This window comes from Coffea arabica, chromosome 1e, assembly GCF_036785885.1.
Source record: "Coffea arabica cultivar ET-39 chromosome 1e, Coffea Arabica ET-39 HiFi, whole genome shotgun sequence".
Taxonomy (NCBI): Eukaryota; Viridiplantae; Streptophyta; class Magnoliopsida; order Gentianales; family Rubiaceae; genus Coffea; species Coffea arabica.
Window position 1 is genome coordinate 38661600 of NC_092311.1, and position 141832 is coordinate 38803431.

The 141832-nt window shown below is 35.4% G+C and overlaps 11 protein-coding genes, 1 long non-coding RNA gene and 1 other non-coding gene across 43 annotated transcripts; 8 read left to right on the top strand and 5 right to left on the bottom strand.

Annotated features, from left to right (window-relative positions):
* The first annotated feature begins 15836 nt into the window (after positions 1–15836).
* On the top strand, positions 15837–20531 carry LOC113703213 (protein GAMETE CELL DEFECTIVE 1, mitochondrial). Its single transcript, XM_027224507.2, has 3 exons — positions 15837–16722; positions 19317–19506; positions 20134–20531. Exons 1-3 carry the CDS (start codon positions 15986–15988, stop codon positions 20350–20352), a joined length of 1146 nt encoding a protein of 381 aa, XP_027080308.1. The 5' UTR covers positions 15837–15985; the 3' UTR covers positions 20353–20531.
* Positions 20532–22699: 2168 nt separating this feature from the next.
* On the bottom strand, positions 22700–22772 carry TRNAV-UAC (transfer RNA valine (anticodon UAC)). Its single transcript has one exon. It is a non-coding gene; the product is annotated as a tRNA-Val (tRNA).
* A 1825-nt stretch (positions 22773–24597) lies between these two features.
* LOC113703284 (proteasome subunit beta type-4) lies at positions 24598–29117 on the top strand. Its single transcript, XM_027224597.2, has 7 exons — positions 24598–24750; positions 24840–24916; positions 25212–25288; positions 26747–26876; positions 27055–27214; positions 27301–27486; positions 28740–29117. The coding sequence occupies exons 1-7, from the start codon at positions 24748–24750 to the stop codon at positions 28851–28853; spliced, it is 747 nt and encodes a 248-aa protein (XP_027080398.1). The 5' UTR covers positions 24598–24747; the 3' UTR covers positions 28854–29117.
* A 3593-nt stretch (positions 29118–32710) lies between these two features.
* Positions 32711–40741, bottom strand: LOC113703312 (uncharacterized). 11 transcript variants are annotated; one of them, XR_011817021.1, is made up of 8 exons: positions 40012–40741; positions 38737–38777; positions 38572–38633; positions 37994–38106; positions 37603–37722; positions 37446–37514; positions 33906–34058; positions 32711–33691 (listed from the first exon to the last, which is right to left on the bottom strand). It is a non-coding gene; the product is annotated as an uncharacterized lncRNA (long non-coding RNA). The 11 variants fall into 11 exon arrangements; XR_003451416.2 differs by lacking the exon at positions 37994–38106 and having other exon boundaries at positions 32711–33416; positions 33592–33691; positions 38737–38786; XR_011817025.1 differs by lacking the exon at positions 37994–38106 and adding an exon at positions 35751–35903 and having other exon boundaries at positions 33906–34054; positions 38737–38786.
* Positions 40742–40907: 166 nt separating this feature from the next.
* LOC113703234 (bifunctional protein FolD 2) lies at positions 40908–45889 on the top strand. Of its 5 annotated transcripts, none has more exons than XM_072055451.1 (7): positions 40908–41216; positions 43118–43235; positions 43465–43826; positions 44052–44235; positions 44509–44666; positions 44805–45017; positions 45491–45889. In XM_072055451.1, exons 3-7 carry the CDS (start codon positions 43713–43715, stop codon positions 45719–45721), a joined length of 900 nt encoding a protein of 299 aa, XP_071911552.1. In that variant the 5' UTR covers positions 40908–41216; positions 43118–43235; positions 43465–43712; the 3' UTR covers positions 45722–45889. The 5 variants fall into 5 exon arrangements, with proteins under 5 accessions (XP_071911552.1, XP_071911560.1, XP_027080338.1 ...); XM_072055459.1 differs by having other exon boundaries at positions 43118–43218; XM_072055456.1 differs by lacking the exon at positions 40908–41216 and adding an exon at positions 42384–42450.
* An 8238-nt stretch (positions 45890–54127) lies between these two features.
* LOC113703243 (dephospho-CoA kinase) lies at positions 54128–57910 on the bottom strand. 5 transcript variants are annotated; one of them, XM_072055501.1, is made up of 6 exons: positions 57720–57910; positions 57512–57572; positions 56677–56848; positions 55899–56527; positions 55478–55623; positions 54128–54723 (listed from the first exon to the last, which is right to left on the bottom strand). In XM_072055501.1, exons 4-6 carry the CDS (start codon positions 56004–56006, stop codon positions 54288–54290), a joined length of 690 nt encoding a protein of 229 aa, XP_071911602.1. In that variant the 5' UTR covers positions 56007–56527; positions 56677–56848; positions 57512–57572; positions 57720–57910; the 3' UTR covers positions 54128–54287. The 5 variants fall into 5 exon arrangements, with proteins under 5 accessions (XP_071911602.1, XP_071911608.1, XP_071911596.1 ...); XM_072055507.1 differs by having other exon boundaries at positions 56677–56852; XM_072055495.1 differs by having other exon boundaries at positions 57554–57910.
* Positions 57911–59108: 1198 nt separating this feature from the next.
* LOC113694105 (uncharacterized) lies at positions 59109–60124 on the bottom strand. Its single transcript, XM_027212957.2, has 3 exons — positions 60059–60124; positions 59750–59975; positions 59109–59685 (listed from the first exon to the last, which is right to left on the bottom strand). Exons 2-3 carry the CDS (start codon positions 59850–59852, stop codon positions 59237–59239), a joined length of 552 nt encoding a protein of 183 aa, XP_027068758.2. The 5' UTR covers positions 59853–59975; positions 60059–60124; the 3' UTR covers positions 59109–59236.
* Positions 60125–62233: 2109 nt separating this feature from the next.
* On the top strand, positions 62234–68603 carry LOC113703293 (general transcription and DNA repair factor IIH subunit TFB2-like). Of its 3 annotated transcripts, XM_072055513.1 has the most exons (10): positions 62234–62248; positions 62318–62377; positions 63642–63741; positions 63951–64034; positions 64131–64214; positions 64476–64561; positions 66515–66605; positions 67590–67670; positions 67773–67847; positions 67938–68201. In XM_072055513.1, exons 2-10 carry the CDS (start codon positions 62331–62333, stop codon positions 67968–67970), a joined length of 681 nt encoding a protein of 226 aa, XP_071911614.1. In that variant the 5' UTR covers positions 62234–62248; positions 62318–62330; the 3' UTR covers positions 67971–68201. The 3 variants fall into 3 exon arrangements, with proteins under 3 accessions (XP_071911614.1, XP_071911617.1, XP_071911621.1); XM_072055516.1 differs by having other exon boundaries at positions 62237–62377; positions 63673–63741; XM_072055520.1 differs by lacking the exons at positions 67773–67847; positions 67938–68201 and adding an exon at positions 68514–68603 and having other exon boundaries at positions 62241–62377.
* On the top strand, positions 68280–70075 carry LOC113694084 (proteasome subunit beta type-4-like). Its single transcript, XM_072055528.1, has 3 exons — positions 68280–68673; positions 68760–68945; positions 69606–70075. The coding sequence occupies exons 1-3, from the start codon at positions 68527–68529 to the stop codon at positions 69717–69719; spliced, it is 447 nt and encodes a 148-aa protein (XP_071911629.1). The 5' UTR covers positions 68280–68526; the 3' UTR covers positions 69720–70075.
* Positions 70076–71090: 1015 nt separating this feature from the next.
* On the top strand, positions 71091–81611 carry LOC113703220 (general transcription and DNA repair factor IIH subunit TFB2-like). Of its 2 annotated transcripts, XM_027224519.2 has the most exons (16): positions 71091–71228; positions 71483–71761; positions 71862–72029; positions 73124–73192; positions 75124–75217; positions 75392–75495; positions 75586–75634; positions 75704–75763; positions 77059–77127; positions 77337–77420; positions 77517–77600; positions 77860–77945; positions 79923–80013; positions 81000–81080; positions 81189–81263; positions 81354–81611. In XM_027224519.2, exons 2-16 carry the CDS (start codon positions 71649–71651, stop codon positions 81489–81491), a joined length of 1365 nt encoding a protein of 454 aa, XP_027080320.2. In that variant the 5' UTR covers positions 71091–71228; positions 71483–71648; the 3' UTR covers positions 81492–81611. The 2 variants fall into 2 exon arrangements, with proteins under 2 accessions (XP_027080320.2, XP_027080328.2); XM_027224527.2 differs by lacking the exon at positions 81189–81263.
* Positions 81612–97246: 15635 nt separating this feature from the next.
* Positions 97247–119291, top strand: LOC113703345 (uncharacterized). Of its 7 annotated transcripts, none has more exons than XM_027224686.2 (20): positions 97250–97874; positions 97983–98108; positions 98318–98485; positions 98589–98672; positions 98961–99011; positions 99949–100005; positions 100098–100180; positions 100680–100803; positions 100897–100956; positions 102928–103170; positions 103472–103552; positions 103657–103804; positions 104680–104807; positions 116690–116737; positions 116884–117014; positions 117100–117182; positions 117347–117450; positions 117898–117968; positions 118540–118844; positions 118973–119291. In XM_027224686.2, exons 1-20 carry the CDS (start codon positions 97539–97541, stop codon positions 119128–119130), a joined length of 2589 nt encoding a protein of 862 aa, XP_027080487.2. In that variant the 5' UTR covers positions 97250–97538; the 3' UTR covers positions 119131–119291. The 7 variants fall into 7 exon arrangements, 6 of the variants coding, with proteins under 6 accessions (XP_071911669.1, XP_071911667.1, XP_027080501.2 ...); XM_027224693.2 differs by having other exon boundaries at positions 97251–97874; positions 118976–119291; XR_011817044.1 differs by lacking the exon at positions 118973–119291 and having other exon boundaries at positions 97247–97874; positions 117100–117202; positions 118540–118615.
* Positions 119292–125214: 5923 nt separating this feature from the next.
* Positions 125215–126390, top strand: LOC140016921 (protein MAIN-LIKE 2-like). Its single transcript, XM_072071161.1, has 2 exons — positions 125215–125262; positions 126022–126390. The coding sequence occupies exons 1-2, from the start codon at positions 125215–125217 to the stop codon at positions 126388–126390; spliced, it is 417 nt and encodes a 138-aa protein (XP_071927262.1).
* A 2659-nt stretch (positions 126391–129049) lies between these two features.
* LOC140009576 (uncharacterized) lies at positions 129050–132245 on the bottom strand. 4 transcript variants are annotated; one of them, XM_072055602.1, is made up of 7 exons: positions 131604–132245; positions 131327–131457; positions 131159–131241; positions 130891–130994; positions 130373–130443; positions 129497–129801; positions 129050–129365 (listed from the first exon to the last, which is right to left on the bottom strand). In XM_072055602.1, the coding sequence occupies exons 1-7, from the start codon at positions 131673–131675 to the stop codon at positions 129211–129213; spliced, it is 921 nt and encodes a 306-aa protein (XP_071911703.1). In that variant the 5' UTR covers positions 131676–132245; the 3' UTR covers positions 129050–129210. The 4 variants fall into 4 exon arrangements, with proteins under 4 accessions (XP_071911703.1, XP_071911696.1, XP_071911714.1 ...); XM_072055595.1 differs by having other exon boundaries at positions 129050–129368; XM_072055613.1 differs by having other exon boundaries at positions 129050–129368; positions 131327–131505; positions 131604–131656.
* Positions 132246–141832: the final 9587 nt, after the last annotated feature.

Below are 141832 nucleotides of genomic sequence, written 5' to 3' on the forward strand. Positions count from 1 at the left end.
GGCAAAAAGATAGAAAATCAGGTGGTACCTATGCTCGAAGGAATCGGCATATACGGTGAGCTTTTTCGAACTTCCTCGCTCACGGTATTGACCCTTAAGACGTGCCACAGCTTCTCCCACTTGCCATGGGTCACGAGCCTTGAACTCCTTAGTCAATTTGATATCTTCTCCTGAGTCTTTGAGTTTGGCCCACGTGGCAACTTTGTCTCGAGTGAGAGCCACTCGTTTGCCTCGGACCCAGGATTGGATCAGATTGCCACTATGGCTATGTTTGTCTTCCACATTGGCATAAAACTCTCGGATCAGGTTAGGATAGTAATGCTTGGGCAACTTGAGTATGTCCTCCCAACCAAGTCGCTTGAAGGCCGTGGAGATCTTGTAATGGTCATCCACCTCCGGCGCCAAGTGCTTCTCAACTATTATTTCTTTGTCTAAACCGGCTTCGTACCACTGCTGATTCTCAATTGATGTGAAACGTGTGGTATCGTAGTCCGGAGGTGGTTCGTCACGACTGGTAGATGCCGTCTTACGCCTAGAACGAGGTGGGGACTGAGGAGAAGGAGATTCGTCTTCAGGCGACTCCTCTTGTAAAGAGGGTGTATGTTCCTCACTCGATGAAGGTGTAGGAGTGCGAATCACTGCCCTTCGTGTGCGAGCCATGATGCCTGGATTACAAACAAGATTCAACACAAATTAGAAGCAATACAAAACATAACAAACACAATTGTCTTAATGAGTTAAGAAAATTTCGGCAGAGTTTCCCCTTGAAAAAGGGCTAAACTTCCTGCCAGCTGCACCCAAAAACAAGCACAGAACCTGGTTAAATAATTTTAGATACAGTGGTGGGCATGTATAATATGAATTTCTATCCCCATTGTCAACACATGGTTTGAACAATCCACTTTTCGATTTTGTGAATCCCATCTTTCAATTAGAAGGTCATTTAAAAGTCCAATCTCATGTTGTCAATGTTAAGCTTTCAAGTAGTTGACATATAGAAGTAAAATGACCCAAATTAAGAGTTCATGTGCATAAAGCTAAAAATTAAGAAATGTCAGCTGCACAATAATACCAAATCCACGAAGCTTAATGATAATTTCAGGTGCCTTTGAGGCTCAAATAACTCATCTTCACCTAGTTTATTATTCTAAGCAACTGATAAAACTTTTAGAGACCAGTCGGTTCAACATTGCAAATTTAATATTGTCAATATCCAATAATTATGGTTGCAGAAAACCACGTATCTTCTGATATTGGGAGAAAACCTGAGTAACTAGTGCATCCTATACAAGTAAAATTCAGGAGCCAAATGAGGAATGCTCTTTGCTTCAACAAAAGTTTGTGACACGCCACATTATATATACTGTTTACGACTCTTTGAATTATTGCAGCACCAAGCTTAATGAGTAGTTAAACGTGATTTCCTCCGGTGTATCAAAAAATTTGTCTAGATGAGTAGTTAAACAAGACATTTATACAATTAGTAGAAAAGCATAACTCGGATCCTTTTTTATAAAGACGCGAGTAAATAAAAATTGCATAATGTAGCACAATTCTAAATAAAAATTACAACAATTATACAATTACCAAAATATTGACAAAAATTGAAAAATAATGAAAACTGGTACGTGCCTTAAATTGCAAATAAAGTTGCAAATTGTTACCTCAACTGGTTGGAATGATGGAGGAAGATGATAAAGATGGAAAAATTGAAAAATAAGCGACCCAAATTAGTCCCCAAATTGAAGAAATGGATTTGGGCCCTAATTTTTCGTTGAAGATCAAAACACCACAAATTTCTGTTTTTGATTGTAGAAAACTCAGGGTTTAAGCGCAAAAGAGGTTGAGAGATGGTTTTATGATGAAAAAACAGATGATAATTGGTCGAAATGGAAGATTGGTGAGGGTGGGGAAGGGTTTCGTTAGGAGGAATGCGAGAAAACTGGAAAAAATGACGAACCGAGGCCGCGGGTGACTGTATAATGCTAAAGATCCGAGCTCGGATCTAACTGTGTTTGTTAGATCCGAGGGCGGATTCACAATTTTCAGTATCATGATTTCGAGGATCCGAGCACGGATCCGTGTTGATCATCCCTCGGATCCGAGATGTCTCGGATCACCGCTCCCGGTAGTTCAGACGAGCCCTCGTATCCATCACAGTTTTTTGGATCCGAGGGCGGATTCACAATTTTCGGATTTTGAGTTCGAAGATCCGAGGTCGGATGTGTTTTATCACCCCTCGGATCCGAAAGGGCTCGGATCATCGCTCACGGTAGTTCAGACGAGCCCTCGGATCTATCTGAGTTTTGTTGGATCCGAGGTCGGATTTGTAAAGTGAAAGCCATGGGTTCGAATGATCCGAGCGCGGATCCTTTCTGGGTTTTTTGGATCCGAGCTCGGATCGTTTCGACCCTGCATCATTTACAGAAACTGCAATTTCCACCAAACTTTTTCTCCAATTTTCACCAAATTCGGAAATACACATTTGACAACCTGTTCATCAAATCTAACCCCCCACGCAAGTGTAATATACCAAAAACACAATATCCAACCAATCAAAACACATCAAACATGTCCACATTTCAAATCAAGGCGTGAGGTTCTTTGATCTTTTTTACACATTTACACCAAAATGACACCTTTAGGTCTCGTATGCACATTGAATGAGTCCATGTGCAATTATAAACATGTTTTCACCGAAACTCACTGGAACATTCATGTGGTGGCCATTTTATATGCTCCATGAATATATATATATTCATATATATATATATATATGTATATATATGTTTATATATATACATCTACTATCTTTTGAAAAAAATTGGACAGAATCTCCCCTTAAAAGTGGACTAAACTCCCTGCCAGCAAATCCAAAGTCATGAACATTTAATCTAAGCAATATTTCCGACAACTTGTCCAAATACAAAACATAAAACTACTCCAAGTCCCACACATTTTTCTCCCCTACACTTAGAATAATATTCATAACAGGAGCAACCAATTACAGTTTTGAACATCAATGATGTCCAAGTTTTCCATGCGTGCCACATCCTCTGGGTTTGTGTGCTCTTTGTGTGCGACGTGGCTGGGCTGGCATCACTATATCGACTTGCGTAATTTGTGACTCAAGTCTTTGATCAAGTGCTTGGGTACTTTGGCCTGCATCTGTACCTCCCACATGTTGTTCACCACTGCCATGGAGCTCGTCTGTATTGGGCGTAAACGCCTCCATAAGTACTGGGCCCCTAGAATGACCAAAAGGTCCGGTAGAGGTGCCCTGGTGCTCAGTAGCCTGTGACCTTCCATCAAGTCCGGTTTGGACGGTGGGTTCTGGTGATCGAAATCTACGACGGCGTCCACCGCCATGCTGACCTCCGTGAACATTCCTAGGAGCTCTTTCAACGCGATTGGGGTCGGTTGGCTGTGGAATTTGCTGTGGCACTCGTGAAGGGCGAAATGCAAGTCGGGATGACTCCCCTACAGTTTCCAATGTCATGGATGCAAAGTCCTTCATTGCATTAAAATAATTCGCGTGCTGTTCGTCACTCTGCGTTAGAGAGGTCTCTGCCATGTAATACACCTGAGTCCGGGACTGTGGATGAATAAGGAATAATAGAGTTAAATCTATATCGACAACTACTGTTAACTAGTTGTAAGGAAAACTGACCAGATATTGTGTTCTGGCGCTATCACCCTGAAAGCCCTCCGGTAAAATGAGCTGCCTAGTAGGATTTGAAACATATACCACTGTTCGCTCGCGATACCACTGACGATACTCATCGGATGGATATGTGGGATCTTCAGCTACAACACCATCTTCCACATGTGAATGACGATCAGTCCACACCTCAACATATGCTCGATGTGCAGTTAACCAGTCTTGGTTCCCCTTGCCACGACGATCAAGAGAATGCAGTTCCTGTTGATTTTCGGTCAATCTTATATCAGGCACGGGCTGATGATATCCGAACTGTCTCATAACTCGATTGGAAAGATGTGGCTCGACAACTTCCCAACATATGAGATACGTGACAGATGTCCAAATGCGGCGTCCTGCAGTACAATAGGGAGGCAGAGAAGCGAGAATATCGTCCGAGTATGGCTGCCATATGAACTGCAAGGCCAATAATTATTCAATGACATAACCTTCAACCAACTATGACCCTAATTTTAATGGAAAAAGTGCTGTGCCATATAACGGCAAAGGACCCAATCGTAAAAGCATCAAATGATGTTACTGTACCTCTCGGGCCCGTAAGCCCGTCAACTGATCTCGGAATATAGATACAACATGTCTTGCAACTCTATGCACATCAAATTGAACATTCCACCTGCAGGGAACGAATTAGAGCCGTTGTGTCTTAAAGGCGAAAATTTTGATTTTTATTAGTACTATATACATATATTTGATATACATACCGAGCTCCATATGGACCAGGATAGTGCTCTAACGGATGCACTCGATCAGGGCGAACTGTTGGTATACGTTCCCACGCCCATAGCTGTATTTAAATTGTATTTGAATATATTAATTGACCATGTAAACTCCTCTATAGTTAAATCTAGACACTTTGAACGAGACAAATGTACCTGAAGCAACATCAATGGTCCCGCAATGGACGATCTATAGGGAGATGTGGCGCTACACAATGATCGATACAAAGTTGCTAATATCGCACTACCCCAGCTATATTGCCCAACAGTTTTCAAATCTCGTAGTAATGGCATATACAACAACGGGACTTTATTACCAGATTTATCTGATAATAAATGACCGCCTAATAGCAGAAGCAGGTATACGCGGGCCCGCTGTCTACAGTGGACATCCGAAGCATCGGGTGGCAACCCTGCATCTAATACTCTAGATAAACACCCCAATTTCAGCCGTCGCCCATCAAAATCTGACATCAAGGGAGAAAAACCAAGCAACTCCTCACATAAATTCACCCACTCCTGAACACTATGAGTTGTATCTATCCCTATAACTGGAGGACCATCTATGGGTAGACCCCACAGAACCTCAACATCCTGTAAGGTAACTGTAGTCTCTCCAACGGGGAGATGAAAGGTATGAGTCTCGGGCCGCCATCGCTCCACTAAACTAGTGATCAAAGCATGATCGAGCATCATATATCCACAGTCAAGCACCCCTTCAAAGCCAGCCAATCGAATATAATGCCGAACAGTCTCTGGGATAGGTGTATGATCCCAAAAATGCCTATCACATCGTCTGACATCAAGCTGATCACCTAGAATGTGCCCGTCAAATATAGAACGTGCCCGGTGTGCAGTGCCAGCTGAGATGATATCATACACAAATGGGCCCGGATGCAGGACTGCCCCCGTAGAAATGTCGGCCATACCTCTGACAACAATAGCTGCAAATACATTATGTAACATATAAGCCTACACACATTTGAATAGAAGAATAGGAGTTTCTTCAACTAATGCAACACTTTAAATACAGAGCTGCTAAAAATAAGGTCAAAATTATGACCCGATTGAAACATTGATCAACAACATGTATCTCATAAATCATATTAATTTCATAATCCCAAAAATTACAGATATCATAGTACACTGGTTCATATCCCTAAAACGGATGACATCAAGCTCTAAAATTTGGACAATTTCTTCTATTATGGCCCGATTGATGACAATTTGTACATCTTCTTGGCACCTCTGGGTCTCTCTCATCCATCTCATTCCGAATTCTTCTAACTCGTACCCTTCCAGCCCGACGTGCAACATATTTACTACTATCTGCCCGCAGCTCCCAATCTGGTTGGAACCAAGTATCCGGATGTGGCAAAGGGCTAAACTTTCCTGAATACTGCACCGCCCACCGCCTATTTGTAAATTGGGGATCTACAAGTGCACCAGGATTATCACCTCGGTGCCTGCACACGGCCATCACGTGCGAACAGGGAAGTCTGTAGCACTGCCACTTACCACAAGAGCATGTTTTATCAAAATACTTTACCGTTTGTGTATTACCCCCTTTACCATCCACACGTCTACCAGTCACAATTTTGTACATCCCCGATGAGCCATCGAACTCAACAACCCTGTGGGTTCCCGCTTTCAGGTCCGAATTCTTAAACCGCCGTCATATCTTTGGAGGAAATGGATAACGGCAATGTCTAGCATCCTCTCTTCTTGTTTTAAACAACTCAACAGTCCGATGAAATGTCATATCAATACAAGCCCGGATAGGCAAATGACGAGCTCCTCTAAGTACATTATTATAACTTTCGGAAATGTTGGTTGTAAGAATACCCCAACGGTTCTCACCGTCATGTGTTAGACACCACTTCTCAGCTCCAATGTTAGACAGATAACTCCATGCATCTGGAAACATGTTCCTCAATTCTCGTTTGAATGCCCGCCACTTGCGCAATTGTCTGGCTTTTCCCATTGCCCAACATAACCTTCTAAGGTGCAAGCCTTTGAAGTGACTCATTAGGTTACTCCTAACGTGTCGTAGACAAAATCTATGAAAGGCCAAAGGTTCTTGCCAATAGTCATAATGTGTCATGGCATGGATGATACCATTATGCCGATCCGAAATGACACAAATAGGATACCGATCACGGGCCACATTGTATCTTAGTTGTTCCATGAACCAAGACCAACTACAAATAGTTTCTTCGTCGACAATGGCATAGGCTAGCGGAATAATGTGGTTGTTGGCATCTTGCGTAACTGCAACAAGTAGTTTGCCTTTATATTCGCCCCGCAGATGAGTGCCATCAACACATATAACCGGTCGACACATGTGAAATGCATCAATAGCCGGTCCAAAAGCCCAGAAGACATACTTAAATGTCTTCAGACGATCCGTACTATCAGAATGGTGCAACCACCTGATCACAGATCCCTGATTTGACTGCATAAGTGCATCAACATATTTCGGCAGTTCAGCAAAATTGGCATCCCAAGAACCAAATATAAGTTCAATAGCTTTGCGTCTGCCGTACCAAGCCTTTTTATAGGACACGTCCACCTTCAAAACTTTCTTGACATGGCTTACTATATTCTTTACTTTAAACCCAGGATCATCTTCAATGCTACGAACTATGTGTCTAGCAATAACCGAAGATGTAAGACTAGCATTGCTATTACTCATCAAATCACCAACACAATTATGGTCGTTGACCCATTTGGTTATTTGCCACAGTCCATGAGTCTTTTTTTTCACTGCTCGGACACACCAGTCGCATGGAGGATACGATACGTTGGCCACAGTGGTGGTGCTCCTTTCAAATGCAGATTTACATTTGGCAACCCAAGTATTACTCTTGCTCTCAACAACCCTAAACTCCCTATTATGATTGATAGACCACATTCTAATAGCCCTGCTCAGCTGTTGTTTGCTCTCAAATCTCATATGTAGACATATGTGATTATTATCCTCACTAAATGTCACAATACGTTCCAACCCACTTTCATCAGTGAATTGGTCGTCATCATTTATATTTCCAAGGTTAGAGAAGAATTCGAATCCTCGTGGAACATACGAAAGGTTGGCAAATGCAGCAAAGGGCTGTTGGTTCCCAAGATCCTGGTGGACTACACGTCTTTCATTTTCGCCATCTGAGTCACTGTCTGACACATCTACCGACTCAGATTCTTCCACATCTTCTACATCATTTTCCAAATCATCATCTATCAATGTGTTACAATGACTTGGACCAGCAGTCGAATCGAAGCCATAAGAAGGCACATGATTCGGCGATACGTGGTCTCTAAAACTTTGAATCGAGTCAAGGCCTTCAACATATTCAACATCCGTCCTTAAGCCTGACGTGAACCGTGGCTCTACCACGTCCCTAACACAATCCCCATGTGGTCGTTGTAGACACCAAATTTTGGTGTAATTTCATTTACTAATTATTTTTTAGTCTGTGCTCGTTTTTTTCACTTTTTAGTTTTTAGTTTTTTAGTTTTTTGTGTTATTATTATTTTTAAGTTTTTAGCATAGAATTTCTTGAAAATGAAAAAAAAAAGGAAAAAGAAGGAAAAAGTGAAAAATGATGAAAAATGAAAAATGAAAGGAAAAGAATGAAAATGGCAAAAATAGGTGGAAGTGTGTGCATGTTGAACAAGTGTACAAAACAATCATGGGACAAGTGGTTAAGGAATTTGAGGGACAAGTGTCCCTTTTGTTTAATTGACAACACAACATTTAGGAGGACACTTGTTTAGCTTAGAAGGGAGGTTTGAGAATTGGAGGGAAAAAAAAGAAAAAGAGGCCACGGATGGGAGAAAAACAGAGAAATAAGAGCTTGAGGGGAGAGCTACGACTAAAAAGGGAAAAGATTGAAAAAGGCTTTGGGGGTTTTGAGGCTGAAAAACAGAGGGGCGGCGGACAAGGATAGAGGAGCCGAAAAAAGACTAAGAAAAAGGGAGGCTAGGGAAAAACAGAGGGCAAGAACAGAGGAAAAATCTGAAGTTGGGGGAGTTTTTCGGGTAGAGAAAGACGAGCGAGAGAGAATGAAAACAACAAAAAGAAACAAAAGAAAACGGAAAAGAAAAACAGAAGGCTTGGTCTGATGAAAGAGGAAAGAAATGAACAAAGATAGGAGGAGCTCTTGAGGGCTGAGGAACAAAAGAAAAGCAGAGGAAGAAGCTTCGGCAGGCAGCAACCAAAGAAAAATAGGGGAAGGGGTTTCGGTAAAAAGGAAAAGAGAGCAAGAGCGGAAAAATCTGGGAATTAAATGAGAGATGGAGCCAGAGAGTAAGCCAAACGAAGGAAGACTAGAAAATTTTCAATCAAGACTCCCTCGTCGGCGTCCATCTCTCCAACAGCGCCGCCGCCAATTTCGTTCCCAATATCAACTTCTCGCCCATGGCCACCGCCATCAGCGGATCTTCACCAAGGAGATGCGTTTGGGGAGAGGGAGCTTCGGCTGCAATAAGAAGAAGAAAAACAGAGCAAAGGGGAAACAAGAAAGAAAGCGATGGCAGCAGCAGCACTTTCCCGGCTTTCCTCCCCTGTTGCCATCCCCGGTACCCTCATGCCAGGAACCAACGCCGCTCATGTCAACCACCACAAGCGCCATCCAGCTGCCTGCCCGAGAGTCGAAACTACCGCTGCCGGAATCGGTCATCACTGCTTGCAAGGCTTCACCGTGAGAGGCCACAGTACAGTAAGGTAACCTTTTCATTTATGTTTCACTCTCCTGTCAAAGTATATTTTCTGTAAGGTTGGCATCTCAATTTTCGCATCGATTGTTCATGGACATTTTCTGTATGTTGATTAAATTGGTTTCTTGTGGGTTTGCTGTAAATTGTGGGGCTGAGTATAGCTTCAATTGAGTAAAAGATTAGTGAAATTTTTTATGCCTCTAACCCGTTCGACGAAATGCTATGCTGAAAATCCCAACCCCAAGCATGTTTCCCGTGAATCTATTATTGCAATTTCTTGCATAATACTCTATGGGTTGATTGGACTGTATTTCTTGGGGTTTCTGATAAAATTTCTGGGCTGATTATAACTTCAATTGAGCAACATTTGGGGAAATTTTTTAATGTCTGTTGGTTGCTCGATGAAATGTCCAACCAAGACTCCAGTTTCAAGAATGAATCGATTTCTGTTTTTGCATAACATTCGGCCATTTCAATGCTTGTTAAAACATGATAGCTGATGGTTAGGCTAAAGGGCCGCTGTTGTCCTTTTGACCTGCAATGGTTTAATACGCATCACTGGGTTGTGTTGATCAAGGGGGGGTTTGAATTTGCTAAAGTGGCTTGTTTACTTCGAATCTGTGTCGTGTGGTTCCTGGGGTGAGTTACAGAAGAAAGAAATGAAAAGAAAGCTGCAAAAGAGCTTCGGCCAAGATGCACAATGATTTCTGATATTTTAATTAACCCCTCACATTTTCCCTTATTCTGCTATGGCCCAAAACTTGGCATAATTGAACTAATTCTGTCCTTTTAAGTTTAATTCTCTGTTTGCATATTTTATGTGACTTTGTGGATAGATTAATTTTTTATTTTAGGTCATAATTGTGGCTAATAATTTTTGTTGATTTAATCATGTTAGGTGCTTGTGAAAAGGTGTTTTGGGTTAAAAGGTTATTTCTACTTGGGTTTAGGGGAGTGGGTTTAATCTTCTTATTTTGGGTTTTTTTGGGTTTGGATTAGAGGATGGAAGCCCACTGGTTTGTTTGATCATAAATAATAGGCTGGCCCATTCCATTTGCCTTGATTTTTGAAATGGGTTTAAGAAGGTTTTGGCCCAAGAGATGAATAAAATGGCCCAATGGCCTGTTGAGTCAAGAAGTCTGATGATGAAATTTCATTCCAGCCCCCTAACTTTCGGATACTTTCACTGTGGCCCTGGATATTTTCAACTTCTTTCAAATTGGTCCTTACTTTAATTGCAAATGAGTCCCTGAACTTTATTTTTCTTTAAATTTTGACCCCAAAGCTTTGTTAATTGTCGCAATCAAGTCCTTCATTGTTTTAATTTCTCGAATGTAGATTGTTTATATGATTTAATTAATTTAATTTCATGATTCATTTTTATCTTTTGTGATTATTTTCTTGATTAAAGTGATGCCTTGATGCTTTTATTATTTTGGAGGATAAATAAGTTGATTTCACTCCATTAGAGCTTCATTTCAAGGGAGGTATAATTTCTTTTATCTTTTTGTGTCTCTCCTATGTGCTCCAAACGTGCTAAGTGAAATACATGTCTACTTTGCTTTCCTAGCCTTTCTTTAATTTCTTTTATTTATGTCATTTACTTTTGCTTTTCATTTAAGTTATTCTTTATGGGGTATGTGTACACCTCTTGGCTTGTAATAGATAGGGTTTGGAGGAGCATTCAATGAAGACTATCGAAGTCATGTGCCTAGCTAGCAAATGTAATAGTTAGGACTTTAATTATCTTATGTGTCTTGCATGCTTAATTACTACGTGTTAATGCTTTGTTAGGGCCTTGCATCTAGTCGAGCATGCTAAATGTTATGTGCTATGTGTTTATAAGTGTTTGGCATGTCTACTCGCTTTCCATAGCCTGAATGAATGTGATGGATGAATGTACGTTTCCACTAGTCCAACGCTAGTCGGAATTCATAGAATGGGCTAGTCCAACGCTAGACCCTTAGGGATTTCCTTTCGTTAGTACACATTTGCATGTTCATTACATGTCATGCATTCTTTTTAGTTTTATCATTTTGCATGCCCCTCGAACCCCTTTTCCCTCCATTTTAGGATTTTTGCATTTCATGCTAGTTATAGGGTTCATTTGCTTGAGAGTCCCCTTAAATATGGGATATAGACGAGTGTGGCTTTTTCTAAGCCTTAGCACGCTTGTATTCCCTCTATAAAAGGGCAAATTGAGTCACGATTTAGGTCTCCCCGTACCCAACATGCATGAATTCCCTAGGCTCATGCATTTTTAATCCACTCTACCATTTTATACCCTCATGACACTTTCATCTTTCCTCCTCATTTTGCACACGTGCACCTTTATGTTGCTTCACTTGCACACGAACACTTTTATCGTCACTTGCACACATGCACTTCATATTATCATTTCACATACCGTACCTTACCCACTCACGTGCACATTTTCATTTACATATTTATTGTCTTTTATTACTTTTTCAAACTCATGTCCTCACATTGCATACATGCATTCCATTCATTTGCATCCCACTCGCATTATTCGTGACTTCTTCAAAGGATTGTTATTGGGCTTCACAATTAATGTGATTGGCACCACTCAACCGTTGAAGAGAAATTTCCCCCAATACCCCTAGGTCTAGGGTTTGCATTCATGTAGCACATCCAAATGTAATAAATTCTTTGGTTAAAACAAGAAAATCTTTGATTAAATCACGAAACTAGCCTTGGCTAGGTCGAAGGGGTGCCTTGGATTTTTATCCTTGCCTTCCCCTTCGTCAAATGTGACTCCCGAACCTTTTTCGCTGGTTTACGTGGACTAGGAGTCGTTTAAAAGGGGTTTCTTACTACTTTTTCCTATTTTTTCTTTAAAAATTCATTTTTGGTGACTTGGTACACCTTAACTCATTACCAAGTGGCGACTCCAAATTTTTATTTCAAAAACCCTTTTTTTTTGGGTCAAATCGTCGCATTCTCAACCCCCCATTTAGACCCATTTTTTCTTTTAAATCACAATTCATTTTCCAATCACAAAAATACATTTTTAAACCATTTATTTATTTATTCAAAAAATGGGGCGCGACAGTCGTTGTGATACCGATGCTGTCTCTGGTACCACTGTACTAGAGTAGGATCGATACCTAGTTGGATCCATGCATGCATGGACAAGCGACATCATCGGCCCAATATTGGTAGTTGGTGGAATGAATGTGCTACTGACGAGAGGATTTTGGACTATTTCCTCCTTCTCGATATAAAGTTCAGCGATGTATGGGACAAGTTCGTTCCAGACATCATACATTATCTCCAGAGTTTCATCATCCACCACTGGAGAGACATTATAAGAAGTACGGCCACAAGGTTGGCGGAGAAATAAATTCAACTTGAACAGCCCCCTATCGACCCCCATGTATTCATAAATTCTATCCACCAGCTCATCATATCCAATTCTATGCCGTAATGAGAATGTACGGTTGGAAGTACGAGGCAAATAACAAATTGACCCATCTTCATAGTGTATTTTACCTCCCCAATAAAGAGATACTCGCAGAGGTCTTTCTATAGACATATCAAAGAAAACAATCCCTATGTTGGAAAAAATAAATTATAATTAGTAGTACAAAACTATGTAAAGTGTATTAATGTAGAAGGTCACCAATTTTTGTAAAGTTTATTAATCTAGTAATTCAATCATTTAAGTACCTATAAACTAATTAAGAATTCGTAGTTACTCAACTACTTATAATAAAAGCAACATATTATATACCACATAAAAAAGAAAGGTTAACAATTATTATTTGTAGTGAAATACAAAATAAGAATGAACAACAATAGTAGTTTATTTTTTTTTCCTATTGATACTACTAATAATTGATTAATCAATTTCTCTATTTTGTTATTATATATTTGAAAAGTTAAATTTCTTAAATGACATGGAATTCAACATTTGGGAAAAAATCTTTTACTCACATACATTTTTTTGTATAAAATAAAGCAATACGAAATTAAGAAATAAACAAATTTTGACTAATCTAGTCTACTTATTTAAACAATTGTTTAAAGAAAAAAAGGAAGAATTTAAAAAGAAAATTAACAAATATGATACATTAAAAGGGGTATATTTTTCCAAACATATCATTCAAGAGGGCAAAATGCCTATTATTATAGTTTAGGGGATAAATTGTAACTGGGTAAATAGTTTATAGGGATTTTTTTGCATTTAACCCTTTATCAAACGAAAAAATTGTAATTTATTATTCCTAATAGATATATATATTTTGAAAAAATTACTTTTTATTATATATATTTTGCAATATATATATATTACACATTGTCATTACTTTTTTTAAAACAAAAATTTGATAGAATCTCCCCTTAAAAGTCTAATTACTTTATTTAATGCTCACAAGAGCTTAGCGAAGGCTTTTATTGTGAAAAATTGGAAGTTTTATGGATGAAATGGAAAATTAAGGTTTCGGTGAGAAGGGGGAAGAGTAAATCTGGAAACGGAGGAACCGAGCCCTCGGTTTCAGACATATTGCCAAAGGATCCGAGCACGGATCGGTTCTTGAAGCCCTCGGATCCCACAAGCCTCGGATCCGTCTCACCAGGAACACAGACGATCCCTCGGATCCGGCCGGGTTTACTTGGATCCGAGCTCGTATCTTATGGATCCGGGGTCGGATTTGTCTGGATTGACTTCGATCTGACCTCGGATCTTACTTCCTCTGCACTAACTGCAGAAAGTGCCATTTGCCAAACTTTTTCTCCCTTTTCCAAACTAATTGTCAGACTAACCATGGCAAGCTAATGCGACTCAAACCGAAAGAACAACAACGATTCATAAATTGCCAAAACATAACAGCCAGCTCAATTCAGCAAAACAAAAATCATGTTGTAACAACAAACAAACTGACAAACAAAAAAAAGAGATAAATTCATACCTCTTATGGCAAATTGGGAGGGAGGGGGGAGATGCACGGATTCCAGACAGCTTGGCAGGAATGGGACAGGTTGGTTTCAGCGGTTTTTTGAATTGGGTTTCAGACTGAGCTTTGTTGCCTTTTTTCTTTGTTGGTTTTTTTCTTTTCCGCAGAACAATAATGCGAGGTACATGACCTCGCATTTCTGAAATGCGAGGTACATACAACTCGCATTTGTGAAATGCGAGGTCATGTACCTCGCATTTCTGAAATGCGAGGTTACCTATTTTTTTTTTATTTTTTTTTTTACTTTCGCTGTTACAAAATTTAAGGACAGTTCGCATTTATCAAATGCGAGCTCAAGGAGCTCGCATTTGATAAATGCGAACACCCCAAAAACAGAAACCAGTACACAAAATACCCCCTTTGTAGAATTTTTTTAAAAATCATAATAATTTTAGAAATTTCTCGTATTTAACTTGAGGTGGTCAAACACTTCATACATATCAACTTTACCAATGGTTTAGTACCCCAGCATAAGCTGGATATCAGTAGTGCTTGACTATGAAAACTATATCCATGAATCTGAGTTCATAATGCATGCCAGATGCACATCAATTTTTACATTTTTAACATCTGTTCATACAAATGCTCCAACCAAAAAAATCAATGTGACCCTTTTTTTTTTTTCTTGAACCAACCAGCATCTATAATATTGCAAACACAAGGGACCACCATCTTATTGAAAAGAGACAAAAATTTCAGCTTTAGCACTTTATTTAACTATTCATTTAGAGTTTAGAATAAATACCATAATTTAGGAAAGGTCGATCGTTCAGTTTCTTCTTTCGCAAGGACGTTTTTCTTCAATGAGATTCTCCACGGATCCACTTTTGCCAATCTTCTAGCCCGCCGATTGTCTGGTTGATAACAGTGAGAATAGCTGAAAAATTCTTAGTTCCGACAGAAACGTGGGCCGCTGTACTTAAACGCTCGGGAGAGCCCGGCACCACAAGGTTGCTAAAGAAAGAGAAAAGAATGAAAAAGTGTCTGGATAGCAAATTATTCTAAATAATATTTTACTTGCATTATAAACACATTTTTAAATCAACTTTTTTATATTCCTAACTATATTTTTATTTTACATACATCATATTACAAAAAGTGCTATATTAATTATTTCAAATAATACTCTATCCAAACTTTCTCCTTTTTTTTTTGTTACAACAAGTTATACTAACGAAGCGTGCTTTTCACGTGACCACTTTCCATATAATTTCATGAGTTTTTTATCAATTGTCCTAAATCGATAAAAATCGACAATGTTCGAGGAATAAATGTGTTTTGGTGAAAGTGAAATTTTGAGGATGAAATTGATCTATCACCCGATTATTAGGGACGAAAAGTGCATTTTTTCCTAGAGCTGGCATCCCACCCTACCCCGCACGTAGGGTTTGCATTTAAAAACATTTATGAACTTCAACTCCATTTTTTGTTTTGCTTATATAATGTGCAGGTCGATGAAAATAGATTAATGGGACTATACTTTACGGGCTGATGATGCATGCAGGATTTCCTCTACTTAATCATCAAGTAGACCAGAAATATTCCCAATCACCAACCGCCTAAAGCGCCACTATTTCAAAGCCTTCACAGCACGCCTTCAGCCTCAATTGTAACATTTTCCAAACCCCAAAAAAAAAAATCACCCCGTCAAAAGCGCCACTTTAGAACACGCCTTAACAATAACACCAAAAAAAAAAACCCTTTGAATCAAAACCGTCACACACTCCGCCATTCCTCTGCAATACCCAAACCCCACTGTCCTCTCCTTCTCCCAGCTGATTCTGACTCACTGAGTTTAACCGAGTTCACCGGGTTTGCAGCCGTTCCAAACCTCCAATTTCACGAGGAAAGAAAAGATGCGAGCTATCCATCGATTCGTGTCGCGTTTCTCCATTAACCGTTGTTCCAAAAATCAACCCACATTCAAAACCCGTATTCCTTTCTCTCTTTCCGAAAAACCCTTCTCTTCAAACCCTCCTTCGAATAACGATAAAAGTACGACTTCCGGTTTGGGCAGCAGCTTCGGCGTTCCTTCCGGCGATGGCGGCGGCGGCGGCGGCAGCAGCGACAACTTGGGGTGGGATAACCCAAGTTCTTCCTCATGGTCTACTGGCCTGACCAAAGAACACTTTGACGGCGAAGTAGTCGGACAGCAGGTGAGCCCTGGATTGGGCCCGAACCCGGCTCGGCCAGAAGGTGGAATGGGAGTCGGAGGCAGTGGTATGGGGCAGGCGCGGTGGACGGATGAGGAGATGATGCGCATTAGGAGGTTACAGGCCGAGAATAGGAAAAGTAGAGCGTTTGTGGAAGGATGGAAGAACAGGATGGTGGAGATGAGTGTCCTGATGAAGCAAGTGAGAGAGCCTGGGGCTCGAGGATCATATTTGAAGGACTCGGAGAAGGCTGAGATGTATCGGAAACATAAGGAGAATCCCGAAGTATATACGGTGGAGAGGCTTGCCAAGGACTACAGGGTTATGAGGCAAAGGGTCCATGCGATTTTATGGCTGAAAGAACAGGAGGAAGAGGAAGAGAAGAAGTTAGGCCACAAGTTGGACGATTCGGTTGAGCTTTTGTTGGATGCATGCCCCGAGTAAGTTAACTACTTTTCATCAGAAATTTCGTAGGAAAAGTAGTCTTTTTATTGATTAATGATGCTGTTAATTGGTTTCGAGAATGTTGAGTTCTACTATGAAATGCTTTGTTGTAACAGTTAGTTTTTTGAGGGGCTTCTACCCAGGACAAGCAATTAGAGGCCTTGTTAATGGCAATTGGAAGAGACTCTCCTGCTGCTAATGCAACTAGGAATTGACACCTTATTATCCTAATTTCTAGTGCCACTTAATTAGGCTATGCATCCGGTTCTGTATTCTTTCTTTCTAACTGATGTTGGAGATTCTGTTGTCATATATTGCTTAGTGTTATGTCATTTATGTGAATTTGGAAGTAGTTTTCTACCATATACAAGGTGTTTTTAGGAAGAGGAGAAGCTATCACCCTATAGTGTTTACTTTATTAGGTTTGAAGTTCTGTGTTTAGATGGTTGATGTTTTGTTTGTCATAATAGTTCTTACTATTGGGTAATAGTTGAGGCTCAGATGTTTGGTTGGAGTTTTGATCTCTATGTTACTGAGGTTGAAGTTTTTTTGGTCATTTCTTGCTTAATATGCTTTGAATTGGGAAGCAGATTCCAGTGCTGGATATAATGTATTTAGGATGAGAAGATATTAAATTATAATATTTTGATACGTGTGCCTTTGTATAGGTGAAATTAGGTAGCAGAAATTGAAGCTTCTTTCTCCTGAATAATGAGCTGTTGGTTTTTGACGGTTCGAGTTGATTAACATTCTTTTAAGAAAATAATGAATGTGCGTGTTAGCAGTTTGCTGCTTGATACTTCTACTTATCAATGTTAGTGAACATTAATTTGCAAGTGGGCCTTCAAAATTTGGAGTGCCATGTTGGATTTAAATCATAGGGAACATTCTAAAATAGGAGATAATTCCCATGCGGTTAAACTTTTTTTTGTGCCATATTATTTGGAGGAAGGATTGGTCTGGTGTGTTCTTACAGAGTCAGAGTTGTCTGGAATGTGCTCAAAAACTAGTTATTAATATTCTGTGTGAACTCTGATTCTTGATGTCAATATTTACTGGCTTTGTGTATTCTAATTTTCTGTGTGAACTCTGGAATGGGCCCAAACCCAACACGGCCCAAAAATTTGTCAGATTGTTTCACTTCCCTGTTTCTTAATGCCATCTTGTGGACTCACATAATTGTCCAACTTTTAGTTGCTTCTTCAGCCATTGGCTGATCTCTGCATAGTTTGCGCTGGTCCTGTCTCTCTGTATTCCTTAGGTTTGATTCATATTTTGAATTACATCACACTGTTAGTGAAACTTTTGAACTGTTATGTCTTTGTTATTAACTTTCTATTGTAAATGGACTTCTGTTCACACAGTTTGACTCCAAGCAATAAAGGAACCAGGCTTCCTTAACTTGACACTGAGATGCTACATGCATTATGAATTTGGATGTTTATTGACTCTGTGAAATGGGAAATGTGGATATGTTTGTTTGGTGTATTTTATTTTTCTCTCTTCGCATACTTTACTTTGCTTCAGATGATCAATGTTGCTTGCATTCCGATGTTTAACTTGCACATTGATTTTCTTGAGGTGCATCATGCACTGTATTGTTTCCGATGCTTGTGTCAAAACTAATGTTAACTGATCCCTATTTTTATCTCATAACAAAATTTTGAAAAGTTATAGAGCTTGCATCTATTCGACTGTCTCGTGTATTTTTCCTCTTTGGTTGTGAAATGGTGCCAACTTTGATTGATCATAGCTGATGAATGACGTCAATAGATTTATCAGTTCACAAGTAATTTCACCTTAACATCTGAGGCTGATATGGTTCTCAGCTCAGATAAACCTAAAAAGGCACAAGATACTGTAATCTAGGTTCATTTGTATGATGGTAAGGAGGAATGTTCCTTCTCATCTTGCTGACAAGAAGTTCAACTTGGTTATATTTTCCATCGTACAATTGTTTTTTGCAAGTCTAAATGATCTTTTCTGAGTCAATTATTTACTTTGCCTGTCCTAATATTGAGTTTGTAACTGCACCTGTTCGGGATTAGAAAAGTCATTTAATAAGTTTGTGGTATGTTTTCTGCTCTTATGTGTTAGTTCTGAAGCTGCTAACCATTAAGTTTCCATGTTTTGCATAAATTTTGTCTGCAGAAGCCTCTGATATCCATGAAAATTCTGGCAGAAGTTCGAAGACTAGAGTTCCTGAAAGTTATACAATTCAGTGGTTTACGTTTTCAAACAATTATCTACAGGATCTTGCTGCTGAGTTTGGTGGATGTTACATTGTTTGGACTGCATGTTATAACATATTTCTGTTGGACTTCACTGTAACCAACTGTTAGTCCACCTGTACTCCCATGTGTTCACAACTTATGTGCTCTGTTGTGCTAATATAAATTTCTTTATGACACTGGTTTTTTAGTTATTTACTCGACATTGTTTACTGCATGATCATCTTTGCCACCAATTCAACGTTCCATGCGAAGATAACTTTTTCTTTGTGGTGTAGTGTGTGATTTCTCTTTATGAAACTGACATGGTTGGCTATCTGTTTTCTTGTTTCCCTAATTCAGAATTTATGGTTCTGCAGATTTTTCAATTCTCATGATAGGGAGTTTCATGTTGCATCTCTTCCTTACAAGCCGGACTTCAAAGTGTTGCCTGAAGGTTGGGATGGCACAACTCGGGACCCTGATGAGGTCCATTATGAAATATCCATGAAGGAAGACGAGATGCTATATCAAGAGTTTCTCCAGAGATTTAACTTCAACAAAATGAAGGTAAGCTTGTAACCTGGTCATCTACCTTGGTAATGGGATACTAGTGTCTGTGATAAAATGAAAAGAAAGGAAAGAGATGTTTTCTGGTCTTGATAGTTGTCAGTTGGACATACCAGAAAGGGAAAGAAGACATTGAAATGGAGGAAATTAGCAAGTCTATGAAACTGTATGCGCATTGGAATGAATCTGCGGTTGCTCATCTTGAAGATGAGTCATGATTGCTTGATCCTTTTGAAGGACCATGCTTTTATTCACTCTTCTTATTCTGCAAGTCTGCATTTCAATCTTAAAATTTTCATTACCTAGAGATTCCTCTTTAAAAGGACCTAAAGTTTGTCCTGATTCTGGTTAATGTTTTTTTTCTTCTTACCAAGTCTGGGTTATTAAGAGAAATTATATAGGTTTGAATCCAGTTTGAATTTGTAGGAAATCAGTAGTAACACCTAATTGGTGGGAGAACTACAAGAATAACGTTTGCTTAGGGGTAATTTGAAGGGAATAACAGTGATTTCTAACAATTTAGAAAAGATTATCTTGTCAGTGCAGCTTCAAGCATGCATTCTTCTACACTTGTAGTTGATAAATTTCGACTTTTCTCGAGTAATTTATTTTGCTTGGATTTTGCAGATGGCTAAGCTGGTGAAATGCCACAAGTATAGCCGGAGGCGGCCATCTGAAGGATGGAACTACACAGTTGAGAAACTAGGTCCACGGGGCAAGCGGGGAAATGGTGGTGGCTGGAAATTTGTCAGCGCCCCAGACGGTTCCACCAGACCTCTAAATGAGTACGAAAAGATGTTTGTGAGGAGAGAGACTCCTCGCAGACGGAGAAGAATTCTTCCGTGATATTGGTTGCAGATGAATGCAAAGTCATCTGATGATTTCAGGAAGCTTAGTTAGTCAATGAGGATGTTCTGGATATCTTCTTTTCTGTATTCATCTTCTCCTGAATTTTGTACCAGCTCATGGAAGCTAATCATGTTTACCACTGCAATCTCTTTGTAGATTATCCTTTCATTCTGCTATACTAGTGACTCTAAGAGCTGTGCAGTGGAAAACAGCATGACATGAGCTCCTCTTTCTCCCTATTTTTTATTGTAACTCATAGTCATTGCCTAACAATTTAGCAGTCCATTTCTGTTGCATGGAAGTGGAGATCCTTTGATCCAGCGGGTACTTGAGGTTTTGGTGATCGGTTTTAATGACTAAATGTCTGCCTATCATTTCTTGGTCTCCAATTTTGCACACCACACGCTACTGCTAGCATTTTCCTTTCATACAGAGACATCCCTTGATGTTTATGGGCCAAAATTCCTTCTGAAATGAGCAAGTGGCTTGGAATTCCAGGAAATACATTGACACAATTGATGCAGAAGCTAGTACAAGTTCCTAGTCTCTAATTCCAGGAATAACAGTAATGAAGAATACTCCTACTACAAGAAATGAGAAATTGTATCGCAATAATGAAATTGAGAAAAAAGAAGAATGCAAGGGAAGATGGACCTTTCCAGACTGATATCTGCCCTTCCTTCTTAGTTCCCACTTATTACATCAAGAACCCCAGAACCTAACTGACGAGTAGTTATCAGAATAAAATAAAAGTACAACCCTTGAAGCTATAGCAAAGGTGGTCATATGAATCATTGGTGCATCAGATGGATATCTATTTGGGATTTCATTTCATGTTTTTATTTGGTTAACGTACTCTGAAATTCAGCTGGTCTAAATTAGTTGATTGGAACTACGCTTGACGTTGCAAAATCTAATGCAGCTCGATCTTCATTTTGGCAAATTGTCATGCTTTTATTCTAACTACTGATCAACTATGCTACTCTCTTTGGAATTGCATGCCTGTCTTGGTTCCTGTTTGATAAAAAAGCCAATTTATTGACAAATTTCCACCAGGATGAAGTGAATATATCCGTTAAAATTTTAAGTTTGTTTTAGAGAAGCCTCTGAATTAAAGGAAAAACTTGTGTGATGCCTTGGAGTCACTTAATCTTGGTCCACGCGGAGTCACTTAAGTTAGATGTAACTTTTGGAGGAATATGAATTAAATCAAGAGTACTGTTAGTGTAGTTACACTAGCAGGATTAATTCATGTTACATAACCCCTGAAATCAAATTTGAAATTTAAATCATACACATATGACATACATCCATAGTTGCCACGGTAAGAAATCATGAAATCATGCACATGTGACATACATCCATAGTTGCTAGAGTAAGAAAATCACTACACTGTCTATACATCATGTAAATATAACATACATCCATAACTACTAAAGTAAGAAAATCACGAGATTATGCATATCTGACATATATTCATAACTGTTAGAGTAAAAAAATCACTACACTATCAGTGCATCATGCACATGTAACATACATCCATAGCTGATATAGTAAAAAAAATCACTACATGCTCATGTAACATATATTCATAGCTACTAGAGTAAAAAAATTACTATACTGTCAGTACATCATGCACATGTAGTCACTATAGTCAAAAAGTCACGAGTAAGAAAATCACCACACTATTAGTGTATAAAAAATTAATCACTATAGTTAGAAAATCACTATTAGTGTACAATTTTTTTTACACTAGTAGGATTAGTTCATGTTACATAACGTTAATTCAAATTTGAAATTTAAATTATACACATATGACATACGTCCATAGTTATTACGGTAAGAAAATCACGAAATCATGTATATGTGACATACATTCATAGGTGCTAGAGTAAGAAAATCACCACACTGTCCGTACATCATGCACATGTGATATACATCCATAACTGTTAGAATAATAAAATCACTACACCATTAGTGCAGCATGCACATGTAATATACATTCATAGCCGATAGAGTAAAAACATCACTACGCACGCATATGACATATATTCATAGCTATTAATGTTAGAGTAAAAATATTATTATAGTGTTAGTGCATCATGTATATACAACATACATCCATACCCGCTATAGTAAGAAAATCAACAAAAATTAATGAATTGAATGGATTTTGTGTATTGGATACAACGAAACTTCCTCCAATTGATATGGATTCTATGTATTAGGAAGGGGGGGGGGGGGGGGATTCCGTTTTTTGTGTAGTCTCACCAATTAGACAACTTTGATTCTCATAATTTAAAAACTCTTTTAAGTAACTCAAAAGTAGAACCAGCCGGTGTGTTGATGCTGCCCAGGATCGAACTGGGGACCTTTAGTGTGTAAGACTAACGTGATAACCACTACACCACAGCATCTGATTGGCCATTCGTTTCTAACATCTGATTGGCCATCCGTTTCTAATATCATTATGAGCACAACCATTTTTCCCTTTCTCAATGTTATCAACAGGTTGAAGTAATCTAATCATAATCTTGTGCTTCCAACGCCTAACTCAATTGGCAAGAAAATTAGCTGAGTAAAAAAAAAAATCTGATGTCTCATCTAAATTTTGTTTTTCGTTGGCCCTTGAATAATTAAAATTATACACTTTAAGAACTTTAAATGACTTTAGGCATAAATTTGATCGGATTTAAGGGGCATTTTGTTCATTTGTAATTGAAGTTTTCAGACTAGCATCAGAAATCCTAAAAAGAGGTGACCCTTCAATTTGTTAAGCACACCATTAGATTTTTTTTTTTACAAATCCTCAAAAAAATTGAGTTTTAACTATAAGAAAAAAAAAACCTTGCACCATGGCTTGCGTACGGTGTTTTTTTCAGCAATTTAAAAGATTCACTGTCAAAATCTTTTGGGTAAAACTTGATTTTCATAGTATTTGTAAAGAAAAATGTAATGGTGTGCTTAAGAAATTGAAAGGTTACCTCTTTTAGGGTTTTTTATTTTGGTCTCGATGCTTCAATTATGAATGCACAAAAATGCCCTTTAAATCTGGCCAAATTTAAACCTAAAATCACCGGAAGTTCTTAAAGTATGTTGTTTCAATTATTCAAGGACCAATCGGAAACAAAATTTAAATGAGGGGATAAAAGTAAACAACATCAATAGTTTTGGAACTCCCGTTTTATCCAAATTAGCTAGGTTACTACGAAGTTACCTCCTCTCCCATTTCTCTTATAAAGTTTGAATAAAAGCATCATTTCCTAAATAAAAAGTGGTATACGTTATCAAATTCAGGTATTTTGTAAATACAATGTCTTATCTACTGTTCTATGATAAAATTGCAATAAATTACTTTAATTCACACGGGTAATGCTCAGTGGTAACACATTGGAGGGGGTTTTGGAACTCAGTGCTCTAAATTTAATTTGTCACTAAAATTGACAATTAGAGTTCTATGTTATCATAGGCATATTTGGATTTACTTCATTTTGGTGTTAAAAAGTATTTACAAATTTTAGATGATTTTTCTAAACCTAAAAATGTTTAAATTTTGTCTTCCAAAGAATATATAGTTTTTTTTTTTGGCAAATTTCCAAGCCTATGTTCTTATTCCGGGAGGACTCAAATTTAAAGAGTTCCAAGGCCATGCTATTAGTATTACTAGTCTTTTTTTTTTTAATCATGCTTTATTTATATATAAGAGATGGATATTTCAAGCTTTTTCACTTGTTTTTCTGCTAATTAAAAGCTACGCATTTATTATAATAGAAAAACGTATAATAAATTAACATATGGAGAAATTGTTGTTAATGTACATTTATTAATTAATTTTACTTTACCCCAGGGCATATATCATATATGTATAGTACTATTTAAACACCAAATAAGCTCTCAAAAAAAAAAAGGAATCAAGAACAAATTGAAATTTATTTTCATGTTGCTAAAAACGGAACAAACTTTTTTGAATTTTCTTGTTATCAAATAAGCTCTCAAAAACAAAAGGAATCAAGAACAAATTGAAATATATTTTCATGTTGCTAAAAAACGGAACAAACATTTTTTAATTTTCTTGTTTCAAGGGGAGCCAAATTGAAATACTTTCACTTATATAGGGGTTCAATCAATCAAAATCAATTTGGAGAGCCAAAATGAAATTTAACCCAATTGCTTTTTCCAATTCCAACCCAAATAGGACCCATATTCCATAAACCGATCTACAACAACAGCCCATATACACATGGATCTAAAACCCGACCCGTCTGGGAATGTTTACTTGAAGGAGAGGAAAACTCTCACATAAACAAATAAAAGTAGTACCCAAATTCATCGGCTTCCAATTTTCACTTTTCATCTTTCATTAATCAAAATCCAGGAAAAAAATTAACGAAAATGGTATGTGATTTTGAGTTTGTTTTTCTTGTCATTAGGTTATTTTAATTTGTTTATTCAATTAATCTTCTGGGAATTGGAAATTTCTGCAGATTGTGGACTCTTCTTCTCCAGCTCCCACTAAGAATAGCTTACTACTCAGTTCGGAAGCCGATTTGCAGAGAACTCAGTAATGTTTTCTCTCGCTTGTTCTCATTTTTTGTATTTATTCATTAATTTGCTGAGTTATAGATTTATTTGTTTAAAGTGGAGGAGATCACTTGTTATCTAGGGTTTTTCTTAATTAAGTAGGGTTTGTGGTTAAAGCAATAAGTTTAGATTTTTTTTTAAAGGTAATAACTTTGGAATTTCTCTGATTTTGAGAGTTTCGTTGTGGGATTCTCATGTATAGGGTGGTTTTTTAGATTAATAATTTTTGTGGGATTTCTTGTATGTTGAATTGAAATTATGGGTTTTTTAAATAGGACACCTTATGTGACTGGGACGTCTGTGATTGCGATTAAGTATAAGGATGGCATTCTTATTGCTGCTGATATGGGAGGTCAGATTACTCACTACATTTTTTTTTAATCTATATATGTTTCTCTGTGTGTCTGTGTGTGTTTATGTGTGTGCGTGCGCGTGCGCGTGCAGTTGTGGCCTGCAGAAGTAGCTTTGTTGTGTGGGTGTGCAATGGATGGACATTAGTGTGTGAATTTGAAGATAAAGCTGTACTTTTTGCAATATGATTGTATACTCCTAGCTTAGCATTGACTTTGGAAGCAAGTTAAGCAAGGAAATAAAAGAGCTGTGGTTGCTGCTTATAACGAATCAAAGTTGATGCTGTGGACCATTGATCTGTAACTTGGATTTTGGGTCTGCTTTTGCGAACATTTTGTATTTTTTTTAGTTGCTCTTATTTACATAGCATTCTAAGATTTGAATAGGGCCGTCAAGTTAGTGTGGCTTTAGAATATTGCTCCAATGAAGTTGTAGAATGACTTGTTTTTATCATGTACACATCTTTTTTGTATTATGTACACATCAGTAGAGAATAAGATTTGGATCTCATTTCTTTTGAGAACCTGTCAATAAGATTTGATATGTGCACTGTCTAATATGTCTTTAAGTATTGTAACTGTTGGAGGTCGATGGAGTCAATTTACTGGACTGATTGAAGTCTTAATAGTAAAAATACAATATTGAAGTGATAATAGACTCCTCTTAAAAGAGGAGTACATAAAGTACAATAAATGTAAACACGAGAAAAAGCAATCAAAAGGACGGGAAATTTAGATTTCAAAAGCTGTTTGGTTAGAAGCTAGATATCATGCTATAACTCCAAGGCAACTGAACAAATTGTTCCAGAGGTGTAAAACACTGTAATGCAATTAATAATCTCGTATCTTGGAAGTATTTCAGCTTAGAAAGATCAAAGAAATCAGCTGTACATTGAAGTTAGGAACACTATCAAAACAAGAAGAAAGCAAGGGGGTGCACGCTTGATAGAAGCAAATTTTGATAGTGAATTTGCAAAGATTTGTTTATGCACATCAGCCATTGTGCTTCATCTGTTAGTAGCTTATCAGATCACATTAACTGAAAACATAGTAATGTTAAATAATAACTAAATCTGCAAAGCAAGATTGGTTGGACAAGTGAACCAGCTCAAACAACTGTCACTGCTAGGAGGACAGGAATAAAAGATGTAAATGAAAATGCTGCTAATGAACCGAAAGAACCTGTTATCATACTTCGCATTTTGGCTACAGAAACTCTTATTTGTCTGTCTTCATATGAAGATTGTTCTGATTTAGTGTAAAGTTGTTCTAGCAAACAATTTAGCAAAGTAATACGATTCTGACACTCAAGTGCAATAATTTCTGTATTGATGGCACGGGGTACCGTGGTGTTTGTTTGTTTTGGAAACTGCTGAGTCTTACGAAAATGTTGTATACTGTAAGGATGAAATATCCTACTCAAGTTGTTGTGTCATGTAATACAACTTTCCCATCTTCAGGCTCTTATGGATCAACCCTTCGTTACAAAAATGTGGAGCGAATAAAGCCAGTAGGAAAACATTCTCTTATCGGGGCAAGTGGAGAAATCAGTGATTTCCAGGAGATTTTGCGTTATCTTGATGAGCTAATGTAAGTGTCTATCCTGGTCTGGTCGAAAGGTTTCAGTTAAGAAACAATGAGTTGGAAGCATTTCCATTTTGCCTTTGCCTGTGTTTTTGTCAATCAGGTTTAGCTAGTAATGCAAATAGTTTGGTTAAAAGCAGTTTTCATTGTAGTAAATCCTTATCATCTCTACTCCTGGCTGCAGGCTAAATGATAGCATGTGGGATGATGGAAATTCCTTGGGCCCTAAAGAGGTTCATAATTATTTAACCCGAGTGATGTACAATCGTCGCAATAAGTTTAATCCTCTGTGGAATTCTCTTATTCTTGGAGGAGTGAAAAATGGACAGAAGTACCTTGGAACGGTAATCCCTAAATTGCATACATAAGTTGTTTAGCAATTACCATTTATTCAGTAGATATCTTCTTGACATATGTGATGGTTCTTCAGGTTAATATGATTGGTGTACATTATGAGGATAATCATGTTGCAACTGGTTTTGGTAATCACCTTGCACGACCCATTCTCAGGGAGGAATGGAATGAAAACTTGACCTTTGAAGAAGGTGTCAAGCTATTGGAGAAGTGCATGCGCGTCCTCCTTTATCGTGATAGATCAGCTGTGAACAAACTCCAGGTATGGTTATTTTTGTGATAGTCTGCAATGATGATAGCTTCTTGATTGTGTGTTTTAACCCATATTATATGCTAGTGTTTTGTATTATTTCCTTTGATACAATTTTATTCTTTTTACTTGGTATATGTTTATATTCAGGCTGGTTTTTCTTCAAGCATCTTTGACAAAGGTTTTGTTATTGGAAAAAAATGGGTAATGTCAAATATTGAGAAGCAGGAATCTTGTCTGTGAAAGAAGTCATCATTACCCAACTTGCTTGTATGACGTTGTTATATTTGAGATACCTTTTCTGGTGCTTAATTTTCCAAATCCTTCTTTATGTTTCATGTATGAAACAAAAAGAAAATAAAATAGTTCTTACTAATGGCAGTTGGGTATCATTCTCCAATTACTGCTCAAAGAATTATTTTCACGGTCAAGAACAGTTACTTTGCTGGTTTTAATTTTTTTTTTAATTATCTTGAATGAGACTTCAGAACATCTGTAACTAGTGTCATTGATTCAAGTCTACATTTCAATATGTTAGTAAAAGAAGAATAGAAAGATTGAAGCAGAGGTGTCTTATAGAAAGAACATCTGTGACTAGCGCACTTCAAAAAGGGTGCTTGGTTTTATGATTCATTCTTTAACCATGATAACCTCAGTTAATGTTTATAGAACTGAAAGGTGGTTTCAGGTAGAAAGGAGTCCATAATCCCATTGTGGGATTAACCTTGATTGGATTTTTCTTTTATAAGTAAAGAAAAGATACCGGTTCAGATTCTACTTTATAGGCTTCAGTACTAAGTGAAACAGAGACTGGATAGAAGCACAGTTTTGGTTTTTTTTTTTTTTAATGCATGTTTTCTTTTTTTTATGCGGGTTTCTTTAAGGGAGGGTGGAACGTGTTGCTATTCTTCTTTAAGGAGCTTTCTGTGAGTTGCTTTTTTTAAACCCTTCTGGAATTGGAAAAACTCTTAGAAGAAAAGGTAGAGGAAGCTGCTTGTCTTTCTGATAGCTTCAGTTTTAAGGTGCAGAATGCATCTGTTCCCTAGTCCTTCTCCGTCCCATTTTTAATTGCAAATATACTTTTCTGAGATGTGAATGCCTAAATTTGTCACACCTTTTCCTCCGACTAGAGTTATATGTCCACTTTTATTTTTAATATTCATGTTTGATTCCATTTGAATGGATTTAAACCTTTTGCTTTCCCTTATATTTGTTTATTGAAACCAGTTTTGGTGCTTCAACTCTTTGACTTGGGGAATTTGCAGATTGCAAAAATCACAGATGAAGGTTTCACAATTTCTCAGCCGTATTCATTGAAGACTCAGTGGAAGTTTAAAGCTTTCGAGAATCCAACAGTCGGTGCTGAGGGCTCATGGTAGTCAGCTCTCTTGGTATGCAAAGGAAATCAGTGTGTTTGGAAATATGCACTTGAAACACGTCCTTTTAATGCCATTTTATGCAGTAGACTTGTGGGTTACAGCTCCCAAACACTATTGTTCTTCTGGCGGACTTATTTGCTTGTGTTTGTCACATGATTTAGAGACATTGATAATGCTCTAGACGGTGATGAATTTGGATTGAGTTTGTACTTCAGTTTGTGAAATCTTGGTTCAATGAAAATTCATGACTGGGAATGGAACCAATCCTTATGCCTCTGCCAAGTCATGACAAACTTGTCACAATCTGCAATACATTCAAAATAGATTCCTGGAACCTTAATGTATTGCAGTCTAGGATAAACAGATTCCAAATGCCTCTTCTTTATATACAGATTTTGTCCCACAATCTGCTAAACCTTTCGTCACTGGAGCGGCAGTTGCTACCTGTAGTTCTTTACTACTAACTGAAGTAGCAGTTGCTTTCATTACCCAAAAAGGGAAGCCGCCATCTTTTCTTTCCTTTTTTTTGTGTTTTTTCCTTTGAGCGAGAAGAAATAGCCATCTACTATGTAGGAAGTCTAAATTGTGGAAAATTGAGAAAGGTTTTCAAAATAATGATTGCGTTGACTGATGATAGTTGTAAGAATTATAGAAGGAATGTATGAACTTGAAAACTAAAAATAATTCTTAGAATGAACTTGTCGAGCTTTAGCTCGGCTCGTCTATTAAACGAGTATAATATAGAACTCGAGCTTGACTTGTTTCTCTCAGTAAACGAGACGAGTCGAGCTCTTATAGAATCGAATCGAGCTCGACTCGCAAGCTATCTGATTCGATTAACAGCTCTAGTTGCGATTCGATTAACAGCTCTAGTTAGTACAAACAAAGTGAATGATGAAAAACTACCAAGCGTAACTGCACCTATTATGTACTTTCTCAACTTCACCGGATTTTGGGAACACAATAAGAAAGAACTTGGATCGGTATAATAATAATACTACCTGTTTTGTTTGCTAGGCTAGTTTGATTTCTTTTTAGTATTACTTTGAAATTCCATGTCACTGTCATATATGATCGACTCTCTTTCATTTTACCGGAGATGCAACTGCAGTTTCGTGAATCATAACCAAATTTGATTTGAGGTAATTTAACATATACGTTACTAAACGAAAGTGAAGATTAATTGAGAGATTGCTCGTTGAGTTTCACAAATCGTACTTAGTTTTTTTTTTTTTTTTTAATGTACGTGCACCCTCAAAGAAAAATGACAGATACGATGCTTACCAGTTGGTTTAAAATTTGTGAAAATTTGAGGTCTCCTCTCAAGAATAACTAATTTTGTTCTATTCTTGTAAGGTATATTTTCGAATCTTGGTTTAAGAAAAGTGCATGAGATTTTAGAACGGAATAAGAAATGGAGGAGACCTCCAACTCAAAGACAAATGGATTATCTTATATTGTATTACGAGTTGAAATCAGAAAATTGAAGGAGTGGATGGTATAAGGTGACGTGTGATTTGCCCATGCACGAGACCGGGAGCAGGTCGAAACTTGGACCCCTGGAATTGGGTTCTTGACATTCTACAAATGGGCCTGGACTTGACAAAAACATGTACTCTCAAACCTGAGTCGCAAATATTCGGCGAGTCCAAAAGCCCATGGAAAAATCAAGCCTATTTATCGACTGAAAATCATTGTTGTTAAACTCGGATCGGACCGGACGGTTCAACCTGTCGAACCGCCAACCGGCCATTCATCCGGTCCGAATTCTTCTAAAAACCCCTTTGTTTAATACTCGGTCAAACCCGATAAAAAATCAGGTTGAACCGTGAATCGTCAAAACCGGCAAGAACCGAATTTATTATTTTTTTAATTTGGCTTTTGTTGAATTTTCAGGTCCCACTAGGGATGCCAATAGGTAGGCATGGCCACGGTTCTAGAACCAACGGTTCTGGTTCTTCAAAGAGGTAGAACCAGAACCGCACCATATAAGATGGTTCTGGTTCCAGAACCGCATAGTTCTAATTTTGGTTCCTTATGGTTCTAGTTCTGGTTTTACGGTTTCGTATGGTTGTATACAATTTTATTTAATTCCTTATCCTTACCAATTTTAATACGAATATAACAATATATTTAAAATTTCAAATAAAATGTAAAAAAATAAATACAAAATAAAGATCATATTTTAATTTTATTATTATTCTACAAAGTAAGAAGTAATAAATAGATAATATAAATTTTATGAAAAGTACATTACATTGTCAAATTAAAAAATACATTACACTATCAAATGGTTAACGTGTGTTGACTTTCTTGAGTTGGACAATCATCAATGTTGCAGATTCCATTTGAAAAAATATTGCAAAAAATATTTTTTTGCTTGCTTGATTTTGAAGATGAGCTACTACCATCAAAACTTGTCATTTGATAGCAAATAAGAAAAAAAAAATTGTAAGTAATAATTTAATACTTACGAATTATAATGATAGATAATAGATGAATAAAAAGAATTAAATAATTAATAAAATATATAGAAAGTCCATAAAATTTAAACTTTCTTAAAACCTATTAAACACAACTAAATTTTTTTGAATTATCTCACTATTTATATTAATTATTTTTAACGGTTCTGGTTCTGCACTTGGGATCCTCGGTTACAAGTTTTCTGTGCCAATTCAATGCCACCTATAGTATTGCGCCAAGTGTCATGTTATTATTTGTACTTTATTTTTTAATAATTCAAATTGATTTGGTTTAACAAAATTTTTCTCTACCTCTACAACTTTGAACCAAAATTAACCAACCGGTCTAATTTCACTTGGGTTCCTTTTGTACGGCAACCACTGGGGAAAAAGAAAAAGATAACCCTGCTACACCGTTCTTGGGCATCCGGCGGTTTTTCGTTTCACATTTTTTTGTTTTTGGAGCAAAAGGTTGGGGGCAGATTTTGAATACCAATAATGTCATCTTGGTCTCTGCAACTATACTTGCAGAAAGTTTGGTCTGAATTGTGGCAGCGTTCCTTTTCCCTACGTCCCCGAGTTAAACTGCATCCCGATCTTCAGATCCTCTGCACTTGCCAGCATTCAGATATCCGTGGAGGCCGAACAGATGAGGACCAAGAATCTGAGCCTCCCAAGAATCTGAGCACTTCCAGGCAATTTTTCTCTTTTTGATTTTGTTCAAAGCAATCAACGATGAAAAGGTTGGACTTTGGAGGCAACGGTGCGGTAGGGTTATCTTTTTCTTTTTTCCCGGTGGTTGCCGTACAAAAGGAACCCAAGTGAAATTAGACCGGTTGGTTAATTTTGGTTCAAAGTTGTAGAGGTAGAGAAAAATTTTGTTAAACCAAATCAATTTGAATTATTAAAAAATAAAATACAAATAATAACAGGACACTTGGCGCAATATTATAGGTGGCATTGAATTGACACAGGAAACTTGTAACCGAGGATCCCAAGTGCTGGTTCTGATTCTATTTTTTAGAGAATCAGAACCGGAACCTTTATTCAAGGTTCTACCACGGTTCTGGTTCCATGATTTTGGTTCCGATTCTGATCCGGTTCCAAACGGTCCGGTTCCGATCCGGTTCCCGATTCCAAATGGAACCATGGTCATGCCTAGCAATAGGGACGGGTGCCCGCGAGCACCCTCCCCACAAGAATAGAAATACCCGCCCCGTCCCGCATAAAAAAAATATATATATATATATATACAAATATATATATATACTAGGTAATGGCTTCCCACCCAAGGCGTGGAAACTTTAGACCTGTTAATAAAATTTTATTTGTTATTGTGATATTTTTTTAATGGTTGATACGATGTTATAATTCAAAAGGAAAAAGTCATTGGAGTATCGTACAAGAATTGTTTGGTAGTCGTTCAAAAGAAAGAGCCAAGTATACCATTTACATATACAGCAGCATGCCTGATTCAAAATATATTGCTGAAGCCACTGCAGTGCTACATAGAAGTTGTTTGGCAGGAACAGCAAAGCATCCTACTTAAACGTACAAAAAATATGGCATAAGCCATTGCAGCAATCTTTTCCTCTAATGTTCAACATCAATAGCAGCAGCCAAAATGCTGTATTGATATGCCTCCACATTCTCAAGGTACTTAGATTTTAACGTATTGATGATTTTCTTATCATTCTTCTTATGCCTCCACTTTCTCAAGGTACTTAGATTTTCTTCTTCCTTAGTTTTCTCCAAGTAAGATCAAGTGATGGTGAGCTGCTTTTGGCTTTGAAATCATCAATAGACCCAACCGACATTCTTCAATGGGGCAAAGAATTTGTGCATAATGCATGCGGCTGGCAAGGAGTCAAAGAATGCGAAAATGGAAGGGTCACTAAGCTGGTAGTGGAGAGGCTAAATTTAGCAGTTTTGATAGCCGCTGTTCCAGCCTCATCATATACCAAAGTTTCAGAAAAAACTTAGATGTCCCCTCAAAAATGGTTTTACACAATTAAAGAGAGACGGATGATGCCTGGCTGGTATCCTTTCCAAGCCAGAAATGTATATCGGATAAATATGCTGCTTCCTTGGCAGTTGATGTCTAAAAGTGTAAATGAACAATACACGATCGATATTAGTTTTTATCAGTTCATTGTATCCAAACTTAAAACAGGATAAAAAATTTAAGCTCTTCCTTCAGTCATAAACACTCAATTCGTAAGAATGAGGCCCAAAAATAAGATAAAAAGAAAGGAATATTTGGAAGGCATACACACCTGCAAGACAATGTATGAATCACCCGAGTAGAATTTATGATGATCAGATTTTGGCAAAGGAACTGGTTGGAAGTTTTCAATTCTCCAAATCTCTGTCCCTCTATAGCAAAAGTTAAGTTCAACCAAAAAATGGTATGATCAACATAAAAAGATATTTAGCAAAAAAGGAATCAGCAAAGACAAATATGCAAAATCTATGAGCGGATTGAAGATTATTTGGAAAGGGTTTTCATGTTAGTATAGTAGCAATAAATAGAGTGACAGATATTGAAAGATCAGTATAATCATCCACTGCAGTCTTTCAATAAGGATACACTCTCCGACCAGCTCTCTAAAATGCAGGTTCTACAGCTTTGACAGAGGTAGACATCTTGTCAAATGCTTCTTGCAGCCAATTCTTCCAAGAAAATTGTGAACAGGACTTTTAAAGCCTGCAGGTCCAGTAGTCTTCAAACTCTGAACACTGACTACACAAAACAAACAGCAACAGACAGGCTTAGGAAGAACAGAAAATAATATCAAGTCAAAAGTCAAGTTCTATATCTTGATTTTAGCGAACGATGCTAAGTATACATCAAAAATTACTTTAGACAAATAGCATCCACTGTCAAGAACATGAAAATGTTGTAAATTTGGTGACTGAAGAAACTAAACTCATTCCAAAAATGCGAAAAGAAAACAAACTGGAACTTAGATGTCACAGGTGTTCTAATCTTCAACAAGAAGCTAGATGTTTTTGTCAGTACCTTCAACAAGCAAATCATTCTTTGCAATGATATAATTCTAGATCACTAAGCCATTTTGTAGAATAACAGGCTAACAAATCTGTAGTGTAACTTGCTACCTTCAAATGAACTTAGAAACTACGTGGAACCAGTTATGCTTCTACCCATATCATGCACAACTCGCTCGTTTTACGTCTTTCATTTAATAGCAGCAGATTCAAACTGGACACACAAGTGAGTGGCATCTCATCAATCTGATCATAGTCAATGAAGAGTTGGGCTGCAAATTCAGAAGACATGCAGCTGAAATGGTCACCAATAGGTCCCCTTATTGCACTTAATACTGTGCATCCTTTTTTGCAAGATGTGATACATTAAATTCAAAAGGAAATACCAATATAGTTTCAGTATCAAATGAAATCATCTGATGCACGCAGTGCAATAAACTCTAAAAACACAAATGTGGCAAAAAGCTGCTTTCCTCTTTTTTTTTTGATGAGTAGAGCAAAACTCATCTCAGTTTTTAAATGCTCGACTCCCAATAGGAGACTAATGGTTTGGCAAAGTACATTATGTAAGCTAACTCGATATAGTGGCCTAGAGGATAACAATAATGTAATTGATCATTGCTTGAGATTTTCATTGTAGTGAACCAAGATTTAAAGGCTAATACTGCAAGTGCTGGAAATTGTTTACACAAGCTGCATCTTTCTTCCTTACCCACTCTTTTTATGATTCTTGCCCCTGTACATTTTTCCACTTTTTCTGCATTTATTGTGTTTTTTCCCTGCTTTTTTTTCCCCCTTTATTCTGTTTTATGAATGTTATGATAGTATCCCTGCATTTATGAATTTTCTGTGTTTTGCAAGTTCATGAAATCAGTAGAATAAACCAGTCACTCTTAAGATTTTGAAAAAACAATTAAGTGCATGAGTACTGTAGGTTTGACATACAACTGGAAGGAAAAAAAATGGAAGAACATGCATCGGATGCATGAACAGTAATGCAAACTTAAACAGGACAGCAAGATATGAAGATGAATCATACAGGTGCAATTATGTATTTGTTTGAAAAGAAATACTCATGAAACGAATGAATAATAAAATTTAATTTGGTTATTTAATAAATAATTGCATTTTTTCTTATAACTTGATAAGTAACTTGCCAATGAAATCTTTGATGCTGCATTAACTTGGTAGCTCAATAAAATAACTTTACAAAAAAACCCCCTATAAAGAAGCAAAAGAAAAAAGGGAAAGAAATAAAAGTTGAAGTTTGGAGAATGTTGAGACTCCAACAAACCAGACCAAATTGGAATCCACTTCTTTTGGAGGCTATGAATCATATCAAAAACAACTTGTCTAAGATGACATGCCACAAGATAGCTTCAAAATCTTTAGAGTTAATTAATAAGAAGCTTCAAAGTACACTTACATGTATTGTGTCAGAAACACCACTATCATTAGTCATCGTTTGAGCGAGTTTGAGTACTATACTCTTCAAATAAACATGCAGCACCTCTCTTACAAGCAAACATCATAGATTACGTTGCATTTAAGACTGAAACACTATGAAGAAAATTTGGGTCTGCATAGCATGTAAACATGCATTAGAAGAGCTAATTACCAGTGCAAATGTAGAAGACATTTGCCGCAGAATAATGAGTTAATGCTGCTATCTCAAAACAGAGTGCATAATTTTGTCAGGCACTAATGTTTCTCAATCAATAGAACAATACAGAACAAAATTTTAGAAGGGGAAAAAATGTCAAACTTGATCTTATCTTAACCATTTTTACTTAGAAAGACAGCTACGAAGTCATTAAGGTGGCCATTTCAGAAATGCATGGGATTTGGGTCAAGCTTAGAAACATACGGAAACAACTCCAAGTTCCAGGGAAATTAGATGCATGCTTGTAGACAGAAATTTAGAAAATGATAAGAACTGCCAAGAAAAATAAATTGTAAGAATACAGTCCAATCTCAACTATTTTGCTGAGATACATGGGCAAAAAAACTAATCACATGGGGATTTCAGGATGATATCAAATTCTACGCTTCTAATATAAATCTTTTCAGTGAACGAGTAAACAATGTAGATATCATACAAAAATATCCAAAATGAAATTATTAAAAAGAAAATCAATATAAAACAATCATTCTGACAGGGAAACATGCAGAAATAAGTGTTCTCAGTTAGACGCTATCCAGCACCTGTAGCTCATAACTATAAGCTACTTCTCAATTATGACATTGATAAATTTATTCCTATCAAGCTATGAGACTCAGTAGACTGCATCTTTGCAAGAATCAAAGAATTGCACACTTACTAAGTTTTAGGAACAGGACAGAGATGAATTGCAGAAGCTGCTCATTTGGAGTGCCAACTTGAGGAGTAAACAAGTGATCAAAGACTCCACAAATAGATTTTACTGCTGTTTGTTCAATAAAGATAGCCTTATCATCTTCGACCTGATCTTGGATTGCTTATATAACTTATGCATCATTATTAATGTTGATCAACTCTTGCAAAATATTTGAAGCTTACTAATTCCAGAACAACAAATCACAAACGCACCATTATTAATAGAAAAAGAAAAAAGACAGACTTGATAGATTTGCACCAAAGTTAATGAAAATTTAAAGTTAAAAATATTAGTGATTTTAGGTTCCTTGATTTAAAGGCTAGTTTTCAAAGCATTGCATTAGATCAGAAGCCTACTCAATCTAACATGCACATTAATCAAGAAGAAAGTCAATTGATAGGAATATCTAAGTAACTTTTCGTTGAGACATACATTTAATATTGAATCTGAAAAAAAAAATTTTGTTGGCTAATGTACTTGACAAAACATAGAACTTTGGACTATACTGAAGAGACATGATAACAAGTATGTAATTCTCACACTCATTTCTGGATACTTAAAGTAACTTAAACAAGTATGAAAAAAAAAGTTTCTCATTCAAACTCAAAATGAAAAGCAGCTCAATTCACCAGTTCTGAAAATAAATAAAGAGAGTAAATTATGTCCTAAACAGAACGACAGATTAATGGTGGCAAAATATGCAACAAGGTAAAACAGAAGGCTATCTATTGATATATGAATTGATCAGATTCAGAGAGAGATACCTCCAGAGGCTATCACCAAAAAGGCTTTTAGTCATTTGGATAGCTCCTTATGTATTTTTGCATTACAATCTGAAACATATGGTACAACTGCAATCAATACTGTTAGCTTAAAGAAAAGGTTTTGCAAGAAAAAAAGCTTAGCAGTATCAGTTCGAACCTTCAGCAGCTTGCCATGTGAGGAGGATGAAGCAGACAATAACCCTTCATTTTTTGGCTCATTCCCAACCAATGCACTTTTTGACTCAATTGAAGACAACCTATCTGAATCATTTCCAATCTTTTTACAGATTAAAAAGTTCAGCCATCAAAACGGAATACTAAAAACTTATAGCAGAGAGACAATAAAAATAGATTTCAATTACTGGTGTTAAAAAAAGGGGGGGTGTTCTCTTATTGTCGAAAGTTAGGCCAATGCTAATCATTTCCAAACATATCAATGTTTTGAAAAAAACAAAAAAACAAACAGCAAACAGCAAACCAATCTTTTTATATCAAAGAGCTGTAATTGTTTGATTATCAATAGACATAACATGAAGAAATTATGAAACCTTTTTTTTTGCATCGAAGTCTTTGTTAGTTACATCTGTAATGTCATTTTAGTTGAACTTCTGTCTAAAGAGTGATAATCTGGCACATTAACAGGTTGTGCAGCTTGCATGACCTATATAAGAGGATAAATGAAGCTTAATAAGTAATTGTTACAGAATCTATATGAACCTGCCATGCACGGGAGGATCACTTAGTACATGAGAGGATACAAATTGTTAAAACGAAACATGCAAAACCTACGTCCGCTACACTGCCTTCGATATTAACTCCACATTAAAAATAGAGTTAAAAAATGTTTACAACCTGTAGTAATGCAAAATCACTACAATTGTTGTTGAACCCATAGCCAAATATTTTAACGCAAAACAGGAAATCTTTTATGACTTCCGGCAAGGGTGATTCACCATATATATAGATTGGAAGCGAAACAAGGTAAAAGATACTTAAAACCATGAAACTTTCCTTAAATTTCTGTAAAATTATTGTGTTTTTATGAATTTTGATGCATTACATGGTTAAAAGAAATTACCTAAGCAACGCAAGAAAACAACCCAAAAATAATGAAATTGAAGTTCACCTCAGAAAATTTCCCTTCCTCTCCAAAAATGGTACAAGAAAGACAGTAGCAGCTGCATAGACCTAGACAATGAAGAAACCCAAAATTATTTAAGGAAAATGATAAAGCTGAACAAAGAAACAAAGAAAGGCCAAAATTTTGTTTTAAGTAGAAGGGAGCACCCACTTGAGCTTCAGCGGCAACCTTTTACTTGAAAATCGAGAGTACTGCAAATCCTTCAATCAGTAATTGAATAAGAAATAGAGATTTTTGTATCAAGATAAAAATGGAAAAGTAAATAGCCAAATTTGATTCGAAAAGCTAAATATTAACATCAACATCGGAAATCGTACAGCATAATTGAAGTTTTCACAATCTTAAATAGCGATTATGTTAAACAAGACAAAAACCTGTGCTAAAACAAATACTAACTGGTATCTCCTGGAGGACAAATGCTCAATTTTGACAAAAGTAAATAAAAAAGGAGGAGAAAAAAAAATCAACGGTAGCCAAAAATAACGTGTACAAATTAGAGCAAAATTAAAATTTTTATCTGTTCCTTTGCATTTCATATCAAGTTTATCAACTCAACAGCCAATAATTATCTCATCCATTTCAAATTCTAAAGAGAACTGTTAAAATTTTTACTTGTTGCTTTCTCACTAAATACCATTGAAGTACAAAAACCCCTAACGCCCATTAAAGCTTCAATACAAAAGTGTGCAAAACAAATAAGATACTCAAAAGGGAAGAAATAAAAGGAGGATGGAGAAAGGAAAAAGGAAAGCTCCTAAACAAATATCTGATTTTGGATCCTCCTAAATTTCTCAAGTCTAGTTTTAAGTTATGATTTGACATTACCCTTAAAAAAAAAATTATGATTTGACAAGCGGTCGCTATCCATAGGATAGGTACTGTTTAATGGGTATTGACCCTCCTCAGTATTTTATTTTTTTGCAAAAGTAAGCATTTAGTGACTAAACAATCAGGGTAGGAAAAAAAATCAAAAAAGGAACAAGAAAGGATAGGGAGATAAACTGAAGTAAGAGACAAAATTAAATGCTCGAAAAGTTAAAGCATGCCACTGAACATTAAAGGGCTGTCGGTGCTATAATTACATTTTTGTCAAGTTAATTAACCAATAATGGACTTCCAATTCCAAAACATTTTTATGGAGTGCCAAGACCATTCGTTATTCTCATTTGTTTAAAGTTTTTGATAATACTGTGAATGAGGGAAATAATTATTTACGGTGGAAATGAAGATTTTGCATCAATAAATAGTGAAAAAGATTGGAAATGAAGATTTTGTATCCACAAAAAGTGAAAATGATTGTACAGAAAGCTGAAAAGGAAAAGTGTGAATATCATATCAGCTGTTGTTGTTAACTACAGAGTATAAATATTTATTCGGTGATTGGCTGAATTAAAACAGGCGAAAATCCTTTACTGGGTAATTTACCATTGACCATCACCAGACCCAGTCCCAGTCCCCAGTCCGCTGCCTTTCTGCTTCTGTCCGCTTCCCATCGGTCTGCCACCCATACATATACCCTCGCGAGATATTTGCAAAATTAAATCCACACCTTATTAGAGTAGTAAATAAAAAATAAACCTCCATGTCGAAAAGTCAGGCCAGAGATTGGAAGCGGCTTCGAAGGAAGCTTAGCCGCCGGCTTGGATTGCTGCTGCTGAGCAGCTGCAGGAGCTGGGGTTTTCTTAGCTGCGGCCACAGGAACCTTCTGAGCAGCAATCAGCTGTGATGGGTCTTCAGTGTCATCATCTCCCAGTAAATCAAATGGGTTTAAAGTCGCCATTTTCAACTATCAAAACCAACCCACAAAAACCCCTCAGACTTCCTTTTCAACCGGACCTTTTTCAAGAAAGATTAATCAGCGGTATATCCATTGTGTATCAAAATATTTCATCGATCTATACTATCGAAGAAGAGAGACCAGAGAAACAGAGAGAGACAAGGTTTGATGAAGCCACGGTTCAGTTTATAGCATGAATAAATGAAGCATAAACGAAGCAGAAGGCAGTAAGATAAAGCAAAAAGTTGTGGGCTTATACAAATAGCTGCGGGACATGAATGTTCCAACACCAAAAGTAAAAGCTATTGTAAAATGACACTGTTAGACATGAGTTGAAAATATATAGTCCATTCAATGAATATTTTGAGGAATAAAAAATATAAACATCACATCTCATTAATGCTTCTTGTAAATGCTGCAAAACAGTCATTGTTCCACTAACATTCGGCTAAGCCTTGCAAGAAGCAACAACCAGTTCTAATAGCTACAAGAAAAAGAACAGCCAAAAGGCTTGGAGGACAAAAATAACCCTGAAGAGAGCAAACGAATTGTAATGAGCACTAACCCTCCAAACGTCTTAGCTCCAAGAAAAAGAACAACCAAAAGGCTGTAACGACAAAAATGGCCCTGAAGAGAGCAGATGAAATTGCAATGAACAGGAACCCTCCAAACGTCTTCTTATAAGATATAAAGATATATATAATATACACAAAAGTAACAAAACCCCCTCAGCTCCTCCTCATTTCTAATCACTCCTCAACTAAACCCATCCTCTCTGTCTAAATCCTCCTAAAATTTTACCCAGCCCAGAATCCCAGATCGAGCTGATATCTTCGTCGGCAAGTGATCGGAGGTAAATCTTCATCTTTTTCTTCCTGATGTCTTCGTCTTTGTTTTCCTTGTGCGCTTAAATTGTTTGATAATTAGGAAGGAAAGGATCTGTCTTTGCTTCTGGTTGAACGAATAGTTATTTGATTAGCAAACTTAGAATACTGATAAGTGCCTAAATTAATAGGAAACTTTATACCGAGAAGAATTTGCAGCTTGATTTCATGGTGTTAAACGAATTGTGTGCCAGTGCCACATATTTTATGCAAATCGAAGAGTGTCTTTTCACTCATGAGTCAAAGTGAAAATTTTTCAAAAAAGCCTAATAATTACGCAAAATACTAAAAAAATATCAATTTATTTCAAGCTATTCAAAGAATTAAAAAATGAAACTGTTTTCTTTTTCACCAACTCTTCTCTCATTTTACGAATATAGCGTGAAAGGAAAATGGAATATTGGATGCCAAAGCTGAAGAAATTATTGCTCTCTAAGTTAACAATTCGACATGACCCAAAAAACAATAAGTAAGATAGTAACATTAAAAGAGTATATCTATAAGAGAATTCTGCTGTAATACAATCAAGCCTAAATACAATTTATGGGGCTTAAACCATGTAGCGTGATCATATGGGATAAAGTTGTTTTCTTTCTGGATGGTGAGATGTGGTTAATTTGTTTTTCTTGTGCATATAAGATGTTTGTGAAAAAGCCTTAATGAAAATGTAAATACGAGAGCCTAATGGAATAAGAATTCTTTCCATGTCCTATGATATCGTTTATAAGCAGTTCCAACAACCATGGCTTTGTTTTTCCCTTCATTTTGTCTTTCCTCGCGGGGGACTGCGGGGGAAACGGGGCGGGGGACGGGGGAAGGATCCCCCGCCCCATTGCCACCCCTAGGCTCCACTAGTTTTCCCAAGCCAAATTCCTAATTTGACACCCCGGACTTCACTTCAGCCCTAAATTTGTAAAATCTCTGTCGCTTTGTTTCCACCTTCTTGCCGCCGCCGATCTTTGTTGCCATTGCCGACGGCTCATCTGAAATCCCCAAGTAAGTTCCTACTAGAGGGTACAAGCTCTATACACCAATTTCCAGTCTCCTCTCCTACGCTTTGTCCAAAGAGTCCAAACCTAACTCCCTATATATTCTGAATCAATTCCTGCTGTCTTCTCCGGTTCTCCATACGATCCCGGCAGAGCTGCAGAAGTTGGGAAGGTTGGTTGAAAAAAAGGGTTGGAGTGATCTTTGTTTAATCAAGTAAGTTAATGTTCTGCAACTGGCTAATTTGGTGCAAACTAAAATGTTCACTTTTTGAAGATAAATTTGCTTGAGCTACATAAATGCATCCTTTAAAAGTCAGAATTGCATTATTGGGGTAAATGCTATCTAATTTTGATGTACAGATTCATTGAAGTATAAGAAGAAAGGGAAAAGCGTAAATGACCAGCAATGTGGAAGCACTCACTAATTTAATTTCACATGATCTATTTGTTAAATTTCAGGCAAAACACGTGCAAGAACTTTATTGGGGACTTTTTCTTCAATTCTTTTATTTGAATTAATGGATTTCCTTTGTTGCTTTCTATGTGTTTGAGGAAATGTCAAAGTTACTGAAAATTTTGGGATGCACCTCTTTTGGTAACTCCATTGTTGCTTCCTGAGATATGCAGAAATCAGGATGGCTACTTTTAGTCTATACTTTTAGTTGGAATTGCAGAAACTAGATATCTCCTTTTTTCTTTTTTTTTTTGGCTCAAGTAATGGACACTAATTATATTTTAGACGTTGAAGTTAAAAGCTACCTCTTATGTTGCTTGAAAGTTGAAATCAGTGTTCTAGATTGATATTTAGCATTCACTTATCAATTTTTTTTTTTTTTTTGCATTCTTGTTTTTCTTTTTCTCTTTTGGCTTAACTGAGGTAGGACGGAAGTAGACTGCTAACTGCTAAGCCAGCTCAAAGGTTGATTAACCATCTAGAAGACTCTGTTGATTGACCATGCAACTGAAGATGTCATCAAATTATGTAAATGTAGCGAGAATGTATTAAACTGACTTTTACTTGTTTGTTTTCTGTTATCTTTATGTATTGCAGCTGAATACATATCAATCTAAGTATAGCTTAGTATGTACTACAAAGTCTTCCACAAAATTGCTTAACAATCTTTGGAAGCAAATTAAGGATGTTCAAATTAAACATGTTCGATTTGGTGAATTGGATATGGATTTGGATCACAGCTTCTTGGTTATATTTTATAAATTTGATTTGCAGGAAAAAGATATATATATACATATACATATATGACGTATTTATGACGTCATCCGGTTCGACCTCCGAATGACTCCGGTTGAACCCATTGACCCCTGACCCCTGAGTTCGGCCGAATCGATGTCCGGTCTGAGTCTGAAAACATAGCTGAAAATCCTAAAGCGAACAGAATCTCCACTCAAACTCAAGCAGGAGTACTGAAATTTGTGTGGGCAAGAAGACTAGTCTGAAAATTTTGATTTGGAGCAAGTATGGCATCGTCGTCGGATCACCAGGCAACCGTCATCGACGGCAAAGCAGTAGCTCATACTATACGGTCCGAAGTCGCCGATGAAGTTCGTCAACTGTCCCAGAAGTACGGCAAGGTCTGAACTTGCCGCTCTTTCTTTCTTTCTTCTGTGTAGTGTTTGAGAAAATGGCAGCAAGAATTTCAGCAAAATTTTCTTGCTTGAAAGTTGAAACGATAACATTTTCCAACAAAGTTAATATCTGGTCCTTTGATTATCTTATTTGGATAGGTAGATAGAGGTGAGCTTAACAAAAAGGGCATAAATTGGCCTGATTTTGTGTGGAATTTGGGTGATAAACAGGTCCCAGGATTGGCCGTGGTCATAGTGGGACATAGGAAGGACTCTCAAAGCTACGTGAGTATGAAGAGGAAGGCATGTGCTGAGGTTGGGATCAAGTCCTTTGACATCAACCTTCCAGAGCAAGTGTCTGAAGCCGAATTAATCAGCAAGGTCCATGAGCTGAATGCAAATCCAGATGTTCATGGTTGGTTAGTTATATACCAGATTATTCTTCTTGTTACCTTTACAGCTTTCGGTTTCATCACCAAGCTAATTGAGCTCATAATATTTTGTTACCAAGAGATCCAATATACTAGTGTTTCATCTTGTCGTAACTGTGATTTGCCATTTCTTGTCAGTGTATTATTGCTTTCCACAAATCTATGCTAAGGAAGTAAATTTTAAAAAGCAATAATAATAAAAGAGAGAGACAGACAGACAGACAAGTTGGAGATTGTGATTGTCACTATTGTTGCAGGTATATTGGTGCAGCTTCCACTTCCAAAGCATGTAAATGAAGAGAAAGTTTTGGGTGAAATTAGCTTGGAAAAAGATGTGGATGGCTTTCACCCTTTAAATATAGGCAAGCTTGCAATGAAAGGCAGAGAGCCTCTATTCCTTCCATGCACCCCTAAGGCAATATACTTTGGTCTTGAGCACTTAAACGGTTTGATGTAGAAGTTTTCATAATTTGTTTCATGATATGCAACATACTTATATGGGTGAACTACATCGTTACTTGGACATTTTTGAGAGGCTCTATTTCTTGAGCAGGGCTGTCTTGAGCTTCTGTCACGTAGTGGCATTAGCATAAAGGGCAAGAAGGCAGTTGTGGTAGGACGAAGCAATATTGTTGGATTACCTGTTTCCCTACTACTACTCAAAGAAGACGCCACTGTCACTATAGTGCATTCACATACCAAGGAACCAGAGAAAATTATTCGTGAGGCAGACATTGTTATTGCTGCAGCAGGACAGGCGAACATGGTATCAAGAATTTTTTATACAACTTTTTCCCTTTTTTCCCTGTGATATAATATCATTATTGTTGTGATAGGTGGCGAAGCATCTTTTTCAGTATTTCCTTTGTCCTATATCCAATTTGATAGTGAAGACCACGCATGTTCGGGGTTGACGTCTTATCTGAGAAGAACCCCTTATATATGGTCTTGACTTTAAAACCCTGTATGAGATGGTGACTGGTAATTGAATGTAGAGACTTTGCACCATATGTTTCTTCTACAAATAGAACATTACAAAACCAACATTCAAATGACGGGATGATTAGACTTTAATCAATGCAGAGTTTGTGGCTATGTATCTTCCTTCAAATTTCTTGGATAAATGGATTGTCAATTCTACTTGATAGAATATCACGTGCTTAGTTACATCTTGTCATAGGATGATGGACATGCTGAGATATTTTGCTCACTAAAGTACCTAATAATCTGGATTTTCAGATACAAGGCAGCTGGATCAAATCTGGTGCTGCTGTTATCGATGTGGGAACAAATGCTGTGGATGATCGAACTAAGAAGTCGGGTTATAGGCTTGTGGGAGATGTTGATTTCAAGGAAGCAAGCAAAGTGGCTGGATGGATAACTCCTGTTCCTGGAGGTGTTGGACCAATGACAGTGGCAATGTTACTCAAAAATACCGTGGATGGAGCTAAGCGGGTGATTGAGCAATAATTCCTCTTCTTAATATTTCTCATCCTAATAAAATGTCAATCAAAGCAGTCACTGATACACGGAAGAAAAGTGTAATTTAACGTTTTCCTATGTTTTCAAGAGCATCTATCTATACTGTTCAAAATCGATTTCAGGAAAAATCAGAACCAGATCACTTGTTTCACATTACTTGAGCTTTATTAATCTCATAAATATTGCCACGTTCGCATACTGGGGTTTAGTTCATCCTGCAGACTGAACTTAGTTGTTTGTAATAATCAGGGAAATCACGAGTAGAATTTTTGTTTTTTTCTAAGCTCTGTTTAGAGTTAATGGGTCAGTGCGGCGGCATATAGGGGTTGTGGATTAGGAATAGCTGCCTTGAGGAGGAGACGGAAATATCAATCAATGGACGCCAAAATTGCTGCATTTGGCTTTTTAGGATCGATAACTTGGGTCAGGGTACTGCATCAGCATGCTCAGCAGCAAGAATGGGTTGCTATAACGTGCATTGTCATGTTCCGGGGGATTTATTAGGGAAATTGAAATTCTCCATTATTTTTATATAAAAATTAAGCGGTGGAAAAAGTTAAAATGGAGCTCGTTGTACAATTCAGCTGGCAAGTTAGCAAACCTCTCAAAGTCGTCATCCTATCATGGAAATCGCCAGGGAAAACAAAAAGAAAGAAAGTGTTATTTGGCGTCAATTTACTAATTTAGTCGACTGTCTGTCTCTTGTATCTATAATGCTATAGTAATATACAAATAAAAATAATTTAAAAAACACCATATTCAAACAATATATAAAAAATAACTCCAAATATACAAAAAAATTCTGAATTTCGATTTCAAATTATGCGAATTTGGGTCGAATTCGGTAATAGAGTTTTTGAAATCGGAAATAGAAATCAGATTTTTTTATTTCAATTTCGTTTTATATTACATATATATTTATATTTATTTATTTATATATCTAATATTTTTTATTTTAATGTTGTTTTATAATATGTATATTAATATATATATATTAATATGTATATTTCAATTTGTATATTTCAATTATGTATATTATATATATATAAATTATATTAATATTAATATGTATATTTCAATTATGCGAATTAATATGTATATTATATATATTATATCAATTGAAATAAATAAATATATTTATATATAAATATTAATATTTTGTTTAAAATATATTTATTTCAATTTCTTTTAATAATATGTATATTAATATATATTCATATGTATATTTCAATTATGTATATTATATTATATTATATATATATAAATTATAGTAATATTAATATGTATATTTTAATTATGTATATTATATTATATTATATATATATAAATTATATCAATTGAAATAAATATTATATATTTATATATAAATATAAATATTTTGTTTCAAATATATTTATATAAATATATATATATATTTATTTATATATATTTATATAGATTTATAAATATATTTATTTCAATTTCTTTTAATAATATGTATATTAATATATATTCATATGTATATTTCAATTTGTATATTTCAATTATGTATATTATATTATATTATATATATATAAATTATAGTAATATTAATATGTATATTTTAATTATGTGTATTAAAATGTATATTATATATATTATATCAATTGAAATAAATATTATATATTTATATATAAATATAAATATTTTGTTTCAAATATATTTATATAAATATATTTTCAATTATATATATTAATACCGTATTATATATATTATATCAATTGAAATAAATATTATATATTTATATATAAATATTAATATTTCTTTTAAAATATATTTGTATATATTTATTATGTAAATATATTTATATATTAATATACATATTATATTTATATACATATAAAATATATATTAATATACATATTATATTTATAAATTATATTATATAAATATATTAAATATATATTATTATACATATTATCTTTATAAATTATATTTATATTATATATATTAATATACATATTATAAAACAAAATTGAAATAAAAAATATTATATAAATAAATAAATAAATATTAATATATAGAAACAGTTTGAAACACAATTATTAGCAGTAATAGACACAGGAGCTAGTAATATAGTAATCCAACAAGAATTAATTCCAGAAAAATATTATGAAAAAGCATACCATATTAGAACGGCTAGACAAATGGATGGAAGTACATATACATATGACACAGCATTACATAATTCTTTATTATTTTTTGAAATAGATAGTATGCACTGTACACAACCATATCCGGTAACAGAAATATATATTAGGAGTTTTCCTTATCAAATGATATTAGGACTATCATTTATTTTACAGGCATACCATGGCATGATTCTTACTAGAACAGGATTAACATTCCTTAGAGAACATTTTTTATCATATAATACCTTTTTAACAAACAATAAATTTAAAGATAAATTTACAAATAAACAAATAAGACTTTTAGGATTAGAAGAAAAAGATAATTGTAAATGTGATATAAAAGGTAGCTGTAAGAATGATTCAACCCAGGAATATAGGGGGAAGAATCAGAAAATAAATTCTTTTGACAATATGGAGATGACTGGAGAAACGCCTTTATATTCGTCACAAAGAATTCAAAACTGTTTAGAAGACAAAGAATTTGAAGAATATTTAGAGATAGAAAATTATGACATAATAGAAACTATTTTAAATAATGAAAAATTATATGATCTGTTAGAAACGGGACATAGAGATATAGACCAACTAATAAGTGAATTAGAAAAATTAGAAATTTTTGGAGAAAATCCAACTATTCATTGGGATAAGGACAAAACAGAATGTAGATTAGATATTTTAAATCCAAATTTAAAAATTAGCACAGCAAAAATAGAAGCTAGTAATGATGATATAAAAGAATTCGAAATGCATATAGCTGACCTAAATAAGTTAAAAATAATTAGAAGAAGTACTAGTCCACACAGAAGTGCAGCATTTATAGTTAAAAAACATAGTGAAATAGTTCGAGGAAAAAGTAGAATGGTAATAAATTATAAAAGATTAAATGACAATACTAAAGAAGATAGCTATGATATACCAGATAAAAATGAGTTAATAAATAGAATCCAATATAGATATATTTTCAGTAAATTTGATTGTAAGTCAGGATTTTGGCAGGTAAAAATGCATAAAGAAAGTATAGAATGGACAGCTTTTACATGTCCTTTAGGACACTATGAGTGGTTAGTAATGCCTTTTGGGTTAAAAAATGCACCAGCCATATTTCAAAGAAAAATGGATTATATTTTTAATAAATATAAAGATTTTGTCATAGTATACATAGATGATATATTAGTATTTTCAAAAAACAAAGAAGAACATGTAAGCCATCTAAAATTAGTTTTCTCAGAATTTATTAAACACGGAATAATAATCAGTAATAAAAAAGCACAATTTTTTAGAAAAAATATAGAATTTTTAGGAACAGAAATAGGACAAGGAAAAATAAAATTACAACCACATATTTGTAAAAAGGTTTTAGAATTTCCAGATAAGATAGAAGAAACAAAGAAACTTCAACAATTCTTAGGATTATTAAATTATGCAAGACCTTTTATTAAAAATTTAAATAATCTAGTAGCACCATTGTATAATAAAACCTCTTTAAAAGGGCAAAAATTCTTTAATAAAGAAGATGTCAAACTAATACAAGAAATTAAACAAACAATAGGCAATTTACATGATCTAAAATTACCATTAGACACAGATTACTTGATAATAGAATGTGATGGCAGTAGTACCGGATGGGGAGCAGTTCTTTTTGCAAAACCAAACAAATATAGTAATAAAAACAATGAACAAATCTGTAGATACGCTAGTGGTAAATATAAGGAAAAAGGCAATAGAAGTAGCATAGATAATGAATTATTAGCAGTAAAATATAGTTTGGATAATTTTAGACTCTTTATAATCAACAAATCTGAAATAACTATTAGAACAGACTGTGAAGCAATAAAAAAGTTTTTTGATAAACATAATGAAAAAAGAAGTTCTACTAGAAGATGGTTAAATTTTGTAGATAGTATTATTGGTAATGGATATAAAGTAGTTTTCGAACACATTAAAGGTAAAGATAATAATTTAGCAGATTTTTTATCACGAATTTTTAACAATTCTTCTGATCTCTTAGCAGATGGCATATAACTTCCAGAAAGTCAAAATTGGCCAGTGGGAACTTACAAAGTACCCTAAAGGTACAAGTCTACATTTCCATAGCCAAGAGGAAGGTAATTTAGAAGACATCCAGCAGGATATCTTAAATAACCTCTGGAATAGCAGAAATAGCACTGATAAAGTTAGAAATCTTAATATCTTAGCATTTTATTTTAGTAATCTTCCAAAACAAAGTTTTTCATATTATGTAGTGGTAAAAGGAAAAATACCTGGAATCTATTCTAAATGGATTTCCGTTATAGAACAAATAAATCATTTTCATAATCCTTTATGGAAAGCATTTCATAGCATACATGAAGCATTAGAATTTGCTAGGCATAATATAGGAACAACATTTTATGTAGATCCTAAGGCTAGCATGGACAGCATGAGGGCTCCAGTATATCAAAATACAGATGCCCCTAGTAGCAGTAGAAATTATCAATATGCATTAAAAAAAGATAACACAAATAGAATAGAATTTTGTAAACATTGTAAGAGCATGGAGCAAGCTATTAGAAGTTTAAATTTAAAGTGTAGAAATTTTGAAGAAGAAGATCTTTCTCAAAAAGAAAAGATAAAATCTTTAACTGAACAACTGAAAGAAATATATAAGATCTCAGGCTCACAAGGAGATACTATTCTCTCACAAATTTCTGAAATTGGGGAGCTCAAAGGAAGGCTGTCTCATACAGCATCTCAAATGGCCAGTTCTTCATCCGGCCCAATAAAACAGACAATTTTTATAAAAGAAAAGCCCATTTCAGAAAGACCATTTGAATTTCTTAAGCCCAGAATATCCTTTAAACCATATCACCTACTTAATTTCCTCCCTTTACATATCCAAGAAATTATTAGCCAAAAAGCCCAAGCCCAATATTATTCAAAATTAATGGCAGTCCAACAATACTTTTATGAATTAGCAAAAGACCCAATTACAAATACAGCAGCCATTAGACTACATCCATCTTTCTTCATTAACCCAGAAAAACATTGCCCAAACAATCCAGAAGCCTGTGACCACCAGAAAATAGATAGCCATTGTATACATACACTCAGTCATTTTTTCCTCAGAGCAACTATTATCTTATCAAAATATTCATCCCCAAAGATACTAAGAGTGAATGGGGAATGAGTTATTTTAACACCACAATTTCTTATGGATGCCGGATTCCTGGAAAAAATTATTGTTACAAATCCAGAAGATACTCATTGTCTTGGAACTCATCTCGGATACTTCATCAGAAAAATGTTAGACTATGGACAGTGGGCAACTGTACATATCAAATCCGCGCCAGCAGAATGGATAGGACTTTTTGATATAGAACCAGCAATACATAGAATGATGATTACAGTTAGCAATATACCACCAGCAAGGAGAACGACAGAAGAACTAGAAAAAATCAGCAGCAGTCTAGTGGAATGTCCATTAGAATTAAAAGAACAATTGATAAATGCTAAAATGATCCAATTAGCTTACAGACATTTCATAGATCAATGGGAAAATGGGATTAGATTAGTATATGAAAATAAGATACAAAAGATATATGTCCCATATAGGTTTAAGTTAGAAAAAGATTTCACTATAAGCACCAATTATCCAGAAGTTTTTGAAAAATATTTAGAAGGATATTATATGAGCTCAGGAGCAAGGCATTTGGATATCGAAGCAGATGAAGAATATAATGATGATCATTATTGGGAAACAATGGGACCAGAAGAAATGAGCAACATCGAGAATATGATGGAAGGATAATTCTTCGGCCATCTTGTCCAAAGCTATAATAGATCGGTCATAAAAGCTTTTATTGTATAGTTTGGCCAAATTACTTTTTGTATAGGACGGCCATAGAGCTTTTAGCCTTTATTCGCTGACAGCCACATTGTATAGATAGGCAATATTGATTTGATGTTTTTACGGATTTCAGTAGGTTTTAAGTCCGTAAAAGTTAACATGTCATATCCACGGACTTTTAGTCAAAAATTTTAAGTCCGCACAGTTTACACAAGAAGTCTATAAAGGCATACGTCCCAAACCAATGTTGGGTACGATGCACTTACATCCTGTAAATTAAAGCATCCAATAAAAACTCCAATTTCATACGTTCTTTAGCAGTTTTTTACAAGTCTTTAGCTCTCTCATATTTCTAAGCATAAGACGAAAGAGAAATAAGAAAGTAGAGATTTAGGCAGCCAACTCTAGATTAGATCCAAACAACCGGAAACTCTGAAAAAGATACCTTGTTTTTAGGATCCTAAAAGACCAAAAGACGGTGTAGTACCCATTAAAGCCTTTCAGTTACAAAGCAGGCGCCAGGGGAAGATCCGGTGAGGCAAAACTCCTAATCACAAGATTCCCATTTTCACAGCATCAGAAGGAAAATTTGGATTTAAAGCAAGGAAGGTAAAATCTCAGTTATCTTTCTTAAAGTATCTAGTAGTCATCAATTTCTTAAATTCCAGTTAATCATCCTGATATTTTATATGAATTTTGAACCGCCTTTACAATTTACATCCACTCCAAAAAACGCATACAGATTAGCATTACAAAGCCTCAGACAACCAGATACCTATTATTATTTTGACAAAATTTTAGAGGAAATTGAAACAACAGACCAGTGTTTAGCACATATACAAATAGAAGAAGCTAGATTATCTAAAGTAGCACACCACCATCCCGCATCATTTCTAAAAAATTTAAGACAAGCAAAAGTAGATTTACTTTGGCATAAATACTCTGAATTAAAATCAATAGAAAGACAAAAATTAGAAGAACAAGAAAAATATAAAAATAAAAGGAATTTTTGTAATAAAGTTTGTAGAACATCTGATTAACATTTAATTAATCACGTAAAAGACTTTAATTAGAGCCGTAAAAGTCCAACATAGTCCAACATAGGTCTTTAATTGGAGCCGTAAAAGTCCAACCACTAGTGTGTTTGGTATCAGAGCATAATATAATATAATATAATATACATAATTGAAATATACATATGAATATATATTAATATACATATTATTAAAAGAAATTGAAATAAATATATTTTAAACAAAATATTAATATTTATATATAAATATATTTATTTATTTCAATTGATATAATATATATAAATTATATCAATTGAAATAAATATTATATATTTATATATAAATATAAATATTTTGTTTCAAATATATTTATATAAATATATAAATATATATATTTATATAGATTTATAAATATATTTATTTCAATTTCTTTTAATAATATGTATATTAATATATATTCATATGTATATTTCAATTTGTATATTTCAATTATGTATATTATATTATATTATATATATATAAATTATAGTAATATTAATATGTATATTTTAATTATGTGTATTAAAATGTATATTATATATATTATATCAATTGAAATAAATATTATATATTTATATATAAATATAAATATTTTGTTTCAAATATATTTATATAAATATATTTTCAATTATGTATATTAATACCGTATTATATATATTATATCAATTGAAATAAATATTATATATTTATATATAAATATTAATATTTCTTTTAAAATATATTTGTATATATTTATTATGTAAATATATTTATATATTAATATACATATTATATTTATATACATATAAAATATATATTAATATACATATTATATTTATAAATTATATTATATAAATATATTAAATATATATTATTATACATATTATCTTTATAAATTATATTTATATTATATATATTAATATACATATTATAAAACAAAATTGAAATAAAAAATATTATATAAATAAATAAATAAATATTAATATATAGAAACAGAGCCAGTATATATTAAAAAAATTTCAAAAAAATTACAAATTATAAAAATACTCAAAAATATATTTTAAAAATATCTCTAAAAACAATCCAAAAAACTATACAATAAAAATTTTTCATATATGCAGTTACAGTAAAGTTTTTAAAAAATACTTTCAAAAACAGCTAATCCAAACGGAGCCTAGAATCCGATCTATGATTCCCCCTAATGAGTAACAGCTGGGGAAAAAATTTAAAATATACATGATCCTGTAAGCTACAGCAGCATACTGTAAGACGTCTTTGGAAGCCCTCTCACTTTTCTTTACCAATTCATATATCACCAGTGACACCATAAATCCAGGTAATATGGGGCTAAGAAAAGTATCAAATATCACTGAACTGAAACAGAAGCTCCATTAAACCATTCTGCATTATTTCAGGTGAGGAACAAGAAGATTATAGTTCCAATTATATAGTACATTAAGGATCAGTCACGTCTTCCAAATTTCACAAGGCTGAGTTCAACAATAAGAAGTTTATGAAATTTATCTCAATAAATAAATGCAATTTCATCACAAACATTTCCTGCATATGATGATGCCTAGAAAAATGGATATAGATGCAACAATAGCACCCTGTCTAGATAAAGCAAATTCTGTCCATGTCAAAGGCCTTGTGACCTGGACCAATACCTTCTGAAAATTTTCATTCAGATCTGCCAGTGATCCAGTGTTATCTATTAGAATATCTGCTTTGGTCCTTTTGAGATCAAGAGACATTTGAGAGTTAATCCTGCTCTTAGCATCTTCTTCTGTGGTTCCATCTCTTGCCATGAGCCGATGGAGCTGAGTCTCGGGATCAACCCAAACAACAGCAATAGGATTTGTCCACCTGTCCATCTTGGCTTCAAACAACAAAGGGACATCAAGCACAATAATTTTGCACCCCTTCATCCATAGTTTCAACACTTCCAAGAGAATGCCTGATGAGATGTATGGTGCCAGAAATCTAATTGCATAAATTGCCAAAGTCAATCAGCTCATTCAATTCTAATGACTGATGCACATGAATCAGAAAGAGGAAATAAATCTAACAAGCTCTTTAGACTGCCACAAGCTAGAAAATCCAAACATGATTTATATATATATGTATGAAAACTTCTCAACTTCACAGCAGACCATTTACAGGAACAATAGGCAGCAGCCGAATGAACTAGCAACATATCATCCAAAATTCGCCCGCTGCAAAGCACATAAACTCTTGGTCCCTGCGAACCCTACCCATTATATCCCAAAATAGTTGGGCAGGGGGGAACTTTCCAAGAGTTCAACTCAAAGTGATTCTGTTGTCGTATTTAGATAAGATACAGGCAAAGTCCAACCATAGTCAAACAGTTTTAACTGAGCATCAAACTAACAATATTCAAAGCATCACCAAACTTGAAAAAGCTATTTGTTCATGGCTACTGACCAAACATCAGAGTTTTCACTCTACATCAATGTATCATGGCAATAATTACTTCACTAATATCTAAATGCAACTTTTTCCCTTATCTAAGCAAAGCACAAATGAAAAATCCAAAGATAGTTTTTACATTACCATCAAGGAAGCTGATGCCTAGTCAAAGCTTTAATGTAAAACTAAAGGGGGCACAGCATTTATCCACAAGCTAACTAGTCACATCCGGATGTTGGAAGCTTCCATATACATCAATCAGATACCAGTTAAGAGTATGTACCTATTAAGAATAAAGAGTACGTACCTATTAAGAATCTGGCGTTTTTGTGGATCAGAAAATACAATGCGACCTAACTTCGGGCGATCCACCTCTCCATCAGGAAGCAGGATGTCCTCCCCAAAAGCAGCCACCACCTTTTTCCAACCAGCAGTACCTTTTTTCAAAACATCCTGCAAGTTAAAAAAGCGCTACTGAAAGTTGAAACCAAGTACTGGTAGGTGCTCAAGTTTAATTTCAGTATGCAGTAAATTACATCATTAACACTGACTAATATATATCTATTAGTTAAAGAAATTAAAGAATAGCAGTTGAGGTACTAGTAGTTGTAGATTTTGGGCTGTTTCAATCGGGAAAGAAAAAGAAAAGAATTGACTAGTGATGGAAGAAACAGAGAGTAGGTTAACAAACGGGAACGATTAATAGGAATTGGAAAAGTGGGGCTTACATGGGCAATGACGTCAGCATCGACGACCGGAATACCATGGGCCTTGAAAAGATTGGAGACGCTACTCTTCCCTGATCCAATCCCTCCGGTCAGCCCCACTATCCTCATTCTCGGACCGATTGATTTCTTATTACTATGAGTAGAATCCCAGTACCAGCCTACTGATTCAACAATAATCGGGTGACTATTTTTGGCGTAACTAAATTAATCGAGTACTAAATAATTACATTAGTCCTACAAAGTGCTCCGTCATCTTCAATGATAACAACTCCCAGTTCATGAATTCTTTGTTTGGGGGGAACCATGACGTTGCAAAGCCAAAAGTAATCTGCTTCTGAGGTCCTGCTAGTAGTGGACTGGGGGTTTGTGGGAAGCGTCAGTTGTCATCTAATAAGAGTAAGGCAATTGATCCACCTAACAAGCAGCGCATCTGGTGTAGTGGTAATCAAGCAGCGATGTGTGTTGAGCCCCCTATGTGGGAGCCACAGTTGTTTATATGGAACTTTGATTGCCGGATTGCCCTCTGATTTCTAATTTAGAAATCACCTAAAATAAGCAATAACAAATTTTTTTTTTCCAGAAAATGATCCCCTCTCTCTGAATTTCAGTTGGGGACTTTTATCAAATAGCTGGTACCCAATGAAAACCGATCCCACAAATGCACCAGAGAAACGAAGAAGAAAAACCAAGAATAAGTCATAAAAAAAAAATCATGGTATAATCACAGATGAATTTGAGAACACAGTATGGATTGAAAGAGCAAGTAGAGCAACTTTACTGAGTTATTTCTGGTGATACTCCTGTGGTTGCTCAATGATCATCTCCTCTGCGGGTGGTGGTGGCGGATTCACTATTTGATGACATCTTCAGTTGCATGGATTATCAACAGAGTCTTCTAGATGGTTAATCAACCTTTGAGCTGGCTTAGCAGTTAGCAGTCTACTTCCGTCCTACCTCAGTTAAGCCAAAAGAGAAAAAGAAAAACAAGAATGCAAAAAAAAAAAAAAAAAAAATTTGATAAGTGAATGCTAAATATCAATCTAGAACACTGATTTCAACTTTCAAGCAACATAAGAGGTAGCTTTTAACTTCAACGTCTAAAATATAATTAGTGTCTAGTACTTGTGCCAAAAATTTTTTTTTAAAAAAGTAGCTATCTAGTTTCTGCAATTCCAACTAAAAGTATAGACTAAAAGTAGCCATCCTGATTTCTGCATATCTCAGGAAGCAACAATGGAGTTACCAAAAGAGGTGCATCCCAAAATTTTCAGTAACTTTGACATTTCCTCAAGCAACAAAGGAAATCCATTAATTCAAATAAAAGAATTAAAGAAAAAGTCCCCAATAAAGTTCTTGCACGTGTTTTGCCTGAAATTTAACAAATAGATCATGTGAAATTAAATTAGTGAGTGCTTCCACATTGCTGGTCATTTACGCTTTTCCCTTTCTTCTTATACTTCAATGAATCTGTACATCAAAATTAGATAGCATTTACCCCAATAATGCAATTCTGACTTTTAAAGGATGCATTTATTTAGCACAAGCAAATTTATCTTCAAAAAGTGAACATTTTAGTTTGCACCAAATTAGCCAGTTGCAGAACATTAACTTACTTGATTAAACAAAGATCACTCCAACCCTTTTTTTCAACCAACCTTCCCAACTTCTGCAGCTCTGCCGGGGATCGTATGGAGAACCGGAGAAGACAGCAGGAATTGATTCAGAATATATAGGGAGTTAGGTTTGGACTCTTTGGACAAAGCGTAGGAGAGGAGACTGGAAATTGGTGTATAGAGCTTGTACTCTCTAGTAGGAACTTACTTCGGGATTTCAGATGAGCCGTCGGTAATGGCGACAAAGATCGGCGGCGGCAAGAAGGTGGAAACAAAGCGACAGAGATTTTAGAAATTTAGGGCCGAAGTGAAGTCCGGGGTGTCAAATTAGGAATTTGGCTTGGGATAACTAGTGGAGCCTAGGGGTGGCAATGGGGTGGGGGTGGGGCGGAGGATCCTTCCCCCGTCCCCCGTCCCCCGCCCCTTGCCCCCACCCCCCGCCCCGTTTCCCCCACAGTCCCCCGCGAGGAAAGACAAAATGAAGGGAAAAACAAAGCCATGGTTGTTGGAACTGCTTGTAAATGATATCATAGGACATGGAAAGAATTCTTGTTCCATTAGGCTCTCGTATTTACATTTTCATTAAGGCTTAGTTTGGGAGTTTATGAAGGAAGAGAAAAGAAAAGAAAAGAAAAGATAGCTTAGGAAAGAAAAGAAGAGAAGGGAAAAGATGCATATTTCGTTTGGGAGTTTAATGAAAGAAAAGAAAAGAAATATCTTTCTCTCATTTGAGAGTTGGAGAGATTTGGAAAGAAAGAATTTTATGAGAATACAACTTTACATATTTGCCCTTTCTATTTGCCCTTTCTATTTGTTAAACTCTAAATAACAAAAATATGAAATATAATATTTAAATATATTTTAATACACACAAGTTGGACGGGTAACTAGTGTGTCAGAGAGTTGCCATAATCTCCTTAAACCCGCATGCGGGTTTAAAAAGTATTCGGATATTCTCATATGCACCTATGCATATCGAACCAACCGGATATCTTATCCGTATCCCATTTTTTTAAATAAAAATCTTATAAATTTGAAAAATAAAATCAAATTTAGATGTATTAGGGTTTTAAAAATATTATATAAGTGATAAAAATTTTATAAATTGTAAAAATAAAATCAAATTTAAATAATTAAATGTTATATTTGCATAAGAAATAATACAATAATCATAATAATGATAATACAATAATATTGGTGTAATAAAACTGCCATTAATTTAAATATTTACTTATAATGCCCAAAGAGCCTAATTACCAATTTTTTCTTCTCGCGCTCAAATATAACATTAACCCGCATGCGAGCTAACCTTGAAATAGAAAAAACACAGAATCCTGCTTGCGGGTTTCAACGTTATTATGCAGGCGGGATTTTAACCTGCTTGCTTGTAAACATGTTTGGATCTTGATATAACATGTTTGCTTGTAAACACAGAATCCTTCATGATGCTTGGATCTTTCTTCATGCTTTTCCAATTACACAAACTATATTTGTAGAAAAACACATAACAAGAACAGAATTTACATCAAAATAAAAGTTTTAGATTAATTCTATTATGAATACATGGTTTTATAGATCCAAAAACATACAGAATCTATTAGACAAAAGAAGATTCATGTGGCAACTTGTATTTATAAACTCATACTACTAATATAAGAGTACAAGTTAACAAAATAAGGATCACATTTCAACTTAAACAAAAGAAATTAGCATCAAGTCAAGTTGTCATAGTATGTAATCATTCCACATTTGCATTGCTATTTCATTCCTTAAACTTTCTCCTTGAGCATGATCTTTTTCAGCACTTATATCTCCACTTTCCTCCTCCGATGGAGATTGATTTGCCAATTCTTCATCCACTTCATTAATGTACTCCAAGTCAGGGTCAAACTCCATGAGAAAATTATGTAATATACAACAAGCAAGCACAATTTGTGATTGTGTTTCAACACTATAAGTTGGTTGAGTATCTCCAATGATTGGAAACCGTTTTTTCAAGACACCAAATGCTCTCTCAATTGCATTACGCAATGATGAATGTCGCAAATTGAATAGTTCTCGAAAGTTTTGCGGTTGTTGACTTGAGTATTCCTTCAGGTGATACCTTACATTTCTATAAGGTGTAAGAAGTCCCCTTCTCAACATGAATCCAGCATCAACAAGATAATATTTACCTATACAAATATCAAATAGTTACTACTTAATTAAATGCACTAAGAATAATTAACTAAGTATTACCATTAGGAATGATTAATTTATCTTCTCTAGTGAGCGCATTTTTTATGATCCTTGAATCCGATGCAGTTCCCTCCCAACCAGGTAGAACATATGTGAATCTCATATTCAAAGAACATGCAGCAAGCACATTTTGTGTTGGATGCTCTTTTCTACCACGATATTTTGCCGCATCAATATTAGGCACCTTAACGCGAACATGGGTTCCATCAATTGCACCCACACAATCCTGACAGTTATACACTATGTCAAAATATAATTTCTATATGAATTTACAATTTTTAAAACAAGGTGTCAAAAAGTTTATATCACCTTAAAATATGGATAAAATCTTGTACTATTAAGTATTTCCGGAGGAACTTGTTCTCCCGTAGGCTGCTGAAGAAATTGATCCTCCAATGTTATAACTGCTCGTAAAACTCTATGAAAATGACGACTAACAGTTTCTCCAGAACGCCGATAAAAGTATGACATTGTGATATTTTTTGAGGGAATTGTTAATATATGGAGAAATTTAACAACTTGCTCTTGCACCGTGGCTCTTTGAGTAGGTTGTAGACCACCATGTGTTTGCAACAAGTCACACAAGCGCCTAAAAGTTTCTGGTCCCATACGGATAACCTTACTCAAATATCCATTTGTACTGAGTTGCATCAATAATTCCTCTCGTACTAAATGACATTGTGCAGACCAATATCCAATGGGTCGATCCACATAATTTGCATGGCTTAGTTTTCGAGCAATTATCATGTTTACTACCTGACAAACAATTTCAGTAGCAACCAATTGTCGCTTCCTTTGTTGAATGTCATATTCTCCATCGACTTCATTTTGTTCCTTATCCATCTAAAACTGTTTGTATTAGAACACTAAATTTACGAATGAGTAAATAATTAAAAACAAATTTTATTTATTTACAAGGGTTATGGAGTCATTATCAAATACAATGTTAAAATTCTAAATATCAATATAAAAAGAAGTATTTTTCTAATAGTAATGTTTTTAAAGTGCTGACATAATTTACAGTAAATAAAAATAATCCAACATCCTAATAAATAAAGATTTTTTAAATGAAGATACGGAGATATAAATATCATTTTGTCTACCCAAACTTTACTGAAAAATTCTTCATGCTTTAAATTAAGTTGATCAAGCATTTGATTTTTTATGTCTTTATTTTGGTCTCAGCCAGGAACACCTCTATGAATATAAATAGTATTGCTATAGCCTAGGAGATTTACTGATATCAACTAACGTAACCAAATACGATTTATTCTATTGCCATATGGCCACCATCTTGTTAGACCTCATTTTGGTTTTGACGATCAGCCACCATTCAAAATAATACTTCTAGTATCATCATCTTGTTAATCATTTCAAAGAAAGATGCATTATTATAATAAAAAGAGGCTAACGTATTGTTTATGAACTCTAGATGGATTATTTTACAATTTGAATCTTACATAGGCAAATAAACAAACAGATTGTATGCATTCAAATTTCATATCCATTTATCACCACTAAAGCTGTCATGTACCATAACCATGCAAGATATAATCACAAATCAATAATATAAAATCAAGAGTTCATTAACAAGAATTTTATGACAGAAAACGAACAAAAAATTTAGAGTATAAACAATAAGAATCTACACAAAAAAAAATACTTTTTTCACAATGCTCTAGTGAAGACTAAGCAAAGAAAAAAAGAGAGATTGAGTTAAAGAAATACCTTTTGTTTGGTGAATTATGGGTGAAGAACCAATGAAAGCCAAGTTTTCTGATTTCGCAACTTGCTGGAAGTAGTGAAAGTATATGACACAGGACCACCGAGAAAGCTTCATAGTGCTTTTAGAAATCAGTTTTAGGATATATTGGGAATAATGAATTTTTGTATCAGCTTCTAAAGGACAAACTTGTCATATTAAAAATGTCTTTTGGCGCCCCATCATCTTTCCGTCCTTTTCTTCCCACTTTTGGGCGGAAAAATTTTCAACAATTGGAGGGAGATTTTATCCGTTCATTTCACTTCTTTTCTGTACTTGTTAAACTCCCAAAGGAAAGAAATGGTTGTCCTTTCTCTCTGAATACTTTCTTTTCTGTCCATTTCACCCTATCCAAATGAAGCCAGGCTTTTTCACAAACATCTTATATGCACAAGGAAAACAAATTAACCACATATCACTATCCAGAAAGAAAACAACTTTATCCCATATGATCACGCTACATGGTTTAAGCCCCATAAATTGTATTTAGGCTTGATTGTATTACAGCAGAATATCCAGAAAGTGTTTTTTGCTGCATCTGATAAGCTCCAGTGAAGCTAAAAAGACAACAACAAATATCAGTTCCTCCATGATGAAAGTTTTCCAACGTGGCCTCTTGAGTTAGAAGTAAATCTACTACTTGGGTTTTTTTTTATACTTTTTCAAGTTTTGAATAAAATGTTTTAAGAGGTGATCAATATTAGCATGTATTGTTAGCAGAGATTGACTGAATCTTGGTGAGTGGGAATCAAGTTTTCTCAGCTATGTTACATTTATGAAAATATGCTGATTCATGATTGTGCCAGCTGATGGATACAAATGCACAATTGTGGTATATCATCAGGGAATATATCGGCAACTCTGAGGTATCAGTTCATGAGGCTTTCTTTTGTCTTGTGTGGCTTTTGGCTTTTATTTTCACTTGGATAATCCAGCGTGCAATGTCATCCTTGCGAGATTAAGAAAAATTTGAATAGTAAATAGGATTCAGTCTATTTTAAACTAGTTTTAAAGTTTGCAACATTGCGCGATATTTTTTTCAATCATATTGTATGCATATTAATGGTACTTGCCTTTGCTAATGAAAATCTAGTGATTTAAATGTCAACAGATATTGAAGTTAATATGCGGTGCAAGTGCATATGATGTCGTTAGCTCAAACAGAATGCTCAAGTTTTGCTTTTATTATCCAAAGCAACACCTTGAAAGTGTGAAAAAGAAAAATATTGAATATGTATTTCTCTATGCAAGTCTTTTCAAAATTTACTATGCCTTGACTTTTTTAGAATTCAACAATTATACTGATAAATATTGTTCAAAGAAATTCTTGGCTCAATAAATTATTGGGCAGATCTGAAGACTAAAGAATCAGAGTGGATAAATGTTCTCCTTGGTTAATTGTTGTTCCCTCATTAATCGAGACTGAGCTTTTGTCTTTCCAATAAGACCAGAGATAGATGAATGGAGGTTAATAAGCCATATGGTTCAAATTCATGAACCAGGAAATCAGTGGGGATCATATACTTCAAAAATGGCATGGCTTTACAAGTCTTTCCTTTCCTTTCCCTCCTATTCCTTTAATGCACAAATTACCTTAAAATGAGTTCAATAGATTTATCAAGGCGCAGGCTTTAATTTTGACACCCTTCCCTGACCCCTGCAAACAACTATGCCAATCACCACACCCAATGAAGTGCGAATCCACAATAAACTGTAAACTTTATTATCTTCAACCATAGTTTTGTGCTTCCAGGGTGATCCTTTTAACATCCATGCAAGGACAAAAAGAGTGATTATCTTTTGCTGCTTGTGATATTGCAGTGAACCTTGCACCAATAAGAGAAAAATAAAAGGGAAACGAGAAGAAAGGGAACTAAAAACTATACACTGCTTTTGACAAAATTGCACTAGTTGTGTTATTGAGTCGTTAGTCTTACTTGTCATCTTTCAATAACATATCTCAGGTGTATTATATTTCTAATTGAAGATTTGAATCTTTTCTGAGCTTTGTTTTGGTTTAAGATATAAAACTGCACTGGAAATCTTTTAGGGCTAAGAAAATGCTGTTAGTGATTGAGCCTACAACTATGACCAACTAAAAGGTTTTAAATACTACTGACCAACTCTTAGCCTGTTACTTGTATTCTTCACCTTGGTGCAGGAGCGAGGTCTGGACTCAGCGGATCTTGTATCCTTTCTTCTGGAACTAAGCTTCCATTCTACTGGAAAGGTATTAAGTAAGAATGTTTGGTTTCATCAGTTCTATTGCTTGATCAGCTACTTCTTCAAAGGGGTTGGGAAACTATATTGGTTCCATCACTTTGTGTAAGCTGATTTTTGGCATGGACATGATTTTGGTCCCACTTTTTATCCCCTGAAATATTTTGTAACTTGTCAGTATACTTATCATGATTTGATTTGATTTAGTTCTGAATGTAGGCTTATAATATAAACACATTGAGTGGTATACAGAGGACTATAATTAGGGATCTTGCTGATTTGGGCCTTGTGAAGCTTCAGCAGGTAAATGTTAGTTGCGCTTATTGGGTGTTTCAAATGCTGGTCTTCTAGAATTTTTGCTCCACCTGCAGTTCTTATTGTGTTTTGGCTCTTTGTCAGGGAAGAAAGGAGAGTTGGTTTATCCCGACAAAGTTGGCTACAAATCTATCTATCAGCTTATCAGATACATCATCCAGGAAACAGGTACTTCCACCCTATCTGTGATATTCTAGAACTTTGTTTATTTACCATGCTGTCCAGCCGTTACTCCCAATTATCTGTGTTCTTAAAAAAAATTGTGCTTATCATTGATTGGACTGGACATTTCAAAGGAACTTCCTCTGAACGTGGATTTGGTTGTACATTTCTTCAGCTAACTTAATATATGTCATAGCTTCTCAGTTAACTTTGATGAAATAGCAGACAGATTTTTTGACTGATTATTATTCAACTTACTCCTATCAGGAATATGCTGTTGTAGAGACAAATTTCAGGATGTATGCATATTCATCTTCCAAATTGCACTGTGAAATCTTACGTCTATTCGCCAGGTATGAAGTTACCGTGCTTGCTTAAGTTTCTTGAAATCAATATCATTGAGGAAGAAAAGATAAAAGATATACTTGATATTCTTGATGAAAATAGAGTTTTTTTTTTAAACAGTTTTATGTGTATAGTTTATATCTTCTCATGAGAAATGCTTTTGTAAGTGAGCAACTATTCACAAGGATATTTTGCAGAGCAGTGTAGATAATTATGTTATGTTGTACCAAATTGAAACAAGTCTGTTGAGACCGGCTATATCTAGATACATACTCCAACAAGTTTAAGTTACATAGAAGTTTAGATCTTGACCAAATGAAGAGGTTGGAGTACAGTTTTTGGCCATCATTCATGGTTGCTCTGCTTACTATGTATGCAGAAAATGACTGAAACTACTTATAACCCTTAAATTTCCTAAGCTTGCTAGCCATCTGAAAAGTCTTTTACTGGATGAGGTCCTAGTCAGCTTCTGCAGACATTATTCTCATACATCTTTGAACCTTTCCTGCAACTTGTGACACTAGGATATCTTGGATGTGGTGACAGTCAGCTTCTATGGCAGAGATTCTCATCCATCTTTGAACCTTGTACATTTTGTCAAAGATCCTCCTGAAATTTGCCTCGTTAGTTTGGCTTTTAACACAACATTGATCTAAATGTTTATGCCAGGTTTAATTGTCCTGTCCTGTAAACTGATATCTCTTGACTGCATTTCCAGCAATTAGGCAAAGGTTTGTCTTATACAGCAGGGTAGGGCAGCAGGATTTTGGGAACCATAGTTGGTAGAAAAGGGTTAGAAGATATATATATATATATATATATATTGTTGCTCGAGTAAAATATAGAGAGAAGACTTCAAATTATGTACGCTTGAGTTAAAAGGTGCGCTTGTCTATAATGTGATAGTCATTAAGGATGCGAGTAGTCCAGAATTATTCCAGTTTTGGTTCTCATAGTTGAGTTAACAAAACAATTCTGATATTACATATTCAAGTTAAAAAGGTTAAATTTCCTAGCACCATCAGCATTTCACAATGTTGATCGTTGAATCTCAAAGTAATTGTGCCAAAGTTGCCCTTGAGCTTGTGTAAGGCTGCATGTCAAGCAGGACTACAAGAAAACTTCTTTTATACCATCTCGTTTTTGCAATCTTCTTCACAAGTTGATGCAAACCAGATTGATGTGGAGCAGACTTTGTAGAAGATCCATTAGCAGTTCTCTTGAGGCTTGAAGAAAGAATGGTGGAAAAGTTCTATGGGGTGAAAAATAAAACCGAAATTTTCTTTTGCAACTGATAGTGCAATCAAACATCAAAGCTTTCCTTTCTCTTGTTTTTTCGTATTGCCTATAGTCCTATAGTGTGACCTAACTATTTTTTCCCTAAATTATTTGAGCTCCACATTTGTATTGAGGAATTAGAGAACCATTCGTAGTTCCATATGGCCATTTACTCGTAAAAAATTGAGTTGTATTCTTGTTGTTGGTTTTTCCTTCGAGCAAATGAGAACTCATCTTTCTTTGTCTAGTTTGTTTTTGGCTAGTCTTTCTCATGTAGCTTTACAGCTTGCAGGACCTCAACGTAATCGTTGAAGGACTTTTTTATTTTTTTAGGGTGAGAGGAGAGAGAGAGAGAGAGAGATTTGGCTAACATAGGTCTTGCAACTTCTGCCTACTGTGTCCCCTATTTGATAGTTTGCTGAATGTAGTGATAGTTTATGGAGTTGAATGATAGTCTGACTATTTGACAAAAAAAAAATGAAGAAAAGAATGATAGCCTGTCTTACCATCTGGGATACAAAGCTAGATTGCATAAAGGGATTTATGATCATCTCCTGAAAAGGAAGAAACTGTTTACTGGGAAACGCACGTTACTGACTTCAAGTTCATATGCTTTAGTCCTTAAATCCTATTATATAATTATATTGCTTGTCTCTTTATAAACTGTCTGGTTGAAATTACAGGGTTGAATACCAACTTCCTAACTTGATTGTTGGAGCAATTACAAAAGAGAGTCTATATAAAGCTTTTCAAAACGGTATAACTGCCGAACAAGTAAGTATTTATTTGGTGTTTTACAAGGTTTAATGTTACTTGAAATTTTTTCCTTCCAATCTCAACTTCTGCAATTTATAAAATGGTATGTGGGATTTCGATGTTTTGATACAATGTGTGGATTTATATATATTTCCAGAGAGAAATGCATGGTAGAGAGTGGTTTTCTTCTTAGGTGTGATTAATGATTATTAAGAGGCGTTCATGCATACTCTAGTTGTGGTTAATTGGGCTTGGTCTTGTTCCCATAGTTTCTAACTGATTGTGCATGTTTAACTTAATAATCATATTTTAACTAACTTTGTTATGTATAAATTACACGAGCACAAAATTTTTTTTGTTGTCACAAGACATTTGTATCTGTTATGTGTGTTACATTATATGATAATAAATCAACAAAGTTACTTGAACCTTTAGTATCGAGTGGAACACAAGTTACAATAGTTGAACATTCTGGAAATTTGTTAGTTTAGTATTCTTTCCCTATGTGACTTGAAAGGATCCAATGCTTCATTTTCTGGATGTTGTCTGTGGTTGGCCCAAACAAGTTATCGCAAAAATGAAAAAGCAATCTCTCTTTCCAAAATATTTTGTAGTCTATTTCAACAAACACTTCAAAAATAATTGATCGGTCTATAGGATGAGTTTGGGCGGCATTTTATTATATTTCACTTCTATGTTAATAGTTTGTTATAAACAAATTATAAAAATAGGAGATCTTATACATGAAAGAGATCAAAGTTACTATTCTTTGGCAGAAGATCTCATGATTGGTCTCTAAATGTTTACTCAATATGTTTAGCGAGGGATGGAGTTTGTATAGGATTTAGTTAATTCTGTAGCTAGACAGTTAATTATGTAATATGTCCTTTTTTAATTATTTTTTTCAACATTAGCTGGTCAATTTACTAATTGACTATAATGTCATGCAGCATTATCTTTTGTCTCCGAAAATCATTCTCCCTTTTTGTTGCGGTATTGCAGATTATTTCTTTTCTTCAACAGAATGCACATCCTCGAGTTGCAGAGAGAATACCTACTGTGCCTGAGAATGTCACTGATCAGGTTCTTCTATCTTGTGGCATTTCAGTCTGATATGTTTTATATTTGTTGCTTCTTTTTCTGATGTTTCATGCTTCCTGGTTCCACTGAATGTAAATCCTACAGATAAGGTTGTGGGAATCAGATTTGAATAGGGTGGAGTGTATACCTGCACATTTCTTTGAAGAGTTCCCCTCTAGGGTAAGCATCAAAGCTGATTCTCACAACCAAGGTTCTTTCTTGTTGGTCTTGGATTTGACATTATTGTGACTTTGTGCATTTGTCTACCAGGAAGTGTTCGAGGCTGCATGCGATCATGCATGAGTGAAAGCAGAAAGTTTTGCCTACATGAAGGAGTTTCTTCGTGGAAAGAAGCAATAGTCTTTTGGCACTTTCCTTGAACTCTGTAATGTAGTTTGTTGGCCAAATGGTCCTCACAGTGCATGAAAAATCGAATTTAAAACAAATCATAATCAAAATTTTAGCTAACAGAGCAGTGTAATTGTGTTCTTTAAGAAAGGAAACATTTTGAATATCTACTAATTATTTTGTTAATTTTGGATCTTATTTACTTTTTATACTTGTTTTCTTGTATTGTCTTTGGTACGACAACTTTTTTTTTTATTTTCCCTTTTCGGTCCTTTCCTTATGAATTGGATTAAGCGATTATGGTTTCCCATGGTTATGTTTTTCACACACGCATGATCTTGATGAGCTAAGTGTCTATCCTGGTCTGGTCTAAAGGTTTCAGTTAAGAAACAATGAGTTGGAAGCATTTCCATTTTGCCTTTGCCTGTGTTTTTGTCAATCGGGTTAAAAGCAGTTTTCATTGTAGCAAATCCTTATCATCTCTACTTCTGGCTGCAGACTAAATGATAGCATGTGGGATGATGGAAATTCCTTGGGCCCTAAAGAGGTTCATAATTATTTAACCCGAGTGATGTACAATCGCCGCAATAAGTTTAATCCTTTGTGGAATTCTCTTATTCTTGGAGGACTAAAAATGGACAGAAGTACCTTGGAACGGGTAATCCCTAAATTGCATACATAAATTGTTTAGCAAATACCATTTATTCAGTAGATATCTTCTTGACATACGTGATGGTTCTTCAGGTTACTATGATTGGTGTACATTATGAGGATAATCATGTTGCAACTGGTTTTGGTAATCACCTTGCACGACCCATTCTCAGGGAGGAATGGAATGAAAACTTGACCTTTGAAGAAGGTGTCAAGCTATTGGAGAAGTGCATGCGCGTCCTCCTTTATCGTGATAGATCAGCTGTGAACAAACTCCAGGTATGGTTATTTTTGGGATAGTCTGCAATGATGATAGCTTCTTGATTGTGTGTTTTAACCCATATTATATGCTAGTGTTTCGTATTATTTCCTTTGATACAATTTTATTCTTTTTACTTGGTATATGTTTATATTCGGGCTGGTTTTTCTTCAAGCATCTTTGACAAAGGTTTTGTTTTTGGTAAAAAAAAAAGGGTAATGTCAAATATTGAGAAGCAGGAATCTTGTCTGTGAAAGAAGTCATCATAACCCAACTTGCTTATATGACGTTATATTTGAGATACCTTTCTGGTGCTTAATTTTCCAAATCCTGCTTTATGTTTCATGTATGAAACAAAAAGAAAATAAAATAGATCTTACTAACGGCAGTTGGGTATCATTCTCCAATTACTGCTCAAAGAATTATTTTCATGGTCAAGAACAGTTAAACATTGCTGGTTTTAACTTTTTTTTTATTATCTTGAATGAGACTTCAGAACATCTGTTTGAATTTGACGCGACCTTTTAATGCCATTTTATGCAGTAGACCATTCAACCCCGAAATATTACCATGCCCATGTTTTAATATTCATGTTTGATTCCATTTGAATGGATTTAAACCTTTTGTTTTCACTTATATTTATTTTGGTGCATCAACAGTTTGACTTGGGGAATTTGCAGATTGCAAAAATCACAGATGAAGGTTTCACAATTTCTCAGCCGTATTCATTGAAGACTCAGTGGAAGTTTAAAGCTTTCGAGAATCCAACAGTCGGTGCTGAGGGCTCATGGTAGTCAGCTCTCTTGGTGTGCAAAGGAAATCAGTGTGTTTGGAAATATGCACTTGAAACGCGACCTTTTAATGCCATGTTATGCAGTAGACTCGTGGGTTACAGCTCCCAAACACTGTTGTTCTTCTAGCGGACTTATTTGCTTGTGTTTGTCACCTGATTTAGAGACATTGATAATGCTCTAGACGGTGATGACTTTGGATTGAGTTTGTACTTCAGTTTGTGAAAATTCATGACTGGGAATGGAACCAATCCTTATGCCTCTGCCAAGTCATGACAAACTTGTCACAATCTGCAATACATTCAAAATAAATTCCTAGAACCTTAATATGTTGCAGTCTAGGATAAACAGATTCCAAATGCCTCTTCTTTTATGTGCAGATTTTGTCCCACAACCTGCAAACCTTTCGTCACTGGAGTGGCGGTTGCTGCCTGTAGTTCTTTACTACTTATTGGACTAGCAGTTGCTTTCATTACCCAAAAAAGGAAAGCAGCCATCTTTTTCGTTTGTGTTTTTTTCTTTGAGCGAGAACAAAGTTGCCATCTACTATGTAGGAAGTCTTAATTGTGGAAAATTGAGAAAGGTTTTCAAAATAATGATTGCGTTGACTGATAGAATTATAGAAGGAATGTATGAACTTGAAAACTAAAAATAATTCTTTGGACGGACTACTTACAATTTGAAGCTTTTTTTTTTCCACTCGTGGAAAATTGGCCATGTTTTCTTGTACAATTTACTCTGTCGTTCAAGTCGAATGCTTTTATAATAATCATGAATTATTTGACTGCTATTATTATTTTTTAATCTTGTTCAAGTATTCGCAATCACACTTGATGATCATATGAAGGAAATTTTAAAGTTTAAAAGAACCTGTTCAACTATTCACAATCTCCCTTAACGATCATATGGAGGAAATTTTAAACTTTAAAAATTCATGTAAAAATTTGTGGTGATAATGTAAAAGATTTTGAAAAAATTTAAACAAAATCATCAAAATTAAATTATAGACTTACTAAAGGTTAAACAACTCAAGAAGAAAAATTAGAGCTAGTATCCTTTCACTTGTAATCTGACTCAAAAAAATTTAGGAGGAATTGACTTTAATAAAAAAATGTCCAAGAATGTATTAGTAAATAACCTTATAAAGTTTTATAAAAAAAAAGTTTAATTATTTTAATTTTTCTAACAACTAATGTATATGAGATAAATTAGTTGAAGGATCTCGTCGAGAAAAATTTTATTATAAAATGTCCAAATAATGTCCGATATTTTTGTTAATGCTTAATAATTAATTGATAATTCAAGAAGTCGAGGACTGGGCAAATTCGCATAATCGATTCTGCATCCGTCTTTATATATATATATATATATATATATATATATATATATATATATAATCTATCCTGTTAAACGTTAGATACACATTCGCAAAAAGCCCAATAATGAATCCGCCACCACCCGCAGAGGAGATGATCATTGAGCAACCACAGGAGTATCACAAGAAATAGCTCAGTAAAGTTGCTCTTTCAATCCATTTTGTGTTCTCAAATTCATCTGTGATTATACCATGAATTTTTTATGACTTATTCTTGGTTTTTCTTCTTCGTTTCTCTGGTGCATTTGTGGGATCGGTTTTCATTGGGTACCAACTATTTGATAAAAGTCCCCAACTGAAATTCAGAGAGAGGGGATCATTTTAAAAAAAAAAAAAATTTGTTATTGCTTATTTTAGGTGATTTCTAATGATCCCCAGTTGGGTTGTGTAGGTTTGTGCGTGCTTCTTGTGAGAAAAAGACATAGCAGACCAGCTGCCAAGAAGAGCACAAACAACAGTTGTCTAAGACAGTGTCTAAGATCATAAACAACAGTTGTCTGAAGTATTTTTTGAGCTCTCCAACCTCATTTGTTGAAAAAGAAGTAAGCAAGGAAACGATGCCGCAAGTGAAAATCGTCGCGAAGAATTTTATGGACATGGTGGCTTCATTGCCTGCAATGAAGCTTGACAAACTTTATCAGAATGCCTTTATTTGTCAAGCTATCCTTAGGTTAGAACTGTAAATCCTCTATCATAATGCCTTAGTTTCTGGGTAACATTTGGTGTGTTTTAAGATTCGTTAATGCACTGTTATTGGTTGTTATGCTTAGATCAATGCCGCCATTGGCAAAGAAGTATGTTCTACAATTGCTGTTCATAGATGCACCTGTGACTGGTAAAATGTTGGAAGAGTCTGTGCTCGCGGATGGGCTGTCAAAGCACAAAGTAGCTATTGATAGATTAATTCAGCTGAGAGTATTGACTGAAGCTCTTGACCGGTAAATTGGACCCCTTTAGACCTTTTTTGTTCCTAATTTTTATTTTATTTAATCTAAAGAGTGATATTGTTGGCAAAATTCTTGTTGATATTCTGAGGAAACAGTGAGTTTCAGCATGAAAGCTCTGTAGAGAGACAGTGCAAAGTTGTTCTTTAGTCTTTCCATACAGATAAATTTGATCGTGTTATCTATGTATAACTCATTCTAAATTAAGTTAGTTTGGGATAGAAATATTTTTTCCAATTTTCAATATATAAAGTTGAGAAATTTAGGATTCCTATGGAGAGAAACAAGGATTTTTATGGACATGAATGATTGTATAGTTTAGTTGGTATAGAAATGCTTTTCTAGCTTCCAAGATACAATAGTGAGAAAATTAGGATTGTTATGATGATAGCTGAAGATTTGTATGGACATGAATGATTGTCTTTTTCGTTTTGCAAATATTATTTTTTTTGTATGAATTAGCAAATAGTTGTCAGGGAAGACCGTGGTAAATACAGTCATATATTTAAGAGGAATTGTCTTCTTTTATCTTTTTCTGTTTACTTTCAAACTCAAAGTGCTAAGGCATCGTTTGACTTGGAAAGTTTGTTAATGAACCTTTTGTTTTAGAAACTAAATTATGAAGTTCCATAGATGCCATGTTAAAACTTATTTGACAGATACATGGTTAATTTCTAAGGTGGTCCTCCCTTCTTCTTCTTAGTATGAGATTTTTGTTCTTCGGAAGTCAATTAATGATACAAATGGGTAATATAGAGCATCATGAAGAAGAAGTTACATGGCAGAGGCTACTGCATGACCTTCCTTAAACATGTATAAGCAATATTTTTTTTTTCAATCATATATAAGCAATATATGCATAGCTGCTTTTTGTGTATGCCATCCAGTTATTCATTTTGTTGTTTTGACCCCAAAATATGTCTCAAACTGTGAATATCTGACAACATCAAAATTTTATCAACGCTGTTTCTAAATTAGTCTTCTTAGGCCATTGGTTATTTCCTTTGATGGTTTGATTGCCTCTTGTTTATTCCCTTTCCACTGGACTTGGCTCACCTGCTAAAGAAAGCTATTCATCATATTTGCAGGAAAAAAGAAGCTACTTACAGAATGAACCCTACATTTCAGATAAATGTTCAAAAGCTTATTGTGCATGGGTAAGAATTAGATCTATCATGTGTGCTTTGTTGTTTTATTCACAATTGGGAGATGCTTTAATGGGTCTTTTCCCCCATTCATGTTGGAAGAGGTTGTTATATCTGCATAGACATACAAATAAACACACACACATGCACGCACATGTAAAGGTCTATGTATATGCATATGAATATTTATATATATGTATATAGGTCTATCCTCTTATTGTTCAGCCAGATATTTACACAAAGTAAGTTCCATCGCCATTAAGCCAAATACAACAGAAACAGACAAGAGAGCCTGTAAGGACCTATGAGAACAACTATACATCAGAAGAGCAACATGTCCACAATTACTAATATTCTTAACTGTCAAAAACAGAAAAGGGTATACTCAGCTCAGAACATAAAGAGTAGTTTCCTACAGTTTGTGGAATTCTCTGCTATCCAGCAACTATTATCGTAATTTCCTTCAATATCCTCTGGATGAGCATCTCTGGGGGGACAAACAGTTGACTGAACACCTTTTTATTCCTGTTACACCAAATGTGATAAACTGTGGCTGCAAAGGTTACCCGAATTACCTGGTTATTGAAGCTATCTTGGGAACAATGCCTGATCATCCATTGAAGTTCAATCCCTACCCTGCAGCACTTCTGTACACCAAACACCTAGACTAAACATACTGCCACACTTGAGCAGAAGAGGGGCATAAGAAAAATAGGTGGCTAAGAGTCTCCTCTGTGCCATAACATTACTCACATACAGGATTAATATCAATCGCCCAAGAATAAAATCTATCCTTTGTGAACAGCCTTTTGTGACAGGCAAGTAATTATGCTTTCTCCCCCAAAAATTAGAGAACCAAGGAACTTTGTTTCCCGGAGGGGCTAAGTGCCTCATGGCTGATTTAGCAGAATAGACGACCTTAGAATCAACAGTCCGGGTTGTATAATCTGGACAGTCATGCATAGGTAAGAGCTGACGTGGAGTAGATTCCATTAGTTGCAGCAATTCACTTCTTCTTCTTCTTTTGTATGGCCAAGTCCAGCTATCATCCCAGATAATAGCCGGGACTATCATTTTCAGAGCTCCTCAGAAGTGTAGGGAGGAGAGAACTCATCCTTCAAGGGGCCTAATGAATGCCACCAGTCAAAGGAAAGATTGAGAACTATCCCCAAATGATCATTTTAATACAATCACGAGCAACAGGCCTTAATTTCAGTATCTTCTTCCACCACCAAGAGCTATATGACATGGCTTGGACATTCCACAAGCTCCCATTTTTCAGCAAGTATAGATGCACCCATTTGATCCACAGGGAATCTTTCTCATGAAAGATATCCAAATGTGCCTCAGTGCAAGTGCCTTAGTCCAGACTTAGAAACTTTTGAGTCCCAGTCCTCCTTGTCAGAGAGATTTAGATGCTTCGACCTCGGGTTTTCTAATATCATTTCTTCTTTCCTTTTTTGCCTTTGCTCATCTTCTTTTGCTTTGGGAGAGAAGGAGAAATGTTTCTGCCTTTTTAAACTTGCTGGTAGTAGTTATTGACGGTCAACTTGTGAGTTATACAATTGACAGCCACAGAAGCTGCACTTGTTATCTAGATGTTCTTGCATATATTTTGATTTGGTCCCTCTGCTGGTAACAAGAAGTGTGCTGGATGGAATACAAAACAATCTTCTCTTCTATTTTGTATAAATACATGTTTAAAGATAAATAATTGTGTAGGTGCATATGCTCTAATATCACTGAAGCATTCTAGCTAAATTTGAGTTCTTGTGCCAGAAACTTCTTTCTGAGTCAGTTATCCTATGCAGTATTCTTGCTGAATATATGCACCTTTGTAAAACCTGTATCCCTTTATATTGTGGCAGTATTGCAGTTGCTGTGTCTTCTTTGCATTTGTTGAGCAAATAATATATGCATGACCGGTAGACTGAATATTTCAGTGGAGTTTTGCCAAGAGAGCCTATGCCATCAACTGCTGGTTTCAGGCTGCCTAGCCTGGAGGAGTTGGATGCCTATGCTGTTCAGCAATGGGAGGTATGAAGTCATCTGTATCTTAACTCTGCTATTGCAAATGGAAGTGTAGGAATCGTTGTTTCTTTTCCTATCCGAATGTTTGACGAGTTAGTGTACTTGCTATTTGTTCTGCAGTTTCAGTGATTGGTAAATATTTTGGCCACTGTTTTAATAATAACTGGCTTGGCAAAACAGTGTTTTTTGCTGCATCTGATAAGCTCCAGTGAAGCTGAAAAGGCAACAACAAATATCAGCTCTTCCATGATGAAAGTTTTTCAACGTGGCCTTTTGAGTCAGAAGTAAATCTACTACTCGGGTTTTTCATACTTTTTCAAGTTTTGAATAAAATAATTTAAGAGGTGATCAATATTAGCACGTATTGTTAGCAGAGATGACAAAGAACCTCCAAGATTGACTGAAGGTGGTTTTCAATTCTTGGTGAGTGGGAATCAAGTTTTCTCAGCTATGTTACATTTATGAAAATATGCTGATTCATGATTGTGCCAGCTGATGGATACAAATGCACAATTGTGGTATATCATCAGGGAATATATCGGCAACTCTGAGGTATCAGTTCATGAGGCTTTCTTCTGTCTTATGTGGCTTTTGGCTTTTATTTTCACTTAGATAATCCAGCGTGCAATGTCATCCTTGCAAGATTAAGAAAAATTTGAATAGTAAATAGAATTCAGTCTATTTTAAACTAGTTTTAAAGTTTGCAAGGTTGCACGATATTTTTTTCAATCATATTGTATGCATATTAATGGTACTTGCCTTTGCTAATGAAAATCTAGTAATTTAAATGTCAACAGATATTGAAGTTAATATGCGGTGCAAGTGCATATGATGTAGTTAGCTCAAACAGAATGCTCAAGTTTTGCTTTTATTATCCAAAGCGACACCTTGAAAGTGTGAAAAAGAAAAATATTGAATATGTATTTCTCCATGAAAGTCTTTTCAAAATTTACTATGCCTTGACTTTTTTAGAATTCAACAATTATACTGATAGAGATTGTTCAAAGAAATTTCTTGGCTCAATAAATTATTGGGCAGATCTGAAGACCAAAGAATCGGAGTGGATAAATGTTCTCCTTGGTTAATTTCTGTTCCCTCATTAATCAAGACTGAGCTTTTGTCTTTCCAATAAGACCTGCGATAGATGAATGGAGGTTAATAAGCCATATGGTTCAAATTCATGAGCCAGGAAATCAGTGGGGATCATATACTTCAAAAATGGCATGGCTTTACAAATCTTTCCTTTCCTTTCCCTCCTATTCCTTTAATGCACAAATTACCTTAAAATGAGTTCGATAGATTTATCAAGTAGCAGGCTTTAATTTTGACACCCTTCCCTGACCCCTGCAAACAACTATGCCAATTACCACACCCAATGAAGTGCAAATCCACAATAAACTGTGAACTTTATTATCTCGAACCATAGTTTTGTGCTTCCAGGGTGATCCTTTTAACATCCATGCAAGGACAAAAAGAATGATTATGTTTTGCTACTTGTGATATTGGAGTGAACCTTGCACCAACAAGAGAAAAATAAAAGGGAAACGATAAGAAAGGGAACTAAAAACTATACACTGCTTTTGACAAAATTGCACTAGTTGTGTTATTGAGTCGTTAGTCTTGTCATCTTTCAATTACATATCTCAGGTGGATTATATTTCTAATTGAAGATTTGAATCTTTTCTGAGCTTTGTTTTGGTTTAAGCTATAAAACTGCACTGGAAATCTTCTTTTAGGGCTAAGAAAATGCTGTTAGTGATTGAGCCTACTACTATGACCAACTAAAAGGTTTTAAATACTACTGACCAACGCTTAGCCTTTTACTTGTATTCTTCACCTTGGTGCAGGAGCGAGGCCTGGACTCAGCGGATCTTGTATCCTTTCTTCTGGAACTAAGCTTCCATGCTACTGGAGAGGTATTAAGTAAGAATGTTTGGTTTCATCAGTTCTATTGCTTGATCAGCTACTTTTTCTAAGGGGTTGGGAAACTATATTGGTTCCATCACTTTGTGTAAGCTGATTTTTGGCATGGACATGATTTTGGTCCCACTTTTTATCCCCTGAAATATTTTGTAACTTGTCAGTATACTTGTCATGATTTGATTTGATGTAGTTCTGAATGTAGGCTTATAATATAAACACATTGAGTGATATACAGAGGACTATAATTAGGGATCTTGCTGATTTGGGCCTTGTGAAGCTTCAGCAGGTAAATGTTAGTTGCGCTTATTGGGTGTTTCAAATGCTGGTCTTCTAGAATTTTTGCTCCACCTGCAGTTCTTATTGTGTGTTGGCTCTTTATCAGGGAAGAAAGGAGAGTTGGTTTATCCCCACAAAGTTGGCTACAAATCTATCTATCAGCTTATCAGATACATCATCGAGGAAACAGGTAATTCCAGCCTATCTGCGATATTCTAGAATTTTGTTTGTTTACCATGCTGTCCAGCCGTTACTCCCAATTATCTGTGTTCTTAAAAAAAATTGTGCTTATCATTGTTTGGACTGGACATTTCAAAGGAACTTCCTCTAAACGTGGATTTGCTTGTACATTTCTTCAGCTAACTTAATATATGTCATAGCTTCTCAGTTGACTTTGATGAAATAGCAGATTTTTTTTACTGATTATTATTCAACTTTACTCCTATCAGGGGTATGTCGTTGTAGAGACAAATTTCAGGATGTATGCATATTCAACTTCCAAATTGCACTGTGAAATCTTACGTCTATTCGCCAGGTATGAAGTTACCGTGCTTGCTTAAGTTTCTTGAAATCAATATCACTGAGGAAGAAAAGATAAAAGATATACTTGATATTCTTGATGAAAATAGAGTTTTTTTTTTAAACAGTTTTATGTGTATAGTTTATATCTTCTCATGAGAAATGCTTTTGTAAGTGAGCAACTATTCACAAGGATATTTTGCAGAGCAGTGTAGATAATTATGTTATGTTGTACCAAATTGAAACAAGTCTGTTGAGACCGGCTATATCTAGAAACGTACTCCAACAAGTTTAAGTTACATAGAAGTTTAGATCTTGACCAAATGAAGAGGTTGGAGTACAGTTTTTGGCCATCATTCATGGTTGCTCTGCTTACTATGTATGCAGAAAATGACTGAAACTACTTATAACCCTTAAATTTCCTAGGTTGCTAGCCATCTGCAAAGTCTTTTACTGGATGAGGTCCTAGTCAGCTTCTGCAGACATTATTCTCATACATCTTTGAACCTTGGGGGAATACATTTTTACATAGACCCTCCTGCAACTTGTGACACTAGTGTATCTTGGATGTGGTGACAGTCAGCTTCTATGGCAGAGATTCTCATCCATCTTTGAACCTTGTACATTTTGTCAAAGATCCTCCTGAAATTTGCCTCGTTAGTTTAGCTTTTAACACAACATTGATCTAAATGTTTATGCCAGGTTTAATTGTCTTGTCCTGTAAACTGATATCTCTTGACTGCATTTCCAGCAATTAGGCAAAGCTTTGTCTTTTACAGCAGGGTAGGGCAGCAGGATTTTGGGAACCATAGTTGGTAGAAAAGGGTTAGAAGATATATATATATATATATATATATATATTGTTGCTCGAGTAAAATATAGAGAAGACTTCAAATTATGTACGCTTGAGTTAAAAGGTGCGCTTGTCTATAATGTGATAGTCATTAAGGATGCGAGTAGTCCAGAATTATTCCAGTTTTGGTTCTCATAGTTGAGTTAACAAAACAATTCTGATATTACATATTCAAGTTAAAAAGGTTAAATTTCCTAGCACCATCAGCATTTCACAATGTTGATCGTTGAATCTCAAAGTAATTGTGCCAAAGTTGCCCTTGAGCTTGTGTAAGGCTGCATGTCAAGCAGGACTACGAGAAAACTTCTTTTATACCATGTCGTTTTTGCAATCTTCTTCGCAAGTTGATGCAAACCAGATTGATGTGGAGCAGACTTTGTAAAAGATCCATTAGCAGTTCTCTTGAGGCTTGAAGAAAGAATGGTGGAAAAGTTCTATGGGGTGAAAATAAAACTGAAATTTCTTTTGCAACTGATAGTGCAATCAAACATCAAAGCTTTCCTTTTCTCTTGTTTTTTCGTATTGCCTATAGTCCTATAGTGTGACCTAACTATTTTTTCCCTAAATTATTTGAGCTCCACATTTGCATTGAGGAATTAGAGAACCATCCGTAGTTCCATATGGCCATTTACTCGTAAAAAATTGAGTTGTATTCTTGTTCTTGGTTTTTCCTTCGTGCAAATGAGAACTCATCTTTCTTTGTCTAGTTTGTTTTTGGCTAGTCTTTCTCATGTAGCTTTACAGGTTGCAGGACCTCAACGTAATTGTTGAAGGACTTTTTTATTTTTTTTTGGGTGAGAGGAGAGAGAGAGAGAGATTTGGCTAACATAGGTCTTGCAACTTCTGCCTACTGTGTCCCCTATTTGATAGTTTGCTGAATGTAGTGATAGTTTATGGAGTTGAATGATAGTCTGACTTTTTGACAAAAAAAAAGAAAAAGAAAAGAATGATAGCCTGTCTTACCATCTGGGATACAAAGCTAGATTGCATAAAGGGATTTATGATCATCTCCTGAAAAGGAAGAAACTGTTTACTGGGAAACGCATGTTACTGACTTCAAGTTCATATGCTTTAGTCCTTAAATCCTATTATATAATTATATTGCTTGTCTCTTTATAAACTGTCTGGTTGAAATTACAGGGTTGAATACCAGCTTCCTAACTTGATTGTTGGAGCAATTACAAAAGAGAGTCTATATAAAGCTTTTCAAAATGGTATAACTGCCGAACAAGTAAGTATTTATTTGGTGTTTTACAAGGTTTAATGTTACTTGAAATTTTTTCCTTCCAATCTCAACTTCTGCAATTTATAAAATGGTATGTGGGATTTCGATGTTTTGATACAATGTGTGGATTTATATATATTTCCAGAGAGAAATGCATGGTAGAGAGTGGTTTTCTTCTTAGGTGTGATTAATGATTATTAAGAGGCGTTCATGCATACTCTAGTTGTGGTTAATTGGGCTTGGTCTTGTTCCCATAGTTTCTAACTGATTGTGCATGTTTAACTTAAGAATCATATTTTAACTAACTTTGTTATGTATAAATTACACGAGCACAAAATTTTTTTTGTTGTCACAAGACATTTGTATCTGTAATGTGTGTTACATTATGTGATAATAAATCAACAAAGTTACTTGAACCTTTAGTAGCGAGTGGAACACAAGTTACAATAGTTGAACATTCTGGAAATTTGTTAGTTTAGTATTCTTTCCCTATGTGACTTGAAAGGATCCAATGCTTCATTTTCTGGATGTTGTCTGTGGTTGGCCCAAACAAGTTATCGCAAAAATGAAAAAGCAATCTCTCTTTCCAAAATATTTTGCAGTCTATTTCAACACACTTCAAAAATAATGCTTGATCTGTCTATAGGATGAGTTTGGGCGGCATTTTATTATATTTTCACTTCTATGTTAATAGTTTGTTATTAACAAATTAAAAAAATACGAGATCTTATACATGAGAGAGATCAAAGTTACTAGTCTTTGGGATAAGATCTCATGATGGGTCTCTAAATGTTTACTCATTATGTTTAGCGAGGGATGTAGTTTGCATAGGATTTAGTTAATTCTGTAGCTAGACAGTTAATTATGTACTATGTCCTTTTTTAATTATTTTTTTCAATATTAGCTGGTCAATTTACTAATTGACTATAATGTCATGCAGCATTATCTTTTGTCTCCGAAAATCATTCTCCTTTTTTGTTGCGGTATTGCAGATTATTTCTTTTCTTCAACAGAATGCACATCCTCGAGTTGCAGAGAGAATACCTACTGTGCCTGAGAATGTCACTGATCAGGTTCTTCTATCTTGTGGCATTTTAATCTGATATGTTTTACATCCATATTTGTTGCTTCTTTTTTTGATGTTTCATGCTTCCTGGTTCCACTGAGTGTAAATCCTACAGATGAGGTTGTGGGAATCAGATTTGAATAGGGTGGAGTGTATACCTGCACATTTCTTTGAAGAGTTCCCCTCTAGGGTAAGCATCAAAGCTGATTCTCACAACCAAGGTTCTTTCTTGTTGGTCTTGGATCTGACATTATTGTGACTCCCTGCGTTTGTCTACCAGGAAGTGTTTGAGGCTGCATGCGACCATGCAAGAGAATGTGGTGGTTTCCTTTGGGAAAATTCTAAAAAAATGTGGCTTGTAGTGAAAGCAGAAAGTTTTGCCTACATGAAGGAGTTTCTTCGTGGAAAGAAGCAATAGTCCTTTGGCACTTTCCTTGAACTCTGTAATGTAGTTTGTTGGCAAAAGGTCCTCTCAGTGTATGAAAAATCGAATTTAAAACAAATCATAATCAAGTATTTCTGGTTTGCCTTTTGGTTAGCTTTTCCCCTTTATTTTTCATGTGTGCAAGCTTTTCTTTCTCACCCTCTTTTTTACATAAATACGCTGATGAAATTGTTTCACTTTAATCAAATCCTAGAGGCAAAAATTCCGAAATGCGCATTAGTCACGATGAGTTGGGAGTAATAAACCTAAAACACGATATGAATGTGTATGGAATGGTGGAAGTGCTTCAAGTTTGTTACATCTTTCTATGTATGATTCTTGAGCAATGGGTCTTGTGTTATAAATAAAAAAAAAATTGTCATCATTTTTTTATTTTTAATGTACCCTTATATCGTAAGATAAAATAATATACAATTATCTCATACTCTATACTTGTACGGCTACATAATTGCTACTACAACACTTATGTACTGTTACGTTTATATAATTGCAACTACTAATCAACTATTACTACTAATGGTTTAGGCACACCCACCGTGTGTGCAACTCATAAAAAGATATTAAAAATGATTAGTATTATTTTTTTTGTTGGAAATGGTTAAATTGTTGTTATATGTTTAAAAAAATGGTATTTTTTTTTTTTTTAAGAGAAGTAGTAGTTAATTCAACGGATATGGAGTGGTTGTAGAAAGGTGAATAATTAAAATGATATAATTCTATTTAGAAGTAAGAGCATATTAGGTAATACATTAAATGATATAATTTGTTTACATCAAAACCCTCGCTCCTGCTTTATATCTATCTAGTATTAAGATAAGATATTTACCCCAAATCTTCATACTAACTTCAATATAAAAGAATCTCATAATTAATTCTTTTGCTGCAAATAATCTATTATTGTATATTTTTTCATTATTTATTTTTTCCCTGAAATATGTACACACATAGCGCGTCTCGGCAAATTTCTCAGAATATTGCTAAAATAAAAAATTGTCATAAAATTGATGTGATTTGAGGATTGTTTCTGGTTTAAGGGTCGTCGCAATTATGATATGAGACTACCAATAAAAGTAGTATTAATTTGTATTTATTTTTGCTGGCTTTAGTTTTCTATATTTTCTCCTCTTTTTTTTCAAGCTTTCGCCTCTCATCGAATGAGCGGCGAAGCATCTCTACCGACATTCACCACACATTCACCACGACTGTTCATCAGGACATGACAGGGAATGATCAACGGTCTGCGGCACTCGGCCATCTTTTTATTTTTCCTAACGCCTTTAAATTTTTTTTCTGACGCCGCAAATTTGTCAAATTTTTTTTCCTAACGCGTCAGTGATGCATCGTTCATCACATTGTGATCAACGGACGCAGATTGAGGCCAAAAAATTTTTGTTTAAGTGAAAAAGCACTTTTTTTTAAAGCGAAATCACATTTTTTTTAAGTAAAACCGCAAATCTCAATTGCGGCGATAGTTTTGCCACCATCCATCCCACCTAACAACGGTAACCAACGGTTGTAATTGCGCCTCTTATTATTTTTTTATAAAAAACTCTGACGGCCAAGCCCTAATTTTTTTTTTAAACTAACGCCGCAATTTGAATTTTCAGCGTTAGTTTTTCTACCATCGATCGACCACGAAGTTTTTAGATCTACAAAATCAAAGGTACTGATTTAGTCAAAAAACAATTTTCAGTCAAAGTAGCACTACTCCAATTATATTATGTTATCGACAATAACCACTTATGCCTCATGTTCACGGACAATCTCAACTTTTCTCTCTTCTCTATATTCTCACTTGAGAGAACCCCAACTCTCTCACGACTTTTCTCTTTCTCTTTCTGGTGTGGAATTCTCATCTTCTTCTTCATCTTCTACCTATTTCCCCATTAGATCTATAATTATCTCTGGATTTTCAACGGTAGGATCGAAAAGAAATTTTTTAAAAAAGCGATATACTCAGTGATAAGGTTAGTTTATTTAAAAGTTTTATTAGTAATAATTTTATAATATTTGCATTTATTTTAAGTTCTAGATATTATGCTGCTTTTTCTTTATTCAATTTAATAGTCAGATGTTTATTTATGGTTTGTTTTTAAGATTAAATGTGTAATTTATTTTTAAAAGATTATTTAATTTGTTTGATTTTTAGATAATGTGGCAAGTATTTGTCTGATTTTTAGACTATGTGACAAGTGTGTTTGTTTCATGACAATTTACATTTTTGAAGATGATTTGTTTGATTTTAGAATTAATTTTATAGAGGCAGTAGTCTTTTAGGCGAATGATGAATAAAAGGTGAATGATGAATACTAATAAATGGTGAATGATGTCAAATATACTGTTAATGGTCAATGATGATAAATGGTAAATGATGCTAGTAAGTAGTAAGTCAGTAAATGATAAAAGGTGAACGATGAATAATAATAAATCGTGAATGGTGAATAGTGAATGGTAAATGGTAAATGGTAAATGATAAATAGTAAATAGTAAAATGTACGTGGTAAATGGTAAATAATAAATAGTAAATAGTGAGTGGTTAAAATTAAATAGTAAAAATAACAATAATACAATATGAGATAGTAAGATAGTAACTGATAATTTAATAGTACCAGTACTATTAATCTATAGTTTAGTAATATTAATATGAATAATAAATAGTAAATAATACTAATATTTTTAAAAATATAAGTTACAATAATTTACATTATACAATCATAGTCTAATAGTAACTATGATTAATTAAAGAAGAACTATTATTCTAACAGTTTGAATAATACTATTTGTTTGATAACTTTATCTTTATTTATTCATTTGAAATTGATGATTGTTTTATTAGTGGTGCTATTATCAATGAAATCGTCTGTTGTGTTAATATTAGTAATTATGAGAAGTTGTTAAAAAAATAAGTTGATATAAAAATATTTGTAAGATTAGGAAAAAAATGTCGATGGACCTTGCATTGGTGTTTTAATTTTATTGGGGAGGCAAAATAAACGAGACCGGAAGATCATTCGCATATGAACCTCCACGGTATAAAAAAGTCATTTTAGTAAAACATCGAATAAGTTATGATGAATTGGTGGATAGCGTGTACACTTACATGCAACTAGATTGGAATGTTTTCAAGTTGAATCTATGGTTTAGAAATGTTGTTGGCCAAAATATATTTACTGGAGTGCAATTGGGGTGCGAAAATAATATTGACATGCTATATCATATAAAATCGATGTCACCACACACGTCATGTGAACTATATGTAGAAGTAGAGTCACAAATCCGTCATATCCATAGTGACCACGATGGCAAACAAACATCATTAGTCCAATTTGATTTTGAAAAGGAGTCAAACAGCATGCTTCGTACTACCGTAAGTGAAAGTGCAAGGATGGTAAATCATTCTCTTGATGAATTACCTCAAATGGAAATTTTCAATTCGACAATCCTATCGAGCATATCGGAGAGTAAAGGCGTTAATGTTGATCAAGACACAGAACCGGAACCCGACGGCGATGATTCGGATGTTGATGAGCAGGATCAAATTGATGAAGAATCCGGCAATCCGCCGATTCAATTGGGTGTCGGTCCATCGATCTCATATCGTATACCAGTCCATCTAAACGACTTTGAAGGTGTGGAAGCCTCACTGAATTTTGATCCTTTTAAGAAGGGAGCTTCGGAGGAGTACAATGTGTGAGATGAGCGGACAAAAAAGTTTAGATTGAGAATGGTCTTTGAAACAAAGAACGATGTGCAGCGAGCCGTCAAACTCTGGTCGATCAAGCATAATAGGGAGTACAAAATGCTGGAAAGTAAACCAACCAATTGGTATGTTTGCTGCAAGTCCCATAGTGCCTCGCTTCTATGTAATTGGCAGCTAAGAGCCACTCTTAGATGCACACATAACATATGAAAAATTGTAACATTTATGAAGGAGCGCACATGTGTGCGAGTTTCGAATTCCAATGACCACTGATAGTTGAGTACATTGTATGGTACAAAAATATTACTGTTCGCTATATAGCACCTTCTGTTTCACGGTAAGCAGTAGATGATGCTTATCAGGCAGATGGGGGACAGGTCGACTATTTGGTAAATTATTAAAGACTTTCCTTTTTTATGTAATCATATGACATTACATGTTTGTTTATTAACATATAACATGACTACAATACACAAATTTCTCTTTTTTTAGGTTGATTCGATCTCTTGGATCGATTCGATCTGTGGGATGTACCTCGATCCCACAAATCCAACGCAGCGTGCTCATCCGGGACTAACGACCATTCTTGAAGAGGCATTTGGAGCATTATAGTACTTGAATCTAGGATATAAAACGGTAGCTAGTTCATTCAATCGTCAAGATGTTGGCAGATCTGCCTCTTCTGCTACCCCTTTTTAGATGCCTGTCGAGCATCAACCTAGGGAGGTCCGTGGTAGAAAACAAGTAGTTAGACATCGCAGAGGGAGCACCTCCACACATGCTATTGAAGTGTCGGACGAAAATATAACGCAGACTTCATCATTATCCGGCTATGATTCACCTATTGGCACACATTTTTCTTATACTGAAACTTTCTTCACACCTCCCACTCTGCTAGTTTTCGGAGGTCATTTCAGTGACACACCTATTCCCATACTCGTATTTGGCTATACATCTGTTGCTGCTACTGCACCGTCTTTTACTATGCTTGATACAACGACGTGTCCAAAAATTAAGTTTTAGGATAATCTTGACCAAATGTACCACTTCTTAGAGACCTCGGCTTGCTTCTCACCTGTTTTGCATATGGATGACAATAGTGTTCCCATTAGTGCTCATTTCCAAATGTCTATAGATGGTTCTTGTCCTAGATGCGATCAAACTCCGGTATTCGATCCTTCCGTTGATGATGACGATGACCAAATGCCTGAACAAATTCATGCACCACCTCAGTGGTCTGAATGATTACAATTAGGACGAGATCTACCATACGAAAAGATTCATTGGAAATGTGGCTGTTCTATCACTCCGCGAGATAAGGGCAAGAGGCGCGTTGATGGGTGATATTTAGATTTTTTGAAGTTTTCGTATCAAAATTCTCGTTTTATTATCATTTAAGTTTATATGCTAATTATTTCATTCTATAAATATTGTTGAATACTGCATTATTTATCATTATTCAAATTAACATTAATATTAAAAAATATGACTTAGGCAAATTTTAGAGTGTTTTTAATAGCATACTTGATTATCATCTAAATTTATAAAATTAACATAATTCTATAAGGGTTTCGAAATTAGGGATTCATGTTAGGTAAAATGTTAAACCCTAAACCCTAATTAAGCCTAATTTATTATTATTTAAGTTTATATGTTAATTATTGCATTCTATAAATATTGTTCAATGCTGCATTATTTATCATTATTTAAATTAACATTAACATTAAAAAATTTAAAAAATGTGACTTAGGCAAATTTTAGAGTGTTTTTAATAGCATACTTGATTATCATCTAAATTTATAAAATTAACATAATTCTAATATCGTATATTAAATTTTTTGACAATTCTGGTTTATAATAGGATATTAGTAATACGAATTAGGGATTTTGATTTTAAAATTAGGGTTAAAGGGTTTATGTTTATATTAAGGGTTACACTATAAGGGTTTCGAAATTAGGGTTTCATGTTAGGTAAAATGTTAAACCCTAAACCCTAATTAAGCCTAATTTATTATTATTTAAGTTTATATGTTAATTATTGCATTCTATAAATATTGTTCAATGCTGCATTATTTATCATTATTTAAATTAACATTAACATTAAAAAATTTTAAAAATATGATTTAGGCAAATTTTAGAGTGTTTTTAATAGCATACTTGATTATCATCTAAATTTATAAAATTAACATAATTCTAATATCGTATATTAAATTTTTGACAATTCTGGTTTATAATAAGATTTTAGTAATACGAATTAGGGATTTTGATTTTAAAATTAGGTAAAAAAGACACTTTTATGGTTGTCATGATCTTTACTCTAAGCGGTTAAGCTTGATCAAAAGAGACCAAGCTCTGATACCAATTGAAAGCCCCGATGCAACCCAATGAGTACAAACAATTTCACAATGATGCACAAAGATATATCAAATTTAAGCACAATAAAGAAAACTTAATTAAAGAGAAAAGATAAGAAATGCAAACCAAATATCAATCCAATAGCCTCTTCAATAGATGGCGATGCTAACCAAGATGTACATGTGAAGGCTCACTCCTTCCTCACCCCAAACACACTTTGGTTGAGCCAAGGAGTTTTACAACTATTCTAGGTAACCCTCAACAACCTACACTTGAAAGATCACTCACCCAAAAAAGAACTATTTTATACAAATGAGGCAACCTTCACCAAGGTTTTACCACTCCAAGTGATAAGTTCACCTTCACCAAGGTTTTACTCCTCCTAGAGAGTAACCTTCACTTGAGCAACCTCACAACCCAACTTCCCCAACCCCTTATACAACTAACAAAGAATCTTTCTACTCAAAAATCTCACTTGTAAGCTTGTATTTTGTGTTGGCAAAAGTCCCTTGTCTTCTTGTGCTTTGGGGTATTTATAGAAGGTGAGAAATGGCTTCAAAAGGCTCTCTAACGGTCAAATATTAAATGCTGTCAAAACTAGCCGTTGGCCTGTCGGACGTCCGAACCACCTGTCGAACGTCCGAACCCTGCGTCCAAACCACCTATCGGACGTCCGAACCCTGCGTCCGAACGTTGACAGAGAGTCATCAAATCTTTGCAAAATTTCTTGGACGTCCGATGCGATCGATGTGCGTCCGAGGCGTGCGTCCGATCCTTCCGGACGTCCGATGCTTCCTCACGAGCGTCCGACAGAGTTTCCTTCTTGATGTTCTTCATCTTTTCGGACGTCCGATGCTTCCTTTCGGACGTCCCACATGAGTGCCCTGTTTTTGCTTCTTCTTTTGTGCCACAAGAATCTGTTCTAACAATTTGCTCACATAAAAACATTAGCCCAAATCTACATTTTGGTTTGTTAATCATCAAAACCAAGGATTGATCGACCAAGGTCAACATTAGGGTTAAAGGGTTTATGTTTATATTAAGGGTTACACTATGAGGGTTTCGAAATTAGGGTTTCATGTTAGGTAAGATGTTAAACCCTAATCCCTAATTAAGCCTAATTTATTATTATTTAATTTTATATGTTAATTATTACATTCTATAAATATCGTTCAATGCTATATTATTTATCATTATTTAAATTAACGTTAACATTAAAAATTTTCAAAAATATGACTTAGGCAAATTTATTAGCAATTTAATAGCATACTTGATTATCATCTAAATTTATAAAATTAACATTGTTCTAATATCAGATATTAAATTTTTGATAATTCTGGTTTATAATAGGATTTTAGTAATAGGGTTTTAGTAATACGATTTAAGAATTTTGATTTTAAAATTGGGGATAAAGGGTTACACTGTTATGGCTTGAAAATTAGGGTTTCATGTAAAATGTTAAACCCTAAACCCTAATTAAGCCTAATTAAGGTTACGTTTTATGGAAAAAAAAAAAACTTCGTCGCAGTTACATTTTATTAAAAAAAAAAGGAAAGTATATTCAGAAAAAACAAATAAAAGCCGTTGCTCATTGGATGAGCGGCGATGAAAAATGGCCCAATTAATGAGCGGCGAAACCTTTACAAAAAATTAAAAAAAAAAAAGAAACTAAAGCAACCCAAAATAAATGAAAATTAAAAGTATTTTTATTGGAAGCCTCACGTCGGAGATGCGGCGACCCCTAATTTGGAACCCACCCTCAAACTACACCAATTTTCTGACAATTTTTAATTTTGACAATATTTCAAGAAATTCGCCAGTGCATCTCACCCACTAGTATATACGAAATGGTTAGTTAGCAATCAATTTGTTAAGATCCAACTAATATATGTTAAAATTGGTGCAAAACCACAACAATCCCTTAATGTCAAAATTGGGCTAATTGCTCAGAATATATGTAAAAAAAAAAAACATCGCACAAATGTATTTCTGACACACAGTTTCTCATTCTATACCTGCTGTGCTGAATCAGCACAGCAGCAGAACGAATTGTCAGAAACTCTGCAAAAAAGTTCGTGGGTCAGCGGCCCACAATTTTTTTTTAATTAGCCTGTCCCCAGCCGTGCTGACTGGGCACGGCTGGGACAGGCGGTTAAAAAAAAGAGCCTTCAACATGAGTGTGCAGGAGAAATGTTATGGGAATTGGAGCAAAGAGCTAGGGAAGTATCTGTATTTATCAACATGCAAAGTTAATTTTTACAACACAACCATTTAATGAACACTGGCAAAATTTAGAAGTGTTCAAATGACTTGGCATGCACTTTCTTTGCTTTGAAGATAATAAAGAACTAAAATTCATTATTGTTTCTCCAGTGCCATTCTTTTCATCTATCACCCCATCATTTTTTTAAAAAAAATTTCTGAAAGCTTTCTACTTGAATTTTACAAGGCAGCTGACAACCAGGTATTTCACGTGCCTCTCTTGCAATAATCTATTCTTCATCGCCAGAAACAAGACCAGACCTTTATTATCTTATTGGGTTATGAATTATGATGGGAGTTATATAAGTAAGGCTCCGTTTGGATTTGAGAGTCTTTGAAATACTTGTTTTACATCTATAATGCTACAGTAATACACAAACAAAAACAACTCCAAAAACACCATATTCAAACAATATATCAAAAACAACTCTAAATATACAAAAAATATATTAATATATATATTTTTATATAAATAATATACAAAAAAATATATTTTGTTTAATAAAAATATATATTTATATATAAATATTAATACAAAAATTAATATTTATGTTTTGTTTAAAATAAATATATATACTTATAAAATTAATAAAAAATATATATAAAAATATAAATATATATATATTTATATATAAATATTAATATATTTTGTTTAAAATATATTTATATATATTTATAAATATATTTACATATATATATTTATGTAAATATATAAATATATTTATTTTTTATATATTTATATAAATTTATAAATATATTTATTTCAAAAAATAAAATTAATAAAATATAGATACAAAAAAATAAATATTTATAATTATATATAAATATTATAATTTTGTTTAAAATATATTTTTATATATTTATAAATATATTTATAAATAAATATAATTATAAATATATTTATATATATTATGTAAATATATAAATATTTTTATTTTTATATATTTATATAAATTTATAAATATATTTATTTCAATTTTGTTTTGTAATATGTATATTAATATATATTAATATGCATATTTCAATTATGTGTATTATATTATATATATAAATTATATTAATATGTATATTTCAATTATGTATATTATATTATATATAAAAATTATATTAATATATAGAAACAGAGCCAGTATATATTTAAAAAAATCTCAAAAAAATTGTAAATTATAAAAATACTCAAAAATATATTTTAAAAATACCTTTAAAAACAATTCAAAAAACATCTACAGTAAAAGTTTTTTATATACACAGTTACAGTAAAGTTTTTAAAAAACACCTCTAAAAACAGTTAATCCAAATGGAGCCTAAATTTTTCAAGAAACACAATAATTATATCATTGACAAATGCCTGACTGGTTATTCTTATTCTCTTCATTCCCCTTTGATGAGCAGTCAGGTGAAATTATTGCAACCTCTGGCTCTGGGCATCAGGGGGGATACCTTTATGGTGGGAACCTGCCTATGGTAGGAAGGCCGGCAGAGAGCGACACGTGTTGACGTTATATACAGTCCAAACGGAGACATTAAATTCTTACACAACGCGTGAAGAGGAAATATACGAGAATCGTCTGCGGATGCAACCAGAAAGCACACTGACTTCCGTACGAGTTGGGCCAGGAAGTGTTATTGCATGTTAAAATCAGAGGCATTTATGTATTTGCAAATGTACCCATTACCAATGGAAGAATGTTGCAAATGCCTTGGACAAAAAATGTGCGTAAAGAAGGTATCGAAATTTTAAGAAATAATAAATGATTATCGCACACGCGTGGGGGATAATAATTTGGAAGAAGGAAAAGTGGAGGTAAACGAAAGTATTCAAGCCTTCATTATATTTATATACATATATAAATTTAGTACCCAAGTGTTCAGCTGAAGCATCCGGGAAAATGGTCCCATAATTATCGATACGGTAAACAACACAGTTTTAGACATGATATAATAGGTTCTAAAAATTTTAGTGACCATTTGATTACCCGTTTGACCTATCCACTTGAATAGGATTATGGATAAAAGTAAGGGAGTAAATTTGTCATTCAAAATAGTAAGTTAACGTAATAAATTAGTAACTTTTGCAGTCGAAAAGGTAAATTGTAATTAATATGAAACATACTTTTTAAAGAGATAAATTACAATAGTATATCCCAAATATACTTTTGAGGGAGTAAGTTTATTTTAAGTAAAAATATGTTTTTATACAAAAATAGTGAGTTTTAGTTATAATATAGTAAATTTGATTAATGACAAAAACATGCTAATTTATGGCCATAATATTGTATTATGCTTAAAAAACTTATACGTAGCCCATATTTTAGAGTTATTTGAAATAACACAAAAATGTATTTTAATGATTAAAACTGAGTACGTTACTTAGTCAGTACAGTTATTATACTTGTATACATACTTGATGGTATGTGTATAAATAAGCATTTTTGAGATTTATGGGGAAAAATTGATTTTTTCTTTTGCAGTTTAAAAAAAAGGTAAGCGAAAATCTTTTTTCTCAGAGTACAAAAATCCACAAGTCAAAGTTGTTGGTCTAAAGGGGAAAGAAACATTCTGAATATCATTGTTTATAGTACTAAATAAATTAGATGTAAAATGCTCGTTAAAAGCAGGTGCGTTGACATATAATAAAGGAAAGACATAAAGAGCAGGCCATTTACGGGAAAAGTTGTCATTCATAAAAATAGCAACGCTTTACGGTTTTCTTATCAGTCTTGCAACGTATGAGCAAAATGGCAATAATTAAAATAGTATTTTATTCGAATTATACATATTTCATTAATTTTTTTCCATTTAAAAAATGAATGAGAATCTTTTATGAGAAAGCACATAAGTCAAAGGAATGGTGTAAAAGGGAAAAGAATAGCATATACGTACAATACCTATAGTTTATGTTCGAAGGACTGTAGTGCTATTTTTGAAAAATATCCCGAAAAATATGTAATCGAAACGGAACCGATTCTTCACTATTTAAAATGTCAAATCTGTGATTGTGTTGTAAATGTTATCCATTGGTATCGTAAAGTATCATTTTTTCATCAAATTTCACCTCTTTAACACCAATTTTCCCATAAACCAATTCATTTATCGGATAAAATACATGAAAATTAAGTTTTGAATAAAACAGTAGCTGTTTATGGCTTTCCTCCATTATAAGAATAGAGTACCCATTTTTGCATAAACAAATTTATTTATCAGATGAAATAAAAATAAATCCATTATTCAATAAAACACTAATTCTTTATGCCTTTCCTCCAATATAAAAGCAGAGTACTCATTTCAGCCCCTCTAGAAAAATTCCACCTCTTTAACACCAATTTTCCCATAAACCAATTTATTTGTCGGATAAAAAACATGAAAATTCGATTTTTCAATAAAACACTAGCTCTTTATGGCTTTCCGCCATTATAAGAATAGAGTATCCATTTTTGCATAAACAAATCTATTTATCGGATGAAATTAAAATAAATCCATTGTTCAATAAAACACTAACTCTTTATGGCTTTTCTCCATTATAAAAACTGAGTATCCATTTTAGCCTCTCTAGAAAAAAAATCTTGGCTTTGTCACTGACTGAAATGTTTGTAACTGAGATTTATCCTTGGTGAAAAAATGTATGATACGTAATTTTTTCATTGTATTGAATTTATATGATGGCAAATTAAATGGGTCAATTGGATTAGTGTGCAGCAGTTTTGTGAATGATTCTGAGAGTAAACTATGTTATGGCAATAAAATACATTGAATTGTGAAAATTATTATTTCAACATGCTCCTAAATTTTGGATATGTGACTTTCGCTGTTGCGAATATCTTAAATTAACAGTTAGTTATTACTATGAGTAATGTGGTAAGTGTGAGTTGTGAATGTCAGTAATAACTGTTAGTTAATACTATCAGTAAAGTCAGCAGTAAATGTGAGATGTTAATTGGAATTTGCAGATATTAATTTGACATGGTTGGTTATTATCTGTTAGTTAAAATTCGGGAGTTTTAATTTTATTGGTTAGTGGGGAAAATGTGAAAGAAATGTGAGAAAAACATGAGCATGATTATAGGATTTGTACAAGCAATTAAAGGATTAGTTGTGAGATAAACATTTCTTAATTTTAGAAATGTAAAATTGTAATAAAATAGTATTCGAACTTTTGACAATTTGGAAAGCTCCTTATCTAAAATTTTCTCTGCAATACATATAGACAGATATAGATGTCTTTTTTTTGGTGGTTGAATGTCATATTCGCGAACTATTTGCAGAAAAAAATAAATTTGTAGACTAAACTAATTTTGTTAGACCAACTCTGTTATTCTTATTATTGTATTAATTGTTATGCTATTTCTCTCATTTTGTTAGATCTACATTAATGCAAGTTTAATTCCTATTATGTCTTGTGTCCCAGAAAATACATATTATCCTATTTAGGTGGATACGTCCAACTGATAATCAAATTGATGCTAAAAATTTAGAATGAATAAGTTGCTTTTACATAATGGTTGGAAAGGTTTCTTGAGACTTTATGAATGAGGTGTCTTGCGGTTGCCAAAAGAATTTGTAGCATATTTTTGTATTAGAAATGGAGTTAAAACTTGTTATGGGTTACTTTTATGTATTTCAATTTCATCGTAAAGGGTAATTTATTGTTCAACCTAATTTCATTCTGATTTTATCTAACTAATAAATTAACGTATGAAAATGGATAATTTATGGAGGAAAGCCAAAAGTAGCTGGTACTTTATTGAAAAATGGATTTATTTTTATTTTATCCAATAAATAAATTTATTTATGAAAAATGGGTACTTTATTCTCATAATGGAGGAAAGCCATAAAGCTAGTGTTTTATTGAAAAACAGATTTAATTTTATTTTATCCGATAAATAAAATTTTTATATGCAAAAATGTGTATTGTGTTCTTATAACGGAGGAACGTGATAAAGAGGTAGTATTTTATTGAAAAATGGGTTCATTTTTAGTTTAGCCAATAAATAATTTTTTAATGACAAAATGGGTACTTTGTTCTTATAATGGAGAAAAGTCATAAAGAGCTAGTGTTTTATTGAAAAACGGATTTCATTTTAGTTTAGTCGATAACTAAATTTTGTTTATGCAAAAATCGGTACTGTGTTCTGATAATGGAGGAAAGTGCTAAAGAGTTAGTATTTTATTAAAAAATGGGTTTATTTTAAGTTTAGGCGATAAATAAATTTTTGTGAGAAAATGGGTATTTTATTCTTATAATGGAGAAATGTCATAAAGAGCTGGTGTTTTATAGGAAAACGGGTTTATTTTTATTTTATCCGATAAATAAAATTTTTTATGAGGAAAATGGATACTGTGCTCTTATAATGGAGAAAAGTTATAAAGAGCTAGTGTTTTAACCTAAAATCGGTTTTTATTTTATTGTATTTTATCCATTAATTTTTTTAGGGAAAAATGAGTACTTTGTTCTTATAATGGAGGAAAGGCATAAAGAACTAGTGTTTTATTGCATAAAAGGTTTATTTTTTTTCGTCCAATAAATAAATTTTTTAAGGGAAAACAGGTGTTAAAGAGGTGGTATTAGATGAAAAAATGATACTTTAGAATACCAATGGATAACAGTTAAAACACAATCACAGATTTGGTATCTTAAATAATGAAGAATCGGTTCCGTTTGCATTGCATATTTTTCGGGGTATTGTCAAAAATAGTACTGTAGTCCTTCGAACGTGAAATACAAGTACTGTACATATCTGCTATTCCTTACCCTTTTAGACCAATCCTTTTGACTTATGTGCTTTCTGATAAAAAATTTCAATTTTTTTTTAATTTACAAAAAATAAATTAATTCTGTATAAATTGAAAAGATTACTATTTCAATTATTGGCACTTTGCTCATGCTTTGGAAGACTGGTAAGAAAGCCGTGAAGAGTTGGAATTTTTATTAATGAAAACTTTTTCCATAAATGGCCTGATTTTTATGACTTTCCTTTATTATATGTCAAAGTACCAATTTTTAACCAGCATTTTACATCTATTTATTTGGTACTTTAAACAATGCTATTCAGCTGTATCTTTCCCTTTCAGACCAACTATTTTGACTTATGGATTTTGGTGCTCTGCGCAAAAAAAATTTCGCTTACTTTTTTTTTTTAAACTGCAACAGAAAAAATTTAATTATATATAAATTTCAAAAATACTAATTTTTTCACATACGATCAAGTATTTATACAAGTATATTAACATTACTTACTAAGTAAGGTACTCAATTTTAATCATTAATAAAACATTTTAGTGTTATTTTAAATAACAATAAAATATGGGCTTCAAATTTACTATGTTATAAGTAAAAATGATTATTTATATATAAAAACATACTATTACTTCAAATAAACTTACTCTCTCAAAAGTATATTGAGAATAAAAATTGTAATTTATCTCTTTAAAAAGTATATTTCGTAATACTTTCAATTCACGTTTTGGGCTGCAAAAATTACTAGTTTATTACGTTAACTTACTATTTTAGATGACAAACTTACTTCCTTATTTTTACGCATAATCCTATTCAAGTGGATAAATCCAACAGGTAATCAAATGGTTGCTAAATTTATTATAACCTATTATAATAAGTTTTTTTGCCATAACGATAGTCATGGGACCATTTTCCCGGATGCTTAAGCTGAATACTTGGTCACTAAATTTATATATGTATATAAATATAATGAAGGCTTGAATCCTTTCGTTTACCTCCACTTTTCCTTCTTCCAAATTATTATCCCCCACACGTGTGCGATAATCATTTATTATTTCTTAAAATTTCGATACCTTCTTTATACACATTTTTTGTCCAAGGCATTTGCAACATTTTTCCAGTCGTAATGGGTACATTTACAAATATATAAATGCCTCTAGTTTTAACATGCAAAAACACTTCCTGCCCCAACTCGTACGGAAGTCAGTGTGCTTTTTGATTGCATCCGCACACGGTTTTCATATATTTCCTCTCCACGCGCTGTACAACAATTTAACGTCTCCGTCTTCCTACCATAGGCAGGTTCTCACCATAAAGGTATCCGCATGAGGGGACCATTCTGATGGCTGAAATTATTGCAACCTCATGGGATGTATTTGACCCCTGGCCCCTTTTTTTTTTTTTTACCGCCTGTCCCAGCAATGCCCAGTCAGCATGGCTTGGGACAGGCCGCTGAACCACTGACATTTGTGCAGAGTTTCTGACAATTCGTTCTGTTGCCGTGCTGAGTCAGCACGGCAGGTATAAAATAAGAAATGATGTGTGTCAGAGATACATTTGTGCGATATTTTTTTTTTTACGTATATTCTAAGCAATTAGCCTCAAAATTGACGTGTTAATTTTTGACAAATTTAAAAGTGTGTAGGTTAATCTTGGAACTTGGAGAGAGAGAGAGACCTGTGTGACCAAGTACAACTTAACATGGGTATGCTAATGAAAGCCCAATGGCCGAGAAAATCAGTTGCAGCTAACTCCAAAACCAGTTCTGGCCCAATGAAACCCGATAATCACCCATCCACGAGGGAAACCACGTCAACAAATGAAGAATCGTAGAAGAGGAAGATGATCAGGAAGAGCCAAAACGAATTCCTCTTCCTCGATTGATGTTCTAACAATTGGCGATTTCATTTCTGAATGCAGATAAAATGATAGTAGCAGTGAAAATACTGCTACTTTAGTTCTGTAAACAATGGTTTCTTTGGCCTTAGATTCCACTATCCTCCCAAGAACAAGTTGTAGAAGAAGAATCTTGAGCAGAAGTTTTAGTAGTAGTATTAGTACGAGAACTAGTGGGATTTCTCCTCCTGTTATTGGTTTCAAGAGTATCAGTATCAGAGCCTTTCCCTACAAACCTTTGATTGCTGCAGCTGCTGCTGCTTCAGATAATAATCAAGAAGCAGAAGTAGAAGAAGAACAAGCATCAAGAAGAATTGTTCTGGACAGCCTCAGAGTCCTTGAGTGGGATAAACTATGTGACTCTGTAGCTTCTTTTGCTGGTACTTGTTTAGGCAAACAGGCCACCAAGGTATTTCTAATTTCTTGGATTTCTTTCCAATTTCCTATCAGTACTACTGATTGTGATTCTTGGACCCTTTTCATCCTTGAATGAATTTTTTTACCTCATTGGATGCAGGAGCAATTGTGGTCATTGAACAAAACGTATGAGGATAGTGTAAGGCTTCTTCAAGAGACAAATGCGGTAGTGGAGATGCACAAGTATGGTGCCATGCTGGACTTTGTTGGCATTGACACTGCCCTTGTAAGTTTAACCGATCATTGTTATTGTAGATGCGGTAGAGATTTTTTTAGTTTAATTTTATTTTGCAATTAGACAAAATTCTAGAAATTCTTTGTGGGGTATTTATTCTGAATAAGAAACAACTGATACTTCTTTGGAGGCGTTGTTTTAGTAACTAAAAGCTACCAGTAATGGTACACTAACCAGGCTAGTATGATTTTTGGATGAAGGTCAAATCGGCTATACAATGTGCAAAGAGAGATTCCCCTGTTACTGGAAGTGAAGCTATGGCCCTTGTTGCTCTCTTACAGTTTGCAGAGGCGTTGCAGTTTAATCTGAAAGCTGCTGTTAAACAAGATGCCGACTGGTATCAGCGTTTCATGCCTCTTTCTGAAAAGGTACAATCTTCTTAGTTGATTGTTGCATCCCACTTTTGTGTACCTTTCATTCTTATTTATTTATTTATAATTGTTTTTTGTTGTCCACCCCATTGACTTCCAGATTTCAGAACTTGTTATAAGTAGACCACTGATAAGGTTCATACAGCAACTTGTAGATGAAGATGGCTCTGTTAAGGATTCTGCGGTATTTTTTTGTTTTTGGTTTAACTCGATTATTCAAGCTTGTCACCACTTTTTGTTTCTTATTGTTTGATAAATTTCAGTCTTTGTGTTTGGTAGAAGGGAGTTCTTAATAGGTATTCTAGGTTTTCATGATTATTTAGTTCTTAATAGGTATTCTAGCTTTACATGATTATTTACCCAGCTTCCCATTCCTCCCAGTATCTATGAGCATTTTGTTTTTTTGGCTTCTTGCAGCAACTGCATTGATATTTCTTTATCTTCTTATAGTTTTACTTGTTTTCCATCTCAGAGTTCTGCTTTGAAACAATCCCGGGAGCAAGTACGCTTTATTGAAAGAAAGGTACATTGTATTTGAATGCCTGTGCTGATTGACACTATCATGTTCCTAGCTCATCCGCATACACTTTAGTCAACAAACTTTTTACTTCATTTTTCACTGAATTCTCTAGCAGCTCCATTTAGAAGATAGTCTATTAAAGACTGTAGTCCAACAGAATACTACAGTTTACTCCAAACTTCATAGAAGGGCCCTTGTGTACTTTTATATGTCATTTGTGAACATTCTTTTGAACAAATATCACTCTATGGCCAGCTGACCTCGACATGAGCTATTGTTTCTCATCTACCAAGAACTGTTGATTCTACTCTAAGAAATTGATCTAGTGGGCAACCGGCAGAAAAAAAAATTGCTGTTAGGTGAAGGCAGTAGACTAAAGTTTTTTGGCTTGACACAAATGCACCTAAGAATGTAGCTTCATCTGTCCATGTTATCCAGGGAATTACCCAGTCTTCCTTAATACAAAGGACTGGTTACATCAGTTTCCTTGATGAATGGTTAGTCTTTGAACAAGTCTATCTGTCAATTTTTTGTTTCCATTTGTTTCTTCCTATTGGACTTAATAACTAGCAGAGAGTACCGCAGTAGGGTCAAAACCTCAAGGTCGTTGTTTTCAGACCGACCCCTTGGTCTACCATCTAAATCTAGCTGAATTCCATTTTGAAATGTCAAAGAAGATCTATCAGTACGTATGATACAAGGTTGTGTAGCTTATAATTTTTCTTTTATTTTTGTTCGGAGTACATCTTTACATTTTCTAGATGCTGCTGCATCCCTTTTCTTGGTGGAATAGTTGGCTTTGCTTCTTTTATACAAAGGACAGTTAGCAGTTCAATGCCCACAGCATACATTATATGTGAAGTTGGTTGTGTGTGTTAACTCTGCCTTAGAATTTGTCCTTGTCCAGATTTGCTTTCTGATCTTTGCACCTTCTTATCAGTTATACCAGTTGATGGAAAGCTTCATCAGGAATGAAATGAAAGAAACATCCTCTTTGGTGAGCTCCTTTGTTAGATATTTTATATTATTGCACATAAATGAAAATTGGATATGCTATGACCTTTCCGGTTAACTTTTGTGATGATTTAGGTAGTGAGCAGTGTTGATGGCAGATGGTGCATAACTTCAGGCACCAAAATTCAATCATATGTCAAGGGGCTACTGTTGTCAAGGTGCATTGTAGATCTTGCAGGCTTTTATTATCTTTTGCTTATACTAAAGATCTCCGCTGATTAGATTCTGCATATCATTGTTTGTTTTTCTGTATCATGCTGTTGAACAATAACAGAATTGTGACTGCAGCAGCTGCACTTGGAATACAAAATAAAATGAGACTGTCAGGATCTCATCTAATATCTTACACTGTTCACTTATCCCTTAGGATAATTATAGCCATGTTATTAATTTTGGGTTGCTTTTAGAAGCGTGAAGATAGGAATCAAATGCCAGTTGTATTCTGTTCTTCAGTTTACCCAAATCTAAAGTTAATTTGACGTGTGGTGTTAAAATATCATTTAACTAAAGAGTGCTACCTAAGGTTCTTGGTATGCAGAATGGCATCAGCATGAATGAAAAAGTCATTTATTATTTTTCCCAAGTGGATAAGAGATTTTTTTGGTACTGCTTCACAATACCTTATGTTTTATCTTGAGAGCTTATGCTCTATTGTAGTGGTTCAGGTGCAGGTAGCATTCTAGAACCCCTTTCTGCTGTCCCACTTAATGACCAGTTGCAACAAGCAAGGGCATCTGTTGCTAAGGCTGAAGCTGATGTGCTTTTAAAGATAACAAAGAAGGTTTTAATTTATTCCAAATAAAGTTCCAGAATTGCAATGTCAAGTTCTTAAAGTAGAAGTGAGTATATTCTAATAGTTTCCTTTGTTAAACAGATGCAAATGGATCTTAATGAGATTGAAATCGTGTTCGATGATATGATTGAACTAGATGTGGTAAGTATTTTTGATGAAAACTATGTTTCCATAATTAATTTAATTTGGGATGGAGGGGATTATATTGTTGATGCACAAAAATGGACTTCAGAATTGTTGGGCTCTGAGAGAGCCAAACTCGGGGAGAATTTAACCATGAGCTAGAATGGGAACCACAACCATGGGCTTGACACCACATCCAACCCAAAACCTTAAGGCATTGGGTCTATGGATCATTCCCACTTATATGTTCCTCATTCTACTCATCTCTTTCCAATGTAGGATATTGATTCACACTTGATATCCCAACAATCTCCCCCTCAATTGTGAATCTCTTCCACATCGGACCTCTCTCCCTAGGCCATCCACTCCATCAAGCCCACTTCAATCTGGAGTGTACGATTCTTGCTCAAGAGCCCACATGCCCTTGCCTCACTGCAGGTCTGCATGATTTTTTTTTTCCTGCTCTTATTCAAGCCACACCTTACCACTCCCACTGGCTTTTTTTTATCCTGGAGTCACTGCCCAGCCGAACCATCGGCTCTGATACCACTTGTTGGGCTCTGAGAGAGCCAAACTCGGGGAGAATTTAACCATGAGCTAGAATGGGAACCACAACCATGGGTTTGACACCACATCCAACCCAAAACCTTAAGGCATTGGGTCTATGGATCATTCCCACTTATATGTTCCTCATTCTACTCATCTCTTTCCAATGTGGGATATTGATTCACACTTGATATCCCAACAAGAATAACTCTAAAAATGGGCTAAAGTATTGCCTTTCTTGTGAATTTATTGATGGTAGTTGTGGTGATATTCTGATCTCCATTTATCTCGTACTTTTCCTTTAGGGTTATAGATAGGTCATATTCTGTTGTGCATGAGAAGGGGAAGCATATGGGCAAACACTTTTCTGTGCACTATTTTGTTTGCTTTTGGTTAATCAAGGTCCAGAATTTTGCTGATACAGGGACAACTTTTCATTTATTTGTATTTTCCTAATTATATATATAAAACTCGAGTCATTTTGATCTTGGGGTTTGTTTAACGTTATTTCTATCATATTTCTTGGGAGAGTGATTGCGTATTTGACTGCATAAATGAATTGTCAATGGCAATGGCAATGAATATCATAGCCCCCTTAATAATAATGGTTTTGTGAAGATTTCTTCTTGTGAAATCTCATGTTTGGTAGGTAGGGTGGAATAAGAATGACTTTTCCATTTTTAATTTATTTCAGCCTCATCAGCTTTTCTATTTACTCTCATTTTCTTTTTCTTTATTTTTTTCCCTTCCTTTTTCTTCATCTCATGCCCACTGCCACCTCCAACTCTCTCCACCGCATAATATGACAATCAAACTTGTGCTACAACTTCAGATGTTAAAACCAAACCCAAAAAATTGCACCTTCTAATTTGTCCAGAAAAGAAATCCTGATCACGCCCAGAACTTCTTTGGTGCCATGAGATAGATTTATAATTTTTTCTGAGTAAAAACCCACTTCTGATTTTGCTAATTTCTCCTGTTCTGCAAAGTGTGAATCAATCAAAATTTGCTCCAAATCCGAGAATATATGAACAAAGACAACTGTAAACCATCTTCCACAATGAAGGAAAGCAGAGAGAGATCAGGATGAAGCAGATTGGAATGTGAAAACAGAAGAGAGGGGCCATGCTCTTCCTTTCCATATTTTTTCAACTTGAATTTTTGTTTATTTCTACTTTCTTTTAAAAGGTGGGTAATGAGAGCTGATATTGCCCAATTTAGTGGGTTTTGGGGGCTGGAAGACCCAGAAGTGGATGATGCAAAATCCCATAGTAGTATACTGAGCATAACCAGTGGGCATCATTACCTGTCAGTCATTCCCATTGAGGAGTGCAAAACCTCCCAACCAAGTGGGTGTTTCTTATAGATGCTTGGATATGGCAATGCTATTTAATCAGCATTCTGGTTTCCATTTGCCTTAAAATGTTGTAATTTTCTGAACAGATAAATGCCAGAGCACGATATAGTCTATCATTTGGGGGCTCATTTCCTGATATATTTTTGCCACAAGCCGAGGATGGTTGCCGTCCATCTGCTGTTTTGTCAAAGGCAACTACTTCAGTGGTTTCTCATCCAACCCAGAAGAATTGGACTTTGTATCTTCCGAAAGCTTATCATCCTCTCCTCATTCAGCAGCATCGGCAGAGACTAATGAAGGCCAAGAAGGATGTCAATGATGCTGTTGCTGTAAGTCGTGAGTTAAACTTTCTACTGCTACCTTGTTTTTCCTATGGTATTAAGTTTATGGCTGAATCTATACAGACTCCAATATCCTTCTGTTTATGCATACCAAGTGATGTATTTGCATATGAATCTGTTTGGCTCATGTTATTCTTCATAAAATTTTATCCTCTTCTTGGAATTTGGTTGGAGGAGAGGATGGTGATTTTTACTCGAGGATTGTTTTCTCAACTCCAACTTTTGGGTATATATTGAATTTATGTAATTTCCTTTTTCATCAAATGAACTTGATGTTTTTTGACTCCAGGAAATCAGGAGGAGAAAACAAGGAGGAAGCATGGTGGGAAAGAAAGAAACAGATTTATGTATTTCATCCTTGGAACAGGAGGTTATATTTTAGGACTAAAATCGATCTTTCATTTTAACTTCATGTTTCAGTAAAGTTGATACTTCATAATTTTGAACCTGGATTTTTTTTTTGGGTGAAGTCAGGTTGCTGAGTTACAAGAAGCTGGTCCAGTTCCTAGTGATGTATTTATTGCTAGAAATACTAGAGTTGTTGTAATAACAGGCCCCAATACTGGAGGCAAAACTATTTGCTTGAAGACTGTTGCCTTGGCTGCCATGATGGCAAAATCAGGTGAACTGTAGCATTTTAATCTTGAATTGTCAGAATTTTTCTTGCACACAAAGTGTATCTAGCTTTTCTGAACATATTGTTCAATTCACTACATGATCTAGGTATCTAAGACTCACTGAAGGAATTGTTTTTTCTACTTTACTCTCCAAGTAAATGTTGTACAGATTTCTTTGCAGTCTAGATGAAAAGTTTAAGCTATTAAAGTCATAGGCAGGAGAGCAATATCAAAAGAGTAAGGTAGCCATGAGTCTTGGCTTCCCTATGTTAAAACTCTATGACCAGTGAAATCTGACAACTAATTTCGTTCAAGAATAAATCTTAACTTCCCTGTGTGAGGAAATGGAGAAAAGTTAATGAATTCTATGAAGACAATCATTTTCTCAAGCTAGCGTTCCTTGTTTTATCATTTAATTAGATTTTTAATAAAATTTTTACCAGCAATCTCTTTGTATTCTGCTTCTTGAAACTATCTAATCATAAAAGATGGTGCGATCAATGATACTGTTATTGCTAATAGCAGATGATACGAGTCAAATATTGATACTGAACACATGACCTAATAGGTTTATAACTGAGCTGATTGATGGGCGGTTGAGATATGATTTGGGTGCCTTAGTACATTTATCTATATCTGGTCAGAGCAATTTGAAGTTTTCCCGTAACAAGTAAATTACAGGAAAATAGAAAAGGTTATTTTGAAAGAATGGGAAGAACAGATAACGACGCGAATAGTGTTGTACTGTGGTTTAACTTTCTGTCAAAAATTTTAGGTATGATGTTCTACATTTGCTTGTCTCTCTTTGGAGCATGTCATGGAGCTATTAGGAGGGTACCCTATTATTAATGAAATCTCTGCTTTAATTCTGTTTTTGCAGGTATATATGTGTTAGCTTCTGAACCAGTAAAGATCCCTTGGTTTGATTTTGTCTTTGCGGATATTGGTGATGAACAGTCCTTGTCTCAGTCTCTGTCTACCTTCTCTGGCCATGTGAAGCAAATTAGTGTAAGTTGGTTGTTGTTAAGGATTTTGCACTTTGAACATGGCTTTTATATATTGTTTTCGTTTCCTTGCTATCAAAAGGAATTTAAGGTGCACACGTGGAATTTCATTTTGTTAGTAGTTACAAAATGTCTCCTGTTGCAAAAAGGCTCGATATCCCAATCATCTTTAGGTAACTTAAGAACCTCTCATGAAAGATACAATCTCCAATTTTGTGAGTTATTTCCCCCCAAGTTGTAGTTAAGATGACAGAGTATCTTGAAGTCCATTTCTCATGCAGTAAAGCTAAATGTCATACATGTTGTATATTTGGCTTGCATGAGGAGTTTTTTGGTAGGTGTTGATGACCATAACAAATCTAAAACTATATCTCATTTTACTTGACAAACATAGAAATATCCCCAACCTCAAAAGACAATCAAGTGGATTGAATAAATAGTGTGTTTAGTATATGCCTTTTTGGATAAGTAATGGGTAAACATCAATAATCAGTTGCTGTTTATCAATTTATGAGTAAGTAAATGTGCAATAGTGCATAGTTCGTTTGTTAGGACTGAGCCAGGAAATAGACAAATCCAAGTTAGGACAAAGTAGGCGGTATAACCGACCATATAATAGATAGGCGGTAGATACCAGCCATATAATAATTAGGCGGTAAAACCGACCATATAAAGACGGATAACAAAGCAAATAAAAGACACAGAAGATTTACGTGGTTCGGTCAAATTGACCTACGTCCACGGGCGAGTGAGGAGCAATATTTCTACTATGAAAAAGAAATACAAAAGACCGTAGGAAAGTGGTTCCTAGGCCAATAGGCACTTACAAAAGAGTTTAGAAAATATTCCTAAACTCAAAACAAGAGAGCCTAAAATATTTGACTGAATGGGCTAGATGACTCAAGAAGCTAATAGCCCATATAACTCTCTTGAGTGGTGCGAGTTTATTCCTTCATCAGGCTCCCTTATTTATAGGAAACCAAAGGAAGAATTCCTTTGGCTTCTACCGATGTGGGACGAAGCACCAAAAGCATTTGGTCAACAAATGCGGCTTCAACAAATCTCCACCTTGATGAGTCCCCAACATCGAGAGATTATAAACTTGCTCCACCTTCTTCATATAAGCCCCAATGGGCTTAAATCACCAATAACGAACACCAACCAAGTCCAAGCACTGCTTGAACTTGTAATTTGGAAGAGGTTTCGTAAACATATCGGCTGGATTGTCCTTAGTATTGATTTTCTGAATAAGGACTTTTCCCTCAGCAATGATATCCCGAATGAAGTGATACTTCACATCAATGTGTTTCGTCCTCTCATGATACATCTGATCTTTAGTCAAGTGTATGGCACTTTGACTATCACAGTGAATATCAATAACACCTTGATATAGACTTAGCTCGTTAAATAAACTCTTCAACCACAAGGCTTCTTTGATTGCCTCGGTCACAGCCATATATTCTGCTTCAGTAGTAGACAAAGTTACGACAGGTTGTAGAGTAGCTTTCCAACTAACAGCACAACCGCCAATGCAAAATACATAGTCTGAAAGTGATCTTCTCCTGTCAAGATCCCCAGCGTAGTTTGAGTCTACAAAACCAACCAAAGTGTTATTATTTCTTCCAAACTCCAAACATGTATTTGAAGTACCTCGCAAGTATCTGAGAATCCACTTCACAGCTTGCCAATGTGCTTTACCAGGGCAAGACATATATCTGCTAACAACACTGACTGCTTGTGCAATATCTGGACGAGTACAAACCATTGCATATATAACACTGCCGACAGCACTGGAATAAGGAACCCGTGTCATATAATCTTCCTCTTCATCTGATTTTGGTGATTGAGCAGCAGATAGCCGAAAATGGCTAGCAAGAGGAGTAGATACTGGTTTAGCATCTTTCATGCCAAAACGCTCCAAAACTTTCTCAAGGTAATTTTTCTGGGTCAAGAACAATTTCCCTACTCCTCGATCTCGCTTGATATCCATGCCAAGAATTTTCTTAGCTGCTCCCAAATCTTTCATTTCAAATTCACTATTTAACTGCAGTTTCAAAGTGTGAATTTCTGACAAATTCTTGGCAGCAATGAGCATGTCATCAACATAAAGCAGCAAATAAATGAAAGAACCATCATTTAACTTCCGGAAGTAAACACAACTATCATACATGCTCCTAAAATAACCATGACCCAACATAAAGGAATCAAATCTTTTATACCATTGTCTTGGAGACTGCTTTAATCCATATAAGGATTTCTTCAATAAGCAAACATGGTCTTCCTTACCTTCAATTTTAAAACCCTGGGGTTGTTTCATATAAATTTGTTCTTCAAGTTCGCCATGTAAGAAAGCTGTCTTAACGTCGAGTTGTTCTAATTCCAAATTATACATGGCAACTAAAGCAAGCAAAACACGAATAGAGCTATGTTTAACAACAGGTGAGAATATATCATTAAAATCAACACCTTGTACCTGACTATAGCCCTTTGCAACCAATCGTGCTTTATATCTTGCATCTTCAACCCCTGGAATACCTTCCTTTTTCTTGAAGACCCACTTGCAACCAACAATTTTCTTAGCTGACGGCGGCTTTATAAGAACCCAAGTTTCATTCTGATGAAGAGATTCAATTTCTTCATTCATCGCAATCAACCACTTTGCAGAATCATCACAAGAAACTGCTTCTGAATAGGTGGAAGGCTCACCAACTGCATCAGTTTCTTCTGCAACAGATAAAGCATATGCAACTAAATTTGCATATCTTTGTGGTGGTCGAATGTCTCTCCTTTGTCTATCTCTGGCTATGGAATACTCCTCTTCTTCTGAGCTATCTTCAACAGTAGATTCAGGTGTATCTACTGGCATTTGTTGAATAGAAAATTTGGACTGAGAAGGACCAGAACTGCCAATATCAAGCTCCACCTGCTTCTGTGTACTATTAGTAGTACAAGGACTAGAAGACTCCTTCTTGGAAGATAAAATAGACAATTCATCGAAAGTAACATCTCTACTGATCACAAATTTTGGAGATTTGGGATCAGGACACCATAATCTGTATCCTTTCACCTCAGAAGCATACCCAAGAAAAATGCACTTTTTAGCACTAGGCTCCAATTTTCCATCATTCACGTGCATGTATGCTGGACATCCAAAAATTTTTAAATTGGAGTAGTCAGCAGGAGTACCTGACCAAACTTCCTCAGGAGTTTTGAAATCAATAGATGCAGAAGGAGAACGGTTGACAATATAACAGGCCATATTGATCGCCTCTGCCCAAAAGTCATTTGTCAACCCTGCATTGGAGATCATACATCTTGCTCTCTCCAAAAGAGTTCTGTTCATACGTTCAGCCACACCATTTTGTTGAGGCGTCATCCTGACGGTGTGATGCCGAACAATTCCTTCATTCTTGCAGAATTCATTGAATTCACCTCCACAAAATTCCATGCCATTATCTGTTCTCAACCGCTTAATATGCTTTCCTGTTTGTTTCTCAATCAAAACTTTCCATTGCTTGAAAGTTAGGAAAACATCATTTTTATGCTTAAGAAAATATACCCAAACTTTTCTTGAATAATCATCAATGAAAGTCAACATGTACCTGGCACCACCTTTAGAAGGAGCACGAGAAGGACCCCATAGATCTGAATGAATGTAATCAAGAGTACCTTTTGTCTTGTGAAATGCTGGTGAACTGAAGCTGACTCTTTTCTGCTTCCCAAAAATACAATGTTCACAGAATTCCAATGGACCGGTACTTTGTCCACACAGAAGTCCTCTTTTGCTTAGTATGCCCAAGCCTTTTTCGCTCATGTGCCCCAAACGCATATGCCATAATTTTGTGATGTCTGTATCTGACAAAGATGATGTTGAAACAGCAGCATCACCTGTCATAGTAGATCCCTGCAAAATATACAAAGTACCAGATCTGTGTGCCTTCATAACAACAAGAGCTCCTCGAGTGATTTTGAGAACTCCGTCTCCACCTGAATACCTGCACCCGATAGACTCAAGAGTGCCCAAAGAGATGAGATTTTTCTTCAAATCTGGAACATGTCTAACATTTGTGAGCGTCCTCACAATACCATCGTACATTTTAATCCGGATTGTGCCTTTGCCAACAACTTTACAAACAGCGTTGTTGCCCATTAAGATAACTCCACCTTCAGTTGATTCAAATGTTGAAAACCAGTCCCTATTGGAACACATATGATATGAACAACCCGAATCTAAAATCCACTCATTGTTAGACCTAAAATTATTTTCCGTTGCACAGAAAATGGTTCCATCATTCTCATCAGCTGCTATACTAGTTTCAGCGGATTTAGTATTTTTCTCAACAAATTTCCCCTTTTGCTTTTCTTTATTTTTCAATTTAAAGCAATCAGAGATAACATGACCCTTCTTTTTACAATAATTGCACACCACATTTTTATGTCTGGACTTGGATCTACTTCTATTTTCTGTGTTTCTCTTTTCAGATCTACCCCGAACAAACAAGCCATCGGCTTGACTCCCACTAGTTTCCCCAGTAATATCCCTATCTATCTGCTCTTTAGATTTTAATGCAGATTTAATTTCCCGATACGAAATTGTTTCCTTTCCATAAATCATAGTATCGCGGAAATGCTTAAAAGACTGGGGAAGGGAACACAAAAGTAATAGGGCTTGATCTTCATCATCAATTTTCGAATCTATATTCCCCAAATCCATAATAATGGAATCAAATTTATCAAGATGGGAGAGTATAGATGTACCTTCAGACATCCGAAGCATGTACAAACTCTGCTTCAAATATAGCCGATTCTCGACTGTTTTCTTCATATACAAGGCTTTCAATTTATCCCACATAGCCTTGGCCGAAGTCTCCGTTGCTACCTCACGCAATACCTCATCGGAGAGATTTAAGATTATGCTGGATCTGGCCTTCTTATCCATATCTGCGAAATCCGCATCCTTTACATCTTCTGGTTTGTTCTCGATTCCGTGAATCGCTAGATCAACTCCGTCTTGAACAAGAATGGCCTCCATCTTGAGCTGCCACATTCCGAAGTTGACATTCCTGTCGAATTTCTCGACAACCGTCTTTGTTATCGTCATTGTTGCCACAAATTCTGTAATTTGAAGTTTGTCTCAAAAAACTGGCCAAACAAATATGCAAGTCACGTGAGCGGGCCCCACAGGGTTGGCGGGCCCCACAAGATTAAGCGGGCCCCCACGGGATGAACGGACCCACAAGGTGAGCGGGCCGCACGAATGAACCGGCCCTTACAGGATGAGTGGGCCCCACAGGATGGACGGACCCCACCAGATGAACGGACCCCACCAGATGAACCTGTCTTGCAAAATATAATAACCAACTCTGATACCAGTTTGTTAGGACCGGGCCAGGAAATAGACAAATCCAAATTAGGACAAAGTAGGCGGTATAACCGACCATATAATAGTTAGGCGGTAGATACCAGCCATATAATAATTAGGCGGTAAAACCGACCATATAAAGACGGATAACAAAGCAAATAAAAGACACAGAAGATTTACGTGGTTCGGTCAAATTGACCTACGTCCACGGGCGAGGGAGGAGTAATATTTCTACTATGAAGATGAAATACAAAAGACCGTAGGAAAGTGGTTCCTAGGCCAATAGGCACTTACAAAAGAGTTTAGAAAATATTCCTAAACTCAAAACAAGAGAGCCTAAAATATTTGACTGAATGGGCTAGATGACTCAAGAAGCTAATAGCCCATATAACTCTCTTGAGTGGTGCGAGTTTATTCCTTCATCAGGCTCCCTTATTTATAGGAAACCAAAGGAAGAATTCCTTTGGCTTCTACCGATGTGGGACGAAGCACCAAAAGCATTTGGTCAACAAATGCGGCTTCAACAAATCTCCACCTTCTCGATGTTGGGGACTCATCAAGGTGGAGATTTGTTGAAGCCGCATTTGTTGACCAAATGCTTTTGGTGCTTCGTCCCACATCGGTAGAAGCTCAAAGGAATTCTTCCTTTGGTTTCCTATAAATAAGGGAGCCTGATGAAGGAATAAACTCGCACCACTCAAGAGAGTTATATGGGCTATTAGTTTCTTGAGTCATCTAGGCCATTCAGTCAAATATTTTAGGCTCTCTTGTTTTGAGTTTAGGAATATTTTCTAAACTCTTTTGTAAGTGCCTATTGGCCTAGGAACCACTTTCCTACGGTCTTTTGTATTTCTTGTTCATAGTAGAAATATTGCTCCTCCCTCGCCCGTGGACGTAGGTCAATTTGACCGAACCACGTAAATCTTCTGTGTCTTTTATTTGCTTTGTTATCCGTCTTTATATGGTCGGTTTTACCGCCTAATTATTATATGGCTGGTATCTACCGCCTAACTATTATATGGTCGGTTATACCGCTTACTTTGTCCTAATTTGGATTTGTCTATTTCCTGGCCCGGTCCTAACAAACTGGTATCAGAGCTGGTTATTATATTTTGCAAGACAGGTTCATCTGGTGGGGTCCGTCCATCCTGTGGGGCCCACTCATCCTGTAAGGGCCGGTTCATTCGTGGGGCCCGCTCACCCTGTGGGGCCCGCTCACGAGACTTGCATATTTGTTTGGCCAATTTTTTGAGACAAACTTCAAATTACAGAATTTGTGGCAACAATGACGATAACAAAGACGGTTGTCGAGAAATTCGACAGGAATGTCAACTTCGGAATGTGGCAGCTCAAGATGGAGGCCATTCTTGTTCAAGACGGAGTTGATCTAGCGATTCACGGAATCGAGAACAAACCAGAAGATGTAATGGATGCGGATTTCGCAGATATGGATAAGAAGGCCAGATCCAGCATAATCTTAAATCTCTCCGATGAGGTATTGCGTGAGGTAGCAACGGAGACTTCGGCCAAGGCTATGTGGGATAAATTGAAAGCCTTGTATATGAAGAAGACAGTCGAGAATCGGCTATATTTGAAGCAGAGTTTGTACATGCTTCGGATGTCTGAAGGTACATCTATACTCTCCCATCTTGATAAATTTGATTCCATTATTATGGATTTGGGGAATATAGATTCGAAAATTGATGATGAATATCAAGCCCTATTATTTTTGTGTTCCCTTCCCCAGTCTTTTAAGCATTTCCGCGATACTATGATTTATGGAAAGGAAACAATTTCGTATCGGGAAATTAAATCTGCATTAAAATCTAAAGAGCAGATAGATAGGGATATTACTGGGGAAACTAGTGGGAGTCAAGCCGATGGCTTGTTTGTTCGGGGTAGATCTGAAAAGAGAAACACAGAAAATAGAAGTAGATCCAAGTCCAGACATAAAAATGTGGTGTGCAATTATTGTAAAAAGAAGGGCCATGTTATCTCTGATTGCTTTAAATTGAGAAATAAAGAAAAGCAAAAGGGGAAATTTGTTGAGAAAAATACTAAATCCGCTGAAACTAGTATAGCAGCTGATGAGAATGATGGAACCATTTTCTGTGCAACGGAAAATAATTTTAGGTCTAACAATGAGTGGATTTTAGATTCGGGTTGTTCATATCATATGTGTTCCAATAGGGACTGGTTTTCAACATATGAATCAACTGAAGGTGGAGTTATCTTAATGGGCAACAACGCTGTTTGTAAAGTTGTTGGCAAAGGCACAATCCGGATTAAAATGTACGATGGTATTGTGAGGACGCTCACAAATGTTAGACATGTTCCAGATTTGAAGAAAAATCTCATCTCTTTGGGCACTCTTGAGTCTATCGGGTGCAGGTATTCAGGTGGAGACGGAGTTCTCAAAATCACTCGAGGAGCTCTTGTTGTTATGAAGGCACACAGATCTGGTACTTTGTATATTTTGCAGGGATCTACTGTGACAGGTGATGCTGCTGTTTCAACATCATCTTTGTCAGATACAGACATCACAAAATTATGGCATATGCGTTTGGGGCACATGAGCGAAAAAGGCTTGGGCATACTAAGCAAAAGAGGACTTTTGTGTGGACAAAGTACCGGTCCATTGGAATTCTGTGAACATTGTATTTTTGGGAAGCAGAAAAGAGTCAGATTCAGTTCACCAGCAATTCACAAGACAAAAGGTACTCTTGATTACATTCATTCAGATCTATGGGGTCCTTCTCGTGCTCCTTCTAAAGGTGGTGCCAGGTACATGTTGACTTTCATTGATGATTATTCAAGGAAAGTTTGGGTATATTTTCTTAAGCATAAAAATGATGTTTTCCTAACTTTCAAGCAATGGAAAGTTTTGATTGAGAAACAAACAGGAAAGCATATTAAGCGGTTGAGAACAGATAATGGCATGGAATTTTGTGGAGGTGAATTCAATGAATTCTGCAAGAATGAAGGAATTGTTCGGCATCACACCGTCAGGATGACGCCTCAACAAAATGGTGTGGCTGAACGTATGAACAGAACTCTTTTGGAGAGAGCAAGATGTATGATCTCCAATGCAGGGTTGACAAATGACTTTTGGGCAGAGGCGATCAATATGGCCTGTTATATTGTCAACCGTTCTCCTTCTGCATCTATTGATTTCAAAACTCCTGAGGAAGTTTGGTCAGGTACTCCTGCTGATTACTCCAATTTAAAAATTTTTGGATGTCCAGCATACATGCACGTGAATGATGGAAAATTGGAGCCTAGTGCTAAAAAGTGCATTTTTCTTGGGTATGCTTCTGGGGTGAAAGGATACAGATTATGGTGTCCTGATTCCAAATCTCCAAAATTTGTGATCAGTAGAGATGTTACTTTCGATGAATTGTCTATGTTATCTTCCAAGAAGGAGTCTTCTAGTCCTTGTACTACTAATAGTACACAGAAGCAGGTGGAGCTTGATATTGGCAGTTCTGGTCCTTCTCAGTCCAAATCTTCTATTCAACAAATGCCAGTAGATACACCTGAATCTACTGTTGAAGATAGCTCAGAAGAAGAGGAGTATTCCATAGCCAGAGATAGACAAAGGAGAGACATTCGACCACCACAAAGATATGCAAATTTAGTTGCATATGCTTTATCTGTTGCAGAAGAAACTGATGCAGTTGGTGAGCCTTCCACCTATTCAGAAGCAGTTTCTTGTGATGATTCTGCAAAGTGATTGATTGCGATGAATGAAGAAATTGAATCTCTTCATCAGAATGAAACTTGGGTTCTTATAAAGCCGCCGTCAGCTAAGAAAATTGTTGGTTGCAAGTGGGTCTTCAAGAAAAAGGAAGGTATTCCAGGGGTTGAAGATGCAAGATATAAAGCACGATTGGTTGCAAAGGGCTATAATCAGGTACAAGGTGTTGATTTTAATGATATATTCTCACCTGTTGTTAAACATAACTCTATTCGTGTTTTGCTTGATTTAGTTGCCATGTATAATTTGGAGTTAGAACAACTCGACGTTAAGACAGCTTTCTTACATGGCGAACTTGAAGAACAAATTTATATGAAACAACCCCAGGGTTTTAAAATTGAAGGTAAGGAAGACCATGTTTGCTTATTGAAGAAATCCTTATATGGATTAAAGCAGTCTCCAAGACAATGGTATAAAAGATTTGATTCCTTTATGTTGGGTCATGGTTATTTGAGGAGCATGTATGATAGTTGTGTTTACTTCCGGAAGTTAAATGATGGTTCTTTCATTTATTTGCTGCTTTATGTTGATGACATGCTCATTGCTGCCAAGAATTTGTCAGAAATTCACACTTTGAAACTGCAGTTAAATAGTGAATTTGAAATGAAAGATTTGGGAGCAGCTAAGAAAATTCTTGGCATGGATATCAAGCGAGATCGAGGAGTAGGGAAATTGTTCTTGACCCAGAAAAATTACCTTGAGAAAGTTTTGGAGCGTTTTGGCATGAAAGATGCTAAACCAGTATCTACTCCTCTTGCTAGCCATTTTCGGCTATCTGCTGCTCAATCACCAAAATCAGATGAAGAGAAAGATTATATGACACGGGTTCCTTATTCCAGTGCTGTCGGCAGTGTTATGTATGCAATGGTTTGTACTCGTCCAGATATTGCACAAGCAGTCAGTGTTGTTAGCAGATATATGTCTTGCCCTGGTAAAGCACATTGGCAAGCTGTGAAGTGGATTCTCAGATACTTGCGAGGTACTTCAAATACATGTTTGGAGTTTGGAAGAAATAATAACACTTTGGTTGGTTTTGTAGACTCAAACTACGCTGGGGATCTTGACAGGAGAAGATCACTTTCAGACTATGTATTTTGCATTGGCGGTTGTGCTGTTAGTTGGAAAGCTACTCTACAACCTGTCGTAGCTTTGTCTACTACTGAAGCAGAATATATGGCTGTGACCGAGGCAATCAAAGAAGCCTTGTGGTTGAAGAGTTTATTTAACGAGCTAAGTCTATATCAAGGTGTTATTGATATTCACTGTGATAGTCAAAGTGCCATACACTTGACTAAAGATCAGATGTATCATGAGAGTACGAAACACATTGATGTGAAGTATCACTTCATTCGGGATATCATTGCTGAGGGAAAAGTCCTTATTCAGAAAATCAATACTAAGGACAATCCAGCCGATATGTTTACGAAGCCTCTTCCAAATTACAAGTTCAAGCAGTGCTTGGACTTGGTTGGTGTTCGTTATTGGTGATTTAAGCCCATTGGGGCTTATATGAAGAAGGTGGAGCAAGTTTATAATCTCTCGATGTTGGGGACTCATCAAGGTGGAGATTTGTTGAAGCCGCATTTGTTGACCAAATGCTTTTGGTGCTTCGTCCCACATCGGTAGAAGCCAAAGGAATTCTTCCTTTGATTTCCTATAAATAAGGGAGCCTGATGAAGGAATAAACTCGCACCACTCAAGAGAGTTATATGGGCTATTAGTTTCTTGAGTCATCTAGCCCATTCAGTCAAATATTTTAGGCTCTCTTGTTTTGAGTTTAGGAATATTTTCTAAACTCTTTTGTAAGTGCCTATTGGCCTAGGAACCATTTTCCTACGGTTTTTTGTATTTCTTCTTCATAGTAGAAATATTGCTCCTCCCTCGCCCGTGGACGTAGGTCAATTTGACCGAACCATGTAAATCTTCTGTGTCTTTTATTTGCTTTGTTATCCGTCTTTATATGGTCGGTTTTACCGCCTAATTATTATATGGCTGGTATCTACCACCTATCTATTATATGGTCGGTTATACCGCCTACTTTGTCCTAACTTGGATTTGTCTATTTCCTGGCCCGGTCCTAACAGTTCGGTTTATTGGTCTCCAATCTCAAGGCACTGAATGGATAGAACACTAAATTATAAGAAAAAATTGTCAGTTAACCATTATTCTGTATTATTAGGATGTTGGCATCATTAGGTCATATTTTTTAGCCCCATATGAAGACATTCATAGTTTTGAGCAAACTTAGGCAGAAATAATACTTTTCTTCATTCCAATTGTTTGAAATTTTTTTGTAAGCTTAGCCTTCTTCTCTTGATGATTTTATATCGTAAATAGACTTCTCTACATTGACATGGCTGTGCTGCTGGAAGCATTTGTTCGGGGTTTAATTAAGAGCCTTTTAGCATGTTTTATGCTCACAGCTCCAACATCAACTTTTTGTTGCTTCTTGTATAATGCTTGCAACTGAGATGTTGATTAGTGGATTTTTGATCTACTACTTCTTAGCATTCACACTCTTCAGTGAACTGTAAGAGAAAGGAAGAACTATGTTTGGGCCTCTTCCTGAGAGACCATGCACTCTTAAATGCTTGATTACATAGAATTAGTCCTCTCTTGCTTGCAGTACTGGGATGTACCATCCTTCTGATTGCCATGGTTAATTCTGCTTTCTAAACTCATACTGTTACCTGATTTTTTTACTAAAACTTTGCTGAGCTAGTTCCTTTATTGACCTGGCTACATGATTTTGCTTACTCTTTTGCAGGAAATTCTATCTCATTCAACAACTTTGTCATTAGTGCTACTAGATGAAGTATGTGCTGTGAAGAAGTTCCTAGTTTCATTTTTTATTTTTGTTGGGACAATTTTACAGTTCATTTGTTTGACTCGTTTATGTGATTTAATTTATAGAGACCCTGCTTGTTTAGAGATAGCACCATGCATTACCTCCTTTTATAGGTGGGCGCAGGAACAAATCCCCAAGAAGGCGCTGCATTGGGAATGGCATTGCTTGAATCTTTTGCAGAGGCTGGTCCATTACTAACAATGGCAACAACACATCATGGAGAACTTAAAACCCTTAAATACAGGTAGTTTGCGAGAAGGTACAATTTCTTGTCTAACTGCATGCCAATCTCGAACTGATGGCTTCCTGTTGGAAAACACGACTGACAGCAATAAAGCCTTCGAAAATGCATGCATGGAGTTTCACGAGATGAACTTGAAGCCCACCTTTAGGATTCTTTGGGGAGTACCAGGTTCTCTTTTCAATTTGGTGGTAACCGGTTCTTCATTAGTTGCAGTTCCTTTGCCGAAATATTCATATTATAAACAAGAATCATTTGTGTGATTGAGGTGTTTTTAGCATTTGTATAAACCTATTTACATGGGTTTTTCTTCCTTGTACATCTCACCTTTCCAGGCCGTTCAAATGCAATCAGCATTGCTGAAAGGCTTGGAATTCCAAATGCAATTTTGGATAATGCTCGTGAACTTTATGGAGTGGCTAGTGCAGAAATTAACGAGGTAATATTTGTTTGATATTGGAATATGTACGCCTATCAGGACTGTTAATTTGCAAATATGCATCCTATTGCAGAATGGTTGACTATCTTTTACAATCAACTTCACAAGAACACTCAAACATAAGAATTACCTAGATTAAATCTGTTTCTGTCCTTATAGATTGTTAATTAGTGTAATTTTGATAGATGCCATCACCTTTTGACATGATATTACTGACACTTTTGAACTATATATGTGCCAAATTGTAGAAGCAACAATAAACCTAGTCATTCTTTTCAAGGGTACCAAATTACACTATATATTAATTAGATTGGTATTTACTGCTTTCTGCGGGTGTTGTCTTTAGATGCATATATGCAGTAAATGGTTGTGATGCTTTCTTTACAAGTTTTGATATATTTTCATTATTTTCTTAAGAAATCTTCCCTTTGTTATGACCTGTTGCAGATTATAGTAGAAATGGAGAGATTTAAGCATAATTTCCATAAGCAAATCCAGGAAGCTCAACATTATCTGATGTGAGAATCTTTCAATTAACTAGATATGTCTTTGTTTGATTGCCTTAGCTGTCTCCCAGAACTACAGAAATGCCTTATTGTCCTGATGCGTTGAGAAGAAAATACTTAACACTTACACAGTGTAGAGTTTATAGAAAGAAATGCTCAAATACCTTTGGATTCATCCTATTTGCTGGAAGTATTGTGTACATAAATCTGAAGTAAAGTGGAGTGGGCTTTAGTATCAGTAGTGATTAATTACAGGGGTAGAAATGAATGCCACATGTAATATCCTACTACGAGGTGAATTTTTTTAGTACAGTGCCATCTCTTTGAAAAGATAGATTATTGTTGGTTAAGTGAGTCATGTTCATATGATTTCCTTTACCAACATAACTTTCAACATCTTTATGTGCTTGTGGATACCTGAATGATGGAAGGGATACCCTAATGACAGTATAATTGGTTAAAGATGACAAAGGAAATATCAAAAAAATTAATGTAGATACTTAATTTGCTGATTAATGTATTGAGAATAAAAGTTCCACAGATGGTTGACGCTCCAGATTCTTTTCATAATTATTTGTCTCAGATTGTCGAAAAAACTCCATAGCGATCTAGTGTTGACCAGCAAAAATGTCAAGGAACACCAAAGGAATCAAAGATACAAGATGACACAAAAAATATCTGAGACTGCAGGTTCAGCACGTTCAAGGCTTCATGAGAAAGTACGACAGCTTCGAACATCTCATAACAATTGGCAACATAGGTCAATGGTTAAAAAGAGCGAGGACACTTTGACTTCTGTTGATCTGCAAAGTGAAGCAGGAAGAAGTGAGACCTCCAATGCCTCTGAGACTCTAACTGCAAATAATACGAGGCAGCAACCAGTCCCAGGTATATAGCCTATTGGTTTCAATTGCTGTTCTTTCTGTTCCAGGCAATCTGATTTTAGGAGTTGTAGGGTTGACATCTATGCTGACTATATGAGGGTAAGGTAATTAAAGTTTTCCTTGCATGTATAGCAGATAAAAAAGCTGAAATTCCAAAAGAAGGTGATACAGTGGTAGTTCCTTCTCTCAACAAGAAAGCAGTAGTTTTGAAGGTGGAGCCATCCAAGGAAGAAATAGTTGTTCAAGCTGGCAATATGAAGCTGAAGTTAAGGCTGGTGGATGTAATCTGAGTAAAACTTTTCTGCCTGCTTTGGCTTCAAAAGCAACCAGTAGTAGCAGTTATCTGAGATGTGGCTTTGAGGATGCACAAATACAACCACTGGGGCTGCTTGTGGGAGCTTCTGATTCCAGTCATTATTGGCGGAACTGTTCCTCAAGCCCTCCCCCCCCCCCCCCCCCCCCCCCCCCCCCCCCGCTAAATATGATGCAAATTGCAACTTATTCGCACTTACATTAGATTTATGTACATTGTCATTTGTCTACAATTTTCTAATTTATTAGCAACAAATGCACTATCACAAAAGTAATAGTAGATTTTCCTTCTCATATTTACAGCCCATGATATGAAATTTTGTATTTGTTGATACATCTCAAAATTGTCTTGAGTCTCTTGACTGTCATTTGGGGTTACTTTGTGGAGTAAATTTAGTTTTGGAAGATGAGGGGCGATTTGAATGCATTATGGGTTTAAAAAGATATTCCGAAACCTTATTTAAGGGATAGGGGAAATAGGAGAACTTGAAGAACCATCACTTTATACATCAACCACAATTAGTCGGGCTTCAAACAATGTGATCAAAGTTATACAAGCAATTACTAAAAAAATTTGGTTACAATACACCTAATTTAATTTTTTGACTAAAAATTGGAAAGAATAGTGTGAATGGTTTAGATTGATCAAGTATAACATTTGAAACCTAAACCATCCAAATATTCTCGTGTTTATCAAGTACAAAAATAAGCCACAATTTTCTAATAATCCAATTAAATTCTAAAATATTTAGCAATCCTATTATGATTGTAACTTGAATTTGTAAACTTGAGTTGTAAAATTGTAGAATCATGAGATGGACCAAAATCTTAATACATGTGTTTGAAATGCATAATGCAATCAATCATTACAAGTGTTTACAAAGCAGTGAAGGTGGCTTCAACGGCAAATTTCTAAGAATATTGTCAAAATTGAAAATGTTCAGAAAATTGGGGGTATTCAGGAGGGGGTTCTGGTTTTAGGGCTGCTGCATTTTAGGTAAGCGACTATCAATAAAATTAGAATTAATTTGTATTTATTTTTGGTTGCTGTATTTTTATATAATTTCTCCGAATTTTTTTCCCCAAGCTTTCGCCGCTCATCAGATCTGTGGCGAAAGGCTTGTTGACACCGACAAGGCTGACAACGACTTGACAGGATAGCAGGACTACGGCTAATACAATACAATTTTTTTTGAATAGTTTAAAAAGCTGACGCAAATGGCTAATAAGGACAAATTAGGAGGCATTTATTATTTTTTTAATAGTTTAAAAAGCTGACATCATTTGCATCAGCTTTTTGACTTTTCCTCCTTGACGTCGCAAATCAAATTTGTTGCGTTAATTTTTTTTTAGGGAAAATGACCTGTTTCATCCCTCACATTTCGCAAAAATATTCTTTTCATCCCTCACTTTTAAAATGAAGCAAATTCGTCCCTGACATTTAAAAATTAAAACTATTACATCCCTAAACCTAATTTTCAATCTGAATCAAACCATCTAATAACCCAGTAATAAATTTCGAAAATAGAATTGATAGATCATTCAGTCAACTTCATCATATTCACATGACATTTATTAAACCAAAAAAATAAAAATTATAACATAAAAAGGCCATTCTTTGTTTTGGAATAGTAGAGTTTTTTTTTTGGTAAATCTTTTTATGCACCGTTAGTATATCCGCTTGCGAATCTAGATGTGTATCATAAATATAAAATTTGGTGTTTAAATTTAAATTAAAATTATATGGCGGTACATAAAACCGTCAGTGTATACAATGATAATGTAGAAAAGATTAATCTTTCTTTTTTATGTTATAATTTTTTATTTTTTTCTTTTAAGCTTCATTAAATTTCACATGAATATCTATTTGAGTTAACCAAGTGATCTACCCATTACACACCCAAAATTTGTAATTAGGTTGATTGGTGGTTTGACTCAGATTGAAATTTGGATTCTGGGATGTAATGATTTCAGTTTTTAAATGTCAAGGACGAAATTGCTTCATTTTAAAAGTGAGGGACGAAAAGAATATTTTTGTGAAATGTGAAGAATGAAACCGATCATTTTCCCTTTTTTTTATTGCGGCGTCAAAATTTTTTATTTTTTCCCACCGTTGATCACAGTGATCAACGGATGCTGATTGTCGGCCAAAATATTTTCTTTTAAAGTGAGAAGGCAATTATTGATTGATTTGTACAAAAATTAATTTTTTTTAAACTGAAAAAGAATATTTTAAAGTAAAATTGCAAATCTCGATTGCGGGGATAGTTTTGCCACCGTCAATCCCACCTACCCAACACAACCAATGGTTGTCATTTACCCTCTTATTATTTCTTTATAAAAAAAGCTAACGGCCATGCACTAATTTTTTTTTTAAAACTAAACTAATCAAAGTTCAGAATTTGTAGTCAAAGTAGCAGTACTACAATTATTTGTTATATTGCCGACAATAACTATTCTATCTCATCTTCACGGACAACCTCAACTTTTCTCTGTTCTCTATATATTCACTTAAGAAAGCCCACTTCCTTCACGACCTTTCTCTTTCTGGTGTGGTACTCATCTTCTTCTTCATCTTTTTCACAAAATTTTCTTAGATTTTTCTCTTTCTGGTGGTCCTCATCTTCTTCTTTCATCTTATATTTCTCCTAGATTTTCGCGAGTAGCTGGTCAATTAAGACGACGATTCAGAAAAACAATATTACAATTTGAGGGGTGGATCAGAAAGAAATTTTGTAAAGAAATGATATATCATTGACAAGGCTAGTTTATTTAATAATTTTGTTAATAATAATTTTATAATATTTGCAGTTATGTTAAGTTCTAGATATTATGCTGCTTTACATTTATTTAATTTTGGAATGAGATTTTTATTTAAAGTTTGCAGTAGTCTTTTATTTATGGTTTGCAGTAGTATTTTATTTACGATTTATGATTTATTTATGATTTGCAGTAGTCTTTTAGGCAAATTAATAATGAATACTAATAGTAAGATATACTATTAAATGATTATTTGTTGACATTAATGGTCATATGAATAAAATGTGATAGTTTTTAAGATTTAATAGTCGTTGACGGCGAATTAATATTTACATTTAAGATTATTTAATAGTCAGATGATAAGGTTAGTCTTTTATGGTTATTAAAGAAGTTTTTTAAAAATTATTTTTTGACAGATTTTAGAATTAATTTTATAGAGGCAGTAGTCTTTTAGGCGAATGATGAATAAAAGATAAATAATGGCAAATGGTAAATAGTAAGTAGTAAATAGTAAATAATAAATAGTAAGTGGTAAATAATAAGTGATAAGTGGTAAATGATAAATGATAAATGGTAAATATTAAATGGTAAATAGTAAATAGTAAATGGTAAATGATAAATAGTAAATAGTAAATAGTAAATAATAAATAATAAATAATAAAAAGTAAATAATAAATAATAAATAGTAAATAGTGAGTGGTTAAAATTATATAGTAAAAATAACAATAATACAATATGAGATTGTGAGATAGTAACTGATACATTAATAATACCCGTACTATTAATCTATAGTTTAGTAATATTAATATGAATAATAAATAGTAAGTAATACTAATAGTTTTAAAAATATAAGTTACAGTACTACAATCATAGTCTAATAGTACCTATGATTAATTAAAGAAGACCATTACTCTAATAGTGTGAATAATACTATTTGTTTGATAAATTTATTTTTATTTATTCATTTGCTATTGATGATTATTTTATTAGTGGTGCTATTACTAATGAAAACGCTTATTGCATTAATATTAGTAATTATGATAAGTTGATATAAAAATATTCGTAAAATTAGGAAAAAAATATCGATGGACCTTGTATTGGTGTTTCAATTTTATTGGGGAGGTAGAATAAACGAGACCGGAAGATCATTCGCATATGAACCTCCACGGTATAAAAAAATCGTTTTAGTGAAAAATCGAATAAATTATGATGAATTGGTGGATAAAGTGTATACTTAAATGCAATTAGATCAGAATGTTTGCAAGTTGAATCTATGATTTAGAAATGCTGTTGGCCAAGACATATTTGCTGGAGTGCAATTGGAATGCGAAGATGACATTGACACGCTATATCATATGAAGTTGATGTCACCACACACGGCATGTGAAATATATGTAGAAATAGAGCCACGAACCCGTCATATTCACAGTGACCATGACGGCGGACAAACATCATTAGTCAAGAATGATTTTGAAAAGGAGTCAAACAGTATTACTGAGGTAACTGAAAGTGTAAGGATGGTAAATCGTTCTTTTGATGAATTGCCTCAAGTGAAAATTTTCAATCCGACAATCCTATCGAGCATACCAGAGAGTGAAAATGTTAATGTTGATCAAGATACGGAACCGGAACCCGACGGTGATGATTCGAACGATGATGAGTAGGATCAAATCGATGAAGAATTTGGCAATCCGCCAGTTCAATCGGCTGCCAGTCCATCGATCTCATATCATATACTAGTCCATCTAAATGACCTTGAAGGTGTGGAAACCTCACTGAATTTTGATCCTTTTAAGAAGGAAGTTTTGGCAGAGTACAATGTATGGGATGAGCGGACAAAGGAGCTTAGATTGGAAATGATTTTTGAAACAAAGAACGACGTACAGCGAGCTGTCAAACTCTGGTCGATCAAGCACAACAGGGAGTACAAAGTGCGAGAAAGTAAATCGACCACTTGGTATGTCCGTTGCAAGTCCCATAGTGCTTCGCTTCCATGTAATTGGCAGCTAAGAGCCACTCTAAAATGCACACGTAATATGTGGAAGATTGTAACATTTGTGAAGGAACACACGTGTGTGCGAGTTTCGAATTTCAATGACCACTGACAGTTGAGTTCGAAAGTCGTAGCCGAGTACATAATACACCGCGTCTAAAATGGTCCGTTGTATGCCATCAAAGAAATACAAGCGAGCATTAAATGTGCTTTTGATACGGATGTTTCGTACAAAAAAGCATGGTATACTAGGTGACATGCGATTGATATTGTGTATGGTGATTGGCCAACTTCTATATCTGCGCTCCCTACGTACAAGTAGGAATTGGTGAAAATCAATCCCAGAACAGTTATCAAGTGGGAGCACCATCCGCAAAGCAGTGCTGGATGCAGAATCTTTCATTATGTGTTTTGGGTATTTGGGCCGGTGAACGAGTCATTTTGACACCTTAAATCAGTTATTTGTATTGACGGCATATTTATGAAGGGCACATACAAAGCAAAATTATTGGTTGCTGTTGGTTTTGATACCTCTAATCGGTAGTGACCACTTCCATTCGCACTTGTAGACGATGAGACAAATCGGAGTTGGACATGGTTCATGTCGCATTTGCAGCATCATGTGTGCCGTGAGGTGAAAAATATATGTGTTATTTTGGATAGGCACAAGGGCATAACACATGCTATTAATACTTTGTCGGAGTGAAAAGAACCGATGGCTGTGCATCGATACTGTTTAGTACATGTGCAGAGCAACTTTGCACAAAATTTTTGAAATCAAAGGTATGTATATTTTTTAATATTAGATTAAAAATACATAGTATGAATACCTACTAAATATGAGTTTAATCGTCGGTCAATTATTATTGTCCAGATTTAAAGATCTTATGTGGGCTGTTGGAGCAGCAAATCAAGCCAAAAAATACGATGCATTTATGGAACAAATATGGTTGTTAAATGAAGAGGCGTATAAATGGTTGAATGGCGGTTTTGTCAAACCAGAACAGTGGACATTATGCAAGGATGGGGGATGTCGGTAAAACCACACATCGACGAACGTAGCTGAGTGTTTCAACAATGTATTGCGCAATGTTCAATTATTACCAATAACAGCATGCGTACATCACTATTAATCAAATTGTTGAGCTCTTTAGGTCGAAACGAAAATTGGCCTTCAACACGGCATATGCTTATCCTAAAGAAATATGAAAGCCATTCTTGAAAAATGAACTAAAGGCAAGGACACACTCAATCCAAGTATATGATCATAGAGGCGGAATATATTGCATTATTACTAATCGACGCGATAATGGAAAGGGTGGCAATGCGCAGATTGTCAAGTTTGGGAATAACATATGTACGTGTGGCAAGTGGGTTAAGTTTAGATTTTCATGCTCGCACGTATTTGCAGCTTGTTATAGGTCGGATACAAATTCGTACCATCTAATAGGTTACGTGCACATATTTTCAACTTGACAATCTTCGCTTCAAGGACAGTTTCAACCTCTGCCGAATTCGGCTTATTGGGTCCCTTCGGAGTTACGACTTACTTATGACGTAGGAAAAATTAAATAAAAGAGACCTGGTCCTAAGGCCATTATTAGAATACATAATTAAATGGATCGTCGATGTCTCGATGCGTCTCGTCGTTGTAGTCACTATTTACGGACAGACCACAACACCTCCAATTGCCCTTATTCTAGTCATTTTCATGTGTAAAAGCATGAACGAGATGAATAATTAGTTAAAGGTTGTGTAGTCGTTAATTATGTGTTATATTAGTTGTTTGCTCGATTTTTGACTGTATGTCTATTGTTGATGTATAATTTAATAAAATTAGAATTGTATGTCGACTATTAATAAATATTTGATTGTGCAGATTATCCTAAACATGTCACATTGATCTAAACAGACTCCTGATCCTATACAGGGTCCGCACGAAGATGGCGTATTATATTTTCATGATACACATCGATCGAAAGCCGTATTTTTAGGGCAGAAGAGTCAGCTCGATATAAAACGAGCTGACGATTTTTTTTGGGATCTGGTACGAAATCAGCTAAATTCTCGGATAGCAAATTACCTTCGTGTAATAAGTTTTTGGAGAATCGTACAGGCAGGTTATTTTGAAATTGATCATGGATTGATTACAATGTTTATTGAGCGATGGAAGCAGGAGACCCACACATTTCATCTTCTTGTGGGTGAGGCCATAGTCGCTTTACAGGATGAGGAGGTATTATGGGGTGTACGTGTCGACGGACTACCAGTGACACTTATTGATCGAAATAGAAATATTATACGCAAGAAGCAATTAATTGAGGAGCTTCTAAGTTTTAGACCTGAGACGCAAAACTTTAAGGATGGAATGTTGAAACTTATTCCAATATTTGACTTTTTATACGAGCCTCTTCCAGATGATACACTGGAGGAATTAGTTCAGCAACATGTTCGATGCTACATTTTGATCTTATTTGCTGGATAATTATTTGCCAACATGTGTGAAAATGTTGTAAGTTGCCTCTGGTTGGATTACTTACGAAACCTAGAGGCTTTAAGTAATTTCAGTTGGGGCAGCGCCACACTTGCCTATTTATATTTCCATCTGTGTAAAGCGCTTACGCAACCACAAGCTGCACAGTTGGCCCGTACATGTTTTTGCAAGTACTAAATGCATAAGTTTAGAATCATTGCACGTCTATATTTCATTTAAATACAATAGTGATTTAACGTGAAAAATTCATATTTTTTACCGTTATGGGCTTGGGAGAGGATGCCCAAGATTCATTTGACCGTCTTGGTTCCTGCTGTACAGGGCGATAATTTTTCCAGAGGTGGTCGTTGGACAGGAGAACATACGACTAGATATGTGCCATCGCATGTCGTCTTATTATTTCGTGATGCACTCATCGAAATAGAAGCTGATGAGGTACTCAAAGTAATATACAATTTTGATAGCAAACTCTCAATATGTATTTACAATCGCACTTAGTTAAACAAATTTATTGTCATAGTTTATCTGGGAGCCGTATTCTATCGACCTTATTGCACAGCTCCCCGCTTATTCCTCAACCGGACATCACATATAGTAGTCAGTAATTCCGTTGATATATTGGAAGGTTGTGAAAATTCACTTTTGGCCGACAATCAGCATCCGTTGATCACTGTGATCAACGGTGGGAAAAAATAAAAAATTTTGACGCCGCAATAAAAAAAAGGGAAAATGATCGGTTTCATTCTTCACATTTCACAAAAATATTCTTTTCGTCCCTCACTTTTAAAATGAAGCAATTTCGTCCTTGACATTTAAAAACTGAAATCATTACATCCCAGAATCCAAATTTCAATCTGAGTCAAACCACCAATCAACCTAATTACAAATTTTGGGTGTGTAATGGGTAGATCACTTGGTTAACTCAAATAGATATTCATGTGAAATTTAATGAAGCTTAAAAGAAAAAAATAAAAAATTATAACATAAAAAAGAAAGATTAATCTTTTCTACATTATCATTGTATACACTGACGGTTTTATGTACCGCCATATAATTTTAATTTAAATTTAAACACCAAATTTTATATTTATGATACACATCTAGATTCGCAAGCGGATATACTAACGGTGCATAAAAAGATTTACCAAAAAAAAAACTCTACTATTCCAAAACAAAGAATGGCCTTTTTATGTTATAATTTTTATTTTTTTGGTTTAATAAATGTCATGTGAATATGATGAAGTTGACTGAATGATCTATCAATTCTATTTTCGAAATTTATTACTGGGTTATTAGATGGTTTGATTCAGATTGAAAATTAGGTTTAGGGATGTAATAGTTTTAATTTTTAAATGTCAGGGACGAATTTGCTTCATTTTAAAAGTGAGGGATGAAAAGAATATTTTTGCGAAATGTGAGGGATGAAACAGGTCATTTTCCCTAAAAAAAAATTAACGCAACAAATTTGATTTGCGACGTCAAGGAGGAAAAGTCAAAAAGCTGATGCAAATGATGTCAGCTTTTTAAACTATTAAAAAAATAATAAATGCCTCCTAATTTGTCCTTATTAGCCATTTGCGTCAGCTTTTTAAACTATTCAAAAAAAATTGTATTGTATTAGCCGTAGTCCTGCTATCCTGTCAAGTCGTTGTCAGCCTTGTCGGTGTCAACAAGCCTTTCGCCACAGATCTGATGAGCGGCGAAAGCTTGGGGAAAAAAATTCGGAGAAATTATATAAAAATACAGCAACCAAAAATAAATACAAATTAATTCTAATTTTATTGATAGTCGCTTACCTAAAATGCAGCAGCCCTAAAACCAGAACCCCCTCCTGAATACCCCCAATTTTCTGAACATTTTCAATTTTGACAATATTCTTAGAAATTTGCCGTTGAAGCCACCTTCACTGCTTTGTAAACACTTGTAATGATTGATTGCATTATGCATTTCAAACACATGTATTAAGATTTTGGTCCATCTCATGATTCTACAATTTTACAACTCAAGTTTACAAATTCAAGTTACAATCATAATAGGATTGCTAAATATTTTAGAATTTAATTGGATTATTAGAAAATTGTGGCTTATTTTTGTACTTGATAAACACGAGAATATTTGGATGGTTTAGGTTTCAAATGTTATACTTGATCAATCTAAACCATTCACACTATTCTTTCCAATTTTTAGTCAAAAAATTAAATTAGGTGTATTGTAACCAAATTTTTTTAGTAATTGCTTGTATAACTTTGATCACATTGTTTGAAGCCCGACTAATTGTGGTTGATGTATAAAGTGATGGTTCTTCAAGTTCTCCTATTTCCCCTATCCCTTAAATAAGGTTTCGGAATATCTTTTTAAACCCATAATGCATTCAAATCGCCCCTCATCTTCCAAAACTAAATTTACTCCACAAAGTAACCCCAAATGACAGTCAAGAGACTCAAGACAATTTTGAGATGTATCAACAAATACAAAATTTCATATCATGGGCTGTAAATATGAGAAGGAAAATCTACTATTACTTTTGTGATAGTGCATTTGTTGCTAATAAATTAGAAAATTGTAGACAAATGACAATGTACATAAATCTAATGTAAGTGCGAATAAGTTGCAATTTGCATCATATTTAGCGGGGGGGGGGGGGGGGGGGGGGGGGGGGAGGGCTTGAGGAACAGTTCCGCCAATAATGACTGGAATCAGAAGCTCCCACAAGCAGCCCCAGTGGTTGTATTTGTGCATCCTCAAAGCCACATCTCAGATAACTGCTACTACTGGTTGCTTTTGAAGCCAAAGCAGGCAGAAAAGTTTTACTCAGATTACATCCACCAGCCTTAACTTCAGCTTCATATTGCCAGCTTGAACAACTATTTCTTCCTTGGATGGCTCCACCTTCAAAACTACTGCTTTCTTGTTGAGAGAAGGAACTACCACTGTATCACCTTCTTTTGGAATTTCAGCTTTTTTATCTGCTATACATGCAAGGAAAACTTTAATTACCTTACCCTCATATAGTCAGCATAGATGTCAACCCTACAACTCCTAAAATCAGATTGCCTGGAACAGAAAGAACAGCAATTGAAACCAATAGGCTATATACCTGGGACTGGTTGCTGCCTCGTATTATTTGCAGTTAGAGTCTCAGAGGCATTGGAGGTCTCACTTCTTCCTGCTTCACTTTGCAGATCAACAGAAGTCAAAGTGTCCTCGCTCTTTTTAACCATTGACCTATGTTGCCAATTGTTATGAGATGTTCGAAGCTGTCGTACTTTCTCATGAAGCCTTGAACGTGCTGAACCTGCAGTCTCAGATATTTTTTGTGTCATCTTGTATCTTTGATTCCTTTGGTGTTCCTTGACATTTTTGCTGGTCAACACTAGATCGCTATGGAGTTTTTTCGACAATCTGAGACAAATAATTATGAAAAGAATCTGGAGCGTCAACCATCTGTGGAACTTTTATTCTCAATACATTAATCAGCAAATTAAGTATCTACATTAATTTTTTTGATATTTCCTTTGTCATCTTTAACCAATTATACTGTCATTAGGGTATCCCTTCCATCATTCAGGTATCCACAAGCACATAAAGATGTTGAAAGTTATGTTGGTAAAGGAAATCATATGAACATGACTCACTTAACCAACAATAATCTATCTTTTCAAAGAGATGGCACTGTACTAAAAAAATTCACCTCGTAGTAGGATATTACATGTGGCATTCATTTCTACCCCTGTAATTAATCACTACTGATACTAAAGCCCACTCCACTTTACTTCAGATTTATGTACACAATACTTCCAGCAAATAGGATGAATCCAAAGGTATTTGAGCATTTCTTTCTATAAACTCTACACTGTGTAAGTGTTAAGTATTTTCTTCTCAACGCATCAGGACAATAAGGCATTTCTGTAGTTCTGGGAGACAGCTAAGGCAATCAAACAAAGACATATCTAGTTAATTGAAAGATTCTCACATCAGATAATGTTGAGCTTCCTGGATTTGCTTATGGAAATTATGCTTAAATCTCTCCATTTCTACTATAATCTGCAACAGGTCATAACAAAGGGAAGATTTCTTAAGAAAATAATGAAAATATATCAAAACTTGTAAAGAAAGCATCACAACCATTTACTGCATATATGCATCTAAAGACAACACCCGCAGAAAGCAGTAAATACCAATCTAATTAATATATAGTGTAATTTGGTACCCTTGAAAAGAATGACTAGGTTTATTGTTGCTTCTACAATTTGGCACATATATAGTTCAAAAGTGTCAGTAATATCATGTCAAAAGGTGATGGCATCTATCAAAATTACACTAATTAACAATCTATAAGGACAGAAACAGATTTAATCTAGGTAATTCTTATGTTTGAGTGTTCTTGTGAAGTTGATTGTAAAAGATAGTCAACCATTCTGCAATAGGATGCATATTTGCAAATTAACAGTCCTGATAGGCGTACATATTCCAATATCAAACAAATATTACCTCGTTAATTTCTGCACTAGCCACTCCATAAAGTTCACGAGCATTATCCAAAATTGCATTTGGAATTCCAAGCCTTTCAGCAATGCTGATTGCATTTGAACGGCCTGGAAAGGTGAGATGTACAAGGAAGAAAAACCCATGTAAATAGGTTTATACAAATGCTAAAAACACCTCAATCACACAAATGATTCTTGTTTATAATATGAATATTTCGGCAAAGGAACTGCAACTAATGAAGAACCGGTTACCACCAAATTGAAAAGAGAACCTGGTACTCCCCAAAGAATCCTAAAGGTGGGCTTCAAGTTCATCTCGTGAAACTCCATGCATGCATTTTCGAAGGCTTTATTGCTGTCAGTCGTGTTTTCCAACAGGAAGCCATCAGTTCGAGATTGGCATGCAGTTAGACAAGAAATTGTACCTTCTCGCAAACTACCTGTATTTAAGGGTTTTAAGTTCTCCATGATGTGTTGTTGCCATTGTTAGTAATGGACCAGCCTCTGCAAAAGATTCAAGCAATGCCATTCCCAATGCAGCGCCTTCTTGGGGATTTGTTCCTGCGCCCACCTATAAAAGGAGGTAATGCATGGTGCTATCTCTAAACAAGCAGGGTCTCTATAAATTAAATCACATAAACGAGTCAAACAAATGAACTGTAAAATTGTCCCAACAAAAATAAAAAATGAAACTAGGAACTTCTTCACAGCACATACTTCATCTAGTAGCACTAATGACAAAGTTGTTGAATGAGATAGAATTTCCTGCAAAAGAGTAAGCAAAATCATGTAGCCAGGTCAATAAAGGAACTAGCTCAGCAAAGTTTTAGTAAAAAAATCAGGTAACAGTATGAGTTTAGAAAGCAGAATTAACCATGGCAATCAGAAGGATGGTACATCCCAGTACTGCAAGCAAGAGAGGACTAATTCTATGTAATCAAGCATTTAAGAGTGCATGGTCTCTCAGGAAGAGGCCCAAACATAGTTCTTCCTTTCTCTTACAGTTCACTGAAGAGTGTGAATGCTAAGAAGTAGTAGATCAAAAATCCACTAATCAACATCTCAGTTGCAAGCATTATACAAGAAGCAACAAAAAGTTGATGTTGGAGCTGTGAGCATAAAACATGCTAAAAGGCTCTTAATTAAACCCCGAACAAATGCTTCCAGCAGCACAGCCATGTCAATGTAGAGAAGTCTATTTACGATATAAAATCATCAAGAGAAGAAGGCTAAGCTTACAAAAAAATTTCAAACAATTGGAATGAAGAAAAGTATTATTTCTGCCTAAGTTTGCTCAAAACTATGAATGTCTTCATATGGGGCTAAAAAATATGACCTAATGATGCCAACATCCTAATAATACAGAATAATGGTTAACTGACAATTTTTTCTTATAATTTAGTGTTCTATCCATTCAGTGCCTTGAGATTGGAGACCAATAAACCGAACTGTTAGGACCGGGCCAGGAAATAGACAAATCCAAGTTAGGACAAAGTAGGCGGTATAACCGACCATATAATAGATAGGTGGTAGATACCAGCCATATAATAATTAGGCGGTAAAACCGACCATATAAAGACGGATAACAAAGCAAATAAAAGACACAGAAGATTTACATGGTTCGGTCAAATTGACCTACGTCCACGGGCGAGGGAGGAGCAATATTTCTACTATGAAGAAGAAATACAAAAAACCGTAGGAAAATGGTTCCTAGGCCAATAGGCACTTACAAAAGAGTTTAGAAAATATTCCTAAACTCAAAACAAGAGAGCCTAAAATATTTGACTGAATGGGCTAGATGACTCAAGAAACTAATAGCCCATATAACTCTCTTGAGTGGTGCGAGTTTATTCCTTCATCAGGCTCCCTTATTTATAGGAAATCAAAGGAAGAATTCCTTTGGCTTCTACCGATGTGGGACGAAGCACCAAAAGCATTTGGTCAACAAATGCGGCTTCAACAAATCTCCACCTTGATGAGTCCCCAACATCGAGAGATTATAAACTTGCTCCACCTTCTTCATATAAGCCCCAATGGGCTTAAATCACCAATAACGAACACCAACCAAGTCCAAGCACTGCTTGAACTTGTAATTTGGAAGAGGCTTCGTAAACATATCGGCTGGATTGTCCTTAGTATTGATTTTCTGAATAAGGACTTTTCCCTCAGCAATGATATCCCGAATGAAGTGATACTTCACATCAATGTGTTTCGTACTCTCATGATACATCTGATCTTTAGTCAAGTGTATGGCACTTTGACTATCACAGTGAATATCAATAACACCTTGATATAGACTTAGCTCGTTAAATAAACTCTTCAACCACAAGGCTTCTTTGATTGCCTCGGTCACAGCCATATATTCTGCTTCAGTAGTAGACAAAGCTACGACAGGTTGTAGAGTAGCTTTCCAACTAACAGCACAACCGCCAATGCAAAATACATAGTCTGAAAGTGATCTTCTCCTGTCAAGATCCCCAGCGTAGTTTGAGTCTACAAAACCAACCAAAGTGTTATTATTTCTTCCAAACTCCAAACATGTATTTGAAGTACCTCGCAAGTATCTGAGAATCCACTTCACAGCTTGCCAATGTGCTTTACCAGGGCAAGACATATATCTGCTAACAACACTGACTGCTTGTGCAATATCTGGACGAGTACAAACCATTGCATACATAACACTGCCGACAGCACTGGAATAAGGAACCCGTGTCATATAATCTTTCTCTTCATCTGATTTTGGTGATTGAGCAGCAGATAGCCGAAAATGGCTAGCAAGAGGAGTAGATACTGGTTTAGCATCTTTCATGCCAAAACGCTCCAAAACTTTCTCAAGGTAATTTTTCTGGGTCAAGAACAATTTCCCTACTCCTCGATCTCGCTTGATATCCATGCCAAGAATTTTCTTAGCTGCTCCCAAATCTTTCATTTCAAATTCACTATTTAACTGCAGTTTCAAAGTGTGAATTTCTGACAAATTCTTGGCAGCAATGAGCATGTCATCAACATAAAGCAGCAAATAAATGAAAGAACCATCATTTAACTTCCGGAAGTAAACACAACTATCATACATGCTCCTCAAATAACCATGACCCAACATAAAGGAATCAAATCTTTTATACCATTGTCTTGGAGACTGCTTTAATCCATATAAGGATTTCTTCAATAAGCAAACATGGTCTTCCTTACCTTCAATTTTAAAACCCTGGGGTTGTTTCATATAAATTTGTTCTTCAAGTTCGCCATGTAAGAAAGCTGTCTTAACGTCGAGTTGTTCTAACTCCAAATTATACATGGCAACTAAATCAAGCAAAACACGAATAGAGTTATGTTTAACAACAGGTGAGAATATATCATTAAAATCAACACCTTGTACCTGATTATAGCCCTTTGCAACCAATCGTGCTTTATATCTTGCATCTTCAACCCCTGGAATACCTTCCTTTTTCTTGAAGACCCACTTGCAACCAACAATTTTCTTAGCTGACGGCGGCTTTATAAGAACCCAAGTTTCATTCTGATGAAGAGATTCAATTTCTTCATTCATCGCAATCAATCACTTTGCAGAATCATCACAAGAAACTGCTTCTGAATAGGTGGAAGGCTCACCAACTGCATCAGTTTCTTCTGCAACAGATAAAGCATATGCAACTAAATTTGCATATCTTTGTGGTGGTCGAATGTCTCTCCTTTGTCTATCTCTGGCTATGGAATACTCCTCTTCTTCTGAGCTATCTTCAACAGTAGATTCAGGTGTATCTACTGGCATTTGTTGAATAGAAGATTTGGACTGAGAAGGACCAGAACTGCCAATATCAAGCTCCACCTGCTTCTGTGTACTATTAGTAGTACAAGGACTAGAAGACTCCTTCTTGGAAGATAACATAGACAATTCATCGAAAGTAACATCTCTACTGATCACAAATTTTGGAGATTTGGAATCAGGACACCATAATCTGTATCCTTTCACCCCAGAAGCATACCCAAGAAAAATGCACTTTTTAGCACTAGGCTCCAATTTTCCATCATTCACGTGCATGTATGCTGGACATCCAAAAATTTTTAAATTGGAGTAATCAGCAGGAGTACCTGACCAAACTTCCTCAGGAGTTTTGAAATCAATAGATGCAGAAGGAGAACGGTTGACAATATAACAGGCCATATTGATCGCCTCTGCCCAAAAGTCATTTGTCAACCCTGCATTGGAGATCATACATCTTGCTCTCTCCAAAAGAGTTCTGTTCATACGTTCAGCCACACCATTTTGTTGAGGCGTCATCCTGACGGTGTGATGCCGAACAATTCCTTCATTCTTGCAGAATTCATTGAATTCACCTCCACAAAATTCCATGCCATTATCTGTTCTCAACCGCTTAATATGCTTTCCTGTTTGTTTCTCAATCAAAACTTTCCATTGCTTGAAAGTTAGGAAAACATCATTTTTATGCTTAAGAAAATATACCCAAACTTTCCTTGAATAATCATCAATGAAAGTCAACATGTACCTGGCACCACCTTTAGAAGGAGCACGAGAAGGACCCCATAGATCTGAATGAATGTAATCAAGAGTACCTTTTGTCTTGTGAATTGCTGGTGAACTGAATCTGACTCTTTTCTGCTTCCCAAAAATACAATGTTCACAGAATTCCAATGGACCGGTACTTTGTCCACACAAAAGTCCTCTTTTGCTTAGTATGCCCAAGCCTTTTTCGCTCATGTGCCCCAAACGCATATGCCATAATTTTGTGATGTCTGTATCTGACAAAGATGATGTTGAAACAGCAGCATCACCTGTCACAGTAGATCCCTGCAAAATATACAAAGTACCAGATCTGTGTGCCTTCATAACAACAAGAGCTCCTCGAGTGATTTTGAGAACTCCGTCTCCACCTGAATACCTGCACCCGATAGACTCAAGAGTGCCCAAAGAGATGAGATTTTTCTTCAAATCTGGAACATGTCTAACATTTGTGAGCGTCCTCACAATACCATCGTACATTTTAATCCGGATTGTGCCTTTGCCAACAACTTTACAAACAGCGTTGTTGCCCATTAAGATAACTCCACCTTCAGTTGATTCATATGTTGAAAACCAGTCCCTATTGGAACACATATGATATGAACAACCCGAATCTAAAATCCACTCATTGTTAGACCTAAAATTATTTTCCGTTGCACAGAAAATGGTTCCATCATTCTCATCAGCTGCTATACTAGTTTCAGCGGATTTAGTATTTTTCTCAACAAATTTCCCCTTTTGCTTTTCTTTATTTCTCAATTTAAAGCAATCAGAGATAACATGGCCCTTCTTTTTACAATAATTGCACACCACATTTTTATGTCTGGACTTGGATCTACTTCTATTTTCTGTGTTTCTCTTTTCAGATCTACCCCGAACAAACAAGCCATCGGCTTGACTCCCACTAGTTTCCCCAGTAATATCCCTATCTATCTGCTCTTTAGATTTTAATGCAGATTTAATTTCCCGATACGAAATTGTTTCCTTTCCATAAATCATAGTATCGCGGAAATGCTTAAAAGACTGGGGAAGGGAACACAAAAATAATAGGGCTTGATATTCATCATCAATTTTCGAATCTATATTCCCCAAATCCATAATAATGGAATCAAATTTATCAAGATGGGAGAGTATAGATGTACCTTCAGACATCCGAAGCATGTACAAACTCTGCTTCAAATATAGCCGATTCTCGACTGTCTTCTTCATATACAAGGCTTTCAATTTATCCCACATAGCCTTGGCCGAAGTCTCCGTTGCTACCTCACGCAATACCTCATCGGAGAGATTTAAGATTATGCTGGATCTGGCCTTCTTATCCATATCTGCGAAATCCGCATCCATTACATCTTCTGGTTTGTTCTCGATTCCGTGAATCGCTAGATCAACTCCGTCTTGAACAAGAATGGCCTCCATCTTGAGCTGCCACATTCCGAAGTTGACATTCCTGTCGAATTTCTCGACAACCGTCTTTGTTATCGTCATTGTTGCCACAAATTCTGTAATTTGAAGTTTGTCTCAAAAAATTGGCCAAACAAATATGCAAGTCTCGTGAGCGGGCCCCACAGGGTGAGCGGGCCCCACGAATGAACCGGCCCTTACAGGATGAGTGGGCCCCACAGGATGGACGGACCCCACCAGATGAACCTGTCTTGCAAAATATAATAACCAGCTCTGATACCAGTTTGTTAGGACCGGGCCAGGAAATAGACAAATCCAAATTAGGACAAAGTAAGCGGTATAACCGACCATATAATAGTTAGGCGGTAGATACCAGCCATATAATAATTAGGCGGTAAAACCGACCATATAAAGACGGATAACAAAGCAAATAAAAGACACAGAAGATTTACGTGGTTCGGTCAAATTGACCTACGTCCACGGGCGAGGGAGGAGCAATATTTCTACTATGAACAAGAAATACAAAAGACCGTAGGAAAGTGGTTCCTAGGCCAATAGGCACTTACAAAAGAGTTTAGAAAATATTCCTAAACTCAAAACAAGAGAGCCTAAAATATTTGACTGAATGGCCTAGATGACTCAAGAAACTAATAGCCCATATAACTCTCTTGAGTGGTGCGAGTTTATTCCTTCATCAGGCTCCCTTATTTATAGGAAACCAAAGGAAGAATTCCTTTGAGCTTCTACCGATGTGGGACGAAGCACCAAAAGCATTTGGTCAACAAATGCGGCTTCAACAAATCTCCACCTTGATGAGTCCCCAACATCGAGAAGGTGGAGATTTGTTGAAGCCGCATTTGTTGACCAAATGCTTTTGGTGCTTCGTCCCACATCGGTAGAAGCCAAAGGAATTCTTCCTTTGGTTTCCTATAAATAAGGGAGCCTGATGAAGGAATAAACTCGCACCACTCAAGAGAGTTATATGGGCTATTAGTTTCTTGAGTCATCTAGCCCATTCAGTCAAATATTTTAGGCTCTCTTGTTTTGAGTTTAGGAATATTTTCTAAACTCTTTTGTAAGTGCCTATTGGCCTAGGAACCACTTTCCTACGGTCTTTTGTATTTCTTGTTCATAGTAGAAATATTGCTCCTCCCTCGCCCGTGGACGTAGGTCAATTTGACCGAACCACGTAAATCTTCTGTGTCTTTTATTTGCTTTGTTATCCGTCTTTATATGGTCGGTTTTACCGCCTAATTATTATATGGCTGGTATCTACCGCCTAACTATTATATGGTCGGTTATACCGCTTACTTTGTCCTAATTTGGATTTGTCTATTTCCTGGCCCGGTCCTAACAAACTGGTATCAGAGCTGGTTATTATATTTTGCAAGACAGGTTCATCTGGTGGGGTCCGTCCATCCTGTGGGGCCCACTCATCCTGTAAGGGCCGGTTCATTCGTGGGGCCCGCTCACCCTGTGGGGCCCGCTCACCCTGTGGGGCCCGCTCACGACTTGCATATTTGTTTGGCCAATTTTTTGAGACAAACTTCAAATTACAGAATTTGTGGCAACAATGACGATAACAAAGACGGTTGTCGAGAAATTCGACAGGAATGTCAACTTCGGAATGTGGCAGCTCAAGATGGAGGCCATTCTTGTTCAAGACGGAGTTGATCTAGCGATTCACGGAATCGAGAACAAACCAGAAGATGTAATGGATGCGGATTTCGCAGATATGGATAAGAAGGCCAGATCCAGCATAATCTTAAATCTCTCCGATGAGGTATTGCGTGAGGTAGCAACGGAGACTTCGGCCAAGGCTATGTGGGATAAATTGAAAGCCTTGTATATGAAGAAGACAGTCGAGAATCGGCTATATTTGAAGCAGAGTTTGTACATGCTTCGGATGTCTGAAGGTACATCTATACTCTCCCATCTTGATAAATTTGATTCCATTATTATGGATTTGGGGAATATAGATTCGAAAATTGATGATGAATATCAAGCCCTATTATTTTTGTGTTCCCTTCCCCAGTCTTTTAAGCATTTCCGCGATACTATGATTTATGGAAAGGAAACAATTTCGTATCGGGAAATTAAATCTGCATTAAAATCTAAAGAGCAGATAGATAGGGATATTACTGGGGAAACTAGTGGGAGTCAAGCCGATGGCTTGTTTGTTCGGGGTAGATCTGAAAAGAGAAACACAGAAAATAGAAGTAGATCCAAGTCCAGACATAAAAATGTGGTGTGCAATTATTGTAAAAAGAAGGGCCATGTTATCTCTGATTGCTTTAAATTGAGAAATAAAGAAAAGCAAAAGGGGAAATTTGTTGAGAAAAATACTAAATCCGCTGAAACTAGTATAGCAGCTGATGAGAATGATGGAACCATTTTCTGTGCAACGGAAAATAATTTTAGGTCTAACAATGAGTGGATTTTAGATTCGGGTTGTTCATATCATATGTGTTCCAATAGGGACTGGTTTTCAACATATGAATCAACTGAAGGTGGAGTTATCTTAATGGGCAACAACGCTGTTTGTAAAGTTGTTGGCAAAGGCACAATCCGGATTAAAATGTACGATGGTATTGTGAGGACGCTCACAAATGTTAGACATGTTCCAGATTTGAAGAAAAATCTCATCTCTTTGGGCACTCTTGAGTCTATCGGGTGCAGGTATTCAGGTGGAGACGGAGTTCTCAAAATCACTCGAGGAGCTCTTGTTGTTATGAAGGCACACAGATCTGGTACTTTGTATATTTTGCAGGGATCTACTGTGACAGGTGATGCTGCTGTTTCAACATCATCTTTGTCAGATACAGACATCACAAAATTATGGCATATGCGTTTGGGGCACATGAGCGAAAAAGGCTTGGGCATACTAAGCAAAAGAGGACTTTTGTGTGGACAAAGTACCGGTCCATTGGAATTCTGTGAACATTGTATTTTTGGGAAGCAGAAAAGAGTCAGATTCAGTTCACCAGCAATTCACAAGACAAAAGGTACTCTTGATTACATTCATTCAGATCTATGGGGTCCTTCTCGTGCTCCTTCTAAAGGTGGTGCCAGGTACATGTTGACTTTCATTGATGATTATTCAAGGAAAGTTTGGGTATATTTTCTTAAGCATAAAAATGATGTTTTCCTAACTTTCAAGCAATGGAAAGTTTTGATTGAGAAACAAACAGGAAAGCATATTAAGCGGTTGAGAACAGATAATGGCATGGAATTTTGTGGAGGTGAATTCAATGAATTCTGCAAGAATGAAGGAATTGTTCGGCATCACACCGTCAGGATGACGCCTCAACAAAATGGTGTGGCTGAACGTATGAACAGAACTCTTTTGGAGAGAGCAAGATGTATGATCTCCAATGCAGGGTTGACAAATGACTTTTGGGCAGAGGCGATCAATATGGCCTGTTATATTGTCAACCGTTCTCCTTCTGCATCTATTGATTTCAAAACTCCTGAGGAAGTTTGGTCAGGTACTCCTGCTGATTACTCCAATTTAAAAATTTTTGGATGTCCAGCATACATGCACGTGAATGATGGAAAATTGGAGCCTAGTGCTAAAAAGTGCATTTTTCTTGGGTATGCTTCTGGGGTGAAAGGATACAGATTATGGTGTCCTGATTCCAAATCTCCAAAATTTGTGATCAGTAGAGATGTTACTTTCGATGAATTGTCTATGTTATCTTCCAAGAAGGAGTCTTCTAGTCCTTGTACTACTAATAGTACACAGAAGCAGGTGGAGCTTGATATTGGCAGTTCTGGTCCTTCTCAGTCCAAATCTTCTATTCAACAAATGCCAGTAGATACACCTGAATCTACTGTTGAAGATAGCTCAGAAGAAGAGGAGTATTCCATAGCCAGAGATAGACAAAGGAGAGACATTCGACCACCACAAAGATATGCAAATTTAGTTGCATATGCTTTATCTGTTGCAGAAGAAACTGATGCAGTTGGTGAGCCTTCCACCTATTCAGAAGCAGTTTCTTGTGATGATTCTGCAAAGTGATTGATTGCGATGAATGAAGAAATTGAATCTCTTCATCAGAATGAAACTTGGGTTCTTATAAAGCCGCCGTCAGCTAAGAAAATTGTTGGTTGCAAGTGGGTCTTCAAGAAAAAGGAAGGTATTCCAGGGGTTGAAGATGCAAGATATAAAGCACGATTGGTTGCAAAGGGCTATAATCAGGTACAAGGTGTTGATTTTAATGATATATTCTCACCTGTTGTTAAACATAGCTCTATTCGTGTTTTGCTTGCTTTAGTTGCCATGTATAATTTGGAATTAGAACAACTCGACGTTAAGACAGCTTTCTTACATGGCGAACTTGAAGAACAAATTTATATGAAACAACCCCAGGGTTTTAAAATTGAAGGTAAGGAAGACCATGTTTGCTTATTGAAGAAATCCTTATATGGATTAAAGCAGTCTCCAAGACAATGGTATAAAAGATTTGATTCCTTTATGTTGGGTCATGGTTATTTGAGGAGCATGTATGATAGTTGTGTTTACTTCCGGAAGTTAAATGATGGTTCTTTCATTTATTTGCTGCTTTATGTTGATGACATGCTCATTGCTGCCAAGAATTTGTCAGAAATTCACACTTTGAAACTGCAGTTAAATAGTGAATTTGAAATGAAAGATTTGGGAGCAGCTAAGAAAATTCTTGGCATGGATATCAAGCGAGATCGAGGAGTAGGGAAATTGTTCTTGACCCAGAAAAATTACCTTGAGAAAGTTTTGGAGCGTTTTGGCATGAAAGATGCTAAACCAGTATCTACTCCTCTTGCTAGCCATTTTCGGCTATCTGCTGCTCAATCACCAAAATCAGATGAAGAGAAAGATTATATGACACGGGTTCCTTATTCCAGTGCTGTCGGCAGTGTTATGTATGCAATGGTTTGTACTCGTCCAGATATTGCACAAGCAGTCAGTGTTGTTAGCAGATATATGTCTTGCCCTGGTAAAGCACATTGGCAAGCTGTGAAGTGGATTCTCAGATACTTGCGAGGT

What these genes read in the sequence shown, in the direction of transcription:
- LOC113703213 (XM_027224507.2), top strand. Translation starts at nt 15,986, where the DNA reads ATGCGAGCTATCCATCGATTCGTGTCGCGTTTCTCCATTAACCGTTGT. An exon ending in TTGTTGGATGCATGCCCCGA is followed by an intron (nt 16,723 to 19,316) that starts GTAAGTTAACTA and finishes ATGGTTCTGCAG; the next exon opens with ATTTTTCAATTCTCATGATA. An exon ending in TTAACTTCAACAAAATGAAG is followed by an intron (nt 19,507 to 20,133) that starts GTAAGCTTGTAA and finishes TGGATTTTGCAG; the next exon opens with ATGGCTAAGCTGGTGAAATG.
- LOC113703284 (XM_027224597.2), top strand. An exon ending in GCCGATTTGCAGAGAACTCA is followed by an intron (nt 24,917 to 25,211) that starts GTAATGTTTTCT and finishes TTTTTTAAATAG; the next exon opens with GACACCTTATGTGACTGGGA. An exon ending in GACAGAAGTACCTTGGAACG is followed by an intron (nt 27,215 to 27,300) that starts GTAATCCCTAAA and finishes ATGGTTCTTCAG; the next exon opens with GTTAATATGATTGGTGTACA.
- LOC113703234 (XM_072055451.1), top strand. Translation starts at nt 43,713, where the DNA reads ATGGCATCGTCGTCGGATCACCAGGCAACCGTCATCGACGGCAAAGCA. An exon ending in TGCAAATCCAGATGTTCATG is followed by an intron (nt 44,236 to 44,508) that starts GTTGGTTAGTTA and finishes CTATTGTTGCAG; the next exon opens with GTATATTGGTGCAGCTTCCA. An exon ending in CAGCAGGACAGGCGAACATG is followed by an intron (nt 45,018 to 45,490) that starts GTATCAAGAATT and finishes CTGGATTTTCAG; the next exon opens with ATACAAGGCAGCTGGATCAA.
- LOC113703243 (XM_072055501.1), bottom strand. Translation starts at nt 56,006, where the DNA reads ATGAGGATAGTGGGGCTGACCGGAGGGATTGGATCAGGGAAGAGTAGC. An exon ending in ATGCTGACGTCATTGCCCAT is followed by an intron (nt 55,624 to 55,898) that starts GTAAGCCCCACT and finishes TTTAACTTGCAG; the next exon opens with GATGTTTTGAAAAAAGGTAC. An exon ending in AAACGCCAGATTCTTAATAG is followed by an intron (nt 54,724 to 55,477) that starts GTACGTACTCTT and finishes TTATGCAATTAG; the next exon opens with ATTTCTGGCACCATACATCT.
- LOC113694105 (XM_027212957.2), bottom strand. Translation starts at nt 59,852, where the DNA reads ATGAGATTCACATATGTTCTACCTGGTTGGGAGGGAACTGCATCGGAT. An exon ending in TAAATTAATCATTCCTAATG is followed by an intron (nt 59,686 to 59,749) that starts GTAATACTTAGT and finishes ATATTTGTATAG; the next exon opens with GTAAATATTATCTTGTTGAT.
- LOC113703293 (XM_072055513.1), top strand. Translation starts at nt 62,331, where the DNA reads ATGCACAATTGTGGTATATCATCAGGGAATATATCGGCAACTCTGAG. An exon ending in CTGAGAATGTCACTGATCAG is followed by an intron (nt 67,671 to 67,772) that starts GTTCTTCTATCT and finishes TAAATCCTACAG; the next exon opens with ATAAGGTTGTGGGAATCAGA. An exon ending in TTGAAGAGTTCCCCTCTAGG is followed by an intron (nt 67,848 to 67,937) that starts GTAAGCATCAAA and finishes TTTGTCTACCAG; the next exon opens with GAAGTGTTCGAGGCTGCATG.
- LOC113694084 (XM_072055528.1), top strand. Translation starts at nt 68,527, where the DNA reads ATGTGGGATGATGGAAATTCCTTGGGCCCTAAAGAGGTTCATAATTAT. An exon ending in ACAGAAGTACCTTGGAACGG is followed by an intron (nt 68,674 to 68,759) that starts GTAATCCCTAAA and finishes ATGGTTCTTCAG; the next exon opens with GTTACTATGATTGGTGTACA. An exon ending in CAGCTGTGAACAAACTCCAG is followed by an intron (nt 68,946 to 69,605) that starts GTATGGTTATTT and finishes GGGAATTTGCAG; the next exon opens with ATTGCAAAAATCACAGATGA.
- LOC113703220 (XM_027224519.2), top strand. Translation starts at nt 71,649, where the DNA reads ATGCCGCAAGTGAAAATCGTCGCGAAGAATTTTATGGACATGGTGGCT. An exon ending in GCTTCCATGCTACTGGAGAG is followed by an intron (nt 77,128 to 77,336) that starts GTATTAAGTAAG and finishes TTCTGAATGTAG; the next exon opens with GCTTATAATATAAACACATT. An exon ending in CTGAGAATGTCACTGATCAG is followed by an intron (nt 81,081 to 81,188) that starts GTTCTTCTATCT and finishes TAAATCCTACAG; the next exon opens with ATGAGGTTGTGGGAATCAGA.
- LOC113703345 (XM_027224686.2), top strand. Translation starts at nt 97,539, where the DNA reads ATGGTTTCTTTGGCCTTAGATTCCACTATCCTCCCAAGAACAAGTTGT. An exon ending in GCTCTGTTAAGGATTCTGCG is followed by an intron (nt 98,673 to 98,960) that starts GTATTTTTTTGT and finishes TTTCCATCTCAG; the next exon opens with AGTTCTGCTTTGAAACAATC. An exon ending in ATATGATTGAACTAGATGTG is followed by an intron (nt 100,957 to 102,927) that starts GTAAGTATTTTT and finishes TTTTCTGAACAG; the next exon opens with ATAAATGCCAGAGCACGATA.
- LOC140016921 (XM_072071161.1), top strand. Translation starts at nt 125,215, where the DNA reads ATGGAAAGGGTGGCAATGCGCAGATTGTCAAGTTTGGGAATAACATAT. An exon ending in CAAGTTTGGGAATAACATAT is followed by an intron (nt 125,263 to 126,021) that starts GTACGTGTGGCA and finishes AGAATCGTACAG; the next exon opens with GCAGGTTATTTTGAAATTGA.
- LOC140009576 (XM_072055595.1), bottom strand. Translation starts at nt 131,675, where the DNA reads ATGATTTTGCTTACTCTTTTGCAGGAAATTCTATCTCATTCAACAACT. An exon ending in CTAGTGCAGAAATTAACGAG is followed by an intron (nt 130,444 to 130,890) that starts GTAATATTTGTT and finishes GACCTGTTGCAG; the next exon opens with ATTATAGTAGAAATGGAGAG. An exon ending in GAGGCAGCAACCAGTCCCAG is followed by an intron (nt 129,369 to 129,496) that starts GTATATAGCCTA and finishes TTGCATGTATAG; the next exon opens with CAGATAAAAAAGCTGAAATT.